General features: G+C 48.1%; 3 protein-coding genes, 1 long non-coding RNA gene and 1 other non-coding gene across 8 annotated transcripts; 2 read left to right on the top strand and 3 right to left on the bottom strand.

Annotated features, from left to right (window-relative positions):
- WNT4 (Wnt family member 4) lies at positions 2,374 to 31,367 on the top strand. Of its 2 annotated transcripts, none has more exons than XM_018055379.1 (5): positions 2,374 to 2,675; positions 17,996 to 18,231; positions 27,436 to 27,567; positions 27,687 to 27,829; positions 28,456 to 31,367. In XM_018055379.1, exons 1-5 carry the CDS (start codon positions 2,599 to 2,601, stop codon positions 28,921 to 28,923), a joined length of 1,056 nt encoding a protein of 351 aa, XP_017910868.1. In that variant the 5' UTR covers positions 2,374 to 2,598; the 3' UTR covers positions 28,924 to 31,367. The 2 variants fall into 2 exon arrangements, with proteins under 2 accessions (XP_017910868.1, XP_017910875.1); XM_018055386.1 differs by having other exon boundaries at positions 2,519 to 2,675; positions 28,555 to 31,367.
- On the bottom strand, positions 52,769 to 102,103 carry CDC42 (cell division cycle 42). Of its 3 annotated transcripts, none has more exons than XM_018055357.1 (6): positions 102,008 to 102,103; positions 72,461 to 72,612; positions 69,686 to 69,758; positions 59,259 to 59,368; positions 58,930 to 59,127; positions 52,769 to 54,294 (listed from the first exon to the last, which is right to left on the bottom strand). In XM_018055357.1, the coding sequence occupies exons 2-6, from the start codon at positions 72,563 to 72,565 to the stop codon at positions 54,205 to 54,207; spliced, it is 576 nt and encodes a 191-aa protein (XP_017910846.1). In that variant the 5' UTR covers positions 72,566 to 72,612; positions 102,008 to 102,103; the 3' UTR covers positions 52,769 to 54,204. The 3 variants fall into 3 exon arrangements, with proteins under 3 accessions (XP_017910846.1, XP_017910855.1, XP_017910859.1); XM_018055366.1 differs by having other exon boundaries at positions 72,461 to 72,611; positions 102,004 to 102,085; XM_018055370.1 differs by lacking the exon at positions 52,769 to 54,294 and adding an exon at positions 54,914 to 55,776.
- Positions 115,545 to 119,916, bottom strand: LOC102189078. Its single transcript, XR_001918811.1, has 2 exons — positions 119,751 to 119,916; positions 115,545 to 116,468 (listed from the first exon to the last, which is right to left on the bottom strand). It is a non-coding gene; the product is annotated as an uncharacterized LOC102189078 (transcript).
- Positions 128,500 to 135,714, bottom strand: LOC102188098 (proproteinase E). The gene is made up of 8 exons (XM_018055348.1): positions 135,654 to 135,714; positions 134,585 to 134,670; positions 132,644 to 132,741; positions 132,388 to 132,522; positions 131,153 to 131,289; positions 130,611 to 130,753; positions 129,244 to 129,396; positions 128,500 to 128,588 (listed from the first exon to the last, which is right to left on the bottom strand). The coding sequence occupies exons 1-8, from the start codon at positions 135,694 to 135,696 to the stop codon at positions 128,571 to 128,573; spliced, it is 813 nt and encodes a 270-aa protein (XP_017910837.1). The 5' UTR covers positions 135,697 to 135,714; the 3' UTR covers positions 128,500 to 128,570.
- LOC108638631 lies at positions 139,154 to 140,275 on the top strand. Its single transcript, XR_001919996.1, has 3 exons — positions 139,154 to 139,231; positions 139,313 to 139,463; positions 139,899 to 140,275. It is a non-coding gene; the product is annotated as an uncharacterized LOC108638631 (long non-coding RNA).

The raw sequence follows: 143,068 nt of genomic DNA, 5'->3' as shown, positions 1-143,068 counted from the left end.
TTCCCAGGTCTCTCGCGAGGACTGAATGAGTGACATCCCTAAGAACAACATCTAGCACATGAGGGCTCAATAGCTTAGCAAAATGAGAGCTGCTAGTTTGCCTAGCATAGCCCTGCTTTATGCCTGACCCCCGGGCAAATCTTCCAGTTGGAGACCCTGGTCACTCTCAAAAATGTCTCAGTTTGGAAAAACATTATATGGCCACTCTAAAATAACTGCCTGTAGCTGTTTAAATTATTATTATGATGATGATGATTATTATTACTATTATTGTTTTCCACCATACCACACTGAGATTCTAAGAATCATATATGTTGACTCAGAACAGTTCAGTAATTCAGTACCTCCCTTGGGTGAACGTGAGCCCTGCCCTGGGGACCTCAAACTCTAGTCCTCCAGCTAAGCTCTCACCGCAGGGAGACGAGACGCTGGGGCCAAGGTGATGTGCCACCTGGAGCCTATGCCCCCTCTCGATCACTCTGGGTGCCCAAGTGGCCCCAAGCCCAATACCAAGAGGACCTGGGAGGGTCTCTTCTACAGTTCCAACCTCGGAGGTCAGACGGCGCCACTGACATGCCCAGCTCGGGGGCAGAAGGGTGGCCGGGGGCAGCTCTCTCAGGAGTAGAGCGGTGTGCACCCAGCAGGCGTGTTCGGGCTGAGATGTCCACGCACGTGTGCACAGGGCCCCCTGCCCTACCAAGCTCCAGCGCAGACTCTGAGGAGTCCGAGGAGCCCTCATTCAGAGCTGGCCTTCCAGGTTGTTATGAAAGTGTGCTTGTCAAGGTAGGAGAATAGAACATATTTTATTTCACATTTTGTTAGCTTGATTTATAACTTGCAAATATTTAGACATATGGTATGTGAGCCTCCATCTGCACTCTCCCTGGGCCCCACAAATCCCTGCCACCTCCTGCCCACTCTCAACGCCAAATGTTTACTGAGCCCCTCCTCCGTGCTGAGCCCAGGGGACTCCATGGGGTGAAGGGCACCCTCCCGGCACCCAAATGTGACCATCTATGTGGGAGCACACCTGGCAATCCTAAACCAGTGAAGGGCGGCGGGACGTGGACCTGGTCTATGGCTCTGCCCCAACCCTAGTGAGGCAGGCAGCTTCCTGCCCCTTTCTGGGTCTCAGTCTCCCCGTTTAGACAACAGATTCTATTCGCCCTAAGGGGCCCTGGTACCCAGGCTGAAGCAGGGTGAGGTCGGGCACAATTAGGTCAGGGGCCTTGGGAGGGCGTGACCTGGCGATGGGCCCCTAACTCTCGGGTTACCAAGGTGTGGAACTGAGCACTTCTTACTAGCAGGTCACAGACGGCAGTCCCTTTCATCTCGTCCATTCACTGCCAGAACACTGCAGCCACCCACGCTGTGCCAGCTAGGGGCTGATCCGCAGGACCTGGGAGAATCAAACAGGCACACAGAAAACCGAAAGGCAAGGCAAAAGACTGGCGGGTGCGCTGAAAAGAGACCTCCTCTAATCTCCTTCCATAATCTCTTTCCTCCTCTAATCCCCTTCCACAACCCTCCAGTCTCCTGTCCATTTCTCTGATGAGAAAACGGAGGACCGGAGAGGTAAGGGGCTAGGTCAACACCCTGCAGCTTAGGGCGCGCCCAGATCTTGTGGCCAGCCAGAAGCGAGGTTTCAGATTCCGGCAGTCTCCGGCCACTGTCCCAAGCTGCCCGAACCATGGGGAGGCCCCGTCCAGCTCCCGGAAGGCTGGAGGGAGGTGAGGGCAGGGAGGGGCCGGGCCAGAGGACGCGCCGGCCGGGAGGCAGGGAGGGGCCTGGCGGCGGGTGTCGGTGGGGGGGCGGGGGGGTGAGTAGGGGTAGTCGGGCGGCACCCACCTCCCGGGTGCGCAGCCCGGGTGCTAGGCCCCGGGCGCGGGGAGCGCCAGCGGCTTAGGTGCGCTCGAGAGACAGCAGCGCTCGGACGGGTTCGCCGCGGTCGGGCCGGGTCGGGCTCCCAAGCTCCGGCAGAGGGGTGCGGCGGGGGGCGGCGCTGCAGTGCCCGCAGCGGCGGGCTGGGGGAGCTGTGCCCGCCTGTCCCCCAGGCTCGGTCGGGGACCGGGCAGCCGGCGCGCCGCTCCCTCGCCCGGCCAAGCCAGGCGACGCGCAGCCAGGCGTGCCTAGAGCGGGCTCCGGCCCCAAGGACTCCCGGGCACCCGGCCGGGGAGGGCCTGGGAGAAGCCAGTCCCGCGGGCCAGGGCGTCCACGGGCGCCGCCGCTCCGGCCCGCCCCCGGGGGTTGGGGGGGGCGGGTGTCCCGGGCCGCTGGGCCCGCCCAGGTAACCCCATCCTCGGCCCGCCCCCGGCCCGCCCCCCCGGCCGCCCGCCTCCGTCGCCGCCGCCGCTGCCGCCGCATCCCGGCTCTGGGGCGGCGCTGACAGTCTGGTCCGCGCCGGGCAGCGGGCGCAGCAGCGGGCAGGGCTGCCGGCAGGCACGGAGGCAGAGCCCCGCCGCGCGCGCCCCGGCCCGCGCCCGGCGCCGCGCCCCAGCCCGCCTGCGGGGCGCCCACCTGCCGCCCGGGCGGGAGGTCCCCCCACACCCGCCCCCGCGGCCGCAGCCGCTGCCCGGGGCCGGCGCCCGCGGCAGCACCATGAGTCCCCGCTGGTGCCTGCGTTCACTGCGCCTCCTGGTCTTCGCCGTTTTCTCGGCCGCCGCGAGCAACTGGCTGTAAGTCCGGACCCGGCGGGGCCGGGCGGGGGCCGGGGCGGGGCGGGCCCCGGGGGCCGCGGCCGGTGCCAGGCGGCGCGGGGGGCAGCGGGCGCGGGGGCGCCCGGCAGGTGTCTCGGCCGCGGGACGCGAGGCTCGACCGCCCTGTGCGCCGCCGCCGCCACTGCCCCGGCCTCCCTCTGAACACCCCTCTGCCCGTGTCCGGCTCCCAGCTCGGGCGGCAGGGGTGGCGGCGACCGCCCGCACCCCGAGGCGGCCTGGGGAGCCCGGGAGCGCAAGGGGCGCGAGCGCGCGACGGCGGCAGGGGCGGGGTGCCGGGTGCGGGGCGCAGCCCCGGCTGGGCTGACAGGTCGCCGAGGAAGCGCATGACGGGCGAGGGCCCTGGCTGCTAATAGCAGGTTAATCCCCCACGACGTCCAGGAGTGAGCTCCCCGCGCCTAGCTGCCCGCGCGGCGCTGCCGGCTGGGCCGGAGGCGTGCAGGGACCTGTCCTGCTTGGGGGCCCAGGAGCCGGGATAGAAGCAGGGAAGAGACCGGCCGGCCTCCGGCAGCTGGCGCTGGCCGGCCTTGGTTCTCCCTGGAGCAGGAAGAAACTCTGTCCAGAGCTTTAAGAAGACAGCAGCCCCCGGCTCCCTAAGTCTCACCTAAGAAGGGGGGGCAGTGACCGCTGGTGACCTGTTTCTCCCTGACTGGGCCTGGCTCCTGGGACTCCCTGGGAAAGGGCTGAAGGTTCCCTGGGGGCAGTGGGGGATTCTAAAGGGATGAGCTTCCATGAGTGGGTGAACAAGGAAGCAAAAGGGCCCTGGATCCCTTCTTCATCCCCCTTAGTGATGGTTTTCACCCCTGCCCCAGGCTTCACCCTGGTCCCCATTGCTTCTGCCCAGAACTCTGCCCCCATCGGCTGCCATGGGCAGTCAGTGGGGAGCCAAGCTCCAATATTGATCTGAAAAGCATGAGGTGGGAAGGGGGATAGCCAACAGTGTAGCTGGGGTTTCCATGGAGACAGCGGGAGAGGAAAAAATTCTCTCTGCATCAAGACCAAAGAACAAATATCTCCCATGAAATTGCCCCGAGTGTCCAATGGCTGTTGCTATGAGGTCATTGCGGCCGCTGGGGCCCTGCAGGCTGGAAGGAGTGCGTTTGCTGGGGTCAGAGCCACCCAGGGCTTGGGGGACGGAGGTGATGTGGAATTCTCCCAGCTGTTCTGAGAGCGAGAGTGAGCGACTCCAAGGCAGCCCAAAGTGGCTGCGGAGCTTTTGTTTTTCTTGGAGACTTAATTTGATTAACACTTCAGGGGCAGTGGCAGAGTGTACAGAGACCAGGGTACCACCACCTCTTCCTGCTACCCCTCGGCAGGCCACCCATCCTCCCACCCCGAGTGGGGCCTGGGGGTCACAGAGCCAAGGAGGGGGGCTGATTGGGACTTGGGGAAGTTCATGGTCCCTGGAAAGCATGGGTTCAGAGCCAGGGTCTCCAAAGCTAGCAGGAGTAAGAACTGGGTATGGCCCAGGGCTGAGGGCTACAAAAAGGCAGAAGAAGCGACAGTTTAAGGGTCTGACCCAAGCTTTGGGGAGAGCGAGACATCCACAGTGGAGTTCTTCAAGAGCATCTAGTGTTTGGGCCCATTTTACAGATGAGGAAACTGAGGCCCCAGGAGGGGAAGATACTCGCTCATCTCAGAGCAGAGAACTGATCCCAGATGTTCTGACTTCCAGGCAGTGACATACCTCCTTCCCTGAAGCCGTCCCAAACTTAAGCCAGCATGGCCCAGGTAGTGTCACTACCCACCTTCAGCCACATCCAAGCCCCAAATCCCAACCAGGAAGGCCGCTCCAGCTTTGGGTCATGCAAACCGTGGGGAATTCCACCAGCTCAGTTCTCCTGCTGCGCTGTAGAGGGGTGGGGTGAAGAAGGGCGGCCTAGGAGGAGAAGGGAGATTGGCAAACCTGTTCCCTGCAGCCGTGATGGTTCAGGTTGCCATGTAGCAGGTCTCCGGATGACCCAGCTCGCTCCTGCTCCACCCCGGGCTTCAAGCCAAGGGTCTCTCTGCTCGGCCCAAGGCAGGAGAAACAAGGGGCTTCCCAGGACCCCCACCAATCCAGAAAGGCTGTGATGGAGAAGAGATCTCTGGGCATATTCCAAGAATGGGTCCATCCCCAGGCAAGGGACTGGGCCAGCTCTGGGGGAAACAGATGTCACAGCCGGGCCTCCAAGGAGCTTGGAGGAAGACTAGGTAAAAGCAGGCCACGGATGCCTGAGAGCGTGACCATGCAGTAGCTGTCGGAGGAAGGAGACGAGTGAGAGCTGGAGCGGTCCTGGAGGGGACCTGGCCTGGAGGCTGTAGAGTCCTAACAGTGATCATTAGAATAGATCCTCCTGTGCTGGCTACATCCTGACAGCACCTGAATCCCATTTTACAGATGAGAAAATTGAGGATCACGGAGGTAACGGCCCCGAGTCACCTGGCTGGTAAATGGCAGAGGCGTCTAACCCAAAAGCTGCCTGTAGAAGGAAAAGTTTCTGGCAGGCAGATGTCCATCCAGGCATGATGGCTGGCACTGTGTCTTTTCCAGCCATGCTGGAGATCTGGCCCCAAGAGGATGGCTGGTAGCACTCTCAGAGGGGCAAGGCCGGGGTGTCCCTCCCCTTCCAGTACCTAGAATCAGGCTTCAGCCAGGGCCGGCTGGCTGGCCGGTTGCAAGAGCTGATGCTGTCTGTTGTCTCCGTAGGGCGGGTGGCCTGGCGGAGAGGCCAGGTGTCCCGCTGCGTGCAGCTGCTGGGCAGGATGGAGCTTGGAGCTGGGAGGGCTCTGTAGCCTGAGGCCTGGGCAAGCCCAGAGAAGCTAGAAGCTGTTGATTAGACTTGTGTCTGGCACCAGGAGTGAGTTGACAGCTTGTGGCAGCTCCCACCACTGAGGGAGGGAGAGAGGGAGGGATGGATGAAACGGTCCATCAGTGGAAGGCCTGGATCTTCCACAGACCCGGGCTTGTAAATGTCTCTGAGTGTTTCCCCCGGCACTGGGGCCATGCTGGCAGTCAGGAGACTTGGTCCCCAGAGCTGGGTGGCCTGGGATGGCCTCTTTTTCCCTCTGGGCCACAATCCTCAGCAGATTGTTCTGAACCCCAGATGGAAGTACGGAAAGAGTTAGACAGATAAACTAAGATAGAATAGATAAATTAAGGTTTTATCATGGAGGATTTCCTGAAGAAAGGCGGTGACCTGCTGAGCTGGGGCCCCCTCGGAGGCCCAGTAGGCACGGCCAGGCGGCCTGTGCTACATTCACAGGTCGTCCAGCAGGGTGGCAAGGGCAGATGGCATACAGTTCCATCCCAGGTCTGCCCCTGACCAGAGGGGTGACCTCAAACTAGGTACTTACCTTCTCTGAGCCTCGGGTTCTTCATCTGTGAAATGGGACAGACACGTGAGGGTGCTGAGGCTACAGAGAGCCCGTGCACGTGGCATGCTGAGCACAGAGCCAGTGATGGAAAGGGCAGCCGTGGACGAGGCTGCCGGGAATGGTGGCAGCTATCACTGAGCTGCACTCCTGCTTACAGAGACGATGGAGAGAAAGGGCCTTCGGGAAACTGCCGTCCACCTCCTGTGACCTTAATCACACAGGGAGGATCCCAGGCTGCTGCCTCCCCGGTTTTCAGCCGAGGCCCCAGGAAGGCCAGCTCGGCTCCTGGGCAAACCCTGCTGGCTGGAGGGGATGCTGCTAGGAGCTCCCTTTGCTGCCCCTGGGGAGGGCATATCGCTCCACGCTGGATCCGACTCCTCACAGGCATGCCTCCCCGTCGCCCGGCCAAGTTCCCATGGGCCTGCTCACCCAGCAGGCGCTGGAGTGCGGTGCCGCTCCCTTGCCCGCGAGTGGAGTGACGCCTGGCGCTCTGGGCCGGGTGCAGCCAGAGCCAGCCAAGACGTGCAGTGCCAGCCCCGCAGCTAAAGGCGTGGTCTGTCTGCCCTAGGAAGTGTCCCCCTAGTCTCTGGCTGAAACCCCCGCTCCCTTCTAAAGAGCAAACGCGCACCCCCGTGGGTCCCCTCCTGCGGCTCTGGGCGTTGGATTACAATCACTGGCACGCCATGGCTCTTTACAGTTTGCACTGGGATTTCTCTCTGTTGGTACTTGGAGCCTGTGCTGTGCGTTGTTGAATGATTAGCGGCATCCCTGGCCTCTCTACCCATCAGACACCTGTAGCAGCCTGCCCCCCACCCCCCACACACACCCCACCAGCCAGGGAACCACCAGAAATGTCCCCAGACCTTGCCAAATGTCCCTGGAGGGCAGAATCACCCCTGGTTGAGAATCAATGGCTTACGAAGCATTTTCACACCCATTTCCTTATAAGACTTCCTTGGTGGCTCAGATGGTAAAGCGTCTGTCTACAATGCGGGAGACCCGGGTTCGATCCCTGGGTCGGGAAGATTCCCTGGAGAAGGAAATGGCAACCCACTCCAGTACTCTTGCCTGGAAAATCCCATGGACAGAGGAGCCTGGTACAGGCCGGGGCCCCTACAAGTTTGCCAGGAGACAGGGGAGGCAGAGAGGGGTTGGGACGGGGAGAGGGGGAGCTGGGGGTACAGCTCCTGGTACAGGCTCCTCTGTCCATGGGGTCGCAAAGAGTCAGACACGACTGAGCGACTTCACTTCACTTCCTTATAAGAGCCACATAACCTCTGCCCCTTCCCCTTCAGAGGAGGGAGTCCATGTCCAACCCCACTTCAAAGGCCCAGAGGTGCGGTGGCTTCCCCAAGGGGCATCCTGCATGCCAGGAGCAGCATTTGACTCGCTCTCAGATGTCCAGACCTCGTGGTTTTCCATCCTCTCCTTAGAGAACTGTTTCATATATTGTTGTTGTTTCGTCTTTCAGTCATGTCCCACTCTTTGCAACCCCCATGGACTGTATGTAGGCCACCAGGCTCCTCTGTCCGTGGAATTCTCCAGGCAAGGATATGGGAGTGGGCTGCCATTTCCAAATAACGTGGCTCCTTCTGCAAGGTTAGAAACTTCCAGAGGCCAAGGCTGTGGCATGAACACCTCCCAGCAGCCTCAGTGCCTGGCACCTGCCGGGCCTGTAGTAGCTTCTCAGTCAACATTTCATGAACAAAGGAAACACAGGCCTGCTCGCTCCTGAGGGTGTTAAGCTGCTGTCACATCAGGCCCCATCTGATGTGGGCCCTCCCACTCTGAGTGGGAGGGAGGCTCTGCCCTACTGCCCCGAGTCGCGGGTGATGCTCAGGTGTGCCAAAGTGGGTGTCAGGGTACGCGGCTGTCGGCCAGCAGATGCGCGGCTCTGGCCCGCCCGCAGCTCTGGGCCAGGGCACCCGCTCAGAGCCAGGCTAAGAACACTTTCTCCCCTCACCCTCCTCTCAGGGCCCCGGGACCAGGCCTGCCTGAGGGGTTTGTTCAAGCAGCAATCATGGCCCAGCTGTCTGCCGTGGCTTGACTTTCTTCCCTCAGCCCTGGATTAGCAATTGAGCAACTCAGCATCTGACAAGACAGTGCTCCCCAAACCTGTTGAAACTCGCCCAGCTTGGGCCCTGTGGGTGCCTTGGGAGAGCTGAGCGTTTGCACCAAGCCTCATCCTCTCATCCCCTATTCTGGGAAGAAGTGCTTGGTCTGAGCCAATCGGGCATGGAGTTGGCCAGGGAGCCACCGATGAGGGGGGCGGGGGGGTGACATTTGCCCACCCCATCACCCCCACTCCAAACAAGCCTGCAAGAGCCACTCGGTGGACTCAGCTGGGAGGCAGGGCTGTGACCCCATGGTTGCTGTCCAGATTTCCACAGGAGTTGCCAGGTTTTATCTCTGAGTCCTGAGCTGCATCTTCTGTGATCCAGCCAAAGCTGGAAGAAGGCTCGCTCCCTGCCGTGACCCCCAGCTCCCCCTCTCCCCCTCCCAACCCCTCTCTGCCTCCCCCGTCTCCTGGCAAACTCGAAACCAAGCTCTGTTAGTTCCCTGGCCAAGTCAGAACCCCCGCAGCGGAGGGGACCTGGTCTGAGAAAAGAGGCGAAGGGCAGGGGGTGGCGGGGAGTATAAGGAGGAGGGAACCCCCCCACCCGACAGCTCTCAGCTCACAAGGGAACTTGGAGAGGCCCCTTAGAAGCAGCATGACACCGCCAGTGAGACCAGAGGGGCCTCTTTGCCGCTGTGACTCCAAACGGTCCTCTTAGACCGTTCCTCACTGTGTTCACACACAAGTCACTGTAGACCTGGATCTCAAGAACTCCTCTCCAAGGACTGGAGACCGCACGCAGGGTACTCCCCTTGAGTCAGGGATGCCTGGCTGTCCTGGCACCCTCGGGCTGAGAGGATATCTCAGCCATCAGAGTCAGAGGCTCTTGGAAGTGCTCAAGTCAGCCTCCTCCAGGGACACCGAGCCTCCGAGCAGGAGGGCGAGTGCCTGGCGAGCCCTGTTTGATGACGGCAAGCACTTCCTTGTCCAGACAGCTTCTCCATCAGGCGCCGTGCTCGGCACCTGGTGGTCACAGGGCACAGCAGTGGTAGAGCTGGAACGCCACTCGAGGTCTCTGACTGCTTTCCGGACCTTTCCCTGCAGCAGGTGGAAGCAGGCATGCAGCCCACCCTCCTTGCCCATCATCCCTGCTGGAGGTGATGAGCGACAAGGGAGGAGCTCAGGTTTTCCCGCCAGCCCTGTTGGGGAGTGTGGGCTTAGCCGCCGGCTCCCCCAGGCCTGGGCCCTGAGCAAAGGTGCACCAAGGCCAAGGAACTCGCTAGAAACCTAAAGACACAGGGCATGAGCCTCACTCAAGGGAGCCCGCACTGCCCCCTGGACAGCTCAGACGGCTTCCCCATCCCTCCTGGCACCCCTCCCCAGGACTCCCCCAGCCCAGCTGCAGAGAACCACTCAACAGTTTGATAGCTCCAAGGCAGGCAAGGCACTCCAGGGAGGAGGGTCAGATGGGTCTTTGCAAGGGAGACGCTCTCTGCTGGCAAATTCGGGGGCAAGCCACGGTCAGGAAGTGCCTTAAATTCAACTCCCACTGGGCCCACAGCCACACCTTCCCCCAGAGGGAGAAGGAAACTTCTCCCCGCCTGGCGCAGCTCGGGAACCAGCCAGGTTCAGGTCTGAGCTGCTATTTGCTGGCCCTGAGTCAGCCACCAGCTCCCCCGGGAACAAATCCTGTGAGATGGGAAATAAGAAATGGGGAGTGGGGCGGGATGCCAGGAATGGCAGGTAAGGACGTGGGGGCCACATCGGGCTGGGAGTGAGACGTCGAAATGGAGGAAGAGACAGACAGTTCCGGGACTGTAACACGGCAACGGTAACCCATCTTTTTCATTGAGGTAGAGATGAAACATACACAATACTCCAGTGCTGATTCGTCACACATGTTCAGCTAGACCACCCCGTTCTGCGTGCGTGCTACGACCCCTTGCTCAATAGACGTTCTTGAACACATTAAAAAAAATAAGGAGAGAGACAGAAGATCGGGGTGCTGAGGCTTCTGAGGATGGGGAGTAAAGGGAGCCAGGGATCCCAGGAGACGGGGAGGGGGGCCGAGCAGACAGCACCCCAGGGTACAGGAGCGGGGCCTTGGGCTGCAGGGAGGCTGTCATTCTGCTCGCAACTGAGGGAAAGTGCTTGGGGCAGAGAGAGCTTGACGTGGGCACTGAGAGCTCTATGGAGCCACGCTCCGTCTGGGGGAAGAGTGGCATGCAGGCAGCGCCCACCGCCCCGCGGCCCCTGCGGGCATCTCCAGGGCCAGCCCCTCCTCGCTGGCTACCCCTGCAGGGCTTTCCGGCCAACGGCCACAACTCCTTCCACCGCCTGAGAAGCTGCAGAGGTCACGGACTCAGACACTGTCCAGGTGGCCACGTAACCTCCAAGCCATCATCCTCTCCAGCACCCCTCGCCCCTGAAAGACGCCTTCACTGTCGGGCAGGAAAGACACAGGGTCTCTAGAAAGAGAATGGAAGAATAAGACTGCCTTCCTCAGACCGGTGCCCACTGATGCCAAACCACCAAGTCCTTTGTGCCCTGGGCCATCGCTGGAGCCTGATGAGCCAGCCCAGGTTGAGAAGCCAGAAGGACCTGTTTTCAAGTCTTGACCACCCCTGAATGGCTGCACAGCCTTGAACACGCACCTCTCTGAACCTCGGTTTCCTCATCTGTAAAACAGAGGGCATGATACCCACCTGGAGAATCCTGCATGAATTTACGGCTCTATATCCATGTAAGGTGGCTTACCCGGTGGCTCAGTGGTAAAGAATCCACCTGCAGTGCAGGAGCCACAGGAGACGCAGGCTTGATCCCTGCATCAGGAAGATGCCCTGGACAAGAGCATGGAAACCCTCTGCAGTGTTCTTGCCTGGAGAATCCCATGGACAGAGGAGCCTGGCGGGCTACGGTCCACGGGGTCACAAAGAGTCGGACATGACTTAGCACACATGCGTCCATGTAAGGATATAGTGGAGCACGTGACTGTTGTTTGAGGAGCAAAGTGACAAGGGGTGTAAGGTCCCTCTTCCTGTCATCTAGTCCCAAGAATGGTTCCCAGGTGCCCTGGGCACACCACTATCCCTGCCACCCTCACGCCGGGGTCCCCAGCTCCAAATCTCTCAACAGCACCATCCCCCGAGTCCCCAGACCACCCGTTCCTAGAGGACCCACCTAATGGGCCAGACCCACTGGGAACACCCCCTCTCTCTCTGAGGACTCCATCAGGAGACTCCGTCAACCATCCACAGTTGGGATCAAGGCTGAAGTGATCCACTGTCCCCAAAGGGCACGTGTCCTGCCCTCTGGGATGCTCAGTTGAAAGAAGGGCTGGGAACCCAAGTGGAAGGGAGTGGATGGAGCCAAGCCAAAGACAAACGAGCCGAACCAGCCTGGGGTCCCCCGGAAGAGGGGGCAGCTCAGAGGACTAAGGAGAGGCTTTGGGAGGGCACGGATCCTGACGCTGCTGATAAACATGCTAATGATACGGAATAGCGATAATATAATCATGTTGCCAGCAGGAGAGGAATGCCTAGGAATGCCTGCTGTGTGCCTGTTTAACCCACCTCAGCCTCCAGAGATCCGAATGCTTCTTCTCCCCATCCTAGAGGGGAGGACACGGCCCCTCTCTTGCCGCCAGTAACACGGAGCCAGGATGCTGACCCAGTCTGTCCATCTCTCTTGGGCAGTGCCTCGCGCCACCTGCCACGGGAAGGGATGAGAGTCTCGGGACAGGGCCACCAAGGGGACTGAAACTGCAGGTACAGAAGCTCCCCCGAGGCCTGAAAACCGCTGGGGATGTGGACGGCTCCTGGGAAACCACAGACTCCCCACCTGCCAGGAGTGCCGGGGGGGCCCAGATGGGTCACAGACCCTCTCTCCCTCACCCGGCCGCATCTCCCTGGGCAGGCGGCTCTCCGATCAGCAGGCACCCGGTTCCTTTGGGCTCCTCCTCCCAGTCTCTTGGCCTCCTTCCTTCCTGGTGTCGCCCAGCAGGCACGACCGACCGCTCCTCGGGAGGCTCTAAATGCGGCCTGGGCAGCAGGGAGGCCCGAGGGAGGAGGGGGCAGAGAGAGGCTCGGGCCGGCCTCCCAGCCCCCACCTGCCCGCCACGGGGGCCGGGACCCAGGGCACTGACCCGCCTGGCCTCCCAAACGCTCCAGCAATTTCCCGTCCCCAGTCCTCCTGACTGCGCAGAGCCAGAGCCAGGGCAGGAGGCGGAGAGGTGCGGATTTTCCTCTAGGAATTTGTATATGTATATATATATATATATATTTTTTTTTTTTTTTTAAAGCCAACAAACCTGGAAAAGCTTGGGACAAGCCCAGCTAATTTTAGTTTCTAATGAAAACAGCAGGTGGCTGAGAGGATCTGATCTCCCTGGCAGGGCCAACGGCCCTCCGGCCTCGCAGGCGGCAGGCACGGGCCACAGGGAGGGCCTCCTGGGAGGAGCCTGGCGGACCCCAAGCCCCTGCGGGAGGAGACGGGCACGCGCTGGCTGGCAGTGGGGCAGCCCGGGGTGGGGAGGTGGGGGGGTAACCTGATCGATGGCACGGCTGTGGCTGGAGTCCTAGGTGGCCCTGGGCAGTGGGTGGCAAATGGCTAAGCCTGTGCTCAGCAGCAGCCGGAAGCAGCCTAAACGGGGGCAATGTAACCCCAATGAGGGAGGAGGCAGGAGTGGCCGAGGCCCTCCGCCGGCTGGCCCCACGCTCCGCGTCTTCCCCAGGAATGGCCTGTGCGCTTGACATCTGAGCCAGGCCCAGCCCCGGGTCAGAGAGCAGCACGCGTGTCTCTGGGGGAAAGGTTGAGCCACCTGAGGGTGTGGGGAGGGCATTCCTGAGGCCCCTGGGGCCAACTGGGCCTTGCCCCCTGGGCTCTCTAAGTCCTCTGCAGGCCCAATGGCCAAGGAGCCCCCAGGTTCTTCAGTCACCCCTGCCCTCCCCTCTCCTGAGCACTTTGCAGGAGGGGAGCTGAAGGGACCTCGTGAGCACAGGGCCCTCCATCTATGCTGCAAGCATTCACTGAGCACCTTCTATGGTCACAGCCTGTGCTGGACGTTGGGGAGGCCACAGGCTGGACACACACCGAGCGGGGCGTGACGCCCTGCAGCTGTCAAGCGAGGCAGGTCCACAACCGGGGTGCAGGGGAGAAAAGGTCCCAGTGTGAGCTGGGTTTGCATTCCAGCGTTGCTGCTCACTAGCTGTGTGACCCTGGGGCGTCACGCCCCCTCTCTGGGCCCCAGTTTGCTCATCTGTAAAACGAAGCCAGGCATCCTAACTGAAGAAGCAGTGCGGGCCAGGGCCCGTGAGGCTTGGGGTCTAAGCCCCCCGCCCCTTCTCCAGTCCCAGTCCCATTTCCAGTTCTGACTTCCCACCCTTTCCAGGCAAGAGAGAATCGGAGGGGGTTAGGGCTGTGCGGCCTCCCCATGGGAGGGGTCAGCTGAGGGGCCAGACGAAAGCAGGGGCCGAGGGTGGTGGGCATTGGTGCCAGCCTTGGGGGGCAGGGACACTCCTCAGAGGAAGAGCTTTCTCAGCTTCTTCCTGGAAGCCGTCCCGGTGACTCACAGCCGTGGCAGGCCGGCAGCTCACCCCTAAATCCCTTCTACTGTTATTTCAGCCTGTGTCCCTCGTTGAGTTCTGAGCAGGGCAGGCGGAGGGCGGGCAGAGGGTAGGGGGCTCCGCTGGTCCATGTCCCCCGCCTTCAATGGCAGGGCCTCCATCTATCAGCCTACATGGGATGGGGCCAGAGGCCTCTGCGGCTTAAACCCCTCCATCCCCGCGGCTCTGGCCCTTTTGCCTGCAGTAGTACCTTGAAGAGACAGGCTCCAACCAGGCGGGGACTGGTCCAAGGTCACACTGTAGGCGGGTGGCTCCGCCAGGCCTCCCCAGCTTGCTCGCCCTGCCCGGAGAACCCCCACCTTGGACACAGAAGCCAAGCTTCCGCACCACCTGCCCTCCCCTTCCCCCAGCCCCTCAGCAAGACACGAGAAGGGGGCAGAGCGGAGGCGGGGGCCGGCCAGCTCTGTGCCCCCATGTCACCACCCCCCCCCACCTTCTCCTAGAAGCCAGCTCTGGCATCTGAGCAGGAAAGGATCCAACTTGTAGGCCCAACTCCTAGTCCCCCATCACTGGTTGGCCTCCCAACATGGACCTGGCCCATGGCCAGTAGCCAGGCTCTTGGCGCCCCCTGCAGGCCAAGAGTGCCAAGCAGTGCCAGCTCCGCAGCTGGGCCAGGGGTACCATGGACCCAGACAGAGCCCCGTCCCCTTGCAGAGGCACCCTCCTGTGGACCCTCAGCCATCTTTCCACCCGTCTCCCTTCTGAGATGCTCAGGCATCTTGCCCAGGCCTCACAGGGATGCTACCAAGCCTCTGTGCCTCCTCTGGGCAGGACCCAGTAGCAAAGACTGGGAGCCTCCCGGGAGGCAGGCAATGGGGGAAGTGGGTGGGGGGAGGGGACTGCCTCTCCCCAAGATCACCCACCTCCACCTCCCGAGCTGCCAGGGAAGGGCGAGAGCCTCAGCGTCGCGACACATCCAAAAATCAGCTGAGGGCAAGACGCAGCAGCCGCGTCGCACCAGCGGCCTGGGGATCAAAATCATTACCTCCACTTCCCGGAACAGGAAAGCCAGATGCAGGGAGGCCCGGCAAGCGGGGTGCCGGTGCAGCCGTGAGGAGAGAGGGCGCCAGAATCAGGTTGCTGGGGGACTGGGGAGGGAACACCACCAGTGTTCACCTATGGGCTTCCCCTAAAACCCCTCCAGCCTGGCTTCACAGCTGCTGCGGGGAATGTGTTCCAAAGCCCACATACCCACCAAGCCCCGCCTGGAGTGGGGCCCAGACACCCGCGCTTTCGGCAAAGCCCGCAAATGATTCGCTGCACAGTCAGATTTAAGAACCATCACTCTGGTCCAGCCCCCACGCCCGACAAAAAGAAGCCGGCTGCTGACGGTATACTGCCGGTGGGGAGAGCTCGGCAACCCACAGGTAGCCCACTGTCTATCCACACCTTGGCCCGTGTCTTTAGGTCCAATGAACCCAGCTCCCAGCAGCCTCTGCCCACCGGTGACATTCAAGTCCTTGAGCCACTTAAAAGAATATGGTCTCTACCAAAGGCTTTGAAGTCAGGCAAAACCAGGGGCAAGTCCTGGCTCTGCCTCTTACTTGCTGTGTGACACTGCACACAAGGCAAAGTATCTGTGCCTCAGTTTTAACCTCTGTAAAATGGGAGCTCATTGGCTTGCTGAGGATTAAATGCAATCACGTAAGTGAAGCGTTAGGCTTTACTGATTAAGGGCCATTGCTGCTGTTGTTTAGTCGCTAAGTCGTGTCTCTTTGCGACCCCAGCAACTTAGGCTTCCCTGTCCATCACCATCTCCCGGAGTTTGCTCAAACTCATGTCCATTGAGTCGGGGATGCCATCCAACCATCTCATCCTCTGTTGCCCCCTTCTCCTCCTGCCTGCAATCTTTTCCAGCATCAGGGTCTTTTCCAATGAGTCGGCTCTTCACGTCAGGTGGCTAAAGTATTGGAGCTTCGGCTTCAGCATCAGTCCTTCCAATGAATATTCAGGGTTGATTTTCTTTACGATGGACTGGTTTGATCTTCTTACAGTCCCAGAGACTCTCAAGAGTTTTCTCCAGCACCGCAATTCAAAATCATCCATTCTTCGGCACTCACCCTTCAAATTAGTTATTCTTATTGCCATGGTCATAAAAATCTCCCTTGTCTTACTAGGATTTTGGTGTGATTTTCTATCTGGGTACCATGCATTTATTCATTCCTTCACTGGGCAAACAGATGTCAAGTTCACACCCCATCATCTGAGGCCTGGCTCAGACCATCTTTCACACACAGGATCCCTGTAGTGGCCTAACAACGGTTCCTTGACTTGGCCACAACTGGTGGTCACCCCCTCACATTATAGGTGGGAAAACTGAGTCCCAGAGCAGTGACCTTCCCCCTTTGTCTTTCTTCTGATAGAAATCTGTACAGCTTCCCTTTTGAGACGCACCAGCATCTTCACCTCCACCCCGGGGAACCACTGCTCCTGCCTCAAGGAGGCCTGGGTTGCTGGGCTGGTTCACTGTAGAGTCTGGTGCAGCGGGACACCTCCTCTCTTTATATTCAGAGCCCCTGATCTGTGAGGTTGGGGCTGAGGCTGAGGGTAGGTAGAGCTGGGGTCTGAGTCTCCTGTGGGAAGTTGGTGGGAAGGTCCCTTTCCTTCCCTGAGCTGACCAGTAAGATAAGGAGTCTGGACCAGACCAGCTGTCTCATTCCTGAAGGCTGTGATTCTGTGCGCTCTGCTCCATCTCCAAGAACCTGGGAGGCAGCACCTGGCAGCCCTGCCCTAAGCGGTGGCAGGGGCACCTCCCAGTGAAGAGGCAGAAAGGGAGGCAGGGGAGGAAAAGGAGACCTTCCAGAGTCACCGCTCAGCTCTCCTTCCACCATCAGGCTGCTACTTGTGCGCCTACTACGTGCACTGGCCTCAGCCAAGGATGCTGGGATGGGTGGGTGGGGACAGGTTCAGGGGTGGAGTTTGGAGCACAAGCCTCGGGGTCATCCAGACCCAGATGCAATGTAAGGCTGCTCTTCCTTACAAACTGGGTGACTCCGATGGCCACCTCCCTGCTTTGAAACACGACCTGACACATAGTAGGTATTCAGTGAATGCACACTCTTCCCTTGAGAGAGAAACCCCTTTTCTTCCTCACAGGGTCTTTCCCCAGCTCTGCTCCCACCCCAGTGAGCGTCCTCGTATCTTGCTCCGGGGCCCCTTACATCCAGGCCCACATCACAAAGCCATCGTCATCAGACAGGGCAGAGCCCTCTGGGGCCCTTATGGAGGAGGACAAGCAGGGGAAAGGCCCATGGGGTCAGAGGGGTCTGAAGCTCGGCTCTGTCACTTGCTACCTGGATCCCCGTGGGCATGTCACCCTCTTAGCCTTTATGTTGGAGTCCATGAAATGGGCACAATGTTTGTCAACTCATAGATTGGGGGTGAAGTGGGTTTGATCCCTGGTTGGGGAACTAAGGTCCTATGTCCCATGTGGTGTGGTCAAAAGATTACGAAGTCAAACAGTCATGCTCTGTCTGTTGAAATGGATGCAATGAAGCCCCCTCTCACATGCGCCTGATCGCAGAGTGCCTTGACAGAAAGCCGTGTTATCTGGCCTGGGATCCCCTTCCAACACTGTGAGGTGGGGCAAGTGCTGGTGCCTCCTTCCCGGGCGGTAAAGAATCCAGAGGCTGAGCGGGGAGCCCGGCACACTTTGTTTTCAAAGCTCACACTCCTTCATCGCCGTCCCCAGTCCCGAGTCCTCACTGTACGCACTGTCCTAAGGGCCACCACTGTGATGCTGGTCTCTGCCTGGGGTCTGGGAAATGGCTGGCAGTGAGGATCGCGGCCGTTGGTTAGCCAGAAGGTGGGCTTAGGTTGCGGGGGTCCCTGCCTGGGGATGAGGGAAAGAGACGCAGACCAGACAGTGGCTCCAAGGCTCCCAGACAGAGAGCATCTCGACATGCAGGGACAAGATCTGGTGTAACATCGGGGCCCAGATGCCCATGGCCCAGGGGGCCCCCAGGCGGGGAGGCATCCCACGGAGGCTGTCAGTGGCTCTCCTAGGGCCTCCTTTAACTCCAGCCGAGATGGAGGCCTTGTACAAGACAGCCCTTCCCCACTTCCGCCCCCCACCACCCAGGCAGGAGGGCTGTCCCTGGACCCAGAGAGAAGCCAGGGCCTCATCGCTGGGACACCTGGCTCCCAGAGCCCTGGACAGGGCGGAGGGCCTCCGCCTGGGTGTGGAAGGAGGGGGGCAGGCTCTCTGCCTGGCGTCCCACCCCACCCGACCCCGCTCTCTGCAGGTACCTGGCCAAGCTGTCCTCAGTGGGAAGCATCTCCGAGGAGGAGACCTGCGAGAAGCTCAAGGGCCTGATCCAGAGGCAGGTGCAGATGTGCAAGCGGAACCTGGAGGTGATGGACTCGGTGCGCCGCGGCGCCCAGCTCGCCATCGAGGAGTGCCAGTACCAGTTCCGGAACCGGCGCTGGAACTGCTCCACGCTCGACTCGCTGCCGGTCTTCGGCAAGGTGGTGACGCAAGGTGAGGGCGGGGCTCATGGGGGTGCCGTCTCCTCGGGGGGCGGGAATAGGAGTCATGTGCTTGGGAGTGGCTTGACCGGTCCATCACTCATCACAGGATGGCAGGTGGAGGCCCAGGAGTGAGCAGGATGCAGCGGAGGCGGGGGTCGGAGGCAGGAGGGCCTTCCTTCGACACTGTAGCGCAATACCCCGGGCAGCATCTTCAGTCCTGGGGTCATCATCCTGTTTCAGAGTCAGAATCCAAGACTCGGGCAGGGGAAAGGATGGAGCTGCCTGGAGCTCCTCAGAGGGTAAACAGCAGAATCAGAAATGAGATCCGGGGCCTCCAGACCTCCAGACCTCCAGCCCCATGCCGTTCTTACCATAGCGCTCCGCCTGCCGTAGGCAAGACTGCCTCCTTTGTCCGTACCTTTGACAAACCCTACTGGGAACCTGACCATGCCTGGCTCTGAGACCCTGGGAAGACCACTTGGATCCTGTCCTCCCAGGCTCACGGTCAAGGTCAGTACTGACAGTCCAGCTGGGGCAGTGGCCCTCACACCCATAGCACCGGCAAGGGACCAACTGTTGAAGTGTTTTAAGTGATACCAAAGCATCTGGCCCCTTGAGACAGGCTTCCATCTTGCAAATGAAGAAAGCGCAGCACCCAGAGGCTAAGGCACTTGCTTACGGTCACAGAACTAAAAGCAGCCGAGCCAGGCCTTGAGCCCACAAGGTCCAGCTCCAGGTCCTATTCTGTCTTACCCACGGTGAGGGGACACAGGAGCCTCGGGAGCCAGGGGTGGAGCTTGCCCCAGCCAGGGCAGGTGCTCAGGGGGAAAGCTCCCCCAAGGAGGTAGGCCCTCAGCTGACACCAGGAGTATGAGAAGGCCTTCAAGCCAGAGGAAGGTGGGCCAGGGCATAGAGGACGCTCCAGGCAACTGGAAGGCTCCCCAGGAGGGCACCGGGTCAAGCTGCTGTCCTCCAGCGCACGCTGTGAACCAGCTTCCTCTTTTTCTACTACTTCCTGAGCGTGAAACTGACACTCTGGGCCACCGACTGTCCACGGGCCCCGTGATGTGCCTGGGCAGCAGGAGGGCGATCCTGGGCCAACCTTTGTCTTGGCACCTGTGATCCTGGAAGGCTGGGGCTGCCGGGCTTGTGGCAAACCATTTAGATGTTGTTGGAAACCAACTGCGATAGAAATTTGGAAGCCTTTCTCCTGAGAGCTGGCAGGGGCCAAAGAAGGCACGATCGTGCTTGGCCCAGCTGAATGTTGCTGCTTCGCGGAAGAAGCAGAGCCCCACTGCTGAGGAGTGCAGCCGGGGAGCTGAGGCCCTCCTAGGACCCGAGTGTCTGTCTGTCTGTCTGCTGAGGCCCAGATCCTAGGCTCAGCAGCAGACCCTGGGCCTAGGAAGCCCCTGGCACACAACAGGTGTTCTGGGTTTCAGGTGGGTTGGTGAATAGATGGGCAGGGTTTCACGCACCAGGTGCTCTCATACCCCCGTGCCTTTGCACGTGCTGTTTCCTCCACCCAGACACCCAGTCCTCTGTCTCCGCCAGTCTTTCTCTTTCTCCCTCCTCCAGTCTTCTCAGCTCCTGCAGGCAGCGGGGTTGCTTTGTTCCTCGGGGCTCCAGAGCTCTTTGTTCATGCTGGGGTTTTACCCCCCCTTTTTTGGTAATTGGTTTTTTTATATAATTTTGAACTTAGAGAAAATTTGCAACAATAGTACAAGGAATTCTCATATACTCTTTTTTTTTTAACGACTTTTTTCTGTTATGGGCCATTTTTTAAGTCTTCACTGAATTTATTACAATATTGCTTCTGTTTGGATCTTGGGCTGCCCTGAGGCGTCAGGGATCTTAGCTCTCCGATCAAGGATCAAACCCATGACCCCTGCACTGGAAGCTGAAGTCTTAACCACTGGACCACCAGGGAAGTCCCCCCATATACTCTTTATAAAAAGAGGATATGAAGGGTTTATTCAGTCAGCTCCCATCTTCCTTTTTTTTTTTAAACTGAGGAATAATTGACATGCATTATATTAGTTTCAGGGTATAATATAATGAGCCAATAACGTGTATATATTACAAAGTGATCACTACAGAAAGTCTAGTTAACATCCATCACTACACAGATGTAGACATTTTTTTCTTGTGGCGAAAACTTCTAAGATCTCCTTTCTTATCCACTTTTAAACATGAAGTACAGTATTACTATCTACAGTCACTACGCCGGACAGCACGTCCTCCTGATGCATGTGTTTTTATAACTAGAAGTTGGCACTTTTTGGCCCCCTTTACCCACCCCCTGCTTCTGCCTCTGGCGCCACCAATTTGTTCTCTGAATGTATGAGTTCTATTTTTCCTATGAAGAATTGCCGTAGCCTCTTTACCTAGATTCACCAGCTATTTACATTTTAACCCACTTGACTCATCAAATCCTCTCTCTCTCACTCCCTTAACACACACACACACACACTTTTGTCTCAACCTTGTGCTCCCACGTGGCTTTCAGTGCACCTTTCACACTGACCTGTGCTGGCTTCCTCCCCCACCCCACCCCCACCTCCATCCCTAAACCTTGAACTCTTTCAAGGCAAGACAGATGTCTCATTTACCGGCTTCCCAGCACATGGCCGAGCCTGGCATGGAGGATACAGTCGATGGATGCCATCCAATGGCAGAGAGCAAGTCAGGGCACGGACTCAAGGGGCAGAGGAGGGGAGGCGCGGATCGGTGCAGCCTGAAGCTGGTGAGGGACCCTGCTGAGAAGTGCTTTCCTCGCCTGTGTCTGCGCCAGGAACCAGGGAGGGGGCCCAGCCCTCCCAAGCAAGCTCAGGGAGACGCCGAGACTCCGACCAGGTTTAGCTGGAGCCTGCTCGGGATTAAAAGTCCAAGTGACTCAGTCAAGCGTCCAGTCTCCTCAGGGCTGAGTCAGGGTGGGCATTCACTGGGCAGCCACACCAGGCCATCACACTGGGCAGCCACAGCAGGCCATCACACTGGGCCATCACACTGGGCGGCCACACCAGGCAGCCACACCAGGCCATCACACTGGGCAGCCACACCAGGCCATCACACTGGGCGGCCACACTGGGCCATCACACTGGGCAGTCACACCAGGCAGCCACACCAGGCCATCACACCGGGCAGCCACACCGGGCCATCACACCGGACCATCATACTGGGCAGCCACACCAGGCCATCACACCAGGCCGCCACACCGAGCCATCACACTGGGCGTCATGTTCTGGAGGAGTCTGAGCTCTTTCCACCCGTCCATCTCCTCACTGTTGCATTTTCCATTTTCTTCCCTAGTAAAATGCCTCCTGGGAAAGCCTTACTCTATCCCCACTGAACAAGAGAAGGGACTCGTCCCTCTCAGGGTGACCGAGACGCTGGGGAAAGAGCGTGGGCAGCGTGGCCTTGGGGGAGGGACCACCCTCCGAGCCTCGGTGTCCTCACCCACCAGTGGGACCCTCCCCTGCGCTCACTCATAGCGTCGTCACCAGATACTGTGATTCGGGGCAGCAACTGGCCTGGGCAGGCCTCTCTCACAACTCCCAGGTTTTGGGGTCAGGAGGCTTGGCCGGTTACCAGATTCAAGAGCTGCCTGGCTGGGGTCATGACCTCACACCTGGAAAGGTAATAGATCACAGATCCCTCCAGGAGCCAGGCCATTCTTGGAGGAAAAAAGTAGCCCCATTTGTGGAGGGCACTGCCTCGCGTCCAACCACCCTCACGACAACTCCAAGTATGTAGTATTATTCCCACGTTACAGCTGAGAAAAGTGGTGCAGCAGGCCGAGGGTGTAACCCACCCAGATCCAGACCTGATCCAGGCAGAGGCCCGGGCAAAGTCCATCCCGTGCCCAAGCTTCAGCGGCATATCCCTTGGAAAGGTGGCTAGGGGGCAATCCTTGTCCCCGCATCAGGATTCAGAGATGATGTCTCCAAATCCCTGAATGACTCCTGGGCTGGGGACGGCGCTCTTACCGCCAGCGCTGCCCGAGGCAGCATGGCTCTAACCCTGCACCCCCGCTACCCCCCGGGCAGTGGAGCCCCTCCGCTCCTGGCCTACAGAGGCAAGACAGACGGTGACCCATGAAGACAGTGTGTAAGTCTGGGCCAAGGCATGTGCTCTGGGCTGAGACTATGCCAGGAGTTTGGTGAGGTCGGCAGGGGGCAGGGGGCGGCAGGAATGGGGCAGGCGGAGGTTCTTGGCAGGGCAGGCGCTCAGGGCCAGATGCGGGATGGCCTCTGTGCAGACTGGTCACTGCCGGATCCCTGCGCCTGGGGCAGCATCTGCGCATGTAACTGATAAACATTTGTGGAAGGAATGACGAACGACCAGGGCTTGAGCAGGGAGGGAGAGGTCGTGCGGTCCAGTGAAAGTTCAGGGTCACCGTGAACAGGATGGGCGGGGGTCTCCGAGCGGGGCTAGCCCGAGCAGGATGCGGAAAGGTGGGGAAGACACCAACCCCTCGGCTCCCCGCTCCTTCCCTCTGTGCAGGATGCTGGGGCCCCCCTGCCTCTTCACACCCCGCTCTGTGAGCTCCACCGCACCCCTGTCCCGAGAGAGCGGCCTCCCTGACCTCTGAGGCCCCGTCAGGCCCTGCCTGCCACCTGGTCAGGACAGGTGATGAGTCGCAGCCAAGAGAAGATTCAGCCCAGGCTGTCTTTCTAGTCCCTGAGTTCGAACATCAGGGCATCTTTTTTTTTTTTTTAGTTGTACTAGGTTTTAGCTGCATCACGTGGGATCTAGTTCCCTGACCAGGGGTCAAACCCACGCTCCCTACATTGGGAGCTCAGAGTCTTAGCCACTGGACCACCAGGGAAGTCCCGGTGCCTCTTCCTGGTGGCAGCATCAGGCTGGAGGTGGGGAGCAGATGCTTCTCTGGGCTGCGACTCCCTGCCACCTGTGCTCTCACCTTCGTCCTCCATGTTGACATCACGTTGGACCAGAGAAGGGGGCCTCTCGAGCCAGCCTTTGGTGCCATCAGATAAGTCACAGGAGGCCTAGGGAGGGGGTACCCCGGAGATACTCCACACTAGGGGTTCCTTGAGGACAGGTTCCTCTGGGCCTCCCTGGTGCTGGCACAGGGCCTGGCTCACAGCAGGTAACCCTCTGGTGAAGGAGGAGGTGTCTCCACCCTAAGGAAGCTTTCAGCCCAATGGCCAATATGCGGACAAGCAGCCCTCAGGGTATAACTGCCCTACCAATATTTGTTAGGGAATGAATAAAATGGCATTAATTTCACCCAACAGTAACATTCACAGTAGCTATTGTCTCAAGCTCCTACTCTGGGCCAGTGACTAAACATTTCCTGTGTTTGACGTCAGTAGATTTCCAGACCCACCTGAAGAGGTCAGGACGATGTCAGCCCCATTCTTTGGACACAGAAACCGAAATCTCACATCTAGGAAGTGACCAAGCCGGGACCAGACTTCAGGCCTGCCTGGCTGAGCATCCACGCTCCTCCCGATAACCCTTTCCATTTCCAGGGAGCCGGGAAAGGCCCGTCCCTGCCAGCTCTGTACTGGGAGGAGGTGAGGGATAGCGTGGCCCCTGGAGCTTCCCGTCTGGCTGCAGACAAGCCGCACAAGACACTCAGAAGACGGAACAGTCAGAGTGGACAGCCAGCCGGGGAGGGGGCCCGGGGGCCCGGGAATCCGTGATGGAGGGCGGGAGGAACTGTCAGGATCTGGCCTCCCGGGGCAGCGTTATCTTCCCCGTGTTAGAACTGGAAAAAGGCACAACACAGCTTTGTCCAGCTCCAGCGCCTTTACTCTTTCCCCTGTCCTACGTTGTGTTGTAAATCCAAAGAGGCTTCCTGGAGAAGGTTTCAAGAAAAACAAACTAACAGCTTTTGCCGACAAGATAGCAAAGGAAATTGGACAGTCAAGCGAGGGGCAGGGATGGGGAGAGACCAAGGTCAGGACTCTCTCAGAGGCCAGCCTGTCCTGCCCCTCCTCCTAGGACTCCTGCTGGACCCGCTTTGGAAACATGAGCTATGCTCGGAATGCCAGTGCCACCAGGACACCTGCCTGGTGCCCCAGGGCATCCCCGTGCCCACGGTTTCCTTTCCAGCCCAACTCAGCCTTTCTTCCAAACACTCCCTCCTGCTTAAACGCCCTTCCTTCCAACATCTGGGGAGACAGTGTGTGTGATGTGCTCGGGACAGCACAGGCCCCGGTTCCTGCTTGTCCACTGGCTGAGGGACCCTAGGCGAGCCACCAGCCTCATTTTCCCTCCAGGAGCAGAGCTGGAGAGAGCTGGGTGGCTCAGGTCATCATGAGCACATGGACAGGCCCTGGCATGTGGAAGGCCCTCAGAAAGGGTAGTTATCCCTGGATCCTGAGGACGACTCTGAATTTCCCAGCTGCAGGCAGCCTTCGCACCTTGGAAAAGAGGACAGTGAGGTGGGACCCAGAGGACGCTCAGGATTTAGACCCTTGGAGCCAGGGAAGGAGGTACAGGAAAGAGCAGGAAGAAAGGGGCTGGATGTGGAATGAAGCAAATGGCTTTATGGAAACGGCAGGAGCTGCGAGCAGCTGCTAGCACTCTCGAGTGCTCTGCCTTCCCCTCGCTGGCTCTGCCGTCCCAGGAGGACAAAGCCAGGACTGTCCTCCCCCTGCAGCTGGCATGCTCAAACCCTCAGACCAGGGAGCCGTCATCTACCAGGCCGCTGGGGAACTCCCCTCCGCGGCCCTCACCGCTGCACTGCAGTCCTTTTTCTGGGTCTCAGCAGTCTCTGCCCGGTGTCCCACTGGTGAGAAGCCTCCAGCCGGGACACAGGGGAGAAGCTGGGAGGAGCCACAGAGCTGGAGTCAAGGGACGGGGACTCAGGGCTGCCCAGAAAAGGCCGCTGCCGCTGCCATCAGCTCTCAACACACAGGGGCTTGGTCACATTCTCCAGCCCTGGGGGCGGGGGCAGTGGCGGGGTGGGGGCTCCCGATGCTGAGCACTGCTCACCATCCCCCCAGAAAGAACCCATAAAAGGAACTGGACAGGTCCCACAGCTCAGGGCTTCGTACACGGAGGTGAGAAGAGATGGGCTGTTTATTCCTGGGGACTCTGGGCTCCAGGGGGCAGGACTGTGTCAAGGTTGAAACGCTGGAGCCAGGCTGACCGAGTCTGATTCTGCCTCCCCCGCTTCCTGGCTGGATGTCCTTGGGCCAGTCGCTTCACCCTTCGGTGCCTCAGTTTCCTCATCTGTAAAATGGGGAGTAAAAGTCTCTACTTCACAGGGATGTTGTGTTCAGACACTGCGTGACACAGAGTGAGCTCTAATCTTCAGCTCATGCTATTATCTTCATTCCAGAACCTCTTCCGTTCCACCCAAGCAGAGAGAACCATAGTGCCCTTGCTCCAGAGGCCACAACAGGGGCCCTGAAGTTCTGGCAGATGGGTGTTGGCTGGGGATGAGGCGGAGGTCTCCCTGAGCACCTCACGGGGCGCCCTGCACCCAAGGCGACCAGCACGCAGGGGAGGAGGTAGGCCCAGAGCTTGGGGCAGGCTGGGGGCCGCCTGAGGGCCCAGAGAAGCAGAGGAGCCGGGACCGCGCCCGGCCAGGAGCTAGGGCCATCCTGCCGGTCCCTTCCACCCTATCTCCTGCCATCCCTTCCCCCTTGGTCTTTGGGGCAAAGATTTGTGCTGGTTCAGGCCTGGAAATACCAGGAATACCAGAAACTAAAGTCGTCTCTCTTTGGGCGGCCACAGCACAAAACCAACCAACATGATCCTGCTATTAACCTCGATTAACTTGGAGAGGATTCTGCCTCAGGCTGTCAGCCCCCGAGGCTCTGGCCAAGCCCCTCACGCCGGCCCAGAGTGGCCAGGCCACGGTAGAGGGCAGGCCGTGGGGAGTGGGCGGCAGGCAGGATCCCTCGCTCGAGGGCCGGACCGAGAACAGGGCGTCTTGAGCCACGGGGGCCAGGGCTGCCCCCCACCCCTGCCCACAGACGCGGGCACACAGGAGGTGATTGTTTCCGCCTGACCACGGCGACTGCTCCCCAGGGCAGCCGGGAGCACAGGCCTGGGTGTCGCAGAGGTAATTGCCAACCGCGAGGCCAAAGCCTGCCCCCTCCGCTCCTGCGGACACGGACACTCCAACAAGAGACAGAGGGACAGTCACGGGCACACAGAGGCCCTCACAGGGCCCAGGAGAGGTGCAGGGCCCGTCCGGTCACACACCCAGCCAGCCGTGCGCACACGCACTACACACACAGAGACACACACACACACACAAATATACCCCCTCCCACCACCCACACCCCCAGAAAGAGCCTACACAGCAGCTACACCCCCCGAGGCACAGTTCCTAGGAGGATGAAAACACCATTCAGGCGAGAGGCCGGGCAGACACCAAAATAGAACCACCAAGAAGTCAGGGGGCGGAAGGGAAGAGACAGGGAGCAGAGGCGGACTGACCGGAGCTCGGGTCCTGGTTCTGTCACTTCCTGACGGTCGACTGGGACCCACTTCCCCTGCCCAGACCCGCACCGGGCCGCCTGTGAAATGGTCAGCTCCCCGGAGGTAGAGGGCGCCCCCTCACTGGCAGTGGCCCTGCCTGGTAAGTGGTGGGGCCGTTGCTACTGCCATTTACCCTGAAAGGTCTAAGGAACCAAGGTGGTCTCAGAAATGGGCCCAGCCTCAGCGAGGAGGGGCTAGGGCAGCTCGACAGGGCAAGGGACCCCCTCGGAGACTTCAGAAGAGGCAAGAAGAGCCAGGCCAACAGGCCCGCCCCGGGACTCCTGCAGTCTCGGCACGTTAATGCACCTCTCCCTGCCTGCCCTGCCGCTCACAAAAGGACGCTGGCATCACTCATCTCCCGGAGAGGCCGTGAGAGCAGGATCTGGGGGTAGCTCAGAGCACTGAAGCTGGACCGGCGCCACTCAACTACAAGCCGCGTGGCCTGGGACAAGCTGGCTCATCTCTCTGAAAATGGGGATGACAGTTGTACTTACTGACGGGTGTGGGGCGGACAAATGCCCGGCACGTGTGAGGACTGTGAGGCAGTGCCTGGCGGGTGTCGGTGTCCGATCGTTGGTGTGCTGAGTGTCAGCTCAGCATAACCCGTGGCTCCACAGAGTCGCTGCCTCGCTGTCTCTCTCCCTGGCCGCCATCGTCCAGGAGGGTCCCATCGACCCCCCTCTATAAAAGAGGGTGCCAGGGGGAAGAAGTGCTGGGACCCAGCCCTGCCCCCCTCTGCCTCCCACAGGGACTCGGGAGGCGGCCTTCGTGTACGCCATCTCTTCAGCAGGTGTGGCTTTTGCGGTGACGCGGGCGTGCAGCAGCGGGGAGCTGGAGAAGTGTGGCTGTGACCGGACTGTGCACGGGGTCAGCCCGCAGGGTGAGTGGGGGCGCTGGGGAGGGCGTGACTGGGTGGCCGGGGGTGCATGGGTGGGGCACCTGGGCCAAGCCCTCACTCACCCGTGGTCTCGGGTGCCCCCCGCCCTGCCACCCACCCAGGCTTCCAGTGGTCAGGATGCTCGGATAACATCGCCTATGGGGTGGCCTTCTCCCAGTCATTCGTGGACGTCCGCGAGAGGAGCAAGGGGGCCTCATCCAGCCGGGCCCTCATGAACCTCCACAACAATGAGGCCGGCAGGAAGGTAGCGTGGGCCCCCCTCCCCGCCGGGAAAGGGCAGGCTCGGCAAGGGCCCCAAACACTCCCTGCCAGGCCCCTCCTGTGGAGCGGGGTGTGCGGCAAGAGGGCAGACAGGTGAGCAGGCCTCACGGAGTGTGAATGGCCATCCACATGCGTGTGTGCACACAGCTGTGTGTCTCCATCCCTCCGTCACACACACACCACCCACCCCTTGCTCTGCGTCCCTGCCAGGACCGTGGCCTTGACTGTGACACCGTCTGCCATCTCAATACCCACTCCTCGAGGGTCCTTGAGTGGCAGGTGCAATGCAGCCCTGTCCTTCCCCTCCCGTCAGCTGTCACTGGTTCCAATGATACTGCCCTCTGAAGGGTCCCTCCTCCATCAACCCTGCGCAGCCCCGACACCAAGGACAGTATCTTGGACTGTTCCCCACATAGCTGAGCAGCTCCTGTGGAATACAGAAGGGGCTTAAGACAGAGGAAGCGCCACCCTTTCTCCCATCCTGCGGTGTCCCAACCTCGCCCGCCCCCTTCCGCGGTCCACCCCCAGCCCCGGCGGCCCCTCCCCAGCCCCGCCCCCACCCCACCCCCAGCTCCTGACGGCCCTCTCACCTCCCCCCCCCCCCCGCAGGCCATCCTGACACACATGCGGGTGGAGTGCAAGTGCCACGGGGTGTCGGGCTCCTGCGAGGTAAAGACGTGCTGGCGAGCCGTGCCGCCCTTCCGCCAGGTGGGCCACGCCCTGAAGGAGAAGTTCGACGGCGCCACGGAGGTGGAGCCCCGCCGCGTGGGCTCCTCCAGGGCCCTGGTGCCGCGCAACGCGCAGTTCAAGCCGCACACGGATGAGGACCTGGTGTACCTGGAGCCCAGCCCGGACTTCTGCGAGCAGGACGTGCGCAGCGGCGTGCTGGGCACGCGGGGCCGCACGTGCAACAAGACGTCCAAGGCCATCGACGGCTGCGAGCTGCTGTGCTGCGGCCGGGGCTTCCACACGGCCCAGGTGGAGCTGGCCGAGCGCTGCAGCTGCAAGTTCCACTGGTGCTGCTTCGTCAAATGCCGGCAGTGCCAGCGGCTGGTGGAGCTGCACACGTGCCGGTGACCGCTGCCCGGCCGGCGCCCAGCGACCACCTCCTGGCCCCGGGGAAGGCCGATAACTTAAACAGTGCCCCCAGCCAGCCACCACGGCCCCAAAAGATACTGGTGGTTATTTTTTGTTTTGGTTTGGTTTTTGGGTCCCTTGTGTTATTTATTGCCCGGACCGGGCGGGCGGTCCCAAGGGCACTGACCATGGGGCCGCCCTGAAGCCAGGGCCTTTGTGGCTGCCACTGACCAAAGGGACTTTGCTTGCGCCTCTGGCTGTCCACATGTGGCCGCCGCTGACCACTCACTTCTTGTCTGTACCCGTTTTTCTACTTGCGGACTTCAGGTGGGTAACGGAGAATGTCCCAGCCACCCATGCCGACTGACCCTGCCGTTCAGGGAGAGGGGTGGCTGGGGAACAGTGCGGTCTTGATGGCAGCCTCATCCCGATACGCGGGGGCCCCTGGCAGCTTCAGCCTCATCACCCCTCAAGCCTCCGGAAAAGGAGTGGGTAGACACACCAGGTCTCCATGGGCAGCCAGCGGTTCAATCTCTGCAGGACCCTCTAGGCAAGAGCAGCAGATGAGGCCAGGACCAGCGCAGGCTGCAGCACCCCGACCCTCAGAGAGGGAGATGCGCCCCTTCCCCCAGTTCCCGGTCCCGCCCAGGCAGGAGTGCGGCTGCAGCCTGGATCAGAGACCCCCGGCTCAGCCTTCACAGTGACTCTTCACAGGGCTGCTCCTCCATGAGACCAAGAACGCTAATGTCATACGCGGGAAAGGGCCATGTGCAAAAGCCCTCACCTGACTTTCATTTCACTTTCTTAACCAAATCTGTTGAGCAAACACTGTTCTAGGCCCTGTCCTGGGCCATCTCACTGGATGACTGCGGCAGTCCTGGGAGGCCAACCAGACAGGGACGCACACTTGTGCTCGTTTCACAGGACAAAGGGCAAAGCTCGGCTGGGTCCAGGACCCATAGATGCCGACACGGAGCCAGAAGAGCTCTCCAGCCAAGCCTCCTCTTGGGAGCCTATTCCCAAAGTCCCAGAGACTGTAGGGCCCCCTTGGGTCGGAGCCTCAGGGACGGGACTCCAGCAGCGGGAGCCGCAGACCACAGGCCGAGCTGGAGCCCACGTGGTTCCCCAAGGAGGGCAGAGCCAGCTCGGAGTAAAGCGGGGGCCAGCAGCCAGGCTGACAAAGCAAGGTCTCAGCACGGAGGCACCCCTGCCCCCAGGTACTGTGGGGCCTGAAGCAGCGTCCCCAGAGCCAGCCCCACAGCCTAGGCCTGGCCCTGTGCACCCTTCAGACCATCAGGAGCCCAGCCCAGACGTCTGTGGGCAGGACCTGTACACAGCAAGCCCCGGCCTGACCCAGCTGCTTCTCAGGTGGGCTCCTGACCCCCTGGGGACCTCACTCCCAGCCCACTCTCCAAGCTGCCCCAACTTTGAGGCTTTCTGCTCCTGGTTTGAGGTCTTGAGGTTCAGGATCCCCCCTTGCAGGTTCTCAAGACTCCCGGTTGTTGCCTCCAAGATTCAGTATCTGAATTCAAAGCCCCAGATCCACAATACAGGCTCTGGCCTGTTAGACTCGCTTCTCCGGCCTTGAGGTTTGTACCTCCTGGCGTTGGCTCCCTCACGAAGACAAGGTCAACACCCTTGGCCCCTAGCCAAGCTCTCTGCTCAGTGTCCATCCGAAAAGAAGGCCAAAACCAAGTGAGATGCTGGACCCACATTCAAACGTAGGGATAATCTTGGGGCAGGCAAGCTCTGATGTGGATGAAAGCTGAGCCGATTGAGTGTCCCCACGGTTAGCTGCCCAGCTGGGCTCACTGCTCCTCTGGCGGGCTCTGTTCAGCTGTCTGCTCAGCGCCAGGGAAAAACACTATCCCTCACTGGCATGGGCCAGACCCACACAAAGGAAGCAGTGGAGACCCCTCCCCCACCCCAGGTCCTGTCCCCAGAGGCAGGGGAATAGATTCCGGCTGGATGCTGGTATGATATGGGCACTGCCCCAGGGAGAAGTCAGAGGGCCTGTGCTTGTTCACAGGCTTCATCTTTCCACCTACCAGGGGGCTCCTCAAAGCTGATCCTCCTGTGGCTCTGGAAGGGTGTAGCCTCAGTGAAGCAGACTCGATTCTAGCAACTTCTGCCCAGCCCTACCACTGCTGGGGTGCCACCAGCACCCGAAAGGGCTCCACGACTGCAGGAAAATGACTGACGCAGTCACCCACTCTGGAGGCTGGCCAGAGGGCCCAAGCCCTGCCCGAAACCCTCCCCACTAGTCTGATCACAAGGCAAGGTGTCCTCTGAGGCCTCAGGCTGGACTAGTCCCAGCTCTGGATGCTGCTACCCCCTGCTGCCCCCACCCCATGCCCTGACTTTTATACTAGGCTCCTTGCCTTTGTGACATCCTCATGAAATAGTCTGGTGCACAATAAAATGATTATTTCTTTATCTTGCAATTGTGGCAGTGACTTTTTTTTTTTTAGAAGAGAGAGCAGAGAGACTTGGTGAAGGACGTGGGAAAAGCAGATACACAGTAGCCAATTCTAGATATGGGGACCCTCTTTGCTCCCTCTCCTGTAAGTGGTTGGATGGCTCTAAGGACCTACCTGCCTGCTATCTGGAATTCACCTTTAACACCCAGAGGCTGTATCTGCATTTCACTGAGCCACGATCGACTGTTCAAACCTTGGCCTGATCCAAGGTATCAGAACCCTTCTTGGGCATTGATGTGAAAAGGAGGGACAGATATGAGGGTCAGAGGAGGGTTTGGTGAAGTGGTGGGGACTGAGGAGGTGGCGGACAAATGGAAAAAAAGCTAGTTCCTGCCTAAGGACACAAGTATTCAAGGCCTGTGGCTAAAAGTAAATTCCAAGATTGGAGCCCAGTCAGGATGAGGAGTCTGAATGGAAAACTCCACAGAACTCTGTCACAGCTATGGGCGAGGCCCAAGGTGGCCTCTCAGGAACCCAAGTCCAGTGGATGAAGTCTTCATCCTTACCAAGGGGGCCATGGTCCTCCACTCCCACCCCCACCCTGGATTTGTGCAGCAAATCCACACCAGCCTGGAAAACAGTGAGGCTGCTATGTGCTTGGCTTTCCAAACATTTAGTGGGGTATAAAAGGGCCAAAGCAAAGTGCTTTCAGGATAGCAGGGCTACACACAAATTGGTGAAGGACTGGGGAAGGGACTGGGTCCAGAACAGGACACATCCTCAAATCAGGGTGAAATCCTTGGTGATACAGAGGGTCCAAGATGGTGGAGCAAAGCGGTGGAGATGTCCCTGCCCAACCACTCTCCAGAAGCGGGAAAAGGACCCAGGCTTTGCCATCCAAGTGGCCTGGGTTGGAATCCCAGCACTGCCACTTTTTCACTACATGGAGCCTTGAGCAACGCATTGCCCCTCTCTGGAACTCATTTTCTTCATTTGTGATATGGGGCTGTTCCCCTGCCCCAACTTCATACATCATATAGGACGAAATAATCATAGAATCTATTTACTGGGGATGTCAAATAAACCATGTAAAGTTCAACAAATGGCAGTGACTACTATAAATCTTATTCCCTTTTCAGGAATGCCAGGGGCAGTTAAGGTAGCTCTAAGATTGACAGGGTCAGACAGAGGATGAGACGAGGAGGAGAGCAGACTGTGGATTAGGCCAGGCGCTGAAGGCAGGTGTCCCAGGGTCCTGGTCCTGCTTTGACCCTGCCCCTCAGAGCTCAGAAGCCGGCAGCCGGCTCAGGGCAGAGATCCCCAGGAAGGAAAGCAGGATCGAGACAGCCTGGAGCAGTCAAGCAGTGGTAAAGCTGCCCCTGGGCCCCAGGAGGAGAGGCTAAACTGAGGTCCCAACGAGGGTGAGAAGCGGGACTAGAACAGGGAGGAGGGTGAAGGAGGGCGGTCAGGAGTGGAGGGGGGCACGCCGGAGCTGCAGGAAGCTTAGGCAGTGGGGCCCAGCAGCTCAGCCTCTGAGGATGGAAGGTTTCCAGGACTCCTAGGCCTGGTCAGCTCACAGAGAGGCCATGTCCAGATCCATCCTTGACGACATCCTCAGACTCAGGCCTGAAGGGTTCTGGAAAGCTTGTGATTAAAGCAGACTTCCTTCTCAGCTCTTTCTCGACAGCCAGTGGCCCAAGGAAGTCTTGGAGAGACCAGAGGCAGGGTTTAAAGTGGATCTTGGGTCAAGAAAGAGGCAGAGAACACAGGAAAATGAAGAGGAGAAGCAAGGATACAGTTCTGAGCAACTGAGAGGAGCTGAGGAAGGCTGAGTGAGGAAAAGGCAGAGGGTGGGCGGGCAGACACGGAAACAGAAGACACCAGGAGACAGGAAGACGCTGAGGGACCAGAAGGCATGGGCAGAGGAGTCTGGCAGCTTCCTAAGAGAAGAAAATGCTGAGCTTCAGGAGAAGGCGTCGGACTCAAGAAGGTCTACGGGATGCAGGGGAGGGGGGCAAGGGGGCCTGGCTTGGCCCAGGCGATGACTTCATAGGCATCTCCCCCAGCCCTTCCTGAGCCGCCAGCCCTGCTGACCCCCTGCCCGCCTCTCAAGGGTCCAGGCCAAGCAGGCGCTGACAGGGGAGAGAAGGGGGCCCTTCTGGGCCAGGCCCCCAGGCCTGGCATCATGCCTGCTGGGGAGGAGGGGCGTGGAGGCCCAGCCCTTGTCAGCATCCCGGCCGGCACTTCGGAGGCAATTAGCAGCCCAGCTGAGCTAATCCCCCGCCTGGCGAGGCCAACACAAACAGGCCCAGGCCGGGTGCACACTCGCCTCCCTGTTTGCTGAGGGGCCCGGTGGTCCGCCAAGAACAACACCAATAACCCGGGGCCTTCTCTAGGTTAAGAGGAGGACTGGGGCTTGCTGAAGAGCTGACAGTGCCCGACAGAGCATACTCTGGCCAGGTGCCCCAGCTGCCCCAGAAAGGCAGCCACTGTTCCCAAGCCTCGGGCCAGCCAGGAAGAGGAAGCTGGACACAAGGAGCCATATACTCTGATTCGGCACCCTCCCCCACTCCCACCCATGCCACCTGTGAGGGAGGAGGGCCAACTCTGCCAGCCCAACAACCGAGGCCAGCAGGGGCTGGGCCCTCTGGTCAGGACACAAGGATTACAGGCTCCACGCTGGACGTGGGAACCCAGAGACAATTCACACCTGGACCCTGCCCTCAGGGGACTCCCAGTCTAGCGAGAGAACAGACTGCATGTGACCTTGGAGCAGGGCCAGTCTCCAGCCCCGTCGGCCACTCCCCAAGCCTGGCAAGGCCATGGCAAAACCCCACAGCTGAAAAGATAAATAGGGACCCAGAAGAAGCCACCTGCGGCCCAGAGATTGATAGATGGGGAGATGGCGCCGAGAGGCAAGAGGGATACAGAACAAGCTTTGGCACAGACTAGTCCTGGTTGAAGCCGGCAGCCACTGGGCGAGCCTGAAGACAAGGCCCTACTCCTGCAGCCTCGCTTCTTCCCAGCCCAGTTCCACCTTCACCAGCCTGCGGCCTGGGAGCGTCTCCTTTCTGAGCTAACTCCTCTATCCTCATTTTGGTTTTGCATCCTCCAGGTACCCAGGGACTTTGTAGCATCAGGAAAGCACAGCCTCCTCGGAGCTTGGGGAAGTGACATGGCTTCCCACCTGGCCAGGCCCCTTGGGACGCTCCGCTTATCACCAATACCCAACATCATCGCCACGGACTGAACACTGACTGGCTGCAGAGTCAGGCCCCCAGTAGCACAGTCTACGAGTGCTATTGTGTGCCACGATCACAAGCGAATAATGGAACAGGAATACCTCCTGTCGGATAAACCAGCTGGGAGGCAAGCGCAGGACTTATCCCCACTTTACAAACAAGGACACTGAGGCCCACAGAAGGGAAGACTCGCCCACAGCCAGAGCCAGACCTCCAGGCTCGCGGGCAGGATGTGTGTCACCGGGCCCCCCTCCAGTTCCACCCGCAAGCCTCTTCCTCTTCCCTCAGTCCCATTGCTGGCCTAGACCCACCTTTGGTGCTTCCTGTGCCAAAGAGCCTCAGTCTTGGGCCGACCCCTCCCCACTAACAGCACTATCCATCTCTAGCTGGGCTCAGCTCAACTCTGCCCCTCTGCTGGGAAGCTACACTTTGCTCTGTAGACAACTTTCTCTGGGTCAGAGAATGGGGAAGGTGTCACTATGGGGACAGAATGGTGTCACTCTGCTAGGGCTGACAAAGCCACAGCTGGAAACGGCAGCCTGGCCCACTACCCACTGCCCTGGCTTGCGTGGCAGAAGACTTTAGGCCTGGCTCCAAGCCTGCCAGAGAGGCTGTCAGCATCCTGCCCACCACAAACAGCGCTAAACTCTTTGGGTTGCTCCAATACCTGGCTCTAGAGCTTCTAGCCTGGACCAAGGTATAGATGAAAAGATGAGTCCCTTCAGTTCAGCCAAAAAGGGAGGTATTTTTCAGGAAGATCTTCTACTAGGAAACGGAAGGAAAACAAACAGATTCCTAAACAGGACTTTAACCGGCACCGAACCAGAGTCCTATGGATGCTCCTTCTCCCTTCTGGTCTTGTGAAGCCCCTTCTAGACCCCGGGACATGGAGCTCTCATTCCAGCTCCACGGCTGGCTGCCTGTGGTATCTGAAGCAAGTTAGTAACCTCTCCTCCTCACCTGTAGCAGAGAGCAGGACTAACTCATGGCTAACTCCAAAGCTTCTTTCCTGTACAGCCCCCCGCCCCCTGCCCCCACCACCGTGGCTCTCGGGAAGCAGTGAGTGGGGAAGCGCTTTGTGGACTGGGAAGGGCAGCAAAGGACGCTGAGGGTCTTCCTCGGCCAGCACCCTGCCTGTTTCAAGAATGAGGGAGGGCGTTCGCTGGGGTGCAGGGGATGGCACTGTGGGTTCCCGGTGCCATCAGGTTCAGATGACACAAGAATCCTCTGGGAGTCTCCCCATCCCTCCTCCTCCCGCCTTTCAGCACCTCCTGCAGCCCAGGCCTCCTCCCCTTCCTTCTTGGGACTGCGGCTGGAGCCACCTGGGAAGTTTCAGGGATAGCTGATGGCTATCACAGCCAGGACAGGGTGCACTGCTGCGCCTCTGATTCATCACAGAACTGGACTGGGTCCAGGTCCAGAGAAGTGACCAGGAGGACGCAGGGCTGCTGCGATGAACTGAGGCTGCTTCAGTCCAGGAGGCAGGGGGCAGAGCGCTTATTAGAATCAGAAAAGGGTAAGGAATGGTGACTTTAAAATCATGCTTCGAGAGAACAGGCACAGCACAGTGGACAGGGCCTGAGCTGAAGCCGCACGGGCCTGGGACTGACCGTCTTTGGGTCCTCTCACTAGCTGGGCGGCCTCAGAGACACTAGCCCGAGAGTCTCAGCTTCCCCATCGGTGCCGTCTCAGAGCCTACTGAACTGGACCATGATGGAGGTGGGGGTCCAGTGAGTGAGCTCTCTGCCACACTCCCTTCACTGTGACCTGGGATGCTTGTTCTCCCCTTCCCATCTGGCCAGGTACCAAAGCAACATGGTTGATGGTGTCATCGCATCCCCCCCGACCCCGCCTGCCCACACCCACACCCACACACTCAGCCCTGTCCTCTCAGCACCAGGGGAAGCTCAATACGGAACATGATTCCTGGGCTCCAGGCTGCTCAGGCACCCGTCTGCAAGCCTGACAGGCTTCACTTGATAGCAGGACCCTAGCATGGTGAGGGGAAAGGCAGGTGACTCCCCTCCAACTTGCCCTCAAGGGTAAGAGCTCTGTCCAGTTCACCCAGGAGAGGGCTCGGCTCATTAGCAAGAAAGGGGTTCCCAACCTTTAACCTATGCCCCCTGCCTTTGAGTGACAAAACACCCTTGCTTTGTTAGTTCTATCTGACATTTCAAAATAAATCTTGTGACTTAAATAAGCACTTCACATTACATACACCATTTGTCCCCTGGCTATTCTAATACTTCCTCTCCAGGGGAGTCTAATAGTCAAAAGCTCTGGAGTCAAATAAATCCCAGTTCCACTGTGTCCCACCGTGTCGCTTGCGTGGGTTGTTCCAACTGTTTCCTCAGGGATCCACAGAGCCACTGGGAAGGTAAAGCACATAAGGCACTTAGTATGATGCCCACCACACAACACAGTGGGTACTCAGCCAGGGGCCATCATGACTGCTGCTAACGGCAGAGAACGCTCGCCAGGCGGAGACTCGCGGGGCGGGGTGCATCGGGGTGCACACCCCAGACTTCAGCTGGCAAGGGACGCATGCAGTAGAGAACGGGTGGGGGCCCCTTTCGCAGGTCCAATGTGTCACACACGCTGTTGCTTCAAATGCTCACTCTCCCCCTCGGACTCTCCCGATTCAGGCCGAGATCTGGATCTTCTATTTTACGTGGCAAGGGGCAGGAGGGTTTCAGAAAGCACTGAATAAATGTCAAGTGACCCGAGGCATGCATTCCAGAATGAAATGCAACGCAGACATCTGCCAAGCCCTAGACAGCCGCACAGTGGGCTGCCAGCCTGATAAAGGGCAGCAGAGCAGTGGGTTCGAACCCTTGGAAGCTCTGAAAAGCTACAGATTTATGGCTGTTCCTCTCGGTTCCTTCTCCAGCACAAAGGAGTCGAGAGTAGATTAAAGCATCTCCATCCACCAGTACCCAGGACTGCAGGAGCCCACTCCCCTTTCAGGGCCCCTGAGAAAAGCCCCGACCTGGGCCCCCCAAGCCCTGGTTCTTGCATAAGGCCTCCCGAAGGGGCAGCCCACGTGGCTTTGTTATAAATGATGCCCTGACGGCCATCTGACCCACTGTCTCCTGGTCTCCTCATCTCCAAGTTCCCGAAGCCTCAGCCAAACACAACAGTGAGGACTCTTTCTTCAGGGCCCAGAGTGCAAGGCTCCTCAACACCTGGGAGCAGCTGGAAGCTGGAACTCAAGGACTCATCACTGCTGGTCTCCCCAGCCCGTGCCAAATGCATCTGTAAACAAGCCTTCTCAGTGGCTCCCTACAGCTGCTGCCCAGGGGTCAAAAGGGAGAGAAGCGGGCTAGAATCAGGGCAGCCCAGAGCTTACAAGTGAGGACTGAGCCAGGCGGGGCCTGGCCTGAAAGACTGTCCCTGGGTATGGCCAGGCCTGCATTGCTGGCCCTGTGCCCGGAGCCTTAGACGGGTTCACCGTTGCCCAGGACTGCTGCCCTGTACCAGGCTGCTGGGACCCCAAGAGGCATGGGGCCTGTGTCACACTGCTGTAGGTCCCACTGTTTTACAAGCTGGCGGAGAGAAAGAACTTGCTGGGGCGGAGATGCCTGGATGCTGGGCTGTTGTGCGTGATCTTGTTTGCTATAAAACAGCCAGACATTCCAAGAACCTGGAATTGCGCCGAGGCCATGCAGCTAGCCTTCCTGGCCATATATCTCCAGGCGGGGGACAGGCCTGAGACATCTGAGATAATAAAGACATGATTGTCTCAGCCCTGGGGCTTGTCTCCCCTTTGTCCCAGGGCCCAGCAGCCAGCAAGAAGTTTAAAGACATCCTCCCCCTTCTCCTGGGAAAGGACAAATGCATCAGATTCTATAGCCGCTGGGGTGAGCTTCCCAAGAACCAGGCCTGGGATTCCTGCTCCCAGCTCCCCAGAGCAGAAGACAACCCAGGACCCACCCCAGAGCAGCACGCAGGCCGTTCCCCGTGCCCCATCTCCGATCTTCCCCAACCCTCTAACAAGGGCACTGGTCAATTTTAAGGAAGAAGCTGAAGCTGAGAGGGGCCTAATGGGCTTGTCCAAAGTCACAAGTGTTCAGTAGCAGATGGTTTGAAACCTAGATCTGTTTTACTCCAATGCCTACAGCCTCCATGTTAATTTTAAAACCACCCTGCAACCCTTTTAATGCTCCTTCTTTCCCAACGTCCAGTTTCCCAGTCTCAAAGCAAGGTTGTTTACCCTTTAACATCTGAAGGGAAAAAACTCATGAAGGAAGCAAAACCCAGACTGGTGAATCTGGAAGCCAAAACAGCAGTTGTCAGCCTGGTTTCCCCTGAGTCATTTCTACCTCAATCTGACCCAGTGACAACCACTACCTAACCCAGGGGAATGCGGCTTCATGAGGGAAAAGGGACATGAGAGGTGCTGAGGATGAGCCCCACCCACTGTGTGCATCAGTGGACCGCCACCCCTAGCTTTCCTGACCGCAGGAGCCACTGAGTGGAGAGGGGGCATCGTCTACGCGGACGTGGGGGCTTGAGGAGAGCGCGCACCGGACTCAGAGCCAGAAGGCTCTGACTCGGCCTGTCAATCTCACAGAAGCCCGACCCTACGCCAGTTTTCTCATTTTGTGAAGTAAATACCTGGTCTGCTTGCCTCACAGGCTTTTCTGAAGATGAACATGAAAGTATTTTACCAACAGCTTTACAAACAGATGACATTATGACCCCATACATGTTTCTTCCCCTGCTGGTTTCTTGTGCATTCCTGGCTCCCCTTTCCTCTCCCTGACTTTCTTCTGTTCAAACATCTGAACACACTATGTGCTTGACACCACGCTGGATACAAGGAGAGGTTCACACACAGGTTAAGAAAAGGTGACAGAGACGTAAGATCGACACTGTGAGAGCCAACTGGCTTCCAGGGAACCGAAGGGCCAGACCTGATGAGAAATGGCCAGGATCTGACTAAGCCTCAGGCCTGCCCAAGACCCTCTCGCCCCGGCTGTAGGGGCCCCAGGACTAATTCAGCTTCCCTCCAATTCAGACATTCATAGGCCCGTACGCAAGGATATGGATATAACCTTTCAAGACTACTTCCAGCCCCAGGATCCCACCAACCTGCCACTAACTCCTTGATTTTTCCATCTTCTACTCATGAGCACTGCCAAAATGAAGAACCTCAACTCCGCTAGATATAAACTTCCTTCCTTGGGAGGAAAAGGTCACTAGGAGAAAACAAGCAGTAGGAAATCTTTCGGAATGCCCCAGGGAAAAGTTGAACACTCCCATTACCCACCCATTCCGGCCATCCAGGCTCAGAACCCAAAGAGGATGTGGAGGTCATCTCATCTAATAGTCTCATTACACAGCCTTAAGGAGTTCTCTGCTTACACATACTCCAGCCAACCCCCAAAGGCCTGAAATAAACCAGTTCCCTCCAGCTCCCGTTTCACTCCTCTCTGGCAGATCAAATCTGATGCTGCTGCAGGTACGGACAGAGCATGTCTACACAGAACATTTCTATCTACACACGTCTGCAAGGTCCCCAAAGACAGAGCCTGCATGAAGGCTTGGTTCATGATCCAATTTTAAGAAAGGAAAAAAACGGGGCAGGGCATGGAGAAGACTGATGCTTGGCTGAAGGTTAACTGAAAGATACTCAGTTATTTTGAGATATGAGAAGCAAGATCACTAGCTCTGGAGGGCAATAATGGGTCTTAGAATTGAAGCACAGGCTGCAGGTATAGGTGGCAAGACACTGTGGGCAGTGGGCTCTGTTCTCAGCAGCTCGAGACTTTGTACTCTCTTCCCACCCAAGACACCTTGCTAAGTCTCAGCTGCCGTCACCAACCAAACTTTTCTTGCTGTTTCTCTGCCATCTAGTGGCTGCTCTGGAGCACTACAGGTCCCCCTTGTGGCCATTTTCCTCAGCCCTTCCAGTATCTTCCTAAATAATGGTACCACTTAAGACACCCAGGAATTATGCTGACACTTTATCTATACTGCTGTTCTTAACATGGCAAGATGCTTATTGATTCTACTTTTCAAACAGGAAAACACAGGCTTACAGAAATCAAGTCATTTGTCCAGAGTTACACTGAGGGTCCGGAGAAGGCAATGGCACCCCACTCCAGTACTCTTGCCTGGAAAATCCCATGGATGGAGGAGCCTGGTAGGCTGCAGTCCATGGGGTCGCAAGGTCGGACATGACTGAGCGACTTCACTTTCACTTTTCACTTTCATGCATTGGAGAAGGAAATGGCAACCCACTCCAGTGTTCTTGCCTGGAGAATCCCAGGACAGGGGAGCCTGGTGGGCTACCGTCTATGGGGTCGCACAGAGTCGGACACGACTGAAGCGACTTAGCAGCAGCAGCAGCAGCAGCAGCACACTGAGGGTCAGTGAAAAGTATCATGCCAGTTTATAGTCCACTTGAAGGGAGGAACAGAAGGCCCTAAAACTAATCTCAATTCTTCCATAAATCCCTATATATGCTCCAGTTCAGTACAGTCGCTCAGTCGTGTCCGACTCTTTGCGACCCCATGAATCGCAGCACGCCAGGCCTCCCTGTCATCGCCAACTCCTGGAGTTCACTCAAACTCACGTCCACCGAGTAGGTGATGCCATCCAGCCATCTCATCCTCTGTCGTCCCCTTCTCCTCCTGCTCCCAATCCCTCCCAGCATCAGAATCTTTTCCAATGAGTCAACTCTTCGCATGAGGTGGCCAAAGTACTGGGAGTTTCAGCTTCAGCATCAGTGCTTCCAATGAACACCCAGGACTGATCTCCTTTAGGATGGACTGGTTGGACCTTCCTGTAGTCCAAGGGACTCTCAAGAGTCTTCTCCAACACTACAGTTCAAAAGCATCAATTCTTTGGCACTCAGCTTTCTTCACAGTCCAACTCTCACATCCATACATGACTACTGGAAAAACCATAGCCTTGACTAGACGGACCTTATTCCTCACAATTAATTACCATCCTAGTCAAGTGGATGGTACTGCAGCCTCCTCCAGCCACAGAACACATTGGGGAAAGCACTGGCAATTGAGCAAATCACCCGACTCAGTCTCTCTGTCTGAAAACTGAGAGGCCACACAAAACATCTACACAAACACTCACAAAATCACTATATATAATAGCCAAAAGGTGGAAACAAGAGTCCATCAGGTGATGAATTATACAAAATGTTGTCCATATAGCAGAATATTAGCCATAAGAGAATGCATTTCTGATATAAGCTAAAATACGGATGAACCTTGGAAACATTATGTTAAATTGATGAAACCAATCAAATAAGAACACAGAAAACTGTACGATTCCATTTATATGAAATGTCCAGAATAGACAAATCTATAGGAAGAGAAAGTAATATCAGTGGTTGCTTAGAAATGGAGGCAATGGGGGCAGGAGGAGGGCTTAGGCGGTGATAGCAAGAGTTCAGGGTTTCTTTTTGAGGCAAAGAAAACATCTTAGGGACCTCCCTGGTAGTCCAGTGGTTAAGACTCCACTCTTCCACTGAAGGGGATGTGGGTTCGATTCCTGATAAGGGAACTATGATCCCACATGCCGTGTAGCACAACCAAATAAACAGGTCACAGGAGCACAACTGAACAAACATATGAAAATCATTGAAATTTTCAGTTATAAGTACCAGGGATGTAATGGACAGCGTAACAAATAAAACTAACACCACCGTACGTTATATATGAAAGAGAGCGCATGCTGCGTTCCCATCACAAAGGAGAAAATTTTTTCTATCTGTATGAGATGATGTTCGCTAAACTTATTGCAATCATTTCATGCTGCGTGTCAGTCAATGCACTGCACACCTAAATTTATACAGTGCCATATTGTCAATTCTATCTCAAAATAAGGGGAAAAAACCCACTGAATTTGTACACCTTAAATAAACTGTAGAGTATGTGAATTTTCTCTCAACTGTCGCATCTACACACACACACACAAAATGAGAGGGCTGGTCTAAATAGTCTCTCGAGGCCCTTCCAGTTGTCATTTAGGGGACAGGGTCATCTATCACTATCAGCCCAGCCCTGATCACCTGACCTGAACAGATGCAGACCTGAACAGATTAAGACTGGTCCCATCAAAGGCCACCTGAAGAACTCTGCTCCACCCTCTGGAGCAGCCTCTGCCTCCAAATGGCAGATGCACTCTCTCCCTACCTTGAGGAACCCACATGGTGGACATCTACACACCCACTCACTCTAGGGGGAAAACACAGGGCAACCACTCACTCTAGGGGGAAAACACAGGGCAATGCAGCCTGCTTCAGGCTCTGGAACTTTCCCTTTTTACAGAGGTCCTCCAAAGGTGTGGCTCCAACTGGAGCTCAACCCTTCTGAGAATGTTCATTCTCACTTGAAGGGGGCAAGAATGTCTTGTAGGAAACACATTGGCTTTTGGAATCAGACAGCTCTGGAGCTGAAACATGGTTTCATTATTTTGAAGCTGCAGATCTTGGGCAACTGACTGAGCTACTCTGAGCCTAGACTTCCAGTTAGATGAGTAAGTCCCCACCTCTGGTAAGGCAGTAGCACGTGTATCATTTGAGAACACCATTCCGTAAGCCACGCACACTGCACTCAGAAACCCCCTCCCCTGCGAGCCCTGGCTCAAAACCTCTACCCACTTGAGTCCTGTGTGGCAGCTCCACCTCTCACTTTCAGTCTTCTAAGCACTTAAGAGAATCTGATGGCCCACAACCTCTGGGGGAAAACCCCATGTCCTCAGACTTCCTGTTTCCCTGTAATTTATTAAATACTATGTTTTGTTACTTTTCATTAATAAGAACTGTTTATCTGGTCTTTCTAAAAAGTGAGTCCTTTGTTGAATAACAGGGACAAAGTCCTGAACTATGTATAGGATCCAAGTTGGTTCTGCCAGCACTTATGCTGTGGCTTATTAGTTAAGCTTATACCCTCCCCTGCTCCGTATGTAAAATGAGGGACTAAAGATAATTTCCTATTTCTTCTAGGTATACGAGACCCTCCCCCAAACCTGTGCTTGCTAACATTTATTTAAAAAACAACTGAACAAACCAACAGCACGTTTGAATGAGGCGGAAAAGATGTCTATAACCAGAATATAGAAACATGCTACTGAGGACAGACGAGCCACCTGCTAAACTTCGAGTTGTTATCACTGGTGCTACACTACCAGACTCTCCCTCCAACCTGTGCTCTAACTTTTCTCTTTCTACGAGACTGGACAGGAATTTGTCACCCCAGTTTAAAAAACAAAAACAAAACTCCTGAGGAGGTAGGCATTATTAATTATCCCCACAAGAAAATATCAAATAACTTGCCCAAGATTATACAGCAGGTAAACAGTAGAGGCAAGCTTCAAACCCAGGCAGGCTGGCTCTAGAGTCTCTATAATGGCCTCCTGCAAAATGAACAATATATAAACAAGTGTTTGCTGAAGTGAATAAATGCCTAAGCTCAAGAATAAATCACACTGGGTGACTTACCATTTGAACCCACGAATAATATAAAATTGGAGGCTCTTCTATGAGAGTAATTCTGTAACAGACCAATCTTTGTCCTTCTGTCTGACAAAACATTCATTGGGGGATGAAGATACATTCTTCCTAATCTTTATGACAATTCTGCTAAAAAGTCAGCAGGTATCACCGACTCAACTTACAAATGTGTAAATCAATATTGAAAAACTGAAGTATTAGTTTGCTCTGACACTGCTAGTTACTGAAACAGTCGAACTCATACTTAGGTTCCCTCTATTACAAAGTATATGTATTTTTCTTTTTATTCCATACTGTTTCTCTTTAATATTAGCTGCTTAAATCACAGCAGCTCTGTTCCCCATGATACATTTTCAGTCTCTATAACAGGGCTCTATGCAAGATTTTACTTGGAATAAAAGAGGCCTACTGCTAAAAAGATATAAACCAAAAAGGAGTTGAACACCATTTTTTCTACACATGGAGAAACTGAGGCTCAAAAAAGGTACAGCAACTTGTCCAAGGAAATTCTGATGCCCCAACTAGAACCTGCACCTCCAACTCCCAATCCAGAGCTTTTTCCAGTAGAGGTATCACCTACCATAGGAGAAAAGAAGAGGTAAGATCAAACACCATAATGCAAGCTAGAAGCAAAACATTACATTTATCAGGGTTCAAGAATCTTACAGGTTAAGGAAAGATTGGTCTTAAGAGGAATTGGCGTTTAAGACAGGAATTTAACAGTAGCAGGCAAGAGAACTACCAATGGCATCCTAGGGTGAAGTCATTCTCACATGAGGCAAGGAGCTCACAGGTGCCTGCCCACCCCTCACAAGCTGCCAAGGGATACACCGAACTCCCTGACACCAATATAGCTGTGAAATACTAAAGTGATAGAGAAGTGGCAGTTCTTAAATGAGTAAGAGATTCAGAATCAAGCCAAACATCCCTCCCCCATTTGACCAGTGCAGATCTTATAGAGCTTTTACAAAGGAGGCCCAGGAAGCTGGCACTAAGGCTCCACTGCGGGCCTGGCACCGAGGACAGCCAGCCCGTGCTACCCCAGAGTAGGCCAGATGTGAGACGGGAGGGGCAACATGATAGACGCCCAAGCTCCCTGCAAGGATTTCCTATTCCTGGCAGTGCGGCGGAAGCCCCCTCATTCACAGCAACCGGAGACCCAGAAGCCAAGAGGGTTCCCTGGCCCTGGTTCAAAGTGAGCCAATGGTGATGAGAGCTTCAACTCACCCCACTTACTCCTGAGTTATCTGCTGCTTCCCCAGGACCATGCTAAGCGCTTCACACGTAGCATTTTATTTACCCCTCACATCTTTCAGGTGACAGAATACTTTTATTTCACAGAGGAGCATGCAAAGCTCAGAAGGCTTACGTTACTTGTCTAAGGCCAAAGGTCAAGTCAGTGACAGAGCCAAAGCTGTGTAGCTTCAGTCCTGCCATCTGGCAAGTGATGTCATCCACCTTCCCTCCCTTAGGGGTCCCATTAAAGACCAAGTGAAAGCGCTAATATAAACATAAACCCAAGTCTGTGAGCTTACTAGGTAAACTCAAGACAGATGAGGAACCCTGACCCCTGGAGAGAGGCAGCCCCAGAATTCCAACCACTTTTCCTTTATTTGGGTCAAGCTAACGAGAATTTCGTTATCTAGTAACAGAGTTCCTTTCTCCTCATCAGGCCCATGCTAGATACATGGAAACAATGGTGTGATTCTAAAGGTCATCCTGTGAGTTAAAGAGCATGGGCTTCCCAAGTGGCACTAACGGTAAGAACCTGCCTGTCAATGCAAGAGATTTAAGAGATATGGGTTTGATTCCTGGGGTCAGGAAGACCCCCTGAAGGGCTCGGCAACCCACTCCAGTCTTCTTGCCAGGAGAATCCCGTGGACAGAGGAGCCTGGTGGGTTATAGTCTATAAGGCTGCAAAGTCGAACACAACTGAAGTGACTTAGCACAGCACGGCACCAGGTTTCATGGTACTCCCATCATCTCCCTGGCCTTGGTTACTCTCTAAGGTCCAGCTTTCTCATCAACAGACCCTGCTCTGCCAACCCAGAGGGCTGCTATGATGAAAAAAAAAAATTCTCTACAGTTGAGCAGGGACTACAGGCAGACTATCCAAAATCAAAGGCACCTCAAAATCCTCTAAATCTATGCAAAGGAAAAGGGACTCATTCTCTCAGGCCAGAACTGTTCCTAAAGGCACCTTCCCCAGAAGGTCCTACCCAATAACCTGCCATGCTTGCCCTCCGCATTACACAATGCTTGAACTACAGTTCTTCAGCTTTGTAATTAGTCACATACATTTGATTTTCACAATATATGTATGGTTAAGCACACAGGTTCCAGAATCAGGCAGACCTGAGTTCTAATTCTGGTTGGAGATGTTAAGCAATTATGAAGTCTCAGAGTCCTTATCTGTAAAACAAAGTTGCATGTATGCTCAGCCACAGACTGCAGTCCATCAGTTTCTTCTGTCCGTTAAGTCCTCCAGGCAAGAATACTAGAGGGGGTTGCCATTTCTTACTCCAGGGGCTCTTCCTGACCCAGGGATTGAACCTACATGCTGTGTGTCTCCTGCTTGGCAGGCAGATTCTTTACCACTGAGCCACCTGGGAAGCTCCATAAAGCAGTTACTTGCAGCATAAATCTCACAGGGCTGTTCTGAGCATCAAATATGATAATACCGTGGGTTCAACAGAGTGCAAGCACACAGTCTGTAGTCAGTAAACATCGCTATTCTTTTACCAAAGAGTATGTTCCATTTCTTTTATGAACCTCAATAATTAGAGCCCTCCTGGAGTGATTAGTGCTCCCTCCTTAACACTCAGACGTTTGTGGGGGCCCCTAAGAGCTACCTCTCTTCATACTACCCCCATCCCTAACCTGGGCTCTTGTCTACCCCAACAGGCGAGGTGCCTCTCTTCTGTGTCTCCTTTCCTTCCTCCCAGAAATCCACACTCATCCACCTGACCCCTCCAGCCTCGTGTATCTCTCCATGTCCAAATCAGACCCAAACCTTTTTCAAGAAGCCTTTCCTGATTTACTTTTACCTCCTGCCTTTCTTCTCCCCAACACCACACCCACACAGCTCAATGTGATTTCTCTTCTTGGTGTGTTCAGTTCCCCTCCCTGACGTTCATTATTCGCACCATCCTCATTCGTCCCGCTATCTAACAGAGGGCCTCTTAGTACTAAATGAACATGTAAAACTGACATTACACAAAACAAAAGCATGGGGGAGACTTGAGTTCTTAATAATATTTCTGAATAGTTCTTATCCCTTGATATTCACTAAACGGCTTGGAGCAGCAAGATCTTCACGCTTAGCTTCAGGGATATGGCCAACCTGGGACAACAGTCCTAGTAATTCTGGGGCACGGAGGAAACTGCATGGCTGACCTGATCTTCAGAGGGGTTTTTTTTGTGTGTTCCTGCCTCCCGAGTGTCCGAGAAGGAAAGCAACTTCAGAGACGAAGCATCTCCAGCTCTTGGGATACACACCCTATGAACATGAAGTTATTTCTATGAAGTTGAGAAGCTTGGGTCTTAGATTCTTTTTTTTCTTTTGGCGATTCGTTTCATATATGATACTATACATGTTTCAATGCCATTCTCCCAAATCAAAAAATATGGAACGCTTCGCGAATCTGCGTGTCATCCTTGCGCAGGGGCCATGCTAATCTTCTCTGTACCATTCCAATTTTAGTGTATGTGCTGCCGATGCAAGCACTTCGATTCTTCTTAAAGAAAGCTCTAAACTACCTGGAGCTCTACCACCTGAGCTCTATAAACAGTGAATCTGTACTCCTGTAACTACGCAAACTCCCCAACATACACCCAGTAGCAATGTCACCGCGGTGTTGGTAAATACTCCCTCCCATAAACCTAAACTGTCCCCAGTGCAAAGCAAATCTGGTAGCTGGTAATATTTGCATTGCACTTATGTGTTTACAGAACAGTCACATGTATGACATAATTTCTCACACTCACCACCTGAGATGTAGAATTTATCATTATTCCTATTTACAGATGAAGCAAATAGAGCCAACGGACATTCACTGACAAAATCACACAGCTAGTACAGTCTTATAATTTGGGGCAATTATTTCCCACCAGCACACACCACCTCAGATTTTTTTTCTGACTGGCTACAAATTCCGACTCCTAACGTTTCCTAGATAATTCAGAAATTTCCCTAGTCCACCAGGGAACTGGCTCAGTCACTGTTCCTTTCTACCTCACCACCTTCTCCCTACCTTCTGCCACCAAGACCCTACATTGGAGGTCCCTGGCGGTCCAGAGGAGCCTGGGAGGGTTATAGTCCATGGGGCCATGAAGAACTGGACATGACTCAGCGACTAGACAACAACAAAACCAGTGGTGAGGGCCCCACACTTCCACTGCAGGGGATATGGGTACGATCCCTCGTTGGGAAACGAAGATCCCACACACCCAGGAGCCAGGAAAAAAAAAAACAAACACCCACATACAGGGATGTTGTTAGGCAGAGTCCACCTGGAGTCACTGTCAGTTTTAACTTAAATTCACCACTAGGCGGAGTTAATCTCAACAATCCAAGAAATCCATGGGCTACAGAACAGAGGGTCCAGAGTTAAAAATAGCTCAACAAATTGTTTAAAAAAAGAGACAGCTGGATACTGGCACAAGTTTTCCCACTTACATGAGGCTATACCCCAAACAGCCAATGGCCCATTATCAGGGAGTAAAGAAAGAATTTTCAGTTTAGACTTTATGGCTCAAAAGCAATGACCATCTGTAAACCCACCCAGACACTCTGCTCCAGTTGCTGCCTCTGAGAGGACTGGTCACATTGGGCTTTGCATCAACTTACACCTAAACCACAAACCAAGAAACTAAAACCCCATACAACCAAATATTAATGTATCAGAATATGGCTAATACAAAGGAAACCACTACCTATTTAACCACTCAAAAAAAAAACAAACAAAAAATCAACCCACTTGCAACTATACTCACTGACAAGAGAGGAAATAAAAGCCAAGTGACACTGCCCAAAGGTCTGACAAAAAACCAGGATGGGTGTGGGTGTGAGGTGGGGGTGGGGTGGAGTTGCAGCAGAGGAAACAAGTGACCGTGAGTTAACAAGCGATTTCATCTCCCCAAAGTCCAATGTACTCTGTTGGAATAACTTCAATTTATACTCATTTCTCGGAGAAGGCAATGGCACCCCACTCCAGTACTCCTGCCTGGGAAATCCCATGGGCGGAGGAGCCTGGTAGGCTGCAGTCCATGGGGTCACGAAGAGTCGGACACGACTGAGCGACTTCACTTTCACTTTTCACTTTCATGCACTGGAGAAGGAAATGGCAACCCACTCCAGTGCTCTTGCCTGGAGAACCCCAGGGACGGGGGAGCCTGGTGGGCTACTGTCTATGGGGTCGCACAGAGTCGGACATGACTGAAGTGACTTAGCAGCTTAGCAGAATACTCATTTCTAGCACTACCTTATATTTTTGAATCTGGACCTGTGTACTCTCTGCAGGTGAATTAGAATATTTCTGAAAGAGTGAAAAAGATCTCCATCTTCAATGAAATGTGTACAGTACACTTGTCTTGAAGTTATCAGGGAAATACAGCCTTCCTCTACATTCTAGCTTTAACTTAGAAAACCTTAGCTGAACTCTACAATTCAAATACCTGCCCTCTTCTCAAACTGCTGCCTAAGCAACCTAACTGCTGAGATGACTGCCTAAACTATCTCAGTGTCAGTCCACCAGTAAGACTATGACTATGAACTTTGTAAACCTTCTTTCCGACTAAGGCTTACGAAGAACTGAGTGCCAGCTTGGGACCACAAGTATGGAGACCTCTTCCTCAAAGGAGAGAAAAGCTGTAAAAACTGTATTCTAAAACTACTCTAAAACTCATGTCAGATATAAATGAAACCTTAAAGAGACAATCCAGTGCCACAGTTCTGAAACCTGGGGCATATTAAAATAGCAAATGAGCTTTAAAGCCATGATGTTCCTATAAAAAATAATCTGAAAAAAATTGTGATGCCCAGACCCTATTTCCAGGGATTGCCTAAAATTGCTGCAGGCATTATTTTCCTTTTTTAAAATAAGCTCCAAAGGTGCCATTCACACAGTCAGAGTTAAGAACCACTGAGGCACACACTGGTCCCCAAACATAATGAATCAAAGGTCTACCTTGGGAATATCTAAAAACTAGATTGATTCCCAGGTCCCACCCCACACCTATGTAGACTTGCACTTGAAACCTCAATGACAGTTAAGTACAGACTTATTTTATACACAAAGGGGCCAGGAGAGTGAAGCTGCCCACACATGGAGTTCGGACTGTCATTCTCCAATGGCTCCAGAGCCTAGTACAGAACAAGAGCTCTGACGAATGAATCTATGTTGTGGGCATGCACATGCAGAGAAAAGTTTTACTCTCTCACATGGTTATTCAAAAAAAAGGCAGGTATCAAAACTGTAAAGGAGAGAAAATTCCAAGCAGAAGTCAGGAACTCACATCTGTTTTATTCTCTGCTAATATCCTCAAGAGCCTTATTAAGAAGGAAAGAAAGAAACCATACTTTTTAATTACTAAATCTGAGGGAAATGAACGTCTGAGTGGCAGGCTTTGGGCTTGGCTATGTGGAACCCTCTGGACAATGGAACGTGAGGGATTTTCAATGTGCTTGTTCCTGCACCCACTCTGGCTCACTACCTGATGTCCTCTCCGGAAGGCTCCAGAACAAGAAACATGAAGCCAACCTGAGCCCAATCTGAAGCTTGGAGGCAAAATCCAACTGACCCACAATCTAGAAAAATAAATGCTGTTGCATAAGGCCAGCTGAGAGTTAGCATGGTTTGTAATGCACCATTATTGTAGGAATAGTTAATGGTTTTTTTGTTTTTTGTTTTTTTAGGAGGAGGGGCTCTTCAGAAAAAAATACAAGTAATATATAAACAAAGTATTGTAACAGTCCTGGAAAGAAGAAAATATTAAGGTGAGGTCTTCTGTTGAGCTTTTTAAGTTAAATCACCATGCTCTGAAGTTAAGGCAAACTGCGTAAGTCTTACAGAAAACAATGAGAGCTAAATCAGGAATGTGATTCAAAGACACTCCCCTCACATATTATTCAGATATCCTAACCATGAAGAGCTCAGTCTTTCCTGAAAAATAACAGAGCTGCTACTTCTTGGTGAAAAACCATCCAAATTTTCAGTGTATGTTAGCTGTACCCAGAGAAGACTAAGTTTCAAACCTCAAGAAGCAGGGTCCCTGTACACTAGTTCCTTAGCATTCAGCACCCTCCAATAACCACTAACAACATCAAAATGGGAGGAGAAAATTAAGAGAATAGTCCAAATCTAACAATGAAGAAAAAGTAGTATCTTATCCATTCTATGAAGATATTGTGAAGATAATTAGAAGACACCAATGATCTAACGACAGCTTTTCAGGAAAAAGCACCACTACACTAAATGTATAACACAAAACTTAAAGAGGTATTCTGATTATATTCAATACTATGAAAATAGGCCCTGCTTCAGAAAAAGGAAATATAACATTTTAGAAAGCCGAAGAATTGATGCTTTTGAACTGTGGTGTTGGAGAAGACTCGAGAGTCCCTTGGACTGCAAGGAGATCCAACCAGTCCATTTTGAAGGAGATCAGCCCTGGGATTTCTTTGGAAGGAATGATACTGAAGCTGAAACTCCAGTACTTTGGACACTTCATGCGAAGGGCTGACTCACTGGAAAAGACTCTGATGCTGGGAGGGATTGGGGGCAGGAGGAGAAGGGGACGACAGAGGATGAGATGGCTGGATGGCATCACGGACTCGATGGACGTGAGTCTGAGTGAACTCTGGGAGTTGGTGATGGACAGGGAGGCCTGGAGTGCTGCAATTCATAGGGTTGCAAAGAGTCGGACACGACTGTGCAACTGAACTGAACTGAACCTCTTCCCAACCAGCCCAGCTAAGTTCTAGCACAGAACAGAATCAAGTCAAACATGACTCCACATAGAAAACTATGAAAATGAGGCTACACACTGTATCAGCCTTATTAACTGAATTAACAGCCCTTAGTTTCTAAGATTCTCATATAGATCAGTATAATGCTCTTAAAAATAAATGAATCATTCTTGGCACCTACAGAAAATGTGCCCTATATTCAGATACAAGGCACAGAATCTGTAATTTGATAGAAGCAGTTTGTGGTTAACACCTCTGGAGCAGTGGTTCTCAAACTTGGCTGCATAATGGAAGTACCTGGAAAGCTTCTAAATAATCCCCTGCTCAAGCTGTACTCTACAAAGCAGCAAAGTTTGAAAACCACTGACACAGAAAACTTGGGAGAAAAAATAGCTGCTTTCCCACTAATCCATGGATTGGAGGTACACTGTCATTTCAACAACATGAGCAGTGAGCTGTCAGAGCACTTCTCTATGGAACCCACTTGATATTAAAGAAAAGGAGTTGGCAGGCTACCTGTCAAACTTAGGGGAGAAGGCAGAAATCTGAATATGTGGAGAGGAAAAAATATCTCAACCTGACTTCCAGAAAACAAAGTACATTAAATCTTTATGCTCTAAATTTTTATCCTGAAATCTGTTAGAAAATTGATGTCAATGAGAGTCAAGTTCCCACTCCTAAATGTCTAAAGATTAAGAGGCGGAGGGAAAATAACAATCCCCAGGCTGACTTGTGAAGGGTTTTTTTGTTTGTTTGTTTAATACATCTGAAAAGAATGCATATACAAAGAATTGAGACATGAGAAAGCATTGGTTCAACACTAACGAAACCTACAAGAATTAGGATTTGGGGAAGGTGGGGAAGATAATAACATTTTTAAAACTTGAAAACTGCAACCAAAATAAGCTGATAAAATCCTTATTAACACTTCTGAAGAGTCTTCTTAAGACTCTCCCTAGGATTTTTACTGAACTAGAGAGCCTCACCTGGCTGCTCTAGGGTTCCTTGTATGCAAAACAGAAATAAGGGGATTCCCCTGACTGGTCCCCATGTTGTTAAAGGTTCTCCCCCCACACCCCACCCCCAGCTTCTTAATGAAGCAGGCCTCCACCCTCGTGACTTGGAAGAGGATGTGAATCGTCCCAGGCATCTGTCTTCCAGCACCACCCCCTTGGATTTCCTCTATATACCAGGTCTTCAGCTGTGTTCTAGGAACACCATATCATACACTATTAAGCTCCATGTCTATCCTCAGCATATTAAGACAATGACTGACAGGGGGGAAAAAAAAGTTTTTTAATTATGTACTCAATCCATTTGGTGTATTTCAAAAGGTGCAATACTTTTCTTCATTTATAAGTGAAAGAAGTTAGAAATTAACTTCAAAAAAAAAATCAGCAAATGGCAAACGAATTTCCTTGAGAGTCACAGTCACATATATAGTGCATCCTAGAAAAGAGGAGGGGCAAGACAGGTTCCACCCACTTTCATGAGTTTCATCAAATACTGGACCTACTCAAGGGTGGAGAGAAAAGGCAACTTTCAAAAAGGAGTATATTATTAAATGAGGCAATTACTATACTCCTTCCTAAGAGCACCAGGTGGGGAACATGTTCTCTAAACTAGATCTAGGAAGTGGAACATGGAATCAATCCGTCCTCCTCCCCTAAGGGCTGCCCAATGGTTAATGGATTTAAAAAAAAAAAAAAAAAGACTAAATATAAACAAATCCCACACACACTCCCCCGCCCAAACAAAAAAAAAAGAAAGAAGGAAAAAAAAAAAACACTAGATATCCCAGATTACTCGCCAGAGTGGAACCCGGGAACAGCTTTAACAGCCCAAATTAGTCTGTTACAGAGTCATCACAAGCATGCCTTGCTTTTAAACAAACAAAAAAAAATAATAATAATTTTTTTGAAACGACAAAACAAAAAACTAGTACTGATCACTTTTCTGACAATACACAATTACTCAAAATTAACTAGTATTGAGAGGGGAAGGGGCCATACCTACGGGCCTTGTCTCACACAAGTGCATGTGGGTAGGTGCAGGGCATTTGTCATTATTGCAAAAACGAATTTTAATTTTTAATCTTTAGTTTGATTTAAACATTGCTTTTAGTATGATGCCGACACCAGCTGTGCAGAAAGGGCTCTGGAGAGACGTTCATAGCAGCACACACCTGCGGCTCTTCTTCGGTTCTGGAGGCTCCAGGGCAGCCAATATTGCTTCATCAAATACATTCTTTAGGCCTTTCTGAAAAGGGGTAGAAAGAAAAAAATTTGCAGTCTGATATTCAGTATAATAAAATTGAAGATCAAATTTAAAACATTCAAGCCCCCAAGAGTTGGCAAAAAACGAGTCACTGAAAAACCCTGAATCTCAACACAATCACTTCACCAAGCTCTGTCCAGGCAGGGCACTGGAAGGATCCAGCAATTCAGGAGCAGAGGAGCAGATATTCACGAGTGAGACAGTGGTTCTTTGAGAAAGCTTTTTGCAGACCAATGTATGTCACAAGAAGCAAACAAGCACACGTGTCATTTGCTCATTCAATGAGTTTTGTACAATGTGCTGCTGAAACATTTTCCATAAAAACAACTAAGCAGCTCTGCATTCAAACGAAACAGCTGAATATGGAACAGGAGTGAGAGGTCGGGCACTGGGCAGTGGCACCCTTATCACATGAAAGGCACAGGCACAGATGGAGAGAGCAATTACAGTGGCTGCATCAGAGGTATTCACTCTGAACTCCCCTTTTCCCACCAATTAAGAGCCAGGGGGATTCAAGGAAGCAGAAATGTGGGTACCTTATACATATGTGAAACTAGAGCCAGTCAGTGCAACAGGAATAAAAAGCTTCATCAGGCATTTATACAAACAATTGTATATTTTTAATTTCAAAATTTGAAGGTAACCACAATTGTACGTTTCCCCTCACAACAATAAAATCAGAAGCAGGAAAATATAAAGGTGGCAGCTTTACATCTCAACATTAACAAACCTTCAGTCAGCTGTTAAAATGGATGCTATTCTTAAAAGAGTGTAACAAATGATCTCATAAAGCAGTAGCAGGTACATCAATATCTTTCCCACCCAGACTGACAAACACTCCACTACAGCACAGACAGCCAAAGCAATAGCAACACAAAGTTTCACTGCACAAAGGAAAACCAGAAAAGAATCCTCCCTTCCCCAGTACACTCTACTAGCAGGTCACCCTTTCCCATAAATTTTGTCATGCAATTACAATTAACAATGGATCACAAGAGTAAAATGATGTTTGTGTTATTTTCTCCATCAAGAACTAAGATCTGTAAGTGTTAAAAACTCTTAATTTTCTCCAAGGACATTCTTAATGCCAGACCAAGTTCCCTTTTGCAATAGTAATCCAAACCAAAAAGCTCTCAGCATCAGGCAACTCAAGCAGCAGAAAGTTAAACAAGTCCAACTTGACTACTGATCACAAAAAATATTCTATAAGATATTGCATTCTTGATCAAAAACTAATACAGAGGTTGCTCTAAGGTAGTGAGTAAAAAGACGCAGAGGCTTTCAAACAGGATGGTTTTATTCCTTTGTTTTTAAACGATCTTTCTACAGTAGTGGGACAGGAAGCAGCAGCAAAGAGGGGAAGGAGAAAACAGTTTAGAATATACAGCACTTCCTTTTGGGTTGAGTTTCCGGAGGCTCGAGGGCAGCTAGGATAGCCTCATCAAACACATTCTTCAGACCTCTCTATAAGACAGAGGGGAGGAGAGAGAATAGCAGCCAGGTTAGAGGATTAGAAAGACTAGCAGATACAACAGCAGTCCGGATTAAATGGGCTGAATTCACAGAAGCAATGCACCTTTAGAAAAGTAACTGCCAGAAAGCTAGATCTTAAGTCCATTATCAAGAGAGTAAATAACTGAACAAATGTCTTACCTCAAAAAAGGTTAACTGAGCAAGAAAACAATTTTTGTGACAATGCCGTATGTTGATTTCTAGAACAATCACACTTTGAAATCTAACATTACAACATATTAATGAAAACAGTGCCAGAGGAATAAAATGGATATGTAAACACGAGATACATGCATTAAATTTGGATTAGTACTTGTAAAATACCCAAGTACTTCTAATGACAAGAATGGCACACGCATTTTGGAACTAAACCTATTACAATTTCAGGCTTCTGTGAATTCATCCCCTGAATAACTGAAGGACACACAGCAGACTAACAAGCATGCTACATGTTTCTAGATTCAATGACATATCTAGATGGGATTCATCAGGATCTTAGATTAAACAAGTTTTCCAGAACAACAGGTTCAGGCATTTAGAAAAAGTGTTAATTGTTCAGCAGTTTTACCAACTGGGAGAAGTTTAAAGAAAAGACTCTAGAAACAGCATACACTTCAGTTATTCAGTATTGTGTTAGAGCAAGTAACCACCACCCAATAGGAAAACAAAGAATGGGGTCCTAGAATGAGTTTTAGCAAGCAGATCAATGCTTTTAATGTCCGCGTGGGGTATCAGAGCATAAAGCATGGAGTGAAAACAAAGAATATTCTCAGCTCTATAAGGAGTAAGATGCAGAAATACACTTACACCTCAGCCAGAACTCCAGCGTGACAGTATGACTCAGCAGTACTGGTACCAGGTCTATAGACTCAACCTAAACTCAACCTAAATCTGAAGCCACAGATTTACCACCCAAAGAAGTTTCACACGTCCTTTACGTCAGCTGGATCCCAAGTAAACATGCCCCTCAAAGCCCCAGAGCACAGCTCCGGTAGCAAATGTGCGAGCCCCAGACGGCCCCGCTGGCCCTATTTTGCTCACCACCCCCACAGAGTATCTTAGAAGACTGGCACCACATATTCCATTAGGTACAAAATAAATGAGAAATAACAATAAGCACTTGAAAAGAAACAAAGGTTAAGTTTTCTTCCTTCTGTGTCTTTCACAAACTAGAAATGCTAAACAAGTCAAAGGTTCCTCTGAAATTCTTTCTACATATCTAGGAGCAAATTCTGGCTGTCAAACATAAAGGAGGAAAGCTATCAAGGAGAAATAAATTTTATAAGGGGAAAAAAAGAAGAGGACAACAATTAGTAACTAGGGCATCCCTTAATAAGAAGCAAGTATGTTCCTGCTTATTGACAAAGATCAACTAATCCCCTACAAGACAAACCTAATCTTTGCTTTAATCACACTATCTGATTATATAAAGAGTTCAGTTTTAGAGGAACCAACAAATTCTGGAGTCCTAAAAACTTCCGGCTTCCAAACTGCACCAGGGACCCCATTTTCTGTCTTCTCTTTTGATTTCTCCAAACTTCAAAATCTGATAAGAAAAATATATTTGCTAAGACTTTTTCAAATTTCTGTTCTCTGAAAAGGGACTTCCTAAATAAATCTGCTCATATTGTAGAACACCTTATATGGAAGCATCCAATTCTCTAAAATAAGCTTCTCTTGGGACCTAAAACTGGGCCCACATGGCTTACCTGCCTCCACTTCCCCCCAAAGCAACCCATATTCAGAGAATGGGGACATGCAACAGTTAGCCGATTCAAGTGTTCCACACACATCCTTCTTCAGTACACACACAACATTTTTCTAGCAAAACACAGAGGCGTTAGGCATTTTTTAAAGTCTCAGCCAGCTGTACAATTATGCATTTTTTTAAAATCTCAGCTGTACATGTAAGAAAATATAAAATCATCTCAACTTGTAAATATCTGCAATGTCAATACAACAGAACTGAACTGTCAGGAAACACTGGGCTTGGAAGAATAAAATTAGGCCTTGAAGCTATCCTGTGAGATATCCAGCTTCGAGCGCAAATTCTGTGTTTACATATCCAGCCCAGGGCTAAACTGGAGATTTCTAAGTTATGTCTACACCCTACTTACTACATACCTAGTACATGTAGAATATGTAACTATATGCCATTTACTTTAGTATATATAAAATCAAGAATCTGTCTTTTTAACTTAATTTTTTAAAAAAAACCTATCTGAAAAAGCAGTGTGAGAAATATAAGTGAACTTCACATAACTGTAAGAAATTTCTACCCTTCAGTCCTGCCTTATTTTAATTAGGCATGTCTGCTCACTGTTCAAACGTCAAAAAACAGAATAAAAAAGTCCTGGGCTAATTATTTCCATAATCCTTCCTTCCACCCCCCAACAGAACAATTCTCAAATGGGAGAATAGGTTGGCGATACCATGAAGGCCGAGAAGGTGAAACCACACAAGCCAGGTGTAACTCTCACCCAAAATACGCTCAGCACTGCTCACTGTCCTCAGAATCTGAAGTTTCCCATCAAACTACGAACAGAGTTCCAATTAAATCATTCAGAAAGAAAAGTGAACAGTGTAAGGAAGGAATGCCTCCCAAAATCTAGGAATAGAGACATTATATAAAGGCAAACTTGAGAAATGGCCAAGGTAGCTTTCTCTGAAAGTCTCAATAATTACGACCAATTCCCGATTTCAGATGAATTACCCCAGGAGGCTATAGCATCAACTGTCAGTACTGATAAAGATGAGATTTACTTAGATGAAATTTTAAGTTGGGGGCAGGGGGAAGAGGGGAATCATTCACATACTCTTATAAATTTGTGCTAATATGGACCTTACCATTAATTAAAAAAAAAACAAACCACAATCCCTGACCACTACAAATGATACATAAAACAGGGAGCTCACCAACACAAGCACTTTATTTAGAGACGAATAATTTTCTTCATAAAAACGGAGACCTCTAACAAGACTTCTAACAGTCTTCCTGGGCAGCTTTCTTGAGCACTGCAGACCACTGTCAGAAATAACCCATGTCCTAAACGCTACTCAAACCGCTCCACTGTTAATAGACATGGGGCTCCGCACAGTCCTCACCTGTGTGAGTGCAGAGCACTCCACATACTTGACAGCCTTCAGGTCACGGGCCAGCTTTTCAGCAGTCTCTGGAGTGATAGGCTTCTGCTTATTCTTAGCAAGTTTCTCAATAGTAGAGGGGTCATCTCTGAGATCAATTTGGGTCCCAACAAGCAAGAAAGGAGTCTTTGGACAGTGGTGAGTTATCTCAGGCACCCACTAGAGAAAAGATATTTTAAAAAAAGAAAAAATACACCTGCATTAATCCACAAGCCTCCAAAGCTATGTACAAGTCAACAGAAATTCTACGATACCCTTTTTTTCAGGGAGAAAGTATCTGACTAACTCACCTTCTCTTTCACATTTTCGAATGAGGATGGAGAGACCACTGAGAAGCAGACCAGAAACACGTCTGTCTGTGGATAGCTCAGCGGTCGCAACCTGTCATAGTCCTCCTGCCCTAAGGGGGAGAAAAGCAGAGAAATCAGCAAGTAAGTCTTGGTGCCTAACAGCATTAACATCACAAGCAGCCAACAAATTAAGCACGTAGTTAACAGCACACTTACTAATGAGAATGTAACTTATCTAATAAAATGTATAGCTTTGTAACAGAATATTTAAGCAATACTCTCAACTCAGCTAATTCTAGTTAAGAGGTACAAGCTATCTGTGATAAAATAAATTAAGTCACAGGAATGTAGTGCTCAGTACAGGGAATATTGTCAGTGACAGCTCAGTATCTCTGCATGATGTGCATAAAAATATCAAGTTACTATGTTGTACACCTAAAACTTATATAATATTGGGAGTCAACTATACATCAGTAAAGAAAAAAAATGGAGAAACTGTTTTCACTGCTTTAGAACAGCAATGAATGTTATGTATTATTTGCCTTGATATCAATTTACAGTTTTCAACAAACTGCTGCCAGAAATGATTAAAAATCAGATCTACTCAGATCTAAGAAACAGTGACAGTGAAACTGTGTAAGGCAGGGGTCCCCAACCTCCAAGCCATGAACCAGAACCTCCTGTCAGATCAGCGGCAGCATTAGATTAGAAATGAAGTGCACAGTAAATGTAAGGTACTTTAATTATCCTGAAACCATCCTCCCTACCCCCAATCCATGGAAAAATCTTCCCTGGTGCCAAAAAGGCTGGGGAGTGCTGACCTAAGCAAACAAAAACCTCAGTAAAATCCAGCTGACAAAATCCACTGCTCATGACTACCAAATCAGGCTCACATGTTTAGTTAATGGGTACGTGTAAGACACCAGTACTTGAAACTGAAAACACATAGAAAAAAAAGAACTCAACAAAAATCAATGTGATGTTAAATTAATATGGAGGAAACTCTGGTGAAAAGGAGAATATTTACATGGTCTTAAAGATTATTTATAAATCACAAGGGGGGAAAAAACATAAGCACACTATGAAGAAATGACATCACCTGACTGAGTGATCAAGATTACCACCAATGAGTGGCAGGTGAATATCATATGCCTCTACATTCATATACTAAGGAAGACATCACTAAGGTAATATTCCAACCAAAACAGCATAGTTTGTACCTAATCATGAGAAAAGAGACCAAAACCAAAATGAGGGGAGGAGGGTGAGGATTCCTAGGTCTGTAGTATATTAAAATGTCATGAAACACCAAAAAAGAGGCTGGGGGCAGAAGAACTGATCCAAATTACAAGAAACTAAAGAGACATAACAATTAAATGCAATACATGGTCCTGGACTAAAAGCAGAACAAAACTGGACTTAGATCAATTGACAAACTGGAATCTAGATGTTAGAGTACAATATCGATGCTAAATTTCCTGACGTTGATTACCATTATACAAAAATCTCTCCTTAGGAAATTCATACTTATGCAAGGCTGTGTGTGTTAGTCGCTCAGTTGTGTCCAACTCTTTGAGACCCCATGGGCTGTAGCCCACCAAGCTCTTCTGTCCATGGAGTTCTCCAGGCAAGAATACTGGAGAGGTAGTGATTCCTTTCTCCAGGGTATCTTCCACACCCAGGGACTGATCCTGGGTCTCCTGCATTGCAGGCAGATTCTTTACCATCTCAGTCACCAGGAAAGCCCTAATTCAAGGATAATGACAACTTACTCTCAAACAGTGCAGGGGGGAAAAAAGTATGTACAAATATGCTGAAAGAGGAAAAAAGCAGATAAAACATTAACAACTGGTAAATTTTGTTAAGGATGTATGTGGGTTCCTGGCACTATTTCTGCAAATGTTCTTTACGCTTGAAATTATTTCCAGATAAAAAGTGTCTTAAAATATCCATACACATTTCCAAAACTGTGAAGGAAAGGGAAGAGTCACAGAGAAAGGATTTCATAATCCAATTTCAAAACTGAACTACAACAATCCTATGTATTAACAAGAACAGTTCACAAACAAAAAGCAAAAGGGAATCCCTGGTGGTCCAGGTTGGGTCTCCACACGTTCACTGTGGAGGGCAAGGGTTCAATCCCAGGGGAGGGGAGACTAGGATGCACACAAATCATGCAACCACAAAACAAAGAACAGGAAAGTACTTGATGACGCTGAACTGGATGCTAAAAATGATCAAAATGGTAAACTTTATGTTATATGCATTTTACCCCAGTAAAAAAATATTTTAAGGGGAAAAAAGGAAAGTTAAATATTTTGTTGTTATTGTTCAGTTGCTCCTATGTCCTACCACCTGGGAAACCCTAAATATTTTCTATGCCAGTGATTTTTTTTTGCCACCAATGAGAAAGAATATAAGAATTTAGGGTAGCTATCAAAACATGGTAATTAAAGATGTCAAGGAAGCCTGGCATGCTGCAGTCTATGGGTTCGCAAAGTTGGACACGACTGAGCGACTGAAGTGAACTGAAACAATACATAAGTAGACAATAAAGGTATTGTCAGGAGAATACAGCAAGCAAGTGAATAAGGTTTAAAGAAGTCAAAATAGAGATTACAAAACAACAATTACAAAACAATAAAATCACTTTTAGTACCTCTAGCAATTACTGATGGTTAGAATCAAAGGAAGTCAAAGATATGCACTAAAGTGTTTAACTTAATACTTAAATACTATAGCAAGCTACTAGTAACTTAAATACTTACTACAGCAATCTGCTAGGATTAGAATCAAAACAATTCAAAGGTATCCACTAAGGTGTGTAACTATAATGTACAATTGTAGACACAGAAGGGATTAAAAAGGAAAGAATGGGGGGGGGGGGTGAAATTAGCCAAACTCTTTAATTCTCTCAATCTTAACTGCCTGAGCGCTAACACTAGCTGGAGCTCTGAGGTATCACAACCAAAGCTCCAAAAGAACAATAAAACAAAAACTAAATTTAGAAAATCAGAGGATGATACAGTTAACCAAACTGCATAAAAAGTACAGATGTTCACACACCTTTTCTTAGCCCTAGTCCCTACTCAAATAGAATATATTTCATGAAAATTAAGGCCGACATAGACTAGAAAAGGCTACATTTTTAGTCATCCAGCCCCTGCATCAAAAATAGACTCCTAAGCAACACCGGGAGCATCTAAATAAATGCCCAATGTTTTACATGCAACCAACCTTCAATTCAGATGGACTGGAGGCAGAAAGCAAGTAACAGTCATTGTTTTTTAACATAAGACCCAAAGAGGTATTGGTCTGTCCATTTACTTGTAATAAACAAGCCCTCAAAGCTATAAATCTTTCTTTTCCTTTGCTAAGGAGAAAAAAAATTCAAAAGTAAAATTGTTCAATAAACAAAATGTAGGTTACCTTACATTTGCTACAAGTGCTACATTTAAGGAAACAGAGTGAGCATGATCCCTTAGGTGAGCAAGCCTCTCCAATATCCAAGCATAATTCATCCAGCTAAAGCCTATTTTCTGAGCTTGTCACAAGCAGTCGTTATTCACTCAAGACAGAGCCAGCAGTATCGTTTAACACCCTTTAAGGTACACAACATAATCAAAATTCCCCTCTACTGTGTAAGACAGGTTTTGACTAAAAGTCTTAAATTATATTTAGCAGCACACCAGCTCACCACTTAATTTTTAACACTTGACAAAAAGCAAGGGTACATCACATAGGTTGCTGGTTTTGTTCCTTGCTCACAATCTCATATTCAAAATTTGAATTCAAGAGGAATTTAAGTCAACTTAAACTGAGGACTCTGGTCCATATGAAATCTGAAATGTTCTCATGGTATGAAAAATAAGAATATGGCTAAAAAACAATTTTCAGAAAATTTCAGGAGGACATTACAAATTCCATAGAATATACAACTACAAATTAAAACTTTAAACATTTTTTTCTACACACACTTTCTCAAAATTCAACAGCATTTAGTGATCCCTGCTCCATCTATGCTGTGGAGCTTGTGTGCGTGTGTGCGCAGTGGCTCAATCAAGTCCGACTCTCTGCAACCCTATGGACTGGAGCCCACTAGGCTCCTCTGACAATGGAACTGTCCAGGCAATACTAGAGCAGGCTGCCATTTCCTCCTCGAGGGGATCCTCCCAACCCAGGGGTCAAATCCACATCTCCTGCATTACAGGCAGATTCTTTACCACTGTGCCCCCTCCCCGGGGAAGCCTGTTACGGAGATTATTCCTAAATTCATAACTTTCACATCATGAGAGAAAAAAAATCCAAAAATAAATGGGGACACTGGAACCCGAGATTCCTACCAGCTTATATATAACATCTGTAAAAATCTACACCATTGCATGTTAATGCAGAACTTACTGAAGACTCAAAGAAAGATTCTACAGTAACACTAGAGACCAAAGCGGCTATAAATATCTCTGTGGACAGCATTGCCATTCCTGACAAAGTAATTGATCAATAACTACAAAAGACAGCCAGATACTAGAAACACCTCAATGAAAGTTTTTTTTTAATTGCAATATAATTGCTTCATAATGTTGTGTTAGCTTCTGCTGTACAACAACATGAATCAAGAACACCAACGGCTAAACCAGGTCAAAGTACATCACTATGGCTTGTTCTGAGTATTATTCTTTTGCTAAGGAAGAGAATAATATTAGCTCTGCACCAAACACATTCCAGTCACTGTGCTGGGGTTTAATTGTAAAGTGAGTCATGTAGGGATGTGAGAGTTAAACCATAAAGAAGGCGGGGGGAAGGGAGGGGAGGAAAAAAAAAACCATAAAGAAGGCTGAGTGCAGAAGAATTGATGCTTTTGAACTGTGGTGCTAGAGAAGACTCTATAAAGTCCCTTGGACTACAAGATCAAACCAGTCATTCCTAAAGGAAATCAACCCTGAATATTCATTGGAAGTACTAATGTTGAAGCTGCAGCTCTAATACTTTGGCCACCTGATGTGAAGAGCCGATTCATTGAAAAGACCCTGATGCTGGGAAAGACTGAAGGCAGGAGGAGAAAGGGGCAACAGAGGCTGAGATGGCTGAACTACCAAATTTGGGCATAAATTTGAGCAAATTCCAGGAGACAGTGAAGTTACAGGAAAGCCTGGCGAGCTGCAGTCCATAGGGTCACAGAGAGTCATACAGGACTTAGTGATAAACAATGAACCATAAATACACAGCTCCTCAGGTTTTACGTATGTATTCACTCCATTAAACTATCACTGAATCTTTACAACACCTCTGAGGAAAATATTTTAAACATTTTATACATCAAGGTAATTAAGCTCCACATAGTTAAGTAACTTACCAACTATCGAGCTAACTGGTCTATCTAGCATCAAAGTCCAACCTTTCTCTCGTTTATTGCTACGGTAGTGCCTGAAGTGACTGATTACAACTGTTAGAATTCAAAAATGAAGCTATCTTCTGAAAACTGAACCTAACAAGAGAATACATAAATAAAATAAATGAGAATGGAGGGAAACAAATTTAATGTGAACATAAATGAACTGAACTGTCTTCCAAATAACATAGCCACATGGGGGCGGGGCGGGGGAACAAAATCTAAGAAACTTTGTATGTTATTAGACCAAAGGAAAAAGGTATTGCAAACCAATCTTGAACTCTTATTACATATTTGCTTTTCACAGTGGTATGGTATAAAATTCTGAAATTGCTTTATGTGTGTTGCAGAAGTGAAAATGAGAACATTTTACTCATCTTTCACGGACTCAGTATCTACCTATAGAAGACATGGAGATGAAAACATGGAATTGGTGAAGGTGAAGACGACAGCTTGAATTGGACCGAATTTGGAGTTATCAACAAAAACTCGCTATCCAGATTAAACACGCCTCCCTAGCTGGAAGAATGATATTCAAGACAAGTCACTGTGGTTCAGGACAAGTCACTGTGGTGCAAAAGAAGTTGCTACCCTGTTATAGCTGTTCTGTTCTCTTATCTATGTCCAGAGCTCTGAAACAATAAGCACGTCTAGGACTTAAGATTCCCATTTTGCAACATTGTAGGAAAAATTGATTCAGGCAAAAAGTGTCAGTGATTATTAAATCTAGAGAGAGTGCTAAAGAAAGAGAATGTTAATATCATTTTAAAGTATCGCCTCACAAAGTGACTATTAATTATAAAAGGAAATATTCTAAATATATAGTAGGAAAACTGGACAACTCCACGAAAAGTGATCAGAATTACTTTTACCAAAAGGTGATACCCTGAGATGGACATACTTATCAACCTGGTATACTAACCAAATACGCCTATCTTGAATCTACTCATGAGGAAATGGACAAACTCAAACTGAGAAACATTCCATAAAATAAATGGCCAGTTTTCTTTAAAAAAAAAAAAAAAAAAAAAAGGCAATGGTATAAAAGGCTGAGACTCTATACTAAAAGATATTAACCAAAGAAGAGTGACAACTACATGCAATGTGTGACCCTAGGTCAGATCTTGTAGAAGAAAAATTGCTATAAGGAACAATATTAAGACAACTGACAAAATCAGAAAGTTGACAACAGGTCAAAGCTTAAAATATTACACACACACACACTGCTAAATTTCCTAAATTTGGTAGGTGCACTGTAAGAATTCCTTGCTCTTCAGAACTGCATACTGAAACATTAAGACACAAAAGGGCATGAGGTATGCAACTTAGTCTACTAATGGCTTAGAAATAAAAGCGATACGCACACAGAGCGGGAGAATGTCACAAAAGGCTAAAAACTGGTGAATCTGGTCAGGAGTTCTTTGTAGTAGTATCTATAAACCTGAAGCTAAATCAGGATAAAAAGTGATAAAAGACAATGTGCATCCAAATACTAAAGTGTTCCTCTAGGAAACATAAAACTACAAACAGACTCCTGTGTTAACAAAAGAAGTTAAACTGTGTTGTGATCAGACTACTGTGTAACCATGAAGACTATGACACACAAGTGTAACCCTGAAAGAGATCATCATACTTTTCTACAAAGAGATAAAGGCAGGTACAGAGAAAAGGGGCGAGGAAGAGTATCCTTTTCTTTTCTCTATGTATAAATACAATAAATGTACAGGAAGAGCTCTGTTTTGAACATGCACTAAGATGTGATTGTCTCTGGATATAGATGGTTTTTCATATTCTCCTTTTGCTTATCTATATTCTGTTTTTCCTATAATAAGGAAAAACCTGTATCTCTATAATAAACAATAACATTTTAAATTCTGACATAGAAAGGAATTGGTGGTGGAATTGGAATTATTCAATATGGAAAACAGACTATGATAAAATACGTAAGTGAAAAAAAGCTAAATATAGAACTATAAACACAAGAGTAAAAAGCATTAAAAAAAAAAAAAGAAAGAAAAAACAAAATAACTGGAAACTCATTAAACAAGAATTTGGTGTTGCGACCACCGAAGCAGAAATAAAGCTATGAGACAGAGGAAGAGCCCTATCTCTGGTCTTAAACAGTATTATTTTAAAACAGCTGTAAGAGTTGTAGCTAAAGATAGGAATAGTATAAAAAAGAAGTCAAAACGACTATATTCAATACCTTGTAACAACTTAAAATGGAAAAGAATCTGAAAAAGGAAATACGTGTGTGTGTATATATACATAAATATAAATATAAATAACTGAATCACTTTGTAGTACACCTGACACTAACATGACATTAAAAATTAATTATACTTCAATTCTAAAAAGTTTTTTAAAAAAATAAATAAATGAATTAAAGAATTCAAAACAAAATAACACAGTCGACAGGTTAAAAGTAACCAAACAAATAAAGGAAACCAGAGGCTATCTGAGCATGGATGAAAGCTTTAGCAGAAAGAACACTGAGTTAATGAATGACTCCAACCAGGATTCTGAGATTAAGGCCTCTGGAGAAGGATACAGAGTCTCCTCTTAAGTCTATCAAAGACAGGAGACTCAATCTGGATGCCTAATATCCCAGGTCTCCAGCACCTGTCAAAAAAGATCTTAGGCTTACAGTGACCTTAACCAGTTGAGGTGAAAACTCTGCAACTTGCCCCGTACAGTAAAATAATTTCCTTAGTAAATGTCTTTCAACCCCTATAAAGATTGGAAATCTAATATAGAAATGAAACAAATCAAACATTATTAATTTTCAATTACATTTGGGAATAACCTATTCTTACTTAACACTCAGTGTCTATAATATTTAAAATAATCACCATGTTAAAGAACATGATAGATTAGTTTTCTGATTCCAATTTAAAATGTGTTACAGAGTAAGTGATCTTGAGTTTTCATTGAAAATGTTAAGAATTTTATGAAAGTTGTAAATAATACTGTTTAAAAGATAAATTAAAACAAATACAGAAAATCATAAGTTATCAGGTTTATTCAAGTTATATACGTAAACACTTGGGTATGTTTCACTTGTCATGTCAAGCAAACCGAATCACTTAAAATAAAATCTGAGTATTTTAAGTTTATAAATGCAATCTAAAGTGCTACAAGAAATTTAACAGGTGTAAATGAGGCTAACTAGGATTAAAGTCTGACCAACCCAAGTTAAATAAACCAGTATTAATCAAAGGACCCTGGGCAACTGTGAGAATGATTTGTTAAAAAAGAGATGTTTTAATAAAAAGAAGTAATAAGTTGTGCAACTATTAATAAATGTAAAGGCTTACTCACTTCCAAACTGTGACCATACAAAGACATATATATAAAAATGTTCACAGCACCATTATCCATCATAGCTTAAAAACGGAACCCAAACCATCACCTTGTTATTGGTGGATGAATGGATAAAACAAACTGTGCTATATTCATAAACTGAATACAAAAGAAACAAACTATTGATAAACATAACAGATGAATCTCAAAAAAATTATGCTACATGAAAGAAGTAAAACACAAAAGGCTACAGATCATACGGTTCCAATGATATGAAATTCCAGAAAAGCAAAACCATACTGACAGAAAGCAGATCTGCAGCCACCTGGGGCCAGGTCAAGGACGGGCCTGACTGTACAGGAAGCCCTTAGAATGGCATATCTTGAGGACTGTGGCAGTTACACAGCTATATGGGCTTCCCAGGTGGCTCAGCAGTGAAGACTCCGCCTGCCAACACAGGAGTCGTGGGCAGGTTCAATCCTTGGGTCAGGAAATCCGCTGGAGAAGGAAATGGCAACCCACTTCAGTATTCTTGCCTGGAAAAATCTCATGGGCAGAGGAACCTGGCAGGCTACAGTCCACAGGGTTGCAAAAGAGTCAGGCAAGACTGAGCGAAAACACCACCACAACTATAGTCAGCAAAAATAATCAAACTGAGCACTTAAAATGAGTGAATTCTATTGTACTATACTTCAAAAAAGATTTTTAAAAAATGATTTAAGACATAAAGGTTTATAAAAAAATAAGTTTTGAAATTTGAAAATAAAGATTAAAATTAATTTTCAACCTCAGATAGCCATATATTGCCTCTTCTCTGTACACAGATTGTCTCCGAAGGCACACAAAAACAAAAAAATCCTTCACCAACCGTGAGATGTAGGTCATTAACTTACTGTGTCCATCTTCCAAGTTTTCTCTAATATACCATTACTCTTAGAATTTTTAATTCATAAAAATTTTCAAGGTCTAACACACCATTAGAAAGTCTCTAAACTTAACTGTTTACTACTGTCTCTCCATTTCACCCTCCCAATTAAATCTAGAGAGTTCCTCAAAGTGGGCAGTATGATATATTCCGTAAGAGCAATATGTCATCTGGCAGGCAGTGAGAGGATAACTCATAAACAGCAAAGAGGTTAGAATTCCTACATACCAAAACAAATTTCTGAATATGTCTTTCGCCTAACTGAACTGATAACAGAAATAATAGAAGTCAGAGATTAGGATGTGCAGTTACTATTAAAATAAGGAAAAAACACTGAGAAACTGTTAATAAAGAAGAAATTTATTTAAATTTGAAAAGCTGACTGCAAGTATCAATATTGTGAGCTAAACACTGGTTTGCCCTAAAAATGTTTCAAATGTAATATAAAACAGCAAGCTGTAATATGATACTACAGAAGCTACCTATATATGTAATATACAGACACATATACTAAAGACTAAGTAAGTCTTCAAACACAAGAGTGACAGCAGAGCCTGTCCAATGTACTCTGCTCTCATGCTACTTGGTCCCCTTCCACACCATCCAGTCAGGGTACTCCAGACACCTATCTGCCATTCCAGGTCAGGGGCTGCTTCTTGGTCAAGCATCGACCATCATAATATTCAATCCTACTATTAACAAAAGCAAATGGTTTGCTAATACTCTAGTTTCCCAAAATGTCCCAAAAAAGACAACCAGCAAGTGTTACAGTTACAGACGAAAACATTATAGAAGACAGCAAGTTTTCACCTGCAGTATCAAAAAGTCCAAGAGTATATGGCTCTCCACCAATCATAACTGTGACAGCATAGTTGTCAAAAACCTAAAACAGAAAAATATGATATTGTTAGTGTGCAAGAGGATGGTCAAAACAGGACAGGACATCTCTTAAGCTAAAACAAAGTTTCCTTCCCAAGACTCAATGCTCTCTCAGTCCGTATTTCTTCTATGACCAATCATGCCAACTAAGCCCTTGCACGACCTAACAGTTCTTCCAAAAGAAGTGACAGAAGATGCACTCTGGCATGTCTGCTCTACCCCAACCGCCCAGATAAAAAGCCACGAAAGGGTTAGCGGCATCGCAGCAGTGGAGTCCCCTGGCTATATGAAACGATACGATTCAAGTTTGAAACTTTTCAGACACTAATTTAAAGTTTACCTAAATTTTCTATCTAATTTCTAAGAAATTATTCTTCACAGTCCATTTCCTTTTAATGTAGAATTTAAATCTCCTAGATCCATGATAATCTTTTTCCTTTCAGGGTTCAAGACAAGAGCAGCCCTGTTGCAAATATGCCCCATTACAGAAAAATATAGGTTCCCTCAAGTTACTCAAGGAAAGTGTCCAAAAAGGCTGGCAGATCTTTTGTTGGGACTTCATGAATAAAACTCAAGTTACTGGGTACAAACCACATGACCTAAGATACCTTCTTTGAATTGAGTATACTTAAGGATAGTATATAGGTGTGTGTGCACACTTAAGGATACTGAATAGGGTATACTACTTATAAATAGACTGCAAAACCCATAACAAACAAACTCAGTATATACTAATATATATATATATATATAGGTATACTAAGTAATCTGTAAAAATGGGAGGTAACTAAAGGAAATGAAAGTTCCAACAAATGAAAAATGAAAAAAATGAATGAAATGATAAAAGACCCAACACTAATTCATGGACTCCTCTGAATTATTAGTAATTTACAATTGAAAAGCAAGGCTTTCCAGCCAAGAGAAGGATGGTACATTTTAATATCGGCTCTGCTTAACACCAATTCTCTGATTCATGTTTTAGCGGACTGGATTGTTGGGAGCTTGTTTAAATGTTTTAAAAAAAAAAAAGTAGACTGGAAAAAAGGGCTTGGGAGAGGCGGCAGTTAAAAGGAAACTCAGTTCTTGACCGCAAGAACAAGGAAGTAAAAACAATATGGTTAAGCTCTTATTTAGGTTATTTTCTGAAGCCATACCTAACCCTTTTCCAGAGATCCACACACAAACACATACATAAAACACCCACAAGCTCTCCTTAAACACTTAAGACTCAGAAATCCCATTTGTATGAAAATAACTTTAAATGGAAACTGAAACACGAACATTCTGATGGCCTTCACTCAAGATCCACAAAACTGACCTATCTCTAAAGGTCCCCTAAAAGTCCCTTTCAACCTCAGCACTTCTTTCACTTCCAAATATCTCCAAAAGGGCCAATTTAAAAATACTCATGTTTATAAATATGATTTCTCCCCCTTCAAGAAACCCTAGTTTTTCCTCCTATAGCCTAGGCCTACCTCAATCACTATCTGCCCTGAAACATTACAGACTGCCAATTACAATCAAACATAATTACCAAACCTTTAACCTGTCACCACCCTCTTAAAAATACTCTCATCTCTGAAGATTAATCTGAAGTAATCGTACATTTTCTTCCTTTTCACTTCCAAAAAATACTCAGGTCAGTTCAGTCGCTCAGTCGTGTCCAACTCTTTGCGACCCCATGAATCGCAGCACGCCAGGCCTCCCTGTCCATCACCAACTCCCGGAGTTCACTCAGACTCACGGCCATCAAGTCAGTGATGCCATCCAGCCATCTCATCCTCTGTCGTCCCCTTCTCCTCCTGTCCCCAATCCCTCCAAGCATCAGAGGCTTTTCCAATAAGTCAACACTTCGCATGAGGTGGCCAAATATTAATCATACATAGGTGCTCTATAACCTCTAAAATAGCTCACTTAACAGAGGTGGTTGCGGCCAGGCCAAGCCAACACTAGCTCCTCTCTCACCACAGAATAGACATCTATCTTTAACATAATTATACCACTGGATTGGTCAACCAACCTAGGACAAACACTGGATCCCCAAACACATTCACAATGAGTGTTACTCTAAATAACTCTCCCTCTCTGACTTAAAGATCTTTGTTATCCCCATTTTCCTTCTACTCTTCTAAGGAGCTGATAAAAAGCATTATGTGCGAGCGAACCTCCATAGGCTTCTGTTGATGTTCTCATAAGAAAAACAGGTCTTCTCTGCCTCTAAACGCCAGTCTGGAGCACCATTTCTGTGAGGACAACAGCTCCATAAGCTTTTCTTCTACTCCCTAAGGAGAATGTGTAGACACACACTACTTTCCCTCAAGTTACAAGGCCCCCCAAAATCATCCCGAAGAACTCCAAGCACTGATTAATCATTGGCCAAGATATCAAAAAAAAAAAAAGTCACCTCATTCCAAGATGTAGTGCATACTCCTCCAAACTGAGACCACCACTCTTTAGAAGCTTGTCTACTGGAGTTTTGCCTCCCAGCACTTCTTGCAAACCCTTCTGTCACCCCTTCTGACTTTCCACTGATTTTTCAGCTGTTTAATTTTAAAGTGTACATAATTTACCCATGAGAAGTCAAGATCTTTAAAAACAGGAAACAAAGGCAGACAACAGAAAAATTTCAGTACACACATGAGAAAGTTTTCAAAAGGATATCAAATTATAATACACTTCACTAACAGATGGAAGCTTTATACTTACAGTTGGTACATACTCAGATGGAAATTTGTTGGTTGTGTAGGATATCAGGAGACACGTTTTACCAACAGCACCATCACCCACAACAACGCACTTAATTGTCTGCATTGCTGAAACAGTTTTGTATCCACTTTAAATATTTCAAATTTGATGACCTACAAAAAGATTAAAAATAATTCTCTCAATTATTTGTACTTACACATATATTGTTTTTCTTCAATTAGCAACAGACTCACACATTCAGAGCAATAACAGAATCAGCACCTCAACTACCAGCGCTAGGAGAACCAAAAAAGAGAAACAGTGATTTGCAAATAGGAATCAATTTTCCTAAATTTCTGATCCTTGGTTGTTTTTGACTTAAGTGTTTTTCTTAAAAAATCAAAAAGAACATAAACAGCAGCACAGATCTTTTTATAATGAAAGAGAAGAAGCTATTTCAGAATGAACCCCACTTAATGTCAAGCGTTATTTTGTGCAACTTTTCCTTCAGTTGTACGTGCCCCCACATGCGTGTATACACATATATGTGTACTAGACTGCAAAAAAAGGCCACTGCTTCAGAGAATGGTCCCTTTACCCCATCTAAGGTGGCTACTCAGGCATAACTAATAAGCAGCAGAGCATCATCACCTGCCCCGCATAACAGATAGGCATGAAGAACTGGACAAAGATCAGGGTGATCCCTGGTCTCAGTGGCTGTTTCAGCACCAAGCTGTCAAGCTACTAATTCAATATTTATGGTATGAAGAGATCAAAATCTAGACTTTTCAAATGAAAATGATCACTCTAAAGCATTCTAACTTATAAACAGATACAATTACCTTACCTTCTTTTACTATAGTCCTCCATTCTAAGACACTATTGATTATAAATACACCAAATATTTATTAATTTTATCAATTCTGAGATGCTTGTTTTTACACTTAAGCATTTCTAAAATCAGAACATATCTTTACCAAAGGTTCCTTACACTTGTTACCAGCCATTTTACCCCAACATGTTGACATCTATGAAACTGGGATATATGACATCTTGTATCAGCGAAATCTTAAGTTTTTCTGAAAGAATAAAAAAACACCACTACCTATATATCTATTTTTTAAGATTAAATTCTTTTTCTTATAATTCTGAAGGGATTACAATTTCTTGTTAGCTAGAGATGCCACCTTATTAACATAAAAATGTCAACAGAATTAGATGCCAGGCCTATATGCTCCTATTAACCTCTGCAACTCTTAAGCATCACTTAGGCCTGTTAATATCTCTGTATATATACGAGGAATGGGTAACATACAGGAAATACACCTTCTTCCATTCTTCATCAAAATCATCTTGACTGCATTTCTCTTTATTTAACCTCCTTTTATCTTTCTCTCTTCCCTGTAATGCACTAGAGAACAATGCACTAGCATACTCATACTAAGTTAAGGATCTTGACCCCTAAACTAAATCATTTATCAAAATAACAACACTACACCAAGTACTAAATTAATTCTAGAGAATTATTCTAGAAGAATATCTTCTACTGATTAATAAAACCAAGAAGAGAAAAGAGAAATGGCTATCTTCTCATAGTTCCTCAATCCACCTCTGAAAAACAGGATGTGCTGTGCTTAGTCGCTCAGTCGTGTCTGACTCTGGCAACCCCATGGACTGTAGCCCACCAGGCTCCTCTGTCTGTGCGGATTCTCCAGGCAAGAACACTGGAGTGAGTTGCCATGTTCTCCTCCGGGGGATCTTCCCAACCCAGGGATCAAACTGGGGTCTACCTGTATGGCAAGCAGATTCTTTACCAGCTGAGCTACCAGGGACTGCTAAAAAACAAGGTCTTCTGTAAAATTTATTTCCAATTCAGAGTGAAGAAAAAAAAGGTAAGCAGAGACTTCTGATCATCCTACAGAATTATCTTCCTAAAAATAAATTATGCCTAAAAATAAATTTCAAGTTCGGTTCTTGCATCTTCCATGTCTCATGACCATTATGGTAATTTCATTTTACATAGAGTTTAATCATAAACACTGGCCAGAAAGTAAGGTCTGAGCAGGGTGGCAGAGACTGCTAGCAACTGCTCCTCTCTTCTTTAGTAAAAGAATTTTACTGGCGCATATGGCTCCTAGTAAAGAAAACATTTCCTAAATTCTTGTGCAGTTGCTGCTAAGTCACTTCAGTCGTGTCCGACTCTGTGCGACCCCATAGACAACAGCCCACTAGGCTCCCCCATCCCTGGGATTCTCCTGGCAATAACACTGGAGTAGGCTGCCATTTCCTTCTCCAATGCATGAGAGTGAAAAGTGAAAGTGAAGTCACTCAGTTGTGTCCAACCCTCAGCAATCCCATGGACTGCAGCCCCCCAGGCTCCTCCATCCATGGGATTTTCCAGGCAGGAGTATTGGAGTGGGGTGCCACTGCCTTCTTAGATGTGACCAAGTTCAAGCAAATGGGGATGGAAGCAGCACATGTAATTTTCAAGACAAGCCTTAAAAACAAGGGAAACAGTTTCTCTGTCCCACCTGGCCTGTAGGCTAGAATGCATCATAACAGACGTGAGAGCAGTCACAGTGAACCAGGAGGCAGAGATTACAGCTAAGGATGAGGAACACAGTAGGAGACGCCAGCCCTGTATTGCCTTCCAGGACTTTTACAGGAGAAAGAAACTTTGCCTTCATTAAGCCCCTAGTATTTTGGACTTCTCAGTTACAGCAGCAGAACTGAAATCCTAATCTCTGTATTTCACAGACTCTAAGACAACGATTTTTAAAATACATCCTAAATTAGAGATGTTAAGTGTAGAAGATATAGTCTTACAATTAATAAAATTATAGTAATATTTGGACTTATCAAGTAACTTTATAGTAAACTTGACCACTTTTGAACTTTGTCTTAAAAACACCTAAGATAAATACTATTGTTAATATAAATCCTATTGTTAAATTTTAACTGTGGTTAAAACTGCCATCCTTAAATATGATAATCCTTATCTTCAGTCCACCTATGGTATTCACTTTTAAGACTTATAACTCATACAACCTAGCAAATACAAAATCATCAGACCACTTCTAAACTTGAAACTTCTTGCAAATGAAGAGCTAACATTTCTTAAAACTTTCACTAAAATTCTCTAGGAAATAAAGAAGTTTAAAACAAAAAGTTTCCATGACTAAAGACACAAATACCACTGCCACATGGCTAAATCACAAACTATCACAAGCTATGATGGAGAAGGTTAAACCTGGCCTACAACATTTCAAAGAAAAGAGAAGCTATCATTAATAAATGTATTAAAAGAGAAACATTTAAATCTAATTCAAGTTGAATTCCTCTTTTTTTTATTATAGGTATATTAGGAAATTTATCAAAATGAACTGTCTTCAGGACAGACATTTCACAAATAACAGATTTAGGATACTGGTTCTTCGTATACTGCATGCATGCCAAGTCATTTCAGTCGTGTCTGACTCTTTACAACCCTATGGACTGTAGCCCACCAGGCTCCTTTGTCCATGGGATTCTCCAGGCAAGGACACTGGAGAGGGTTGCCACTTCCGACTCCACGGGATCGTCCCAACCCCAACATCGAGCCGGTGTCTCTTATGTCTCCTGCACTGGCAAGCAGCTTCTTCACCACTAGCACTATCTGGGAAGCCCTCTCTGTATGGTGAAAACCTAAACTGTGGTACCTCTGTATTTGATACCATTGAGTATAAGAAAATGCTAAAAATGCCCACCAGGAAACATAACTGTTGAGCAAAACATGCAACACAAGTTGTATTAGATTAAGTCTACAATGTAAGTTTAGAAACAAGGTAACAATATTTCAAATTGGCTAATTAGGCTTATCCTCCAAATATAATTTTTAAAAATATCTCTGCATTGTTAAGAACAAAATCACTATCTGAGGAAGATCTTTAAGCTTTTCCACTGAAAGATAATGGAGACTGAAACTCATGTGAGAGAAATGGGATCACAGTTTGGCCAGATCACTAAACATTGCTGCTTTGAAAACCTGCAGAAGTCTGGATCTTTTTTGAGCAGGAAAAACAGCCCCTAAACCAATCAGGCCCTTCTTTGGTGTCCTGCTTAGTAAGCTGGAAAGAACTTCCAAGCTACATAAACTTAATACATAACGTGACAATAATTTTCCTAACTCTGAAACCAGGAAAACCTTCAGTTTTAATCTCTGCTCAGCGCTTACTAGTGACCTAGGCAAGTTTCTTAAATCTCTTTTTGCCTCAATTTTCTCATTTAAAAACAGAACTAATTATAATTTAAACCAACACCTTGCAAAGTTATAAAGATTAAATAATATTAAAGAACCTGGCTCCTAGCACATACTCAAGATATATGAATTCCTCTACCAAGTATGCCAGTTAAATCAATCCCATCACACCTGTTTTCATCCAAAGGCGCAAAACAAGCATCACACTTTCTTCTCTCTTTAGAAGGCTGTTACCTAAGCAAAACTTCTCACACGTTACCCAAAACACGCACATCAAAAACAGGCTAAAATAAACTGATTATATTTGCTGTCATTTATTAATAGTGAGTGACACACACAGAAAAAAAAAAAAACAAGAAATCCACCCAAATATTTCTTCTCCTGAAGACTCCCATATTATTTCTTTCTGTATTTCCTGCACTTTTCTCTATTTACAGAGCAGTCCTTAAAACCAAGGTACTTAACAGGTGTTAACAATATATTTTGGGGGACTTCCCTGGTGCTCCAGTGGCTAACATTCCATACTTCAAATGCAGGGGGCCTGGGTTTGATCTTACTCAAGGAACTAGATCCTGCATGCCACAACGAAAGATCAAACAATCCCACATGCCACAGGCAAGGCCTGGCACAGTCAAATAAATAGATATAATTTTTTTAAATGGAGCTTTAAAACAAAACAATATAATTTTGGTATGGGAACAGACCCAGTCAGGTTTCCCTGCTGGCTCAGATGGTGAAGAATCTGCCTGCAATGCAGCAGACCTGGGTTCCACCCGTGGGTCGGGAAGATCCCCTGGGATTACAAATCATCACTGCCCACATGCAAACTGATGAAAACCTGACAACTGTTCATCTAAAACAATAAAACAGCCAGTTATTTTACCTTCTCCCTGCTGGAGATAAAAAATTTCCAGGTGGACAATTAAAATCCAGTGGTAGGGTGTGAGAGCGCCCCCTTCTGGTCACCTGTTGTTGTGCTCAGTTCAGTCGCTCAGTCGTGTCCGACTTTGCCACCTCATGGACTGTGGCACGCCAGACCTCCCTGTCCATCACCAACTCCCAGAGTTTATTCAAACTCATGTCGATTGAGTCGGTGATGCCATCCAACCATCTCATCCTCTGTCTTCCCCTTCTCCTTCCGCCTACAATCTTTCCCAGCATCAGGGTTTTTTCAGATGAGTTAGTTCTTCCCATCAGGTGGCCAGGGTACTGGAGTTTCAGCTTCAGCATCAGTCCTTCCAGTGAATATTCAGGACTGACTTCCTTTAGGATGGACTGGCTGGGTCTCCTTGCAGTACGTGCTGTCGTGTTCAACTCTTTGCAACCCCATGGACTGTAGCCTGAGACCCCACTGACTGTATCCCACCAGGCTCCTCAGCCCATAGAATTGTCCAGGCAAGAATACCGGAGTAGCCTGCCATTTCCTACTCCAGGGAATCTTCCTGACCCAGGGCTCGAACTTGTGTCTTTCATCTCCTGCACTGGCAGGTGGATTCTTTATCACTAGTGCCACCTGGGATTCCCCTGATAGCTCAGTTGGTAAAGAATCCCCCTACAATGCGGGAGACCTGAGTTTGATCCCTGGGGTGGGAAGATCCCCTGGAGAAGGGAAAGGCCACCCACTCCAGTATACTGGCCTAGAGAATTCCATGGACTGTATTGTCCACAGGGTCACAAAGCGGTGACTTTCATTTCAATTCAGAGCCACCTGGGAAGCCTGACTCCAGCTTAAATGAGGTTTCTGTTATCAATGTTCACACTGTTAATACCTTTTATAAAAATCTCTTTTTCCCATTATACTTGAATTCAGCCTCTAAATCAGCAATTCCAAAACTATTACCTCAAGCAATCACAGTCAGGATTACCCAAAATGAATGTTATCAATTCAGACTCCTGGACCCTCACCCCAAATCTAATAAACCAGATCTCAATCCTCCCTATGTAATTCTCACGTACAGAGAAGTCTGAGAACCGCAACCACATATGATAACCAGACAAAAAATACCAGTAACAAAAGAATGCAAACTAAGATAAACACTACAAGCATTTAAATCTCCAAGAAGTTTCTTCAAAGTAGAATCCAAATTATCACTGTAAATTATCTATATCAACCAGGTATTTACTAACACAAAACTCATGTTGGATACTGAGAGATCATGAACCAAGATACTTCAGAGATGCTTTAATACTGGTTCAACCTCAGTGTTCTCAAATAACAGTGCCAACACTTATATAGCACTTACTCTGTGCCACATACTCTTCTAAACATATTACACATATCTGTACATGCCATCCTCTCAACAACTCTGAGGTATGTACTATACATCCCTGTTTCACAAATAAGAAAAGAAGGGTTCAGTGAAGTTAAGTAACTAGATCAAGATGACTGAGCCAGTAAATGGCAGAACTGGAATTTAAGCCCAAGCAGTCTGTCAAGGTTCTGCTCTAAAACTTATACACTATACCACTTTCTCCTGAGAAGTGACATTAATAAAAACAAACATGATCACTACAAATGAAGCGGCACGTATATGACAGTTGCCAGCATCAGGCAGAGGAAGCTAGAGGAGGAGCGAGGAAGAGGGATTAAGTTCATTTCCGATTTCTTCACCCTGCAGACAACCACTCAATCTTTATTGGGGAGAAGGGAAGCGAGAATTTGTAAGATAAGAGTTTGCTCTTCCTCTTTCTATCTCTATACTCACAAATCTTCCATTTCTTAGGCTTCCTAACCTCACAGTTCAGCAATCTATCAGAAATCGGTTGTGGGACCCCAGCTAAGAGCACTGGTTCAGAAGTCAGGCTGGCTCTACCACTCTAGCTTATGTGACCTTAGTCAAGCTATTTAACTGCTGTTTTCACTTATCTCAAAAATAAAAATAATACCACTCTCATAAAGTTGACTGAAGAAGATAATATATGTAAAGAAGTAAAAGTGCCTGGCCTCCAATAAATGCTTACTAAATGTTTACACCTACTCTTAAATTAGTAAAGTCTTTACTACAAATGTAATCAAATTTAGAGTTATCATTACAAAGGTGGTCATTTCAGAGTCAAGTTCCAATTTAATTAGGGCTATTCTGAAAAGCATTTGACATGTATTATTAATATTATCACATATTAAAATGTCACCAGATGACCCACAGATGGGAAGAAGTAGGGGACCAGGGGAGAGACTGTTTTTGCAACATACATAATGGCAGCTTCAACAACATGCGCAAACTAGGCCAGACATGTTTGTAAATCCTATGCTAACTCTCTATTTAAACCATGTCAAATCACTGTAACAGCAAAGAGGTTATGTAGTACCAATTTACCATTCTGCTATCCAGAGTGGCTAGAAAAGTCATTTTGGACCAACAGCTAAATACTATTTCTTTTTAATAATGAAGTTCATTTGTACCATAACTTGGAATTGGTTGGTGTTGAGCAACCTTAGGCACAAAAAACGACTGCCAATCCTAAGGAAGAAAAATTGTGAAATAAGGTAATCATCTACATTCCTTCCCAGTATCTATCACTCTTCTGACAACCACACCAAAACCCTTCTCTTAGGTTCTTAATTAAATGCTTTGGTGGTTCAAATTACCCTTCAAGGATCTCTAAACTAAAGTCCCTTTAGTTTTCTGGGATTCCTAAGCTCTATCAAATTTAAAGAGACGATGGGGGTCTTCCGTAGCGGTCCAGTGGCTAAGGCTCTGGGCTCCCAGTGCAAGGATCCTGGGTTTGATCCCTGGTCAGGGAACTAGATCCCACATGCTGCAACTAAGACCCAGCACAGCCAAATAAATAAATATTTAAATAAAAATAAAGAGACTTTGGAACTCTCTCTTTAGCATCATTATTAGCTAGATGCCAACTAAACTCCACCAACAATGCAATCCGCGAGGAAAAGAACTCACACGGGGGAAGGGAACACAGCTCGCGGCCACAGACGCCTTGACTTCCCATGCACCATCACTCATTCTAGACATAAGGCACAAAGAGCATATGAAAAGATCTGGGGGTTAAGCACTTGCTAAGAAGCATGTTTTGCAAAAAAAAAAATGTATTCTCAATCAGATTACTATATCCCTTATAAAACGATGTGAAATATTAACAGTAAACAGTGTGAATAAAACCCACGTCTAATTTTTGCTATTCACTGTGGTAAAAATAACTAGTCTTTGTGCAGCATTCCTGTCATAGAACTCCTAAACCCTTGAAGTTCCCCTAAATGATAGCAGTATCTTTTGTCATTCATAATGAGCTCCTTCCTAATAGTGACTAGAAGGGGCCCCTGGATAGCCTTGGGATGGGACTGCTCATCAGAAAGGCCAAGCAATGAGAGGGTTAGAATTTTCAGCCCTACCTGTCAACCTCAGCAGTAGGGGACGGGGAAGAGAGCACTGGAAACTGAGATCTGTGAAAACTGTTGAACAAGAAGATTTAAGAGAGCTTCCAAGTTAGTCACCACATTGTGCTGGAGAGTGCCTGCCTGGAGAGGACCTGTATCCCATACCCCAAATTTGCCATCAGCCGGGCAGCAGGGTGGATAGCCTCGGCACCCCATCTGCAGCTGCTGCCTGAAGCTGAGGCAGTCTTGTGGTGCTGAGCCCTTAAGCTGTGGGGTCTACGCTAATTCTGGGAGTTAGTGTTAGAATGGAATTGACAGAAGTGAGATCAGAAAAAAATACTACATTCACACTAACACAAAATACACCCAAAGTAATACTCTTTTCATCTGAAATACAGTTCTCCCTTCAGCAACCCATTTTCATACTTGCAGGAAAGAGACATCAAGAATCAAGAGAATAAGAACCCTGAATAACAAGCCTTCCTTACATATCTGATGACACGCCTGCTCTGGTTACAGGGTTAGACAGAATGAATAAACTTGGTGCCACTTGTCTCCCCTCTCACATCCAGTCGCTTTTGGAGAATACGGTGCATACAGCCTTTTGCAGCTCTTCCCAGAAACCCTACTGCACCTCTGCCCTAGATGCCTTTCTCCCCCAAAACAAGCAATAAAACCTTGAAAAGGGACACTTAGTTTCAAACTAAATTTAAGAGTTCATCCAATATTACTTAGAAGAACCCAAATAAAGAATATCATTTTCCTTCAAAATTGGAATATTCCTTAATGAACTGAATCTCCCATCATTTTGCAGATATTCTGGCCTAAATGGAAAGGACTTGCCCCAGTGCCAGACAGTTAACACCCATGTATCCTGATAGTCTTTCCCAACTCTTCAGAATTCAGGCAAACACAAAACAAGTCACATAAATACAGTTCTTTTTGAACTTGATAATCTGTTTTCAGAGTCCTAAGTAAACAAGGAATCATCTTAGAAAACTTTGGTGCTCATTCAAAAGGTCAGAATGATTCAACTACTGCTCAAACTTATCTGCTCTAATAAAATCCAAAAGAAGCTTAATATGATCACATGGTTTGCCTCAGTTTTCAATAATAAACGTGTGCATTCCAATTTGAACAATAAATTAAAACCAGAATTCTATAAAGTAACTTTCTGTTAGTAAAGAGCAGACAACCCTGTGTTGGGAGAGACAGTCTTCATGGGTCTCTTGGGGTCCTAAGCATCTTCTAGGTATGCTAAGTGGGCAAGGCCCTGATCACTCTACCCAGACCATGTCACAGGGTTGTTTGCAGCAAACCACCTTGACGGGTACAGTAAAGCCTCCCTCTGGGACAAACAGCAAGGCGGCCTTCTGCATGCTACTAAATAGTAGGTTCCCCAAGCTCAGTGCTCCTCAGCTATGACACAAACCCAGTGTGTCACCCATCCGTAAGTCTTAGGGGTAAGCGACCCCGCACACAACACTCTCATCTCCTGCTGCTGGCTATGGCTTAATTAAATTCGTTGTCTCCGACCCATGTTTTCTGCCAGCATCCGTAAAACAATACAAGGCTAACAGCTTTTAAGGGGAGTAAAATAAAATCCCCAACCCTGTTTACTTAATTGACTGAGCTCTATGAGAATGATTTTGTTGTGCACTTGAGTTGTGGAAGTAAATAACAGAGCAATTAAATGATTTCTTAGAATAATAAAGAGAGTAGAGGCTAGGTTACCAGGTCTCATATCTTATGCAGTATCCAAAGGTGTTCTTTACAGAAAACCCTCCTGAAATAATCAACATTTTTTTTACACCTTGGTCTCCTCACTCAAGCCAGTACATGTTCCCTAAGAGCTGACTGGTTGTTTCACTTGTTTATGTTCCATCTTCCAGGTGTCTGTTCTAACAGGAAGAAATGTGTGAAGGCCAGAATCCTCTATCAAGAAAGGTGGTAAAATAAAAATAAGAATGTATTTGTTTTGCTTTGAATAAAGCTAATAAATCAGCTATTTTTGCAAAAACCAAACCTTATTTTGTTCTCCTATCCTTAAACAGCTGTGAAAATCAAAGTATTAGTCACTCAGTCATGTCTGAGTGCAACCCTATGGATTGTAGTCCGCCAGGTTCCTCGGTCTATGGAACTCTCCAGGCATATGGAGTGGGTTGCCATTCCCTCCTCCATAAGATCTTCTGACCCAGGGATCAAAGCCAGGTATCCTGCATTGCAGGCAGATTCTTTACAGTCTGAACCACCAAGGAAGCCCCTAAATAGCTGTGAGTATGCTTATTTTTCCCCCAAATTCTACTTATTCACTTCTAAAATTAAGTCATTATATAATGTTAAAGGACAAAGTCTCCTGGTACATGTCTGAGAGCCCCGTTGTTGCTTTTTTTCCTCTCAAATGTTTAACATGAGATTGGCAGATGTATGTAAAATTCGCCCCAAAATTAGTCAAAGAAATCAGGGAAACAGACTTGGGCAGAATGTGATAACACTACAAAAGCCTTTGATTGCTGGAAAAGATAATGGGTTTTTCTCCCCTCTCCTAAATGTACTTTCCAGATGTTACATAAAACAAAAGTATCTTTGGGCAAAAACATCTCAAATTCTTCATGTATCTCTCCCCCACAAAATGGCTGCAAAATTTCTAATATCTCCAGCTGACAATTAGATGCATTAACATATGCAAAGTGTTGAAAGGCAAACATTAGGCATTCATTAAAGCAACTAGTCAATTCTTCCATTCTCTGCCACTTGTGAAAGAAATTAAATATATTGTGAAACTGCAACCTATATGAGACAGTAGAGAAGCGGGTGCCAAATTACGGCTCTCTGGGTCCTTGAAACAACAAAAAAATGAAGCAACTGTCGGGAAAGCGCTGACAGCAGCACCCGTAACATGAAAAGATTAGATCCTGTGTGGCAAAAAGAAGTTTTCAGCAGGGCTCGAAGTCTGCTGTCAGCTTCATTTCTGAAAATGACTTCATTCAGAAATGTCTGATCCAGTAAGAACGGGAGTCCTTATTTTTAGAAGCTTACTGAGTTTTCCTTCCTCAAACTACCAAAAATTAAGGGATGCTAGCCAAAGTAATCATTTTTTATTATCTTTGTGACTCAAAAAAAATTTAGTCCAATTAATAAGTATCTACTAAGGTATATAATTTCTGAGTGTAATATACTTCAAAACAATTTGGAAAAATTGAAGAGTATGCCAAAATGTATGAGTACTAAGAATCCGATTAGAAAAGAAGGGAAATTACAATAAGATTTTCCCTCAAAATATTCAAGACTTGTAGATTTATTCACTGATTCAACAAACACTTAGTAAGTGCCGAGCACTGTCCTATACATAGCCATGCCCCTCCCCCCCCATGCCTGGAACAAAGTTCCTGTCCGCTTGGGACAATAATCCTAGCGGTGTATACATACAATAAGGAAATCAGCACCGCCCCCGCACAGCCTTCCTCATAATATTACTAATACGGACACCCTTATATGCAGTTTTCCTATTCTGTTCTCTTAATTAAGAAAGGGCAAGGAGATATTAAAACACACTCAAATCTACCCTCAGTTTCCTGCAAAAGATCAGACAACAAAAGACAGCATTTCACAGATCCCAGATCTCAAGTCTACATTTGCTACAGCTCTGAGGTCTGACAACCTAGGCAAAGACAGGACTGAAATTGCTCAACTAAGTTTGCATCTTACTCGGCCCATCTAATCAACTGCAAGTTGCCTGATATTATTTAAATTATCTAATACAGTATGGTGCTTATTTCAATGTCTATGCTTTTATCCATAAAATCTCTCCAAATCTTGGATGTCTAGCCTTACAACTCATCCTGTTTCTATCCTAACTTCCCATCCCAAAATCCCACCTTATCTGAAACACATCACCTAACTATTCCAGCTATCAGAAACTGCCCAAATTCTCTGAACTTCCATGGCAAGGCCCTTCTTAGCTCTTAAGTTTCCTGTCTCATACTCTATCCCTTTCACTCTTCACGCTCTAGCTATACATGTCTTACTATATTCCTCAAACATGTCAAGTCCTGTCCTGCCTACAGGTCTTTATACTTGCCAAATAGTCCTTCCCCGTTCACAACACCGTTTGACTTCTCATCTTTCAGATCTCAGCTCAAATCATCTCTTCAGAAAATTCTCCCCTAAACACACTATGTAGAGTACTATCCAACCACCTCCCTCCTCACTTCTATCATATTATCCTGTTTATTTCCATCATAGCATAGTCATAATCTATAATTATCTTGTTTATGGTATATTGCAGTAAAGGAAGACAGGTAAAAAATAAGGAAATCTCTGTGAAGGTGGGGACTCTGCTGTATTCCCAGAACATAGATCAATACTGGACACAGTAGGCACTCAGTGAACAAATGTGAAACACCACTGAGCACTCAATTATCTTGTTTTTATTCACAGAAGTGTGTGTTTACTCTAAAAGAGCTTAAGCTCTCTGAGAGGAAAAACTAGGCTTATACTTTTTTATCTCCTTCCCAAGGCACTTAATACAGTACTGAGCTAGAATTGAAAATTTTAATGTATGTAATCCCAGCAAGTTACTTCACGTAATACAGCAAGCTATTTCACTTCTATATCTTTTCTCTACAATAACATCTAACTCACAAAACTGCCACAAAGAGAAACAAAGCAGTGTATAAAACTATAAAGAGTAAACACCTAGTCTGGCACCTTATTTTTATCCCCAATTATAATCTGCAAAAACCAAAATGGCCCTATGAAAAAGATCAGAACCACTATTGTGAAATGAAAGCATCTAAATACTATATATAAGAAAAATCCTTGCTTCTACTTGACAGGGTTAGGGTTTCCTTTCTGAAATCCCCTCACTCTAATCTCAAAGAACAGCTTAAACTAAATGTCACATTTGTAGCTTAAATTCCAATGTCACATTTGCAGCAAGAGCTTTTGAATGTTACAGAAAGGGTTGCAATCCACTTTACTTAAAGAGACAAAGTAACAATTAATCATGCAGCAAATATCTAGCCAGACTAATATGCCCAGGAAAACAACTCAGAGGAGGCAGGCACAAAATCTTTCAAGTCAAGCAGCCCCTTAGGGATTTGGGGGCTTCCGTGGTGGTTCAGTTTGTGAAGAAACTGCCTGCAATGCAGGAGACCTGGGTGCCATACCTGGGTCAGGGATTCCCCCAGAGAAGGGAATGGCAACCCACTTCAGTATTCCTACCTTGGAAACTCCATGGACAGACGAGTCTGGTAGGCTACAGTCCATGGGGTTCCAAAGAGTGGACACGACTGAGTGACTAACACTTTCACTTTCAGCCCGAATTTTACATTTCCATTCCTGTGTGACTTTGGGCAAGCTTAACCTCTTTTCAAGACCTTGTTTCTCCATTAAAAACAGAAGTAGTACTTACATCACAGGTTGTAATAATGAACTCTGTTACTCCTCTGTACAGCACCTGACACTCAAATATGAATGCTTTTTATCACTGTGAAGTGACCCAGTGTGCTATGCACAAAAGTTGCTTCACTGGTGTCTAGCTCTTTGTGACCCCGTGGGCTGTAGCACACCTGGCTCCTCTGTCCATGGGATTCTCCAGGCCAGAATACTGGAGTGGGTTGCCATGCCCTCCTCCAGGGGATCTTCCCGACCCAGGGATCGACCATGTCTCTTGCATCTCCTACATTGGCAGGCAGGTTCTTTACCATTAGCACCACCTGGGAAGCCCCGAAATGACCCAGATAAGCAGTTAATTCAGAATCTGATTAAGCAGTCTTCTATAGGGGGTTGTGTTTATACCTCATCAAAATGCAAAGTGAAAGTCAATGATATACCCTTGAAAATAAAATGTGGATTTTACATTAGGACATGATACACAAAGTAAATTTTTGCTTTCAAAAAATATCAGAAAACAATAAGGAACAAGGTTCCCATGTCTAGGCCAGTACCTACCAAAATTTAATATGTACATTCTTTGATCAGCAGTTCCATTTCTAAGACGTTCTCCAAGTATGCAAAGAGGGAGGCACAAACATATTTACCACAGCCTTGCTTGCAGAAGCAAAATGCACACCAACAGGGGAACAGTAAAACAGGTCATATTACAAAGGAATATCATGGAACTATTTAAAAAGAATGACCTATAGTGCCTGTTATGGACTAAATTGTGCCCATCCCCCAAACTGATATGCTGAAGTCATAAACACCAGTAACTCAGAATATAACTGCCAACAAGATGAAAGGCAACCCTCAGAACAGGAGAAAATATCTGCAAATGAAGCAACTGACAAAGGATTAATCTCCAAAATATACAAGCAGCTCACACAACTCAACATCAAAAAACAAATAATCCAATCAAAAATTGGCAGAAGACCTAAACAGACATTTTTCCAAAGAATACATACAGATGGCCAAGAGGCACATGAAAAGATGCTCAACATCACTCATTATTAGAAAAATACAAATCAAAACTACAATAAGGTATCACCTCACACTGGGCAGAAAAGCCATCATCAAAAACTGTACAAACAATAAATGCTGCACCGGACACGGAGACAAGGGAACTCTCTTGCGCTGTTGGTGAGAATGTAAACTGATGCAATCAATCACTCTGGAGAACTGTATGGAGGTTCCTTAAAAAAACTAAAACTAAATAAAAATATGACCCAGTAATCCCACTACTGGGCATACACCCTGAGAAAATCATAATGCAAAAAGACACATGTACTCCCAAGTCCACTGCAGCACTATTTACAACAGCCATGACATGGAAGCAACCTAACATCCACTGACAGACGAATGAATAAAAGAAGTGATACATCCGCTGGATCATCGAAAAAGCAAGAGAGTTCCAGAAAAACATCTATTTCTGCTTTACTGACTATGCCAAAGCCTTTGACTGTGTGGATCACAATAACTGTGGAAAATTCTGAAAGAGATGGGAATACCAGACCACCTGACCTGCCTCTTGAGAAATCTGTATGCAGGTCAGGAAGCAACAGTTAGAACTGGACATGGAACAACAGACTGGTTCCAAACAGGAAAAGGAGTATGTCAAGGCTGTATATTGTCACCCTGCTTACTTAACTTCTATGCAGAGTACATCATGAGAAACGCTGGGCTGGAGGAAGCACAAGCTAGAATCAAGATTGCCAGGAGAAATATCAATAACCTCAGATATGCAGATGACACCACCCTTATGGTAGAAAGTGAAGAAGAACTAAAGAGCCTCTTGATGAAAGTGAAAGAGGAGAGGGAAAAAGTTGGCCTAAAGCTCAACATTCAGAAAACGAAGATCATGGCATCTGGTCCCATCACTTCATGGCAAATAGATGGGGAAACTGTCAGAGTTTATTTTTCTGGGCTCCAAAATCACTGCAGATGGTGACTGTAGCCATGAAATTAAAAGACGCTTACTCCTTGGAAGGAAAGTTATAACCAACTTAGACAGCATATTTAAAAGCAGAGGCATTACTTTGTCACCAAAGGTCAAGGCTACTAGACAAGGCTATGGTTTTTCCAGTGGTCATGTATGGATGTGAGAGTTGGGCTATAAAGAAAACTGAGCACCGAAGAATTGATGCTTTTGACCTGTGGTGTTGGAGAAGATTCTTGAGAGTCCCTTGGACTGCAAGGAGCTCCAACCAGTCCATCCTAAAGGAGATCAGTCCTGGGTGTTCATTGGAAGGACTGATACTGAAGCTGAAACTACAATACTCTGGCCACCTGATGGAAAGAGCTGACTCATTTGAAAAGACCCTGATGCTGGGAAAGATTGAGGGCAGGAAGAGAAGGGGACGACAGAGCATGAGATGTCTGGATGGCATGACTGACTCAACAGACATGAGTTTGGGTAAACTCCAGGAGTTGGTGATGGACAGGGAGGCCTGGTGTGCTGCGGTTCACAGGGTTGCAAAGCGTCGGACACAACTGAGACACTGAACTGAACTGAACATATGTGGAGTATTACTCATCCATAAAAAGAAACGCAATCGGGTCATTTGTTGATGTGGATGGACCTAGAGTCTGTCATACAGAGTGGAGTCAGAAAAAGAAATATTGTATATTAATGCATACATATAGGATCTAGAAAAATGACACTGATGAACCTATCTATAGGGCAGGAAGAGAGACAGATGTAGAGAACGGACTTCTGGACACGAGGGGACGCGGGGTGAATTGAGAGAGTAGCACTGACACATATATACACCACTTGTAAAACAGACAGCTGGCGGGAAGCTGCTGGATGGCACAGCGAGCTCCTCTCAGCGCTCTGACGGCCTGGAGGGGTGGGATAGAGGGGGTTGGGAGGGAGGCTCAAGAGGGAGGGGAGATATGCATACATATAGCTGATTTACACTGTTGTACAGCAGAAACTAACATAACATTGTAAAGCATATATAACATTTTCATTAAGGACTCATGGTAGGTTTTAGCGTAAGGAGTTTAAAGGAAATATTCAAACTGGGTCTCGTTGTCTGCCAATTTTGGCAGGAATGGGTTTGTGTCATTTCAATTACAAAGATAAAAGTATGCCATGTAATTTATATGAAAATTTATTTTTGTGGTGTACATAGTAGTCATCAAGTCTTTTGACAGAAGTAAATTTTTGAAGAATTTATATGTGATGAATCCATAATGTCTGGAACTTTGCTGAGACATGACTGGGGCACACTTTTCATTGTAAAGTACAGCAAGAAAAAGAAAATGTCTTAACAGTGTTAAGAGAGTGAGACTGAGTGAATATTCATGCAGTTGCAGAATGTGTTGTATTAGTTACAATCTGTGACCTAGTGTGGTTCTCATTTTAAACCTCAGGAGGCAAAAATGTACAAACACTCTAAATATTAATGTTCAAACACTGATAGAAATTCTAACATGAATAAAAAATAATATAACTTGTTGGTTAAAAAAATGTAAAGCAATTATACCCCAATTCAAATTTTAAATTAAAAAAAATTTTTAATAATACAACTATATTTCGAGACAGAGCTTTTAAAGAAATAATGAAGGTAAAATGAGATCATATTGGTGGGCCCTAATCTAATTTGGTGTCCTTATAGCAAGACTGGGACACTCAGAGGGAAGACCAAGTGCAGACCCTAGAAGTCGGCCGTCTAGAAACGAAGAGGAGAGGCCTTGGAAGAAACTGACCTGCCCAGAACCTGCCTTTAAACTCCCAGCCTGCAGGACTGTAAGGAAATAAACGTCTGCTGTTTAAAATCAGCCAGACTATACAGTAACCCTAGCAAAAACTACCAATACAGTGCAAGTGTGGAAGATCTCCAAAATATATTGTTTTTTAAAAGAAAAGTGCAAAGAGTATGCATAATATAGCAATTGATGCATGCGAATTTTTTAATGGAGAGGAGATACTTATATACTGACAGGTCCAGAGACTCTCTACAAAAATACATCTGCTGGACAAGTGACTGCTTCTGGGAAGAGGACATAGGTGTGTCTGTAATGGGTAGACATATTTTTCATCATATTCTCTTTTGTACTGAAGCTCTCACCACGTACATGTAGTATTTTAATTTTAAAAACAAAGCTATCTATTAAAATGAAAAGATCTCCAAAAGCCATTCAACAAGTAAGGAAAACATTTTGATCAAACCTGGTCTGCAAGATATCAAGTACCAATAAACCAAACCCATAAAAATCTGTGATCTACTTCATGAGCGTAGGCTTTTTTTTTTAACATATTGTATTGTATTCTAAGATCCATTAAATATTCACTCATTTGCCTCAATAATACCCTTCAACTACTTAGTACTAAAATGTACCAATGTATTTCAACAATTAAAATACTTTTATTGTTTTTAAAAAAATAATTCCACTTCAGATAATTTATCCAAAATAAAGAAAATTCTTCATTAAGAAACAATGAAATACCTTAATGTTAAACAGAAAAAAACGATTAAGTAACAATACACCAGAGAATGACATGCAATACATATTAAAAATAGTTATGAAGAATACCAACAGAGCAAACAATAAAGAAAATATCAGCTATGCTAGAGTGAGTGAGTGTGTGTGTATATCAATTAATGAACAAGAACCAAGTGCCTAACATCTTTTTCAATCTTCACTGCATCGGGACACAAGTTAGAATCTAGAACATGTTACACTTCTGTTCTTCCAAGAAACAACTCTACATACTGTAAAAGTCAGCAAGATATTTAAGTGCTTATTATAGCACTACATTGGGTAAAGCAGAAACCCTGACTTCAACACAAATTTAGTAATTTCCTCAATGCCTACTCTGTGTCAAACACTATGCTAGATAGCTTGACATACATCACCTTGTATACTTCATTGGTTATAAGCAGAAGAGACTAACACAATTGCAAGTCTGCTACAACTTCCAAAGATTTTCAAAAGTAATAAAACATGGGAGTGGTCAAGAATGAAAGAAACACACACACAGAGGATGAGTTCATGTCATACAGACTCTGAAAGCTAAGGACAGGAACTTTCATTTAATAAGAAGCTACCATTTCTTTCTGATCCACGAACCAATTTTTTTTTTAAGCATATCAATCTGTACTCCAAGGTGAACTGTCAAAGGTAACCAGATAAAATACAGGAACTCAGCTAAGAAACTACTTTAATAATCCAAGGGCCTGAACTAGGGAAGTGGCTGTATGCCAGTAGAGAAAGAGCTGACCAGTTTGGGGGTGGAGGAGGGGTTTATTTAAGGACGTGGTAAATTATGAGGAAACTTTTTTAGTTTGGGAAATTACAGGAGAGATGTGTAACACAGACAAATGGAGAAGTTGGAAAAGAAATCTTAAGGTCAAGATATTATGTTCTTTTGTAAGAAAACACACAAAAGAATAGCCTTTTCAGAATCAGAACACAATAATTTGGTCCTAAGTCCATCAAGGATGAAATCATGTGCCAGTATGTATCAGAAGTCCCACATACAAGCATACATTTGCAGCAAAAAAGTCTGAAGCAAAAAAAAAAGTTACTATATAACCTGGACAACACACACACCATAAAATGAGTGACAAGCTGAGAACCTTTCTCTGAATAGGTTATCAGGTGAGAGGCCACCATGGTTACAAAACTAACCATGATCATTTAAATTTTGTTATATCTAATGAGGCAGAGGTACCTACATTCAGATACTCAACAATCTATTTTACAAACTACAAGCCTTTTTTTTAAAAATAAGATTACCAAGATTCTGAAGCAAAGCAGTCTACCAATTGTAAAATTAACAGGGTGAACTTCTACAGTAGCACTCAGTTGTGCACTTGAAGAAATAATTCAACAAAGAATAAAGACGTTATAACACTTGCACTAAGTTCTATGTCAAGGCAGTACAGCTGGCATGACTGCAGATGTTTCAGCCTGGCTGCACAGCAGTAACAGTATAGTTCTATCCACTAAAAGAGATCAAGAGAAACAAAAACAACAAAGATAAGAGTTGCAAAGACCGAAAAAAAACCAGTATGTGCTGGCCACAAATATGCCTTTTAGAGCACACTTTGCAACCAAAGATAACACCATCAAAGCACAAACTTCTACTTTGATTATGAATTCCGTCTATGGAAATTATATACACATACCACATTTTGAGAAGCTAAGCTCCTATAATGGTATTCCAGATGCATTAATAATACACTTCTTTAAGTAATTATCCTTCTATTAAAAAATAAACTTTTAAATAACAAAAAAAATTAATTTGTTTAATGTCCGTTTTTAAAGACTTCATATAAAATCAGGTGAAACAGCACTGGTCACTGATTGAAGACTGACTACAGCAGCTCCCTCTACTTAGAATGCTCTGGCCTGGATGACTCATTCAGTCATCTCCCCTACAGGTCTTTGCTCAAATGTCATTCTGAAGTGAGAACTCCTCACTTACCTTACCTTAAACTGCACCACAAGTTCTACAAACCCTGAAACACTCCACTGTACCCTGCCTCCCCTTCTTCATTTTTAGCCACTTATCTCCAACCCACACACTAGTGTGTCAATTTCATGGGGCCAGAGATCTGTTTGGGTCTATTGCATTCACTTCTATCACCAACACCTAGAACTGTCATTTCCAGAGAGCACACAAAGGGTTGCTGAAATCACTAATTAATAAAACAGTATGGGTTAGAGATGAAGCGAGTCAAAAAAAAACCAAAAAACCTTGTTCTTTGAACTAAGAATATACCCATTAGTCGATCCTTTAAGCTCCTAAACCCTCATCTATCACTATCCGGAGAAAAGAAGGGAGGGGGGAACAAAAAAAAAATTTAACTCCCTGTGAAAGACAAGAATCCTATTCCTAAAGCTTAAGTCAAGGCCACAGCCCAAACTAGCTACAGTAGTTAACATCAAACTGTTTAAAAGCCACCCAATATCATTTTGGAGAATAAATATCCTGAATCATCATGAGCAACTGTAGTCTGGGAATGCACAATTCTACTTTTTTTTTCTTTTTGTGACATGGGGGATCTTAATTCCCTGGCCAGGGATCCCCCCACCTTGCACTGGAAGCCCAGAGTCTTACCCACTGGACTACCAGGGAAACTCTACTGAGTTTTAAACTAGCAAAAAAGGATACTTTTCTATAAAACACAAGATCCCTATAAAGAATGCATACCACATGATGTTTCCAACTGTATCACAGTGAAACAGTTAATGTAGCCAATCTTAGGCTCAGTAGCTTTATAATTAAAATGTGCTTCTAATTTTGGAAAAATTCACTCAGATTTAACATCAATTAAAATAGTACACTTAAGGAAACACAGAACTGCCAAAAAATTATTTCCAGAATCTAGGTTTTCACAAAAATCTTTGTTATTGATTAGCAATGGCACCCCACTCCAGTATTCTTGCCTGAAAACTCCCATGGACGGAGGAGCCTGGTAGGCTGCAGTCCATGGGGTCGCTGCGGGTCGGACAAGACTGAGCGACTTCACTTTTCACTTTCATGCACTGGAGAAGGAAATGGCAACCCACTCCAGTGTTCTTGCCTGGAGAATCCCAGGGACGGGGGAGCCTGGTGTGCTGCCATCTATGGGGTCGCACAGAGTCGGACACGACTGAGGCGACTTAGCAGCAGCAGCTCTATTTTAAAAGCTGTTTCTAAGTCTTACGTTTCTTTTAGAGTGTGTTAATATTTGCAAAGAATCACCTCATCTTTGTATTGTTAATAAAGAACATGAGAGATCTATGTTTTATAAGAGCAGAAATGACACCAATTTCTCAAACTGAAAGTAGCAGAGGTAAAAAATTTGATGTCAACAGAAAACAAACTTTTCTATCTTCAACATATATCACATCCAAGACATGAATTGTGATCCTAAAGAAAAATTACCCCACTACCAAAAAATAGTAATTTTCTAAGAAGAACTAAAACAGCCCAACCCGAGTCCTTAACCCTAATCCTGACCCACAAAATCATCTTTCCCCATTCCCCCACCTCTTTTGGTCAACTATCCAACAGTAAGTAAAATGATTTTTTCTATTCCTGGCTCTGAATTAGAACCAAGGACAATTTTTTAGGAGACTACATCTTCATTTCCATGTAATATATGAAACTAGGGGGAAAAAAATCAACGTAAAAGATGGTATCTGGGCCAGGTTTTTGTTTTTGTGAGAAGGGAGAAGTGGATTGGGCAGTATGTATGACAAGAAAAAGCAAAAGAAAGATGTCAAATTATAAAATACAAAAGATTACTGCCACAAACTCCTAAAAAACTTAAGTTAACAATTATTTTTTAAACATAAAACTTCTTTGGATCTCAAATAAAGTAGTTTTAAAAATTACATGACTTTCAGAGCTTTCAAAAAATGGCTTTGAAATTACTGCAAGCTTTTCAGAATATTGGAAAATAATAAATACTCAAACTAGGATTACTGATCCAAGAACAAAGAAAACTGGAGACAGAGACTCCATTTCAGAGATTTCCTTTGCAGCCACTAGACAATCACTTTCCCAGTCCCTAATAATGGACTGCAACCCTTCCAATACCTTGCCTGATTTTTAAATTGAGATGGAGCTACACCCCCACGTTGTTACTGTTAAGCTAAGTTGTGTCCAACTCTTTGTAACCGCGGACTGCAACATACCAGGTTCCACTGTCCTCCAATATCTCCCAGAGTTTGCTCAAATTCATGTCCATTGAGTGGGTGATGCTATCTATCTATCTCATCCTCTGCTGCCCCCTTCTCCTTTTGGCTTCAATCTTTCCCAGCATTAAGGTCTTTTCCAATGAGTCAGCTCTTCACATCAGATGGCCAAAGTATTGGAGCTTCAGCATCAGTCCTTTCAATGAATACTTAACTCCCCTATCAATACCCCAAAGATGTGTTTTATACATAACATGCCAAGTTCCATCTTAAGGAAGTGCATATTAGCAATTTCTGTACAAAGATCTTGAGCGGCATTTAGGTTACAGCAAGAATAGATAATCTATGGCCTCTGCTAAAGTCTCTACCTTTCACTTGCCTCAGGAACTTAAAGTTTTTTCCATTTTTCTACCCATAGCAAAGCCACACCAACAGCCCCTGCCTAATGGAGATTAACAAGCCACCAAATACCACTTTCTCCCAGTCCACTTTCTCAAAGGTGGAACTGGGTGTTCCATGGGTTGGGGAGATGGGGCCATCACCAAACAAGTTTAAAAAACACTGAATTAAACAGATTCTGACAATCTGTGATCAAATGTAAATAACTTCTATGAACCCTTAACAAACTTACATAGCATAAATTTCCAAAATGGGGATATATTAAGTAGGGGTTCCAACCCATCCCCATGGAAACCTCTTCCAGCTATTCTGAAACACACTAGAGAATTAACATTGGCATTACTCTTAAAAAATTTTTTTTAATTTATTTATTGGCTACACAGCATGCCACAGGGGATCTTAGCTCCCTAACCAAGGATTGAACCCATACCCCCAGTATTGGAAGGGCAGAGTTCTAAACACGGGACCACCAGAAAAATCCCCACTCTGAAAAACTTAAAGTATCCCTTATCCCCATCTCCACTGATTTATAAATGCTTGAAAGTGAAAGTGAAGTCGCTCAGTCGTGTCCAACTCTTTGCGACCCCATGGACTGCAGCCTACTAGGCTCCTCTGTCCATGACGAACTAATATTTCCTTTGGCCCTTTAAACAAATAAATCATACAACCGAAAACGATTCAAACATTTTCATAGCTTATATTTTATACTATGTATACTATTTATACACTTCCTGAAACAAATTAGAGTATTAGATACTGATTTAAAGCCCCAGCACTCAACATTCACAGGAACTATCCATTCATTCCTAGTTATCTGAAGAATGAAATTTTATATTTAAAATCTAAGTTTACTTTTGAGTCGTACTGTTATTCTTAAACCTCACAATAAAACTATGGTTTTCTGGCAAAGTAATAAATAATATAGATGGTTTAACTCCACTTCAAAAAATTCTAAAATTGAGCTCCTCTCACCTTCAGCTGTTTTACAAACACTAGAAGCTACAGTGAAGCTGTATTAGGATGAAAATCCTTGAAACCACATATAACAAAGATCTTTCTTAAGAAACTTGACTCTCGCATCCTATTCCTCTTCATCTGCTTTTAGACAGATTTAAAGTAAACCCAATGAAGACAAAAAAATTACAAATATCCTTAAACTGTCTACCAACAAAATAAATGGATTGTAGCTGAAATCTTGCTCATTTTCTTCCACAAAATTTATCATCTCACAGTCTTTAACACTAATTACAGTATTCTTTAATTTCACCTCCATTTCTCCCCCTGGTTTCATCTGCTCCTCATTTGACCTGTTATCTTCCATCTCTTCTGTTTACACAAGGAGTAACAAAAAGTGATAATCTTTTTAGCTGAAAATGATGGCTGTGGCTTAATATCCAACAGCAGATGGCTTCAAAGTGCCCCTTGGGACACACAGAACGGACACAGGTGTGCCTAAGGCATTGATTCCCAGCTCTCCTGGGGCTGCAGCACCTCCAGCCAGCCAAGAGTAGTCTTATCCTTTTACTCCAGGGTGCCATACTTTTTTTATGTCTCCATTGATTTGAAAAAGGTCACGCAACGCTGCTCTAGAGCACACACTGCACAGGGATATTACTGGTGAATCTCTTCTACATCAATCAGTATTAAGAAAAATCAGAAAATGTAATCAAGTCTTTTAAAAACCGCAATAATTTTTTCAGGATGGTAGCTAAATAAGACTAGATTTTAGTTATTAAGATTTTCCCTTGAGACTGGAGATATGGTTTATTTTACTACCAAAAAAGCAGAAAAAATTTTTTTACATTTGATCAGTTAAATGCCAACTTTGTATTTAACCTGTTTTCATAACCAACAATTATGTGAATGATCCTAATCATATGCTCTTCCTAACAGCAATTAGTTTTCCATAAAAAGTCACTGAGTTCAAATGTGTAACTGAACTCAAGTTCAAGCAGTTCTAAAACTAGAATTTAAGATTAGTTATTACTAAGTGGGTAATGACTCTTTAGAAACTAAACACATTAGTTCCTGATGATGAGCACAGACATGAGGCGATTCTACACAATAGGCAGGAAACTATAACTCAGAGGGTGCTTCAAACTTCAATGTGCATGAAAATCACTTGGAGATCGCATTAAAATATAGATTCTGATTCAGTAGGACTGGAATGGAGCCTGAGATACCTAAGGAGCTCCAAGGTGAGGCTTATGCTGCTAGTTCACAGGACCACATACTTCACACTTGAGAACATACACCCTTAGCTCTATGACACTGCTTAAGCTAATGAATATAAACGTAAAGAAGACACCAATTCCCACTTCATTTAATTTTTATGGTTTCATGAGATTATCTGGGAGAGGGATGGTTATTAAACTGTTGATGTTTGAGAGAAATGCATGTAAATTCTCAAAAATGGGGGCATTAAGCAAGGCTGTAATAATAGCAAGAGCAAACACCTACAAAGCACTGCTGTGCCCCAGTTAATTGCTTTAAGTACTTCATTTAGAATACTCCTAACAACACTGTGGGGCTTCCCCAATGGCTCAGCAGTGAAGAATCCACCAGCAATGCCTGGGACACGGGTTCGTTTCCTGGGTCCTGAATTGGGAACATTCCCTGGAGAAGGAAATGGCAACCCACTCCAGTGTTTTTGCCTGGGAAATCCCATGGACAGAGGAGCCTACCATAGGGTCATAAGAGTCGGACACGACTTAGCGCCCAACCACCACCACCACTGTGAGGTAGAGACTATTGCTAGAACTTTTCTATGGAAGGTTAATCCAGTCACAAAGACGTTACTCAGACTGCATGGAGCTAATAAATGCCAAAGCCAGGATGTGAATCCAAGCAGTCTGATTCCAGAGTCTACACTATTAATCACTATACTCGCAGTGTCTCTCTCAAAACACACAGCAACAGCAAATCAAAATGGCTCACTCTTACAGAAAATGATGTAAGTGTAAAGTGTTAAAGAACAGAATAAGCAACCAAGGTTCTCTTCAGGTGACTGACCACTGACGCTTGGTAAACACCATAACTTGATACGTAGATTTTTGCTGTTAGAAACTGTTCTGGATTTCAGCATAATAGCTAAATATTTTAAGAAAAAAATGTTTCTAATTTTTTCTAATAGGACACCATTTTGGTAGCAAAAATGGGGTTTCACTTCATGGAATGAGCAATTTGAGACCAATGTCCCACGGGCAACCAGTAAAGAAGAGTTTTGACATCCAGGACTTATAACAGGAGTGAAGGCCAAAACAACAAGTAATGAAAATTGATTTGCTTTAGCAAAAATATTTTGGAATGAAGGGATAAGTAACTAAAAGTAGAAACGTAAGGGACAAAACATGACCAAGAATTTTATGCCATTAAATTGAGGAAAAGAAGTCGCATAATTAAGCGACTTTTCAAAATAGAAACTGGGGAAGGAAACACATTAAAGTCTGCATAATTTTTAGGAGAATAAAAACCAGTCATCAGAAAAGATTTTCTAAGCAACTGTTAGTTGTTCAGATAGTACACCTGCAGCAAATATAGGAGTAAACAGATGGATATAGTTAAGCAAAAAAAGATTAGTAATCATCACTTCAATGAGCCCAAATATGGATATGGCTGACCAAGCACAAAAGTCATCTCAGGAAACGAAGTACATACGCCTGTAGAATATGCAGAAAATGTTGACCCTCAGACATCACAATCATTCATTTGACAAACATTTCTTGAGATACATCATGGTTTGGTACTAGGGATCGGGGTGACCACACCAGGTCAAAAGTCCTGCCTTCATAGATTTACATTCTACTGGGTGAAATTAACAGACTTGGAAGAGACTACCGAATACTGAAAACCTAGAATGCAACCTTTAATAGAAAACACACAAGTCTATTTATGGGACAGAAGTGAACATACTAACCCCCTCTTCCCCCAGCAGAGGAAGCTCTGTGGCCTTAAGTGTTTCTTGTTAAGCATTCCTTGTCCTCTCAAAAATTGACCCTAAAACGATAAATGCATTTAAAATAAAAAGTACAATTTTACTTTTACTTCCAAGAATGGCTATAAATACTACTCCCAAACAGGCACAGTAAACTGTACTTTGAAGTTTTCCAAATGGAACACACCTTGAATCAAAACATTTTATTAGTGAACCATTTTTAAAGTAACTAGAAATGCTTCTTTAATAAACCATAAAATTAAAAGTGGAAAAAGTATCCGAATAAAGAAAATCTTGAAGTTACAAAAAAGTCAAGACGTAGGTTTGGTGGGGTTTAAAAGAATCTCACTGATGTTTCATTTCAGCCCCTGACTACCTTAGGAGACAGGGGAGGACAGGGGAGCCTGGCCACGGGGTTACAAAGAGTCCTACACGACTTAGCAACTGAACCACCACCACCCTAGGCTGTAATACCTGCCTCGGGTGCCCAAAATATTAAGTTCAACTGAGTACAGATGTTGATTATTACAAACACTTTAAGAGGTTGTGATACCTTTTGGGTCTTGAAAAAATTACTGAGAAAGAGCTCATTTTTAATATTCAATCACCAATCTCCTTGCCTCAGTATAAAAGCTGTAAATCCAAACTATTCTCCCCATACTTTTAAAAGGGAAGAAGACAATTGATATTTGTGTATTTAAAGCTCTTAAGTACAGAAGAATCGAGAAATATGGCAGATAAGTACTTCGATTTTATATTCTTAAAAAGATACATTATAACAAATGTATTTCAGAAGATCCAAGCTCCACACCTATATAATCATCTACCAACACCTACAAACTACCAAAAGCTGCTTTAAATCGACCACTTCTATTAAGTGTTTAACAAGCAATCTGTTCTCTCTATAGAAACGAGAAACAATAAGTACTTGTTCCAACATGAACTATCCTTATAACAATGCATTACACAATTGGATCTCATTTTCTTTACAATGCTAATATTTTTCTGTGCTACTGTACCCTGTAGTCAGTGAAGGATATACAATTCAAGACGTGCCTAACATTCTGAAGAATGAATACTGTGATCTCCAAAGTCTGAAAATGTTATTCACTTAAGGTTGTTTTTTTTTTTTTTTTTTGGTTAAAAACCCAAAACTCATTTTAACAAAACTAAAGTGACCAGCAAGCAAAGAACAGGTGTAAAATGAACTGACTCTCTTTTCACCACACCCTTGCCACAAAAGTGCACGTGAGTCGACTTAGGTACGTACTCTGAATCAATAAGACACACTTATTAAAGTTAAATAATCTGAGAATGTTATTTTGGAACAAAGAAAGGCTTCCACAAATAAATTAACTTCAATACAGTCACAGGAATCTTGTGGCCAAAGAAAAGTGCTGTCTTGGCATTAAGATCATCTTGAGATTTCAAACCTCCCTGGCTTTCAGACGCTTATGAGACGGCCAGGATTTCAAAAGATCATCTCTGAATACCAGTAGTTGGGAAACAGGCAGGATATGCCACTGGGTGGCCCCAACAGAGGCTACCAAACGCTGTCTTAATTTAGCGAGCCCCTGACTTGCAGGCGTTAAAAACTCTCACCCCTTATATTGCAATGACGTAATCTTCCCCACTGCATTTCTCTAGGACTTAAAGGGAAAAGGGGGGGGGGGGGCGGTACAAATGAACAAAGAAAAATTTCCCCCTAAAGAGAGGAATCAGGCAAAAGGCAGAAAGACAGTTTCGGGAGGTGGTTAGGTTAACTTCCAGCAAGGGAAGCTTCAACTGAAGAGGCGGGGAGGGAGAAGAGTTGGGAGAAGCCAAACGGAAATGGTATTGGGAGGAACTCGACCTAAGGCAGGAATCAAGGAGACGGGAGAAGCGGCGACTGAGCCGCCCCCCACCCCACCCCACCCTCCCGGCGCGGGACGAGGCGTCGGGCGGCCGCGCGGCAGAGAGAGGGAGGCGCGCGGCGGGGCCGAGCCCCCCCCCGGACCGCCCGCTTCCCCGACCGCGCTCGCGGTCCGCTCCCATCCCCCGCCGCCGGCCGCAAAATGTCCGCGGCGAAGCAGGAAGTCGAAGCCGGGGCGCGCGCTGGGGGCCGGCCGGCCAGCCAGGGAGCCCCGGCCCCGCCAGCCCGCGGGCGCCTGAGAGAGGGTCTGCGGCCCTGGCCGCCCCGGCGGATGGGGGCGGTGGGCGTCCGCGGGGCCGCGGGGGAGGAGAGCCGGGCGGCCGGGATGGGTGTGACCCTTCCCTTCCGCCGCTGCCCGGTGACAGCCCGGCCGCGCCCTCGCCCCGGCACCTCACGCCCCGGCCGCGCGCTCCGGGCCGAACCCGCGACCCCGCCGCCGCCGCCGGGCCCTCCGCGACCCCCTCCCCTCAGTCCCCCCTGACAGAACCCGGACCCGCGCCGCGCGAGCCCGGCACCCCTCCCCCCGCGGCGCCCCGCGCCCGCCCCCCGGGGTCCCAGAGCAGGAGGTCCCCGCGGACCGGGAGACGCCAGGGGCGGCGCGGCGGGGGGACGAGGACGGTGTGAGTGGGGAGCCGCTCCCGCGGGGCAACCTCGGGCCCCACACTCACCTCAGCTCCTCCGCCGGGGCGTTGGCAGCACTGCGCGGGGTCTCCTCGGCTGCCGGACAGGGGCACGCGCCTGACGTCAGCACGCAGGCGACGCACGGTTGGGTTATCCGCGGAAATGGGAGGGGCCGGGAGGCGAAAAGAGGCCGAGCGGTTCCGGGCGGGGCCTGAACTCCTCCCCCCGCTCCCTTCAGGCTCCTGGCTCGGGCCGCCTAACGCGCACGCGCCAGTCACCGCGGTCGCTAGTTGGTGGCTGCTCTCTGGACTTCTTTCTACAGTTCTTCTCCTGGATTTGTAATTTATGCTACAAACGATCTCTTGCAAAGCGCTGCCCCTAACATGTCTTTTGATCCTTGCATCCTTACAAAGTGTTAGCATCCCGATTTTGCAGAGAAGACAGTGGCTACTCAAACGGGCAGTGACTTGCCCGAAACCACACTACAAGTGGGACGGCCTCCTGACTCCCCCAGGCCTGTATTCAGTACGCCTTGGCTTAAGCTGAGCGCCTAAGAATTGATGCTTTTGAACTGTGGTGTTGGAGAAGACTCCTGAGAGTCCCTTGGACTGCAAGGAGATCCAACCAGTCCATCCCAAAGGAAGTAAGTCCTGAATATTCATTGGAAGGACTGATTCTGAAGCTGAAACTCCAATACTTTGGCCACCTGATGCGAAGAACTGACTCACTGGAAAAGACCATAGATTGAGGGCAGGAGGAGAAGGGGACAGAAGATGAGATGGTTGGATGGCATCACTGACTCAATGGACATGAGTTTGAATAAACTCTGGGAGTTGGTGATGGACAAGGAAGCCTGGCGTGCTGCAGTCCATGGGGTTGCAAAGAGTCAGACACAACTAAGCAACTGAACTGAACCGGCTTAAGATCTGAGGTCGCTTCTCATCTCTGTTTAGACCCTTCTGTCCCTCGCTCCAACCACATCTCTTGGTTTAGAGACTTCCTCCCCACCACCGGCACTCACTGCCTCCTCTTCAGCCCTTCTGCTGGCTCTCAGCCTTTCAGTGTCACCGACTTCCTGATCTTGCTATCCTCACAGCATCTGTTTATCATCTGTCTTCCTGGCTAGTGTGCAAACTTCAGGAGAGTAGGAACCTTCTCTGTCTTGTTCAGATGTTTCCCAGTGTTACAGGAAAATAGCTTATCTTAGTAATAGCTCCTTTGTTGATGACCACCACAGTTAGTTGGCCAAGAAAAACATTTGTTTCCAATATGTTTAATAGTTAAGAGTTTCTTTTGGACTTTTTAATTACGCAAGAAAAATACATTTTTGAGTGTTTACTATAAGTGGCAGGAGGAGAAGGGGACGACAGAGGATGAGATGGTTGGATGGCATCACCGACTCAATTTTGGGTGGACTCCGGGAGTTGGTGATGGACAGGAGGCCTGGCGTGCTGCAGTTCATGGGGTTGCAAAGAGTTGGACATGACTAAGCAACTGAACTGAACTGAACAGGTTTGCATGTAATAGTAGCTAATGTAAAATTCACAACCACCCTAGAAGTTAAGAACTACTACCCCCACTTATTTTTTTTTTTTCAATCAGCCATAATCACCTCTGGGATAAACTTCATAGGCTAGGATAGTGCCACTGCACAAAGTGTACCCCCACTTATTGATGCATGAACAGAGGCTCAGACGTGTTACGGGATTTACCCAAGGTCACCAAGCCAGTCAGTGGCAGAGCTAGCACTTAACCCCAAGAGGCCAGCTGACCTATAAACTACCTAATTGTAGGTAGTTGTAGGTAGTATGTTGGTAGTAGGTAGTACCTACATACTACCTAGCAGGTTTATTAAAATGAAATCAGAAGATAAGCTTTAGCTGTTAGTCCTATCCCTAGTGATACCAACTATTAACATTTCGGTGTACACCTTTCCAGATATTCATAGATATATGAATATATATATTCATAGATATATATATATACACATTTATTGTACGAAAACAGATTGTACTCTGCATTTCTCTCTCAAAACTACATTGCAAACATCTTTCCATGTCAAGTAAAGCATTATACACTAAAAAATATAAAGTTCTGTTTTTAATGTGGACCGTTTTTAAAGTCTTTATTGAGTTTGTTACCATATTGCTTCTGTTTTATGTTTTATTTTTTTTTTCCGCCTCAAGTCATGTAGGATCTTAACTCCCCAAAGTGAGAGTGAAGTCGCTCAGTTGTGTCCGACTCTTTCTGACCCAATGGTGTGTAGCCTACCAGGCTCCTCAGTCCATGGGATTTTCCAGGCAAGAATACTGCAGTGGGTCGCCATTTCCTTCTCCAGGGGATCTTCCTGACCCACTGATCGAACCTGGGTCTCCCGCATTGCAGGCAGACCCTTTACCCTCTGAGCCACCAGGGAAACCAACTCCCCAACCAGGGATCAAATCCACACCCTCTGCACTGGAAAGCCGAGGTCTAGACAACCAGGGAAGTCCCCACGCATCATTTTTAAAGGCTACATTTCATTATTCAGGCATTTCTATATTTATCCAATCAATCGCCTACTTTCAGAATTTAGGTTATTTTTGGTTACTGTAAATTTTTGACTGTTTGAAAAATGCATGAGCTTAGTTTCTTAAACTGGAAGGAAAACTGGTTGTTTTCAACCTCCGCAAGACCAGTTGGCAGTGCCCTTTCCTCCATCCTGTCTCACAGTTCCCATCAATGTCCCCAGACAATGTCTGCTCTTTCCATCAGCAGCAAAATCCTGATGGGGTGTCACCCAACCCACTTGGTTTTTCCTGCCTTTATCCTGAGGACAAGAACTCACTTAGCACTTTGTTATGCTGTCAGGGCTTTGTCAGAAGAAGCTTCTCCAACATTTACCTCGCCCCAAAGGCAACAGTGTTACCGAGTCTAGCCCTTCCCTTGCTGTCAGCCCAGACTTCCACCTCCTGGTGGCCCCTCCCCACTGCCCCACTGGCGGCAGCCGCTTCACGTTTGCAGGACAGCCAGCCTGTGGGTTTCCAGTTCTCCTTCCCCTGTGATTACCAGCCCAGTGCCCATTCCTTCTTCCTCTGGTAACAGCATTTCCATTTCTCCTGGGCAGCTCTTCCCCCAGTTCTCAACCCCTGTGGCTTGAGAGATGAGTCTCTCCTCAAGTTGCAGGGCTAGACACGTGACACATGCTTGGCCTATCAGAGCATTTTAGAGGACTCTGGCCACAGCATGTCAGCAGTGGGTACGTGACACAACGAGAGCCATGAGATCCGATTCTGGGCCTTTGGTCAGAACTGTCCAGTTGCATGAATCCATCTTCTGAGAGCAGCATGTAATCACGGCACTGCTGGTAGCCCTCTTCCCACAGTCAGTCCAGTGACAGCCCGAGAATGAGACGGAGACAGGGAGAACAGAGCGGAGAGACAGGACAGTGAAACCAAGTCTCAGTAGCATGACTGAACCCTTGGATCCAGTCTTCTTCAGTTTGCAATCACATCAGCCAATGAATCCCCTCTCCTGCCTGGGCCAGGTGGGGTAGTTTTCCATTACGCGCAACTTCAAGGCTCTTGATGCACCGTCACTCTGCCACTCCTGACCCCAGAGTCTGCCCCCTGGGGTACTTGCCACCACCCTCTACGTAGATGATTCCCAAATCTCTTCCGTCTCTAACCCCTGCTCACCCCCTTTTCCAAATTTCCAGCTACGCACAAATCTCATCAGCACCACAGAAATCATCTTCCAGTTCCCACGTGCTTCAGGTTCTGTGGTGCCTAGATCGGCTTCGGGGATCCCCAATTTTTTTGCATCGTAGATCCTATGCCCACAAATTAATACCCGGCTTCTAGAGGTTTCCTTTAAGAATCTCTCTTCTAGGACTTCCCTGATGGTTCAATGGCTAAGATTCTGTGCTTCCATTGCAAAGGGTGCTAGATCGATCCCTGGTCAGGAAACTAAAATCCCACGTGCCATGTGATGCAGCTAAAAAATTTAAAAAATCAAAAAGAAGCTCTGTTTGAATTCATTTTATACAGCACAGCTTTCATCTTCCTAGGTGTCAGTTCTGATTAAGACACTGCCCAGTTTAGGAAATCCCAGTGCTTTCCCCTCTGTCTTCAAAATAAAATTCTAAGTCCTTTAGCCAGGTATTCTCTGTCCCCCATGATCAGGCACCAACTTGTCTTTCCAAAGTTATTTCCTCTTCCCTTCTGTATTAACTCTACAGAGGAACAGAACCAGTAGGAGATTCAATAGATGGATAGACGGATCTACATCTATCTATCAATATATTTATATGCATCTATATTTCTAATTCTACCTAAAGAGACTTATTATACGGAATTGATTCACATGATTACAGAGGCTGGTAAGCCCCAAGATCTGCAAGGTGGGTTGGCAAGCTACAGATGCAGGAACTGGTACAGTTCCCATCCGAGTCTGATGGCCTAAGAACCAGAAGAGCCAATGTTTCCATTGCAGTCCGATAGCCAGCCACTCAAGACCCAAGAAAATTCAACATTTCAGTTTGAGTCCAAAGCCAGGACTTACTTCTTCCTTACTCAAGGGAGGGTTAGCCTTTTTGCTCAGACCTTCAGCTGGTTGGATGATGCCCATCACATCAGGGAGTGCAATCTGCTTTTCTCAAATGTTAATATCATCCAGAAACCCTCACAGAAACATCCAAAATAATGTTTGACCAAACATCTCAGCACCGTATGGCCCAGTCAAGTTGACGTATAAAATTAACCATCACAACTTTCATCCCACCCCCTTATGCTGCAGTGAGAGTAAGTTACTTAGTATTGTGCACGCAGGTGCCGTGATTTCTGGCCTCTTTGTGCTGCTAATGCTGTTCCCCTTAACAGCAACACGCTTCCTGTTCATCTGTCCTACCTCTCAAGTCCCACTCTCCTTCCCATTATGAACTGCTCCTTTCGCCAACATCGACCTTGTGTCCTTTCCCACTTCTGTAACTAGGCAGAGTCACTGGTTCCCTTCTTTGTCTGCCAAACTCTTGTTCTTTTCTTCAAGGACTAACCTAGATCTCAGCTGCGAATGCTTCCCTGACAACTCCACACAACCAATTATTCCTATTATGCTCTTTTTAAAGCATGCCATATTTGTATCTGCTAAAATGCCATTCGGCCATGAGCAGGCAGGGACCTTAACTTATTCACTTTTGTTTCCTTTTACCTAATTTCCTGGCACTCTGCCGACCTTCAAAAATATTTGATAAATAATGCATGAATGAGCGTCATCCACCTCTTCCATAAAGCTTGCTCTGCTTCCTGCCACCAAAAGTGGTCCCTGCCTCTTCTAAATTCCCAGAGCACTTATCTGAGGATTTCCCCAGGCCTCACCCTGTTCTGTCATGCTTATCCACACTTTCCCTGCCTGACTGTAAGCTCCCAGGGGCAGGCTCAGTTTGGGGTGCATCTCAGGAGCTTTAAACGTAGTGAGCACTCAAACACTGGTTGAATGAGAGAAGCCTCAACACCACTTTCTCTGACAAATACCAAAGCCTCAAATCCATTACCATCTCCCCAGAGCCTGCCAAGATCCACTGGAGAAGGATCTATATTAAAGAGGCTGTCTTTTGCGGCCCTCAGTCTTAGGATTTACGTGAGAAAATCCTAATTTAAGACTCTCTGTGTGATTCATAGGTTATAAAACTATTAAGAAAATCAAGGAAGTGATAATTATAAAAATCCAGCTATTGGCTGCCTCTAACTGAGATAGTAATCTGGAAAGGATCGAGGTGTGCTGGGCTTGGGGGATGATGTTGACAATGTTCTGTTTCATGACTTGGGTGATGATTACTCGGATGTTTGCTTTATAAGTATTCACTGTACTGTATACTTGTTTTCTGTGCTTTTTCTCACACGTAATAGTTCATAAAAATTAAAATTAGAAATAATTAAATAAAACAAAGTCTCACTGTTGTTACTAAAAGGTTGATGTTTTTGTACAAATTCTTATTATTGGAGGATTTCCCCAGTGGTCCAGTGGCTAAGACTCCACACTTCCAATGCAGGAGGCAAAGGTTCGATCCCTGGGCGGGGGACCAGATCCCACACGGCGCAGCTAGAGCCCAAATGCTGCAGGGAAGACCTGGTGCAGCCAGGCGGGGAACCAGATCCCACATGGTGCAGCTAGAGCCCACAGGCTGCAGGGAAGAGATGGTGCAGCCAAATAAATAAATAAACTCCTGTCACTGAGACTCAGGCCTTTCCTTCCATTCTGATTTACTGGCTGGTCTTTCCCTCCTCAGGCTGGTCACGGCCCCAGGCCCTGCTAGCAGCCCCATTTTTCTGCTGGGACTGCCACACCTTAAGAGGCTAGAGCAGGCGCCTCCAAGGGTCACCACCCCCCTCCCACCGTTTATGCAGTCCCCTTGGGGCTCAGCCTCTCTCCTCCACTTTGTGCCACTTTCTTACACTTGTCCAGGGACCTGGACCCCTCTTGGAGTCAGAGAAAGGAGAGAAACTGACCGAACCTGTTTCCTACCTGCCTTTTCTCTAACTGGCCCAGACTTGCCACCTTCATCACTGTTACACATCTCTGGTGGAGATAATCTGGGTCACTGAAGAAGAGTGGATGAGATGGGATAGGGAAGAGAAGAATCTATAAACACCTGAGCATCTCCTTCCCCATCTGGTCGGTTTTGGTAAGAGCTCAGAAGCATACGGCACAAAGATTAAATTTCAACTTGAAAATGATCCAAGAATTGCTTGTGTGGCCTAACTGGTCCTGGGCACATTGCTGCCAGTATTCAGCAAGTAATCGGTGTCCATTATGTACTAGGCACCTTGGCAGCAGAGGTGAACAATATCCCCCCACTTAACCTCAGTAGCTCCTCCTGGCTCCTGCCCATCCTCTGGCCTTCTCCAGACCACGCATTCACTCCCTGGGCTCCAGCTACGTGGTCTTCTTTGTTGTTCCTCAGACACATTTGAGCTTCCTGCGCAACCCTCTGAAGCCTGCACTTGCTGGTCTCACTCCTGCTCTGCGTGTACCTGCTCTGTTCCAATCTCGCCTCTTCAAGAAGACCTCCTCCCTTCCCCCCGACCCCTGCAGCTTCAGCGGCACCTCACACCCACTCTCACACCACTCGGTTTTACTTCCTTCCTAGAGCTGATCACTATCCAAAATGATCTTACCTCTTTATTTTTCTTGTAATCCGTCTCTTCCCATTAAAAAGTAAATGCAAAGATTTCCTTCACCACTGCACCCTCCGTGCTAGAATATAGGGCATACTCATAAAAGACTGTTGCAGAAAATACCATGAATGAAGATACAATTCCCACTTAAAGAACTAAGGTCACACAGTGGAACAAACAATAATCAAGGTAAGTGTTAAGATGGGGGGGGTGTACAAGAATCTGCGGACATAAGAAGAGTATTCACAATAGTTATATGTAATATTTCCTAAGCATTTCCTAGATTCCAGCTATTGTTCTTAGTATTTAATATGTACTACCGCATTTGAAATTCATAAGAACTCTAGAAACCATGATCTTCAACAGCAGTGAGGAGTGAAGAGGTCAGTAAGCCATGGCCGAAATCATACACCCGGTAGACAGAAGCTCTGGGATTCAAATCCAGAGCTGACCACAGACTTCCCAAAGGAGGGAGATTTGATCTGAGTCTAGAGGACTTGCACAGACTGGTCAGGCCAGGATAGGGCGTGTCAGCAGAACAGACGCTTCCTGCTGGAAAGAACAGGCGTGTCCAGGTTCACAGACACAGAAAAGCAGGATGCTCGGGGGACGGACAAATTATAGAGACACGATGCTGGATGTAAGAAACCAGACACAAAACAGCGCGCCCTGTCTTTGCCCACTAGCTTCAGCAGCACTGCTCTAGGGCGATAGAAAGCATGACAGTTATCTTTCGGGGGGCTGATAACTCGGGAACAGTATGAGGGAGACTTCCAGGGGAGCTGGTTAAATCCTGTATCTTCATCTGAAGGTGGTCAGAGGAGTATGCCCACTCTGGATAAATTCATTGAGTCATGAAATTAAGATCTGTGTGTTTTACAGGATGCCTGTTATATCTAAATCTTAAAAATTAAAGGTCACGACACACTAGCAATGGCCTATACACTAAAACACTTTTTTTTTTTTTTAAGAAGTGTAGGCTTTTTTCAACGCTGAGGTCTAATGCCTGGGGATAAGATAAGAAATGAGGAGAGGGGTGGGGAGGAGTGAGAAGATAAAAAGAGGATTTTACATAGAGAAATGAGGAATGAGGAGATGGAGCTGTTTGAGAGATGGGCTCAGGAAGGAAAAGATCGAAGAGACAGCTGAGAAGGAATCACTCGATGACCCTTCCCTTTACCAAGCAGATTCAGCTACGATATAGACTATTTATCCCAGAAAGTAGCATATACAGGATGCCTCTGTGCTGCACAAGGGTGACCCTAGCTGTGGATATGAAACAAGACAGGTGTGGGAACTGGAGCTCAGAGAGGTGACAAGACTTGTCTGAGATCACACACCTTGAAAGGGCGGGAGTTACCTTTGCTAGGAACATCCCATCTGTGCTAAGACAGGGCTCCAAAACACTTAGTTCTGGCCCCAAGTGAAGGCGGAGCTTCGGCCCAGAGGAAGTGAAGGGGAGGCCCTGGCTGCTCTGGTGGTGTTGGTGGCTTCCTGCCCAGAAGACACGCCCAGCTTCAAAATCACTATTCTGGGCAGTCAGCTTGTTGCTAGGCACCCAGGGGGCCCTGGAGCTTTCAAACAGAGCCAGCCAAGGGCTGTTTTAACTTCACCTCACTGCAAAATCAGGTGCAAAACGGAGAGGGAAGCCAGCCACCCCAGTGAAGACTGAGTGAAACCTTCCTCTTTTCTTCAGGGGTTTATTTTCACCATCATCTCCATTTTAAACAGGGGCAATAATAATCTCCAATTAAACAATTTAATCTCCAATTAAACAGGATTTAATAATCTCACTCCCTCGTTTCCCATGAATTCCAGTCATTTGTGTTCACTAAGAAGGAAGCACCTTAAATCAGGCAGCAATCATGTGTCTTCTACAAAATAAACTATTTCTAGAGGATGTCACGTGCAGGTCATGTGTTGGAGGCCAGGAACAGATTCCCTCTACGTGGGGTTCACAATCTGCTAGGGACACAAACTAGACACTGCATGTGATCCTTAGCACGGCCTTGGCGCGCTGGGTACACAGTGCATGTTTGCTGAATGAGCAGGGACGCAGAACTAGAGGGAAGGTGTTACAGGAGCGCACAAGAGGGATTCAAATGCTGATTCAAGGCAGAAATCACAGAAGGCTTCGTGAAGGTGACCACGGCTATCTGCGTCATAAACAATGAATAGGAGTAGGCTGGCAAAGACGCGGGAGGCAGAGGGGTGGGACGTTTCAGGCCAAGGGGAAATGGCCAATAAATGCATGGTGGTGGGTGGAAAATGCTTAGCAAAATAGTCAACTCGTTGTCAAGAGAGCTGTAGTGAGCTGCCTTTGGAAACTGACCGCACGGGGTGCTCTGAGGAAGGCCAGATGTGCTTGAATTCTCACCACCACGAGTGGGGGACTCTGCCCCACCCCAGCCCCTGGAGTTGGCCTCCTTTCCAGCAACCAGGGACTGGCACCCACTCACTGCTCAGGGTGCAGTTGCCCAACAGATGACATATTTTTCCATGGCTCCAGCCAGTTGCTAGGAATCTCATATTACCTTGTGGTCCGTACACTGGTTTTCACCAGCAGCCATCTGGCTGCTTTTCAGTGACTAGATGAAACTGTGGAACTGGAGTCAAAATAATCACAGAGGGCAAGTCAGACACATGAGACATGTTAGAAATGCTCCCCTCCAGCTCCTCTACATTCTCCCTCCTCTTGCCCCATCATTCGCAGAATTTAAAGCGTTCTTGGATGTCCCTGGTGGTCCAGTGGTTAAGAACCCACCTACCGATGCAGGGAACGCTGGTTTGATGCCTGATCCAGGAAGATTCCACATTCCCTCGGAGCAACTAAGCCCGTGCGCTGTAACTACTGAGCCTGCGCACCTAGGGCCCATGCTCTGCAAAGCGAAGCCACGGCGATGAGAAGTCGTGCACCTCAACGAAGGGTAACCCCTGCTTGCTACAACTAGAGAAAGGCCACAGGCAGCAATGAAGACCCAGTGCAGCCAAAAAGTAAATAGTAGAAATAAACAGGGTTCTTTAGAATTGGTATCTAGATTGACTCCAGAAATGACAGTGACTGGCAGCGGTGAGAACTACTCTACGGGGTAGAGAAAGCATGGGAACCACCTCTGGAGGAGCGGCACTAGAGATGGGGAGTGACTGTCTTCCCAAATCTCCACAGGGCCCGAGAAACCCTTGAAGTTGGTTTACTTTTTAGTAACCAGGCAGCGTGACCTCGTGGCAAGGGCATGGGACTAGGGCCAGATGGAATGGAGATTAACTGGAGCTTCTCCTCTTACTGGGTTTGTTTGGGGTAAGGATTTGCATCTACAAGTTCACTTCCATGAGAAAGTGTTGGTACTAGCAGGTTGCTGGGAGATAGTGCTGGGCATTTCACCAGTTCCGATTTGAGTTCTGGCTCTCTCACTTACCTCTGTAAGCCTCACTTGTGCTTTGGAGGTTCACCTCTGTATCTAAACCCCCTGCCTTGCATTTTTTACTGAAAAGTGTAAGGCTAGGTATTAGCCATACAGAATACTATGCAACTGCTAAAAAAAATTTTTTTTTAATAAATCTTTTTATGTTGATAACAAAAGACTGCTAAGGCTTACTGGGCAAGAAAACTATACAAACATTCATAATGTATTTTGTGTAAATAAAAAAGGATTTCTCTGGCAATTCGGCAGTCCAGTGGCTAAGACTCTGTACCTCCACTGCAGGAGCCATGGGTTCAATCCCTGGTCGGGGAACTAAGATCCCATATGCCACACAGCGTGGTCCAAAAAAAAAAAAAAAAAAAAGGCAGGGTGATATATGCATATGTGGGCACATACATGTCTATCTGCAAAACTGTTAATGTGAAGACAGCCTTTACATTTTCCTCTTATATCCTTGGACTTTTCTATACACATGCAAATTAATTTTTTTTTACATTAACTGTATACCTTATCTCTGTTATTATTACATCAACTCCACCTCAGACTGTCAGGCATTAGATCCTGAAGGCTGGGAACTCCTCGGGTAGAGGACAAAGCAGACGCCGACCCTGCTTTCAGAGAGCTTACCATGTGCTGGGGAGGCAGAAAGAGGAAAGGAGACACAGGCAGCACAGGACGCTTGTATCTTATAATTTAAAAACGCTAACAGGAGTTACCTAGGAAGTGAGAGTATGTACCAGGCTTGTTTTTTTCATACTTTTTGTCAAATGAATCTAAGACATGTTATTTTAGATTGGGCTTCCTGTGTGGCTCAGCTGGTAAAGAATCCGCCTGCAATGCAGGAGACCCGGGTTCAATCCCTGGGTTGGGAAGATCCCCTGGAGAAGGGAGAAGCTACCCACTCCAATATTGTGGCCCGGAAAATTCCATGGACTGTATAGTCCATGGGGTCGCAAAAAGTGGGACACAACTGCGCGACTTTCACTTTCAAGATAAAGATGAAAAAAGCCAAAGAAATATCTCACACACAGGAGAGTGCTTTACAATTATCCTCCAATAGAAAATTTGAAGCGGGAAAAAAAAGGAACCACAAAGCCCAGTCTACACCAGTCTTCCAACAGCTTCTCAGTCTGCTGTTAAGCTTAAGAGACCGTGGACCAAAGTATAATCTGGGACACGTCTGGATGAAGTCTCCCACTCAAAGTCAGTGGTTCTCAACCAAGGGCAAAGGAGGCATTTTTGGTTGTCACACCTAGCAGATGTTACTCTAGTCTAGTGAGCAGAGGATAAAGATGCTGTTAAATACCCTAGAATCCACAGGACAAGCCCCCACAAAAAGGAATTACCTGGCCCCAGATTGCCAAGGTTGAAAAATCTATGCTAAGGGATTCAGGAAATCTCATCTGTTTTAAAATCCCACAGATGAAAACATTTCAGTCTACTTGGAACTCTAGTCCTTTACTTGCATCCTAAATTCTAGGCCGTCAAAGCATCTGAGAAACTAGAGCAGGTCAGGAAATTCTTTAACCCCTGGAGTTCCTAATCCCTGCAGATTAAAGGAAATACCTTCAGAATGTTCGGAACAAATGGAAGTGCTGAAGATACTATGACTCTATCACTGTTACTCCATTGCCAATGTTAAATCTTACTTGAGAGCTTAACCCAGTCAATGAAAGAGTTATTTCCCAAATACTGTACGCCCTCCCATTCCCATTGTAAAGGCCTTTACAAAAGGTGTGCCTTCTGTCCAGTGATCTCTGACTCCTACTAAAGTTCAATAAAAATGCCGCTTCCCTGACTCGGCTATTTCTTCTTTAAAAAAAAAAAAAAAAAAACACAAAATGTTTTTTTAGTGCTGTCTCAAAATCAGATGCCAAAAAAGGCTAGTTTTACTCCAGCATTTCTAATGATGTATTTTGATGGCTTCTTCCTCTCCTTAGAAACAATAGATTCCCTTAAAGTTGGGCTTTATATTATATATTTGAATTTTTTATTTATGGCTGCACTGGGTGTACATTGCTTTGTGAGGGCCTTCTCTAACTGCGGCAAGCGAGGGCTGCTCTTCGTTGCTGTGCAGATTTCTTTGCAGTGGCCTCTCGTGTTGCAGAGCACAGGCTCTAGAGCACAAAGGTTTCAGCAGTTGCAGCACATGGGCTCAGCAGCTACGGCACAGGGTCTTAGATGCTCTCAGGTACGTGGGATCTCCCCCAATCAGGGGTCGAACTCACGTCTCCTGCAGTGGCAGGCGGATTCCTAGTCACTGTGCCACCAGGTGATTCCCTGAAACTGGGGTTTACGTTTGCGTGTGCTCAGTCATTTCTGACTCTGCAACCCTATGGGCTGTAGCCTGCCAGGCTCCTCGGTCCATGGGATTCTCCAGGTTATCTTCCCCACCCAGGGACTGAACCCGAGTCCCCAGCACTGGCAGGCAGATTCTCTACTGCTGCGCCACCTGGGATTCTAGCATCAAGAGTCCCAAAGGCACAGAAGTACTCAACAAACATGAGCAGAATCGAATTCAAGCTCCACAGTGGAGCTAACCACCCCTATCCCAAAAGCCAGGCTGCAGAGGCAGAAAGGTTCCTCAAGACTGGGTCATGCTGGGGAAGGAGCTGCTGTTTCCTCTCTACCTGTCACCACCACAGCTACTGTTGTTTCAGCTGCATACCAAAGTACAGGACTCTACACACAAAAAGCCAGGATGACCTCTGTTCCAGAAAGAACAGAACCTCAGATGGTTTGGTCCTCTAGAAGGAAGATGAGCTGAGGAAGATAAGGAAATGGACACAGAGCAAATCAAACAGCCCCACCTGAGTTACTTACCTCTTCTGACCTCTTTCCCCCTTCTCAGTTTTGCCGAATTTAGACGCTGACCCTGAAAACAAAGGCCAGGCCTGTTCCTATTCGCCAGCTCAGCAAACGCTACATAGTTCTTATCTGCAGCTCACATCTACTCCCGATAATTATCCCACCTTTCTCAAATGCTGACAACTAAGAGCCAGACTGGCAAATCACCACAGGACATTTTTATTAAGAATCAAACTTTAATATTTCAAGGACACCCCAAATGAGTTACTGGCGGGGTTACAGAAGCTTCCATTCAAGCCACCACAGCGAGAATCAAGAATATTAAAGTTGAAGCAATCATCTCTTTGGATACATAAAAACTATATATTAAAGCGTGTCACAAAGTGCAAAAAGGGATGCATTCAGCAGAGCAAAAACAAGCAGCAGACTGATTGTCCTTACAAGAGGGCAGGGAAACTCATTTTGGAGTTCGCAGTGCCAGGAAATAGAGCTGCTTCAGGCAAAAAAAAAAAAAAAAGGTTTTCATTGATTCTTATTACAGCTAGCAAAGGCAAGCTCAAAGAAAATCAAGGTTCAGATTTCTCATGACTGTAGTTGGATTTGCAACAGAGAGCCTTTGGTCACTTCTCATATGTAGGCTGAAAAAGAAGCAGTGAGATTTTAGCCAGTGATTCTGACCCCAGGCTGACACCTCAGTGCCCAAGCTCTGAGCTCCTCAGGGAGGACGGCCTGGAATTGCTCCTGCACCAGCATTTCCACAATCTGCTCCTTTGTGTGAATATCAGGTCGCAGCCACTGTCCAGCAAGCTCTTGGAGATGTCTCAGGACATCCCTGGGCCCAGCTGCATCTTCATAGCGGAACTCCCGGAACCTCTGCCTGGAGGCTGCAGGGTTGAGAGGACTCCTTCGGGGCACGGTCTCCAGGTCATCTTCAGAGTCTTCATCCAGGCTCTCTGGTGGAACCTGGACCTGGGGCGGCGCTATCAGGATGCCTTCTGGCTCCTCAGTCATCCTCTCATTTGATGGTGACCTTATTTCATCATTCTGGACTTCTCCATCTCTTTGCATCTCTGGACACCCTTCAGTCTCCATCCTAAAACTCTGCAAAAGGATTTTTCAGACTCCTAGGCACAAAGAGAAAAGTCAGGCTCAACAAAAACAAATCTTAAAGGATGTTAAAACCTCCCTGATCTCAAGGATCTGGTCCACCAACTAGGAGAGACCTAGGTTCCAATAACTTTTCAATCTTAATAAAGTTATGAGAAATTCCGCTTTTGTTTCCTCTTGCTGGATCAATGGACACAGTTGAGAAAGTTTGTCTACAGTTTACCAAAATGTAAGATGTAGTAGATTCTCAAGGCAGAGAGAGTCAAGAATGCTGGCCTTGCTAGCTGGAAAAATCTTTCATTCAGTTCCCCCTCGCCAATACAAACATATGCACGTGACTTGTAGGGGGGGAAGTCTTTAAAATCATGGTTTGCTTCCTCCAACCACTTTTATGGAGTATTTGCTATGCTTAGAAGCAAATTACGAAGAAACGCTAAAATAGAGGGAAAAAATGTCTGTTCGTTTTCATATACTCTGTCGTCTTTTCTATCTCCTCCTGTCTTTTATGATGATGAAAGAATAGCAAGTGTTAAAAAAATACTTTAGGGCGGAGTCTATGACAATTAAAAAAAAGGGAAAAAGCTTTTATATTAAGATCAAGATCCTAAGCTCCCTCAAAGAATGAGGAACTGAACTTGTAAGAATCCTTGTAGCATGGATTTCTGACTCGTTAGATGTTTGAGAGCTCCAGGATTAGCAAACCAGAGGTAGTGGGACAAAGGGAGATGGAGGGTGTCTGACAGGTAATCAAACACCTGTGAAAAGCTGGGGGGAAAAAGGTTTTGCTTCATTTAGGCTAGGGCCCAGTCCAAAGAGGGATTATTTACAGGAAAACCACATTCTAGGTTAATTTAAAACAAAAAAAGAGACGTAAGATAACAGTATGAAAGTGAAGTCACTCAGTCGTGTCCCACTCTTTGGGACCCCATGGACTGTAGCCTACCAGGCTCCTCCCTCCATGGGATTCTCCTGGCAAGAGTACTGGAGTGGGTTGCCATTTCCTTCTCCAGGGGATCTTTCCAACCCAGGGATCGAACCAGGGTTTCCCACATTCCAGGCACACACTTTAACCTCTGAGTCACCAGGGAAGCCAGATAACAGTATAGAAATGACTATACTGTCACAGCAGGGATGTCCAATCAAAGATTATAATCCCTATGAAGTCACTTTACACAGACCACCTTTTTTTCATTATTACCACCTCCCCCAAGGATCAGTTCTTTCTTATTGTATCAACACTGCAGAAGTGTTGAGATTTAAAATCCTTCCTACATCAAAGAGTCTCAAATCTGTCCTCTAGGTAACAATTTATAGAAGCCAACAATCGTTAACACTGACCAGCTGCCTTGAGTTAAATGGTTCTTGGTTCCTCGTCTCTAAACGTTCACTGATTCATTTCCTAGAACTTTTTAAAAAAATATTTATTTATTTGGCTGCACCAGGTCTTACTTGAGGCATGTAGGATCTTTAGTTGCAGCATGAGAACTCTTAGTTATGGCAAGTAGAACCCAGTTCCTTGACCAGGGATTGAACCCAGGCCTCCTACACTGGGAGTACAGTCTTAGCCACAGGACCACCAGGAAAGTCCCTCTAGGAGCTCTGAATTGATTCTAAACTGGGTAGCAGTATTTTGGGAATATATCACTTCCCTTATTATCTGGGTTTCTGTTCAATCAACAGGGTGTTTCTCATGCCTCAAAATAAGTTAACTATCCCAGGGTGATGAGAAGGACAAAAGCAGAATACACCCCAAACTCAGGGGTGCCTTGAATAAAAGGGAAATAGTCAAGGAAAGGTTGGATGAAACACTGTATGAAAGCAAAATCTTGGGAACAGCTTAAGCCATCAACAGGAATGTGGTTAAGATGTTGTTGTATAGTCGCTAAGTTGTGTCCACCTCTTTCAAGACCCCATGGACTGTAGCCCACCAGGCTACTCTGTCCAAGCGATTTTCCAGGCAAGATACTGGAGTCGGCTGCCATTTCCTTCTCCATGGGGTTTTCCCCACCCAGAGTCTCTTGTGTCCCTTGCACTGCAGGCAGATTCTTTTACCACTGAGCCACAGGGAAGCCCTTATCAACAGGGAAATGATTAAAGTACCGTCAGCCACTCAGCAGAATACTATGCAGCCTTGGAAGAAATAAAAGAGGCCTATGAGAGCCGATATGTAAAGTTCTCCATAATATAGCACCCCTCGGCCAGGTGCAGATCAGTATGTATAGTGTAATCTCATCTGGGGAAATTAGAAGCACATACAGGTAAGCATATATGACCCGATGTATCTATAAACAGTACCAGGAAGGTTATCAAAGTTCTTTTACCTCTGAGAAGCAGAACAGTGAAAGCGGAAACATTTTTCTTATCCCTTTCTGTACTGTCTTCTTTTTTACTACATCTATGCTACTTTCATGACAACTCAAGAGGGAGAAAACACTTCAGGGTTTCCCCTCCAGCTCAAAACTGTTCTGAGAGAAAACCCCTAATCCACTTAGGAAAACACCCTTTTACTACTTCTCATTCCCAAACCCGACGTCTAGGAACAGTCTCAACTGTCAACAGGCCAGTTTTCAAAGCTGGCTTTGGAAGATGAATATCAGCTCCATGATTTACCCAGCTTCCAAACCCAATCAGCTTGAGAAGGCCACCTGCCATACAGAATGCTTATCCTCACCAGTCAGTAATTCCAGCTTAGGGAACCCTTATCTCCTATCTGATACTGTGCGTTTCACATTCTCTACGTGATTCTCTTAGCGACTCAGGTTAAACTCTCGATAAGACTCTCTAACGCCCCAGTTGTCTCCATTTTAACAAGCAGCTTCCACCTCTCCATTTGTTGAATTTTACAGGCCACACGGTCCTCAGTAGCTTTCCGTCATCGAGTCCTGCCCGACAACCCAGTAGGGCCGTTACTGTCATTTCCACTTCACAGATAAACAAACTGAGGCTCGGAGAAAGGGGACTTGCCCAAGGTCACAAGGCTAGGAAGTGGCGGGACCACCCAGCCCAGAAGAAAAATCCCCGGCGTCTCTGCAGGGGCCTGGGTCCGACTCCTCCCACCACCTGGGCGCGGTTCAGACGGCCGAGATCCGGCCGGAAAAGGCCCATCTGGGGAATCCAGAACTGGACGCCCTCCTCTCTGGGACATTTAGCGGGGCCCCAAGGCCACGTCAGGCCGACCAGCCGGCACACCCCACAGGCGAGGGCCTCCCCACTCCCACGGCCGCCGCCCCGGCCGCCCGCTCCCACCCAGCGGTGCGCGGCGGAGGAGGGAGGTGCAGGGGGCGGGGAGGGGCGTTCACCTGCGCAGGTGCCCCTCGGAAGGCCGGGTGAACGGGGGGAAGGAGAGGAGCGAAACGCCAAGCCCCGCCACCGGCTCCGGGAAAGAGAAATCAGCTGCTCGGCGCCGAGCTTTGTAGCCCACCGCCGGAACCGGAAGTCGCGCCCCGCCCGGAAGCTGGAAACGGAAGGGGAAACTGGGTTCCAAGGCGGGGGGGCGGGGGGAGGCGGGGTCTCTCTAGGCCTTGGCGGTGCCCTGTAACTCCATGGTCTTAACCCCTGCTGGTCTCTTGGCCTCCCTCGGTCCCCAATCCTCCCGACTGAGCGAAGAGGTGCGTCCGGCCTAGGAGCTCTTCCAGTGCAGGGGAGGCCTTTGCCTTTCTGACCAGCAGTTTTTTGCCCAACAGAATGGAAAGAGGATGCAGCAGGAATTGACACACTCCTCGAGCCTGCCCGCAGCTGAGTCAGCGCCCCACCCTGAGGTTACACCCTTGATCCTTTGCACCACCCAGAGCAAAGAAACCAAATTGGAGGGCTGGCTGGCTGCTGCTGGGAGACAGTGGTCGGTGTGGCTTCCCGTAGAGCCACTCCAGATGGACAGAGGGCGCAGCCTATTAGGTGTCTCCATGTACCCACTTAGGCCCACCCAGAGAGTGGGGCATTTTCCCGTGGGACCTTGGCAGTCCCTCTTGGGGGAGGCCCTTTGTGCGTAGGAGGCTAAATCTTAGTCCTGTGTGTCTCTTCCTCAAGACCTTCCCAATTGCAGTGGTCCAGTTCAGTCGCTCAGTTGTGTCAGACTCTTTGCGACCCCATGGCCTGTTGCAGGGCAGGCCTCCCTGTCCATCACCAACTCCCAGAGTTTACTCAGACTCATGTCCGTTGAGTGAGTAATGCCGCAGGAACTGAAATTTCAGATTTTTACTAAGGCGGTTTTTGAGTCTGGGCACACAGGTTAAATAGCACAGCCTGTTAGAGGAAGTGCAGAGATGCTAACCAAGGCAGCCTTCCTAGTTTGCTCTTAATCCTGAAGGGAAGGAACTTGGCCTTTGCGTTCTCCTATCTAGATGAGATGGCCTAGGAAATTAAGGGGGGCGCCTCAGTGCCTCCTGCTGGGTTATCACCCCAGACCCAGTGTCCTTGGGGAAGGGAAGATACGCCTTTTGTCTTCCATAAACTCCTAGATGGCTAGGTACTCAAGTAGGTGGTTGGAGAACCAGGGCTCCTTGCCATGGCCCTACCCCTACCTCCCCTAGTGACTGCGGGTCTTTCCCCCACTCACTCCTACAGTGCAGTATCCACATTTACCTCCTCTTTGCCTTGGTTTTCCCATCTGTAAAATGAGGGGGTTGAACTAGATTCAGTTCAGTTCAGTTCAGTCGCTCAGTCGTGTCCGACTCTCTGCAACCCCATGAATCGCAGCACGCCAGGCCTGCCTGTCCATCACCAACTCCCAGAGTTCACTCATACTCACGTCCATCGAGTCGGTGATGCCATCCAACCATCTCATCCTCTGTTGTCCCTTTCTGCCCCCAATCCCTCCCAGCATCAGAGTCTTTTCCAATGAGCCAACTCTTCTCATCAGGTGGCCAAAGTACTGGAGTTTCAGCTTCAGCATCATTCCCTCCAAAGAACACCCAGGGCTGATCTCCTTTAGAATGGACTGGTTGGATCTCCTTGCAGTCCAAGGGACTCTCAAGAGTCTTCTCCAACACCACAGTTCAAAAGCATCAATTCTTCAGTGCTCAGCTTTCTTCACAGTCCAACTCTCACATCCAAACATGACCACTGGAAAAACCATAGCCTTGACTAGAAGGACCTTTGTTGGCAAAGTAATATCTCTGCTTTTTAATATGCTGTCTAGGTTGGTCATAACTTTCCTTCCAAGGAGTAAGCGTCTTTTAATTTCATGGCTCCAATCACCATCTGCATCAGGAACTTCCAATTGTCATTCCCCCCTTCAATTCTTAGGTTCTTTGGGAATGCTTCAGAAAACTGCTCGGGTAAGAGGGACGGCGGAGAAGGGGGACAGCCCTTTGGGTCCCAGAGCAGCTCCAATTCTATAGGTTGATAAGAAAAGTATGTACATTGTGGTTCTGCATACGATTATTGTGTCATTGAGAGAAAAGTTTAAACTTTGTATTTTGCTCTATTCCCTCATCTCTCCCCACCCTCCTGTTCACTCCATCAGTTGACACACTGATGTTCAGTCGCCAAGTTGTGTCCAACTCTTTGTGACCCCATAGACTGCAGCATGCCAGGCTTCCCTGTTCCTCACCATCTCCTAGAGTTTGCCCAAGTTCATGTCCATTAAATCGGTGATGCCATCCAACCATCTCATCCTCTGTTGCCCTCTTCTCCTTCTGCCCTCGATCATTCCCAGCATCAGGATCGTTTCAAATGAATCTGCTGTTCACATCAGGCGAGCTTCAACTTCAGCATCAGTCTTTCCAATGAGTATTCAGGATTGATTTCCTTTAAGATGGACTGGTTTGATCTCCTTGCTGTCCAAGGGATTCTCAAGAGTCTTCTCCAGCACTGCAATTCAAAAGCATCAATTCTTTGGCACTCTGCCTTCGTTATGGTCCAGCTGTCACACCCATACATGACTATTGGAGAGACCATAGCCTTGACTATATGGACCTTTGTTGGCAAAAGGACGTCTTTGCTTTTTAACACACTGTCAAGGTCTGGCATAGCTTTCCTGCCAAGAAGCAGTCATGGCCGCAGTCACCATCCACAGTGGTTCTAGAGCCCAGGAAGAGGAAATCTATCACCGCTTCCTCTTTTCCCCTTCTATTTGTCATGAAGTGATGGGACTAGTTGCCATAATCTTAGTTTTTTTAATACTGAGTTTTAAACCAGCTTTTTTCACTCTCCTCCTTCACCCTCATCAAGAGGCTGTTTAGTTCCTCTTTGCTTTCTGCCATTAGAATGGTATCATCTGCATATCTGATGTTGTTGATATTTCTCCTGGCAATCTTGATTTCAGCTTGTAATTCATACAGCCCAGCGTTTTGCATGATATGTTCTGTGTATAAGCTAAATAAGCATGGTGCAATAAACAGCCTTGTATTCCTTTCTCGATCTTGAACAAGTCAGTTGTTCCATACAGGGCTCTAGTGGTTGCTTCTTGATCTGCATACAGGTTTCTCAGGAGACAGGTAAGATGGTCTGGCATTGCCATCTCTTTAAGAATTTTTCACAGTTTGTTATGATCCACACAGTCAGAGGCATTAGCCTAGTTAATGCAACAGCAGTAGATGTTTTTCTGGAATTCTCTTGCTTTATGATCCAGTGGATGTTGGCAATTTAATCCCTGGTTCTGCCTTTTCTAAACGCAGACTGAACATATGGATGTTCTCGGTTTACATAATGCTGACGCCTAGCTTGAAGGATTTGGAGCATAACCTTACTACCATGGGAGATGAGTGCAATTGTCTGGTGATTTGAGTAATCTTTAGTACTGCCCTTCTTGGGAACTGGGATGAGGAGTGACCTTTTCCAGTTTTGTGGCCACTGCTGGGTTTTCTAAATTTGCTGACATATTGAGCGCAACACTTTAATAGCATCATCTTTTAGAATTTTAAATAGCTCTGCTGGAATGTCATCACCTCCACTAGTTTTATTGTCAGCAGTGCTTCCTGAGACTCACTTGACTTCACACTCCAGAATGTCTGTCCCTGGACAAGTGCCCACAGCCTCATGGTTATCTGGGTCATTAAGATCTTTTTTTGTTCAATTCTTCTGTGTATTCTTGCTCTGTTTTCTTGATGTCTTCTGCTCCTGTTACCCCTTCATGGATCACTGTCTTGTCGTGGTGAAAGGGCTTGAATAACTCAGTGAAGCGATGAGCCATGCCATGTAGGGCCGTGAGAGATGGATGGGTGATAGTGGAGGGTTCTGACAAAACGTGATCCACTGAAGGAGGGAATGGCAAGTCACTCCAGTATGCTTGCGTGAGAACCTCCTGAACTGTATGAAAGGACCAAAAGACAGGACACACTGACCTTGTTATTCCATGCACCTGACAATCTCATCATCACACAAGCTCATCTTCACCTCTTTTGCTGATCTCTGCTTGTGGTGCTTTCTTTGGAGATCTGCTCGTCCAGGTTCTAGCTCAAACGTACCCTCCCTAAAGCAGCCTTCACTGCCCTGCCCTTCTTCTTCCTCTTTTTTTTTTTTTTTTTTTGCTTCTTGACATGTGGGGTCTTAGTTCCCCAACCAGAGATCAAACCCATGCCCCATGCAGTGGAAGGGTGGAGCCCTAACCACTGGAATTCCCTGCCCTTCCAAAGGCACCCATCCAGTTCCTTTATAGCCTGACACCCAGTTTTCATTGTTGTTGTTTTGGTTTTATTCCTTTCTATTGATTCATAAACCAATATAATCAGTGCCGGGTCTTCACTGCTGTTCCCCGGCCACTCTTCAGGTGCAGTGAGCAGGCTTCTCACTGCAGCGCTCCTCTTGTGGAGTTCACGCTCTAGAGCGCAGGCTCAGTAGTTCTGGAACTCTGGCTTAGTTGCCCCGATGCATATGGAACTTCCCAGACCAGGGAGCAAACCTGTGTCCCCTGCATTGGCAGGCGAATTCTTAACCACTGGACCACTAGGGAAGCCCTGTTACCCCGTTTTTATTACCTGTTCATTTTTTTTCCTCCTCCACTAAAAGCAGGGTCCACAAGGCCAAGGACCTTGACTGTTCTCTCAGCATGCCTCCAGCACGTACCACTGAACATAGGCTGGCTAAACATTGACTGAATGAATCACTGCATAACTGAATGGACAGAGAAGGCTTAGGTTTTATGATCAAACTAATCTGATAAAGGCCAGGGGGGACATTTAACAAAATTAGGTTGCTTTATTAACCTGATGCAGCAAGGGAGACAACACCCAGAGGAGCCAAACAAAGGAAGGGACCGGTTTATCATAGGATTAGGGAGAAGAGTGGAATTTCCGTGAAAATGAACTGAAGCCCTATTGACTCAGAGCAAACCTCATTGTGTGGAGAAGGGTTAACATTTGACTTGGGCTGAGAAGCAAATCCCTGGTCTTGTTTCCTTGGACAGCACAAAGTTAAGATCAATATAGACTATTGCGTCCAGAAACCCCTTATCTGAAGCTCTGTACTGGGGTTGGTAATCCCAGCTGCTTCTCCGCGAAAAATCTGGCTTCAACCCTCCACACCAGAGAAGGATACTCTGTTCTCAAAGTTTCTGACCGTCTCTGCTTTTAGAGAATAAGGTTTCTCAGCACCATCTCTGCTGATAATTGGCAACAGAAGACTTGAGAGCTTCATGTTTGATAGGAATGCCTTGCTGCCTCATCACTGGGATCTGAGGGCCGTCAAGTGCTCCAGGCTTCCCCCTGCAGGGTGACCCCAGCTCCCTCGGGCCCTGCAACCCCCTGGGCCTCCATTAGAACACCAGGCCAAGTCTCCACCCTGGCTTCCCGTCCAGACTATGGGCTTGAGAGGGCCTGACCCAAGTTAGGTTCATTCTCCTCTGCCCGTGCCTGGCACAGAATACCAGTAGGCGCTCAGTCCATGCCCATCAAATCTAACTGTTGATCGGTTTTCTAAATGGGAAGAAAAAGAAGTGGATGGGGGGTGGGGGGAAGTGGAGGAAAACATATCAAAATGATGGAAGCAGTTGTGGAAGAGAGATGGGAATGTAGGTGATTTTTACAAATCTTTTCCAAAGTGGAAGTTTCTAAACCTGAGCCAGTGTGAATATTCTGAAAAAGGAAAAGATAATGGAATTGTTGACTCTTAAGATTTAAAAAGTGAATTTTTTAAGCTGTTTTTTTTTTCTTTTCAAATTAACAAAACCTTTTAGTTCGGTACAGTTGAAAGGTATAGTTAGCAGGATGTCCTAACTCCCTGTTGGTCACATACCTGAGAAGGTTGTCATAGCCCTCAGCCTCCTCCTGAAGCTGGGTGGAGGGCCCTTGAGGGCCCATTGCCCAGCCACAGGATGGAATTTTACATGTTTGACTGCTTTTTGTCCTAAAACTATTTTTGGAAAATTGTCTGAGGGCCTGCCCTGACCCACCGGGAAGAAGTAGATACTACAGTGGCCTGGGAACCTTTGACAGTTGCATATATCTCCGGCATTGTCTCCCATCCTCCCCACTCCCCTGGATTGTGGACGTCTTTGAGTCCAAGGAGGGACTCAGTCCCTTCCTTGCCCTCACTCTGGCCTCGCCAGACCAGTTCCTGAGCTTTTGCGGGAGATGGAGTGGGGATAGCGACTGGAGGAGAGGGTTTCAGGGGGAATGGTTGAGATTCCAGGGGTGGTTTTAGGAGAAAAATGTGGGGCAGTTATAATATGTGGAGCCAGTGGATGGGCAAAGAAAAACGAGAATGTTAAGAGTTACTGTTGATGCAATCACTTTGGAGAAAAATTTGATGGACAGGGAAGCCTGGCGTGCTGCAGTCCATGGGGTGGCAGAGTCGGATGCAACTGAGCGACTGCACTGAACTGAGCTGAGAAGCTGAAAACGAGCACACTCTCCCGCTTCGCCATCCCATTTCTTGGAATATGCCCTAAGACCACTCTCATCCGTGCCTGGAGATATATCCAAGGATGTCCCCTGAAGCACTGTTTGAAATCAGGAGAAACTGGCCCCGTTCTAAACGTCCATCGGGAGAGGGGAAGGATAAATATCTGCTGTTGTTGGGCAATAGCATGCTCTACAACAATGAACTGAAGAGAGAGAAACTAGCATAGAGTAGACCTCAAAACCACTGGCTGGAAATATTTAGTGAAGGAAGCAAGTTATGGAAAATCAATATGGCAAGATGCCATGCATTTATTTTTTTAAAACTAAAAAAAAATGTAATATATGGTTTATGGATAGTTATATCTAAATATAACAACAAGGAGTGGAAGGATAAGGACCAAGCCCCATTTATCAGTCAGGAGAGGGGATAGGTTAGGTCCATGTCACTGTAACAAACACCCAAAATCTCAAGCAGCTTATAATATATACTTACAACAAGAGTATATTTCTTTTTTCTTTCTTTCTTTTTTTTTTTTGAGGGGCCGTACAGCTTGGCATGTAGGATCTTAGTTCCCCCACCAGGGATCACACCCCATGCCCCCTGCAGTAGAAACTGGGAGACTTGACCACTGGTCTACCAGGGACGTACCAAGAGTAAATTTCTTGCATTGGACTCCCCTGATGGTTCAGATGGTAAAGAATCTGCCTGCAATGCAGAAGACCTGGGTTCGATCCCTGGGTCTGGAAGATCCCTTGGAGAAGGAAAGAAGATCCCACTCCAGTATTCTTGCGTGGAGAATTCCATGGAGAGAGGAGCCTGGCAGGCTACAGTGCCTGGGGTCGCAGAGTTGGACGTGACTGAGCAACTAACACTTACTACATGTCCATCAGGGGGCAGCAAGAGGCTCTGCGCCACAAAGCTCTGCTAGCCCCAAGGGAAAACCAGTAATACTGGGTGGACAACCCCGCAAGTGTGAAGATGAAGACCCTTGGATAGAGTACAAAAGGGCCTCCACCTGAACTACAGTTATTATCTTAGAAAATGTGAAGCAAAAATGTGAAATTTGTTTATTGTGGAGAGAAGTTATGTGGGTGTTTTATATATTATTTGTCGGGAAGATCCCCTGGAGAAAGAAATGGCAACCCACTCCAGTCCTCTTGCCTGGAAAATTCCATGGACTGAGGAGCCTGGCGGGCTACAGTTCATGGAGTCGCAAAGAGTCGGACACAACTGAGCGACTTCACCTTCCTCATGTTGTGTCTTTTAATTTTTAAACACTAGACGTGTACTTTTTTTTGTTTGTTTGATTTTTTTATCTTTTAGAAGTGTAGTTTTTTAAGTGAAGGGGCAATGGAGCAAAGTTAACATTGAGGGTTATATTTGTGTGTCCTTGTGGGAACCGTGTTTCAAGGTATTCAGGAGAAATAGGAGTGAAAGAGTTACGTTGTTTTTGCGTCCTCTGGATGTCAGCGGTGGCTCTCTGGGCCCTGACCTTCCACCTCGCATGTACATCTGTGTTTGCGTCTGCCCCCCACTGCAGCCAGAGCTCTCCCTGAGCTTGCCCAGCTCACCTCTGTTCTCTCAGCCCTGAACTTTCAACAGAGAAGGTGCCCGGTAAATGTTTACTGAATGACTCTGATATGCTCTGCTCATTTCTTTGTAAATATTGAGCCATTTCAGGGCAGGAAGCGTGTTGCCTTCTCCGCAGGTTGAAGGAATGAATGCTTGTTGAATGAATGAAAGCCTGCAGTCCCTCTTCCCCAGCCCATCAGTGGAAGCAGAAAATACACAGCCCATGCCCCCTCCACCACGAGCTTCCCAAGGGGCTGCTGAGGATGGTGTATCTGCAGCCTCTACAGTGCTTTTAGGCCTGTGCTGAAAAGCCAATCATCGCGCAGGTGGCTGTGCAAGGCATCCAGCTTCCCAGAACTCACTCCGTTTGTTTTTGTTTATTTCCCTGTCACGCCTCTTAGTTCCCTGACCAGGGATTGAACCCGTGATCCCTGCTGTGGAAGCACAAAGTCTCAACCACTGGACCACCAAGGAAGTCCTTCACCTGGTTTTAACCACGAAAAGTCCTTTTCTATCCCCTCACTCCCAGGCAAACTGGCGTGCTCGGTCACTTGACAACAGCTCCCTTCTATCTGAGCCTCATTTTTCTCTCATTCTAATAGGAGAGAGTTGGGTCTCATTTCTACATACAACATCTAAAATTCTAGAAACGGGCTGGAAAGAGAGGTGAGTCAAAAAAGAAAGAAAGACTCAGGCTGGAATTTTCTGAGAGATCTTTTATTTTTTATAAAGAGTGTGGATGGGCACTACCGCCTTGGCCTTGGTTCTTAGTTGCTTGCAATGGTCTGAAAAAAAAAAGGGAGTAAAACCAGAACGGTCTAGTCAGGAGCACAGCTTCTAATGCCATATGGAACTGAGTTCAAGTCCCAGCCATGTCACTCATTAACTGCGTGACCCTGGGAGAGTGACTTGACCTCTCTAGCCTCAATTTTCTCATCTGTATAATGGGAGTGATCATAATACTTACTTCATGTGGATTTTAAATTAAACACATAGGTGTCATCACGGTGCCTGGCATATGTTTAAGAGTCCATAGATGATGACTAATGCTCTTGTCATGAACAACATTAATCCTCCCTGATCACTCATTCCCAGGTGAAGCTGGCACGGTCACTGGGGCCTGAGCTTCACCTATCACAGTGTCCATCCCATTTCATCAGTTTGCTCATCTCGTCATCTGTTTCCCACAAGCCGCACATCACTCTATCCTCCATGACAAGAAAAGACCTGGACCAGAGGAGGCATTTCCTAAACACTTGTTGAAATAAGGAAGTTCAGTAGTGTTCAGAACTCTACCCAGAAGCCCTTGAGGCTGCAGAAAACATCCTCAAGCCCCTCTGGAAGGTCCCCAACCCCCACCCCCAACTGCCGATCTGGGATCAGGATCTGCTGTTCTCATTCAGCCCCCAGAGCCCTCTCCACTCACCCTGCCCCGCTTACCTCATCAATCCAGTCAATGAAGGCTGAGACTCGCGTGAACACTGTGGGCTTCTTGATGGTGTTGCAGCCAAAGGCAGAAACGAAGCTGGTCACGCCGTGGACCTGCCAGGAGCCGTCTGCTGCTGGGCAGTTGAGGGGTCCTCCAGAGTCACCCTGGAACGGTGAGAGAGCCGTAGGGGCTGAGCCTCGTCTGAGCTCCAAGGATTGGTTCTGACTTTGGGGGGCTGGAGAAAGCCTTATATGGCCTGACTTCTCTGGGCCTCAGTTTGCCCCTTTGCGATGGGTGCGAGCGTGCGCGCTAAGTTGCTTCAGTCGTGTCCGACTCTTTGTAATGCTGCGGATTGTAGCCCACCAGGCTCCTCTGTCCAAAGGATTCTCCAGGCAAGAGTACTGGAGTGGGTTGCCATTTCCTTCTCCAGGGGATCTTCCTGACCCAGGGATCCAACCTCTCTTTATGCTTCCTTTGTGCCTCTCTTTATGTCTCCTGCATTGGTAGGTGGGTTCTTTACCACTAGCACCGCCTGGGAAGCCCTTTGTGATGGGGAATGATACCTATTATGCCTATCTTATAAGATATTATGACAGTTAAATGAGATGATAAGCCTACAGTCTTAGCACAATGCCTGGTAGAGAGGAAGCAAGCTAATAGTAGTTCTGATTGTTATTCCCACAGTTAGTTATTATTATTCATATTCACTTATAGTACAATGAGAGTATTGCTTAATTATGACTTCAGGACCCCAGAGCTGAAGGTGACTTTAGAGATCACGATGCCTCTTTTCCTCGGTGTGAAGTGAAGTGAAAGTTGCTCAGTGGTGTCCAACTCTTTGCAACCCCATGGACTGTGCAGCCCATGGAATTCTCCAGGCCAGAATACTGGAGTGGGTAGCCTTTCCCTTCTCCAGGGAAATCTTCCCAACCCAGGGATTGAACCCAAGTCTCCTGCATTGCAGGCAGATTTTTTTTACCAGCTGAGCTACAAGGGAAGCCCAAGAATACTGGAGTGGGTAGCCTATCCCTTCTCCAGCAGACCTTTCCGACCCAGGAATCGAACTGGGGTCTCCTGCCTCGCAGGCGGATTCTTTACCAGCTGAGCTCTCAGGGAAGCCCCGTTCCCTGGTGCACTGACGGGGACTCCCGAGGACCAGGAAGGCGCAGTGATTTGCTCCGGATCAGGTCAGTGTGGCAGACCAGGGCTGTGTGTCCCGGCTGCGCTGACTTCCTCCCAGTTTCGCCCGGCCTGGAGGCTGAATGGGCAAGATTCCTCCTCCGCTCCCAGGCAGAGGGGCCCCAGGCCCTGCACACCCAGCAGACGGGCTGCAGCCCTGCACCGCCGTGGGCGCGGGCGGGGGTGAGAGCTGACTCACGTTGCAGCCGGAGCGGACGTCCCCGCCGGCGCACACCATGGTTTTCTTCACGGTGAAGCCCCACCAGTCCCACTGGGAGCAGTGCTCGTAGTCCACCACGGGCAGCAGCGCCTCCTGCAGCTTGTCTGGGAGCGGCCCGCCAGCTGTGCAGACGGAGAGCAGTGAGGGCGGGGTCGGGGTGGGGAGTTGCTGTGGGGGTGCCGAGCCTGGGCCAGCGTCTGAGTCAGAGCTGGGAGCCCCAGGATGGTGTGGGGGTTACGAGGAAAGCCTGCTCCTCCAGTGTGAGGTGAAGTCTCCTCCCACCAGGGCGTGTGGTCCTGCCTGCTCTGTGCATCAGAACATCCCGCGAAGGGCAGAAAGGAGAGACTAAACCCCGCCGCGCTGCACACGCTCGTGCTTGGGAGGGAGAGCGGAGAAGGCGGCCACTGGGGGAGGAATGTGAGGAAGTGCTAGGCTGCTCTGGGTTCTGCCCTCAGCCCTCGCCCCGGGCTCTGTCTTCCTGCCCACCGTCCCTTCAGCCAGTTGGAGGACTCGGCACGCACTGTAGAGACGGCCCCAGCCGCTGATGTAGCAGGGGGCTTCATTGGGCAGGATGTCGCCGGCGGGAGGGAGGCTGGCAAGCTGGACCTTGTCTCCCAGCTGGGCGCTGCGCGAGAGCTTGACGAGGGCGATGTCGTTGCTGGGGAGGAGGGAAGAGTCACGGGGAGGAGCCTGGTCCTCCAGCCAGACTAAGCTCCAGCCCCAGCTTTGCGCAGGATATTTCACCTCTGGGATGCCCCCGACGCTCCCCTCTGGATCCCGTGCATTCTTACTGCTGAGCAACTTCTGGAAGCCCCTCCCCCGCCCCCCGCCCCTCCAGCCCACAGTGACCCTTGGCCTCGGTAACTGTGCTCGGCTTTTACACCAGGGGTTTGTACACTTCATCCGTGTCAGAATCAGAGGAGGGCTTCTTAATAAAAGGATGCCGGAGCCCGTTCCAGAGTTTTGGATGCAGTGGGTTTGGGAGGCCCCGAGGCCTCGCCTTCCTAGTGAGTTCCCAGGTGCTGCTGCTGGCCTGGGGACCACACTTGGAGAACCAGCGCTCCTTTCATCTTCCTGTTTGTCACTCAGATCGTCACATCGGGGTCTGACTTTCTCTCTGCCTACCCCAGGAGCCCCATGGAGATGGGTCCAGGTCTTGATCATCACGGTCCCCCACTTCTGCACTCACAGGGGTTCTGCACCCCACTTTGGTCCTCTCCCCAGAAAAATGCTGAGCGAAGCCACCCAGACATACAATTCTGCATATGCTTGAGAGGCTTAAGAAGCCTACTCTGTGTTCTCACCCAGTGATGGCCTTCTTGACCTTCGTGAAGGTCACCCTTGACACGTGGTCAAACTCAGGCCCAGAGAAAGTCGATGACTTGCCCAAGCCACACAGCGACTCAGTGCTGGAGGCTGACTCTCAGCCCAGTGCTCCTCCCTTGAGCCACAGTGCCGGGAACCCAGGAGGCTCTGGAGGAGTGTCCATTGAATGGAGGAACCTTTGGATTTGGGGTTCCTAAGTCACTCCTCTTCTGAAGCCACAGAGCCAAGTGGCCTCGGGGGAATTCCTGCCCCTGCCTGGGCCCTGCTGTCCCCTCTGTAGGGAGAGAGGTTTGAGGTGGGTGATCCCCAGAGGCTCTCCTGGCTCCGACCTTCAGGTCCGTTGCCTCTGGGAATCTTCTCCACATCAGTGTCCGGTCCTAGAGGGGCCCGCAGAGGAGCCCCTGGGTGCCCAGCTTGAGAGACCACTCACCCGCAGGCCACGCAGTTGGAGTTCCAGAGAGGGTGCACGAAGAGGTCCCCGGCATTGATGGGGATCACCTGTTCAGAGCCCTCCAGCTCAGAGCGGTCATACTCGCCCAGCACCACCTGATAGGTCCGGGAGGTCCTGCCGACGGAGGTGACATTAGCCCAGGCCTGAGCGGCCTCCTCCGTCCCCTCCCACCATCCTCCACGGCCCCAGCCCGCCTGGGTCTCATGCAGGGACAGGGGCAAGCAAGAGAACTCACGAGATGCAGTGGCCCGCGGTTACGACCCAGTCAGCAGCAATGAGGCTGCCGCCGCAGGTGTGATAAAATGCTCCGTCCTTTTCATACTGCAGGGAGACCTGGCGGCAAGGGAGGGGGGCTTCTGAGTGGTCTGGGCCCCACAAAGGGGGTTGCTACCCATGGCTGTATAGGTTGTGCCCTGCACAACTCTAGAGGGCAGTAGTCACAGAGAATGGCATCCTCTGGAAAGGGGATGCCCATCCCACACACAACTGTACCTTCCACAGCTGCTTTCAAGCTGCAACGGTGGAATTAAGTCACTGCAATGGAAACCACAGGGCCGACAGAGGCTAAAACGTTTCCTCTCTCCGCCTTTGCAGAACAAGCCAGAGGACACCTGATATAGGCCAATGACATCCCACAGAACTTTCTGTGATGATGGAAATGTTTGGTAGGATTCAGCCTGGTAGCTACTGGCCACGTGTGGTTATTGAGAAATTAAACTGTGGCTAGTGGACTTCCCTGGTGGTGCAGTGAATAAGAATCCGCCTGCCGATGCAGGGGACACAGGTTTGATCCCTGGTCCAGGAAGATTCCACATGCCTTGGAGCAACTAAAGCCACACAATTACTAAGCCTGTGCTCTGGAGCTCTTGAGTCACAACTACTGAACCTACGTGCTGCAACAAACCCGGGCACCCTAGACCTTGTGCTCTGCCACGAAAGATGCCACCACGATAAGAAGCCCATGCATAGCAGTGAAGAGTAGCCCTTACTAGCCGCAACTCGAGAAAGCCTGCGTGCAGCAGCAAAGACCCAGCGCAATCAATCAATCCATAAAATGTGGTCAGCACTGAGCGACTGAATTTCTAATATGACTTAATTTTAATGAATTTAAGTTTAGGCCTATACAGGAAAAGAGTCTATAAAAAAGAGTGGACATGTTTCTGTATAACTGATTCACTCTCTGTATACCTGAAACTAACACCACTTTGTAAATCAACTACACTCCAATAAAAATTAAAATAAATACATAAATTTAAATAGCCACACGTGATAAGTGGCCACTGTGTTACTGCCGTGAGTCTAGTCCTCTCTGCCTCCTTCCTCTGACCTCCACAAACGCCCTTCATCCCTTTATTGCTCTCAGACTTTATAGCCCTATTGTATAATGTGTATCCAGAGAAGGCAATGGCACCCCACTCCAGTACTCTTGCTTGGAAAATCCCATGGACGGAGGAGCCTGGTGGGCTGCAGTCCATGGGGTCGCTAAGAGTCGGGCACGACTGAGCGACTTTACTTTCACTTTTCACTTTCATGCATTGCAGAAGGAAATGGCAACCCACTCCAGTGTTCTTGCCTGGAGAATCCCAGGGACGGGGGAGCCTGGTGTGCTGCCGTCTACGGGGTCGCACAGAGTCAGACACGACTGAAGCGACTTAGCAACAGCATAATGTGTATCGTCGAAAAAAATGTATAATTAGCTCATCAAACCCATGATTTCTTGACCAGTATTGCTAAAATGAGGCTGACGTAGGTATTTCAGTTTTTAAAAGTGAATCGGTTTAAAGAAAATAGTGGCAGGCCTTCCTTGGCAGTCCAGGGGTTAAGACTCTGTGCTTCCAATGCAGGGAACAAGGCTTCGGACCCTGGCCTGGGAAATAAGACCTCACATCCCTCCATAAACATAGCGCTGAACTTCCACCATTAATGCACTGACCCTTGGGTTAAACATTTCTCTTTCCCCAGAGTCTACTGTTAACATACAAACAGCCCAGTGAGAATTACAGGTTAAATGGGGAAAACTTCTGTATGAAGGCGATTATCCAATGGTTTCCTGGTCTTTGGGAAACTGAAGTGGATACCGGAAGCAATGCAGTGGGGTCCAGACTGGGTGCCCTGCGATCAGAGCATGGGGTGAAGAGCCCATGGTGGGAAATAGCGCAGCTGGTATTGCTCTTACCTGCCAGGGCCAGCTGTAGGGGACCGCATCCTCACCATTGACAACTCTGGAGGAGGGGTGGGACAAAGGCTGGCTGAAGCCCGAGGCTAGAGGAGACAGGAGAAGGGTCAATCAGTCCCAAGGTTCCCCAAAGCAAAGAGGAGGTCTGGGCCCCAGACAGGCTGTGACATCCCACACAACTCCTTCCCATCTCTGACCCCAGTAGCCGCGTATCAACAGTGAGCATTTGGGCAAGAGCAGGGATTTCTGGAGTCCTGGGAGTCTGGGATGGAGATGAACACGTGGCTTCCTTTCAGGGCAGGAGTAAACCTGATGCACTTAGAACAGCGCCTGGTACCCAGAGGGGGCTTGAGGAGCAATAGCTATCGCCATGAAGAGGGGCCGCTTTGGAGTGAGGCTGTCTGGATTCAAAGTGCAGCTCTGCCCCTGGTTCTAGGATGGGCCACTTTACTTCTCTGAGGGTCAGTTTCTCTATCTGCAAAATGGGAATATTAATAGTACAGATCTCATGGGGCTGCTGTGAGGGTTACAGAAGATAATACAAGAAAAAACCCCAAGCCTTCTGCCTGGAACATAGCAGGCATTCAGTAAGCATGACCTGCTACCATCCATTACTGCTAGTCAAGGGAGGCTGCTTGGAGAGGGCGGCCCTGAGCTGCACTGTAATATGGCAGAGGTACCGGGAAAAGGCTAGATCACAGGATATGGAATGCAGTAAGGGGAGTGTGAGGGGAGAGTTGGAGGGTTAAGCAGAGGAACAGAAATTCCAAACCCAAGCAGTCTAACCACAGAGCCCAGACTCTTTACCATTAGACGTTGTTTACCACTGTTTCCGTCAAGGACTCCCACCCAGGGGTTTGGGTCTCCCAGTCCACCTCCTGAGCTGGTCCATCACCCACAGCTTCCCCTCGATTCTCTTGCTCCAGCACCGAGCTGAAAACCTCCACCGCCATCCTCAGCTCCAAGCTGAGCCCTCTCCTATGAAACCAGGCATTGCGTTCGAGAGACTCAGGGTGGGTGGTAGATTTCAAGGGATCCTGGCCCAGGGCAGCACAGGCTGGAGTCTTACCAAGGGCCACAAATAGGAGAAAACTCAGCAGCTGGATCATCATGAGCTTTGAGACGATAAGAAAGGGATTCATAGCCCAAGGCTTTAATATAGGGCAGAAGATGGGCGGGGGGGGGGCCCTCCTGGGCCCCATTCCCAGAACAGGTGGTGGAACACCAGATCTCCCATAGTCCAAGGCCACATCCCCACCCACCGCAGATGGGGCGGTGACCGCCAACAACAGGGTCCCGAGTGTGCTCTCCAAAGTGAGGCTGCACAGGTGGCCCAGAATGGCAAGCCGATAACAGGGGAGGGGGAAGGAAAGTTCATATCAGAGTAAGACAGCCTCTTCCAGGAGCAAACAGGGGCTCTGGGACAGCTCACACCTGTGTTCAAATCCTGGCTCTGCCACTCCCAAGCTCTGCGTCTTTGGGCACATGGCTTACCCCCTCTGAGCTTCAGGTTTCTCATCTCTAATATGGGATTAATATTACTCTCCACCTCAATTAAAAATATGTTTTTGTTGAGCATTCTCTCCATATCAGGATGTTCTTGGGGATGCAGCCTTGAGCAAGAACAGTCCCAGCTTTCTTGGGGCTGCTTTAGTCTACTAGGGGATTTGGAGGATGTCAGTTGCTCAGTCGTGTCCGACTCTGCGACATGTAGCCTGCCAGGCTCCTCTGTCCATGGAATTCTCCAGGCAAGTCTGCTTACTAGGGAAGACAATGACAAATCAGCAAAAATAAAGAAAGGCTATTTCTGTTTGTGCTGGAAGATGCTATGAAAAGAATAAGATGTAGGGGACTGAGGTGGGGATGGGAGTGACTCATTTAGGTGGGGGGCCAGAGAGAGTGACATTTGGGCTGAAGAGAATAGTGTTTGATTTAAGTCCTAAAGGGCGAGTAAGCCAGCCATGGGAAGCCCTGAAGGAAAAGCTCCCCAAGGGGGGAAAGACAAGTGCAGAGGTCTGGAGGCTTGTCCAAGGACAGGAGGTCAGTGAGGCTGAAGCATCAAAGCCTAAAGCTGATTCCACACCTGATCCAGCAATTCCACTCCTCTAGCCTCTCAAAAAAATCACGCACATGTGCCCCAGGAGGCATGCCCCAAGAATGTCCCTGGCTTCCCTGTCCACTCTCCTCAATAATGAAAGCCTAGGAACAACAGAAATGTCCATGAAGGCAAGTGGGTGAATAGATGTAGTCTATGTATACAATGGAATATTAAGCAGCAGTCAAAAAGAATGAATCGCCGTGACATGCCACACTGTAGATAATCTCTAGGAATATAAAGCAAGAAGGAAAAGAAGGCCCCAGAAGATGAAATATTGTTTAATACTCTTTTTGGAGAATTAAAAACTACTGAAATTTAAACATATACCTTTTAAAAAATACAGATAAGTGAATAAAATTGCATAAAAAGGCAAGCAAAGGCGCAATGAACCTAGGGTTAGGAATTATGTTCATTTCAAGTCTGGGGTGAAGGCAAAGAGGACAGGTCAGATGTTTTGAGAGCTTCCAGGCTTAGCAGCAGCAGCAGCAGCAGCTTTGTTTTGGTAGTTTTTGTTTTAGTTTTAGATTTTTGTTGAAGATTAATTTACATATAATAAAATTCACCGGTTTTAATTGTAGAATTTAATTTTTGACAAACACACACAGGCAGGTAACCACCGCCACCATCATGGCATGGAACGTTTTCATTACCCAGCTAGAGAGCCCACACACCCAACGAAAGATCTTGCATGACACGTCGGAGATGGTGTGTTCTGCCACTGAGAAAGAAAGAAAGTGAAGCAGTCTGTTGTGTTGGACTGTTTATGACCCCATGGACTGTAGCCCGCCAGACTCCACTGTCTATGGAATTTTCCAGGCAAGGATACTGGAGTGAGTTGCCATTTCTTTCTCCAGGGGGTCTTCCTGACCCAGTGATCGAACCCGGGTCTCCTGCACTGCAGGCAGCCTCTTAACTGTCTAAGCCACCACGGAAGCCCTAGGCAAAAAAATAAATACACACACACACAAAAAGAAATTTTCCTCCCACCTAGTTACTTTCTGTCCCCTGCCCCTACCCTCCCACCTCCACACCTGGCCCCCCTGGCAGCCTGGGATCTGCTTTCTGTCTCTTTAGTCTGGCCTTTTCTAGAACCTTTACATATAAATGGAAGCATATCGTTATTTATCTTATGTGTCTGGGCATCTTTTGGTTAGCATAATGCTTCTGTGAGTCACATGCGTCGTTGCGTTAGATGTGGTTTTGTAAGCGGCAACTATCTGATTTAAAACAACTATGTGTCTAATAAATAAAAGTGGCCCATGAGTGGACTAACGCTATTTGATTAGCCTAATTCTGTTTCCAGAAACCCAGATTTAGAGAGAGAGAAAAAGAGAAAAAGAGGTGGTTGAAGGCCAGACCCCACAAGCTTGCAGGTCAGGCTGATAAGGAGTTGGGTCTTTAATTCCAGGCACAGAGAGAAAGCCTCGGGGGCAGGAGTGGTGATTAAGTAGGGGAAGGACCTGGGGTCTCACACTCTCAAAAAATCTCTTTCCTGGGTACTGTATGAAGGCTTGTGGGGTGAGAGCGAAGGGAACCAGCTGGAGCTATTTCAGTTTCTTGGGCGAAGTTGGGGTATGGGAGGTGGGGTTGGGGTGGTAGAGACGGAGATGGAGAGATTTGGGTGGGATCAGGAGGTATTTTGGAGACAGAACGATATCTGAGACCATTTCAGTGAAGTGTGAAGCACAGAAAGTGAAAGCGTTAGTTGCTCGGTCGTGTCTGACTCTTTATGTCTGACCCCGTGGACTGTAGCCCGCCAGGCTGCTCCGTCCATGGGATTCTCCAGGCAAGAATACTGGAGTGGATAGCCATTCCCTTCTCCAGGGGATCTTCCCAACCCAGGGATTGAGCCTGGGTCTCCTGCACTGCAGGCGGATTCTTTACCATCTGAGCCGTCAGGGAAGCCTGTGAAGCACAGAGGCTGGCACTAAATCTGTGAACTCAGTTCACATTATTCTAATTGTAGAAAAGACTTGGCACATCCTTGTTGGCTGCTGGAAACAGGCTCCCAGCCCAGGGCCGACATTTCGCAGGGTCTCAATGCACGTTTGCAGAATAAGGCAAAGGAGCTCTGCAGACTTGACTGAGCAACACTCTCCTGTCCTCCACACCCAGCACTCCAAGGACGGCCAGATTCCTTCCTCCTGGTGTCATGGATCATGGAGAGCCATTCTTTGGGGGCTGCTACATTTCGGAAGCATGGGAGGAGGGCGACGTTTAGCTGCTTTAATCGGATCCCTCGTGATGGAATGCCAGGCATCAGCAGGCAGGGTTTCTTTCAAGGGTGCAGCCCCTCTGAGCACCCCCTACAGTGACGTCTGTGACGCCAACAGCCTGGGCCTGTGGTGAGTGTGTGGACAACAACAGAAGCAGCTGTGAAAATCCTTCAGAGCGTGATAAAAATAGCCGCGCCCTCCCTCCCCCTGTTCCCTGTGGGCCCGGGGAATGCTTGTTTGCTCAGCTTTGAAGCTCACAGCCATTTCCCAGACCCTGAGCAGAGGAAGAAAGGGGGAGAAACTGAAGATATGCCCGGGGAGGAAGAAGGGCAGGTCAGAGCTTCCCGGATCCCACCGTAGAGGGTCTGAAACAGACACAGCCTCAAAGATGATCTAATCCGTCTCTTCTGACAGATGGAAAAGGAAGACCCAGGGAACAGCAAGGACTGGCTCAGCACCCCTCCGCAGGGTCACTGCCTGCTCCCCGCAGGGTCACACGATAAGCCACCCCAGCCTTTATCTGGGTGGCCTTGAGTGGGTCCCAGCCTTTCTGCTGGCTCTGCAGGTGGGTGTGTGGCCACCCTGGCCCTCTCCTCTGTCCCAAGGGAGATGGACCCTCCAGGACCGCCCCATCACTAACCCTGTCAGGTCACCTTAGCCTCAAGGCCTAGCAGACACGCTGCCAGGGTGCTGCTGAATAATCCTCTGGGGTTTTCCGGCCTGGGAGCAGCTGGAGCTTTTCCCCTGGGAAGAGGGAGCTGGCAGGGAGGCTGCAGGGGCCCAGGTCCACAGCAGGGCTCAGCCTAAAGCCGAGCAAGCGGCATCCTGAACAGGAGGCGCAGAGCGAACAGAGAATTCGGAGGTGTGTCTGGAGAGGGTACGAGGGAGCTGGGGAGCCTTTTCTTAGCAGTAGGGGGAGGTGTTTTCATTATTTCTAGTTTCCTACCAGGTGGGAAACTTCAGGAGGGCACAACTTTCTGATTTATCTTTGAATTCCCAGTGCCAGGAGGAGCCTGGCACGTGTACTCAATGAAACGCACAATACGTTAAAAGAGGGAACGAAAGAATGAATGAGGCTGAAGATGCTTCAACGCCTGCTGACTCTTCCTCCCCTGACTCTGGAGCCCCAGCTGTGTTCTCTGCTGGGAGCTCAGCTCCCACCCAGAACCCTGTGGGCACCCAATAAAGAATCAGAGGGTCAGTGGGACTGGGAAATGGGAGATTAAACAATGTTCACAGGGATCTCTCCCGTAGGACTTCTTGGAATCTGGAAGGTACCAATGTTCATGGAGAGTCAGACACAGGTGATCTTAAATCCCAGACTCTGACGCCTCGTTGCCCAGCATCCCTCTCGGGTGGGATGGCTCAGCCACTGAGATCAGGCAGGGGCCCCATTGGCCCTGCAATGGTACCAAAAAGCCGCTGAGGGGACCCAGGGCTGGGCTGTCACGCAGATGGCTCTTGCCCCGAGGAAGTCGCTGTCTCAGCTGGGCCCCCTGGAGGTTGCTGGACAGCAGCACTGAGGAGGGATGCGGGCCCGGGGCCTGTCTTCCTGGGGCCAACCCCTCACCGCCTGCTCTGGGGGATGGTGCTGACCCAGGGGCTGGAGGTAGGCAGTCCCCTCCCTCCCCACTCTCATTCCACTGCCCTCCTGGCATGTACACATCCGCAAATATTTGTCAAACACCCACTAGATTCCAGGCACTGACCCATCACCAGGGATGGTCCTGCCAAGGAGACACAGCCGCCTGAGCCGCAGCCAGCAGGTGGGGTGCGGCAGCAAGAACCGGGTGTCAGCCGTCCTTCTGGACCGTCTCAGCTCCTCGCCCGGCTGCATCCTGCGCCGCGGGCCAGCCTGCTGGAAGCATCCGTGGGCTCCCTGGTCCTCTGGGTTTGGTTCAGTCAGTGGAGGGTCCCAGCAGGAACCTGGGGGACGGGAAGATGGAGCGGTCGGGGCGTCTGTTCCAGGGCCTGCGTCCCTCCATCAGAGGCCGTGGCGCCTGTCGGGGGCCGTCTCCTTTCCCCACAGCTCCTTCCTCAGGGCTCCACTGACTGTCTTCTTCCTCTACCCCTCCAGGCCTGGGGGTGGTCTCGGCTCCCCTGATGCACGCCTTGAAATGCCCCCACCATGCCTTGTTAGTTTCTCCAACCCCACCTGCACTTTTTTTTAATATCCCTCAGTTACCTCCTGGGCTTGATGCCTGTTCCCTTCCCGGACACTGACCTGGGATACACTTTTGTTTGAGAACCCAAATAATGGGGCATGAATAAGGGGGAAACATATTTTCCTCTAACCTCAAAGTCTGGGCTTCCCAGGTGGTTCCGTGGTAAAGAACCAGCCGGCCAAAGCAGAAGATGTGAGTTCGATCCCTGGGTCAAGAGGACCCCGTGGAGGAGGAAATGGCAACACACTCCAATATTCTCACCTGGGAAACACCAGGGACAGAGGGGCCTGGCGGGCTACAGCCCATGGTGCCGCAAAGAATCGGATACGACTTTGCAACTGAGCACGTGTGCATGCGGCTTCAGAGCCCCAGGCTGGCGTTGCGGTGTTGCTCTGGGAAGTCATTCGCTCTTTCTGTTTCTCAGTCCATTGCTAGGAATGTGCCTCATCTTCAAGGCATGGGTTCTGTTGTGTATTCCCCCCTCCGAATTCCCTGGTAACTCAGAAAGTAACCATATTTGGGCATTAGGGTCATTGCAGATGTAATTAGTTAAGATGAGGTCATTTGGGTGGGCCCTAATCTAATATGACTTGGATCTTTATAAAAAGCTGAAATTTGGACACAGAGAGACCCACACAGAAGAAAAACAGCCCCCTACAAGCCAGGTTTTCACAACCTGGAAATACCCTCAGAAGGAACTTACCTTCCTGACCCCTTGATTTTAGACTTCTAGCCTCTAGACCCTTGAGAGAATACATTTCTGGTGTTTAAATGACCCAGTTTGTGGCCCCAGGAGACTAACACAGCCTGCAATGGCCTCTGCACCACACCACATTCCAGACGGAGAGAAAGGAAGGGGCAAGCTGACATGTTACTCCAGCACCCAAGCGGGAATTTGTGTCCGTCTCCTCTGACCGTGCTCGGAAACCAGCCCGTGGTCCCCTGCTAGCTGCCTGGGGGACTGGGAAACGTCCTGGCACAGGGGAAATGCCTCTTACCGGGGAAGAAAGGGAGAAGAGATACGGGGGAGGGGAGGGCAGCTGCAGGTTCCTGGCACCGAGTACCACGAATGCTTTCAGAAGCAGCAGCAGGAAACCCTGCCTAAGACAAACAGTTAGGAACTCTACCATCTCTCAGGACTTGGCTTCAACTCTGCGAGGGGGGAGCGGCGGGGAGGCCCACCCAGGTCTGGGGTCCATCCTCTGCTGCTCCCAGGGCTCGGCCCTACACAGGCGCTGGTTTCCTCCTCGGGCTGGAAAGTCGGACGGCTGCTCTGCTGCGGGTGTCAGTTCAGTCTGGGTCAAACCAGGAAACAGGAATCTCAAGTATCTGGAGCGAAGAGAACTGGTTCCGCGGGCGAGGGGCGTGCTGAGAAGACAACAGGGCTTAGAGCAAGGTCTCGACTACCTTCCAGGACTGGGGACGGAGGAGTGGGGTGAGCTGGCTTGCTCAGCAGGGGCGGGTCCAGTGGGGGCCATGGAGCACATGCCGTGGAGAAAGACCCTGGATTTTCCCTTCTTCCCTGCCTCCCACTGGCTGAACCCAGCTGGGTGCCTGGGAAGTCAAGCCCGCAGGAGTCAGTCCCCCAGTCCCGGGCCCAGCCCTGATCCGGGCAGGAATCAGCCTGAGTCTGGAGGCTTTGTGGGAGGGAATGGGAAGGGAGGGGAGAGATGGGACTGGAGACCTCTGTGGGCAGGTGCCCTAGAGCCGTGGGGCCCTTTCAAGGGTCTCTAACAGGAGAATAACATGGGAGTCCCCTGCGTCCAGTGGTCAGCACTTGGCACTCTCACTGCAGGGGCCCGGGTTCGATCCTCGGTCTGGGGAATTAGGATTCTGCGAGCCATGTGAAGCGCCCAAAAAACTCCCAAGGGAACAACACGTTCCAACATGTTTTTAGACTCTGTCTCTGACTGCTGAGTAAAGAGGAGCAAGAATACCGTCGGGCAGATAGCTGGGGTTCCATAGAGGTTGTCCGGGTAGCCAGGGTGAGGGCAGAGAGAAGCAG

Source organism: Capra hircus, chromosome 2, assembly GCF_001704415.2.
Source record: "Capra hircus breed San Clemente chromosome 2, ASM170441v1, whole genome shotgun sequence".
Taxonomy (NCBI): Eukaryota; Metazoa; Chordata; class Mammalia; order Artiodactyla; family Bovidae; genus Capra; species Capra hircus.
This window is presented reverse-complemented; position numbering and strand designations above follow the sequence as displayed.

Bases quoted from the DNA above. Each gene is read 5' to 3' on its own strand.
- WNT4 (XM_018055379.1), top strand. From the start codon at position 2,599: ATGAGTCCCCGCTGGTGCCTGCGTTCACTGCGCCTCCTGGTCTTCGCC. The intron at 18,232-27,435 runs GTGAGGGCGGGG...TGCCTCCCACAG, and splicing joins CGGCAAGGTGGTGACGCAAG to GGACTCGGGAGGCGGCCTTC. The intron at 27,830-28,455 runs GTAGCGTGGGCC...CCCCCCCCGCAG, and splicing joins ACAATGAGGCCGGCAGGAAG to GCCATCCTGACACACATGCG.
- LOC102188098 (XM_018055348.1), bottom strand. From the start codon at position 135,696: ATGATGATCCAGCTGCTGAGTTTTCTCCTATTTGTGGCCCTTG. The intron at 134,671-135,653 runs GTAAGACTCCAG...TGTCTCCTCTAG, and splicing joins TCTCCTATTTGTGGCCCTTG to CCTCGGGCTTCAGCCAGCCT. The intron at 132,523-132,643 runs GTGAGTTCTCTT...CTCCGTCGGCAG, and splicing joins ACCGCGGGCCACTGCATCTC to GACCTCCCGGACCTATCAGG.
- CDC42 (XM_018055357.1), bottom strand. From the start codon at position 72,565: ATGCAGACAATTAAGTGCGTTGTTGTGGGTGATGGTGCTGTTGGTAAA. The intron at 59,128-59,258 runs GTGAGTTAGTCA...TCTTTTCTCTAG, and splicing joins TCGAAAATGTGAAAGAGAAG to TGGGTGCCTGAGATAACTCA. The intron at 54,295-58,929 runs GTGAGGACTGTG...ACCCCTTTTCAG, and splicing joins AGTGCTCTGCACTCACACAG to AAAGGCCTAAAGAATGTATT.